The sequence below is a fragment of the Equus caballus genome, chromosome 17, assembly GCF_041296265.1.
Source record: "Equus caballus isolate H_3958 breed thoroughbred chromosome 17, TB-T2T, whole genome shotgun sequence".
Classification (NCBI taxonomy): domain Eukaryota; kingdom Metazoa; phylum Chordata; class Mammalia; order Perissodactyla; family Equidae; genus Equus; species Equus caballus.
Window position 1 is genome coordinate 36387559 of NC_091700.1, and position 114349 is coordinate 36501907.

Below are 114349 nucleotides of genomic sequence, written 5' to 3' on the forward strand. Positions count from 1 at the left end.
TTGAGACTCTGGCTCTCAAATTAGTGCTTTATTTACTTAACTGTCTTTCTGGGTTAGGGCCCTTTAGCTCCTCAGTGGAATCTGAAAAATCTAACCTAAGCTTTGGAAAAACATAACTGTGTCCATGTGTTAGTTTGCCAGAGCTGCCATCACAAAATCCCACAGACTGGATGGCTTAAACCACAGAAATTAATTTTCTCACAGCTCTGGAGTCTAGGCGTCCAAGATCAAGGTGTCAGCAGGACTGGTTTCTTCTGAGGCCTCTGCCCTCAGCTGGCAGGTGGCCTCCTTCTCCCAGCATCCTCACTTCATCTGTCCTCTGTGTGTGTGCGTGTGCCCCGGTGTCTGTGTGTCCAAATGTCCTCTTCTTGGAAGGACTCCAGTCAGATTGGACTAGGGCCCACTCCATCGGTCTCATTTTAACATAATCACTTCTTTAAAGGCCCCGTCTCCTAGTGCAGTCACATTCTGAGGGTCTGGGGGCTTCGATATATGAATTTGGGGGTGGAATTCATCCCATAAGAGTCAGGTTCCTCAAGCAAAAATAAATCTAGATGTGCTAACACCAATCGAGGAATGCAACAGGTATCACTGAAGGGAGTAATGGGAGCTCCCAGAGAGCCTGGGAGCAGTCTGACGGCTGGTGGCTAATAGTGGGAGTGCCATCACGTGACCTCGAGTAAGTATGGGTGCCAAAGTACACTCAGGATTTTAAATTGAGTAGAATGTCATAATTGAAACTTTCCCCTATCTTCTCTCTTCTGCTCTTTCTCAACTGGCTAAGAGAAGAGGGAAAGCGGTCCTGGGGCATAGAGGGAAGTGTGTGGACTGAGTTCAGGAACTCATAGTTCAGGAACACTGATGTCTTCGTTGGGTCCCACTCGAGAAAACCCTGTGAGGTTCCCTAGGAAACAAGAGAGACTATTTTAAAGGTAGCCAAGAAGGTCCTTGCTAATAATGAACTTTTGCATCTTTAAAAGTTTTGGGGTAACAGTCACATTACAAATTCTCGCCTTGACTGTGTAATTTTAGCAACTTCTTCTGTTTATTTCAGGTCCTCCTGGTTTCTAATTTAAGAGGTTTCCATGGTTCTCATCAAGTTGTGTGTATTAGTGACTAAATTTGTTGTATGTTTTAATTGGGCTGTGAAAATAATGTGGCATTTACGATCTTTTAATAGAACCCTGGCATGTACACATAGGAATGTGAGCATGTATGCACACACACACACACGCACACACAAGCTGACACGTGGTTTTACAGTACAATTGCCAAGAATAACTAATCTAGGAATAAGGGCAGAATCTGATAATACGGGTGGTGTTTCTTGTTAGAAATAATTTGTCTACATGAACAGACATGAATCCTTTCTAATCTTAAAAGTGAACGTTAAAATTAAGCTACAGCCTCTTTCCTAAATGAGTATTTAAATAGTCTTTAAAAACAAAATCAAACCTAGAAAAAACGATCCAGGGCTTAGAAGTCATTTTATTCCAATTCTCTCTAAGTAGAATATTTATTGTTGTTATCCTTGTTTTCTATGTTTCTCTTTTCTTTTCGTTTCTTTTGTGTGTGTGTGAGAGCTAATTTTGTAGGGCTTTTCTGTTTTCTCTTCATGAGAAAGTCACTTGTCTCCAGTTTCTATGTTTCTTAGAGGCAACACCTGACCCTTGCAAAATATATTGGGGCATCTGAGTTGGTTTAGTTTTTAAGAATTTTACCCAAAAAAAGAACCACAGAAAAGCAAAGAATACACTGCAGCAATTCTCTTTTGCAATTATTTTAGAGAAATTTGCTCTATTGTTACAAGTTGTTGTGCTGCTTTCTATGATAACATTATCTGTTAAGTTCAACCTGCCAGTACCATCATCAGCTAACCTCCCCAAATGAGTCAGCCAACTTTATTTTTAACTGCTTTTTAATTGTCTTCTGAGACTATCAAGAATAATATGAGGATCTTTCTTTCTTTCTTTCTTTCTTTCTTTCTTTCTTTCTTTCTTTCTTTCTTTCTTTCTTTCTTTCTCTCTTTCTCTCTCTCTCTCTCCCTCCCTCCCTCCCTCTCTCTCTCTCTCTCTTTCTTTCTTTCTTTCTTTTTGTGAGGAAGATTGCCCCTAAGCTAACATCTGTTGCCAATCTTCCTCTTTTTGCTTGAGGAAGATCATTGCTGAGCTAACATCTGTGCCAGTCTTCCTCTATTTTGCATGTGGGATGCCGCCACAGCATGGCTTGATGAGCAGTGTGCAGTTCCACACCTGGGATCCAAATCAGCAAGCCATGGGCCGCCAAAGCAGAGCGCAGGAACTTAATCACTATGCCACTGGGCCGGACCCCAGAGAGGATTTTTAAAGCCTTTATAGCAAAGTTGTGGTATATCAGACCATATAAAAAGGTGGATCAAAGGTTCAGAATTCTCAAGTCATTTCCATGTAGTTTTTCTTTTAAAACTCAGCTGTAGGGCATGGATAGGTAGTAAAAGTCCCTGAGATTTGAGACTTTTCCTAAATTCTTCCTATGACATTCCATGAATATTATACACTTTATCTCTGAATTCACAAAGAATCAGTTGGTTTTGGGCAACCGATGTTCATAACACTCCACCATGAAGGAGCCATAGTATGGTTTAGAACAAGGACCAGTGATTCAGAAATCACGTATTTATCTAAGTTAAAGTAATTCGTACAATAACAAAAACCTACCCACGAGGTTGTACCAATGTCAGAGAACAAACATTTCATCCCTGTTTCAAAGCACTTTCAGACATTATCTTAATCCTTACAGTACCTCTCTGAGGTATGTAGGTGGCAAGTCATACCAAGATAAAAATTCAAAATGCAGAATAAATTGAGCGCTACTTAGGGAATGAAAGAGCTCCTAGTTGATGATGCTTTGCTGTTTTTCTGCCTTTGTTGGAAGATTCATCAGTGATTTCTCTTTATCCTATTTTGCACATCGGGCCAGCCTCACAGCATACTTGATCAACGGCTCCCATGATCTGTAAGAGAGCCACTGTTTCCACAGCCCTCTACTCTCAGCAGCCTTGGCTGGAGACGACTGAGGGACACAACGGGCTGTGCTTTCGCAGCCAGGTGGGGGCATTCTGCGCCTGTCTCCAGCCGATTTCCCCAGGCTTTGTCAGGCTACTAATATGGCTGTGTTTATGATGAAAAGTGAAAAATCAAGTATCAAATAGACAGCTATTAAAGAAGAGAGACAATATATTTGGATGATTAACTGATTTTACTTGGTTGTCACACAAAAGTTGGCATTAATCTTCAACATCTGCTGACTCTCACATCAACTGACTGCAGTGGCTAATGTTCAATGGGGTCATTAAAACTAGTATATCTACTGGAGATGGGAAAGCACCGAGGAGAGGAGTGATTTTCCTTTTGTGATTCATTGGTAATTTAAACTGTTCCTGGCTGAGAGGAAGGTAGCCACAGATAAGCATTCTGACTAATACTGGCTTGTAGTCTTGGCTTGTAGAATCTGCCTATACTTCTCTGTAATGTGAGGCTGAAGGATGTTTTATTCATGCCATTTTTTTCTCTTTGTTTGGAGAGGAAAATTGGTCCTGAGCTAGTGTCTGTTACTGATCTTCCTCTTTTTTTTCTTTTTCTCCCCAAAGCCCCAGTACATAGTTGTGTATCCTACTGGTAGGTCAGTCTAGCTCTTCCATGTCGGACACTGCCACAGCACGGGTTGATGAGCCGGCTTGATAAGTGGTGTGTAGGTCCACACCCAGGATCTGAATCTGCAAACCCCGGGCTGCTGAAGAGGAGGGCTCGAACTTAACCACTTGGCCCCTATTCACACTTTTTTATGAAAACTGGGAGCATTGAGCCATGATCCCATCCCTTAGTAAGTTTTTCTAAAGGTGCTTTAAAAATATTTCTAGGATTTTGTGCTCACTTGGCGGGGGAGGGGGCGGGGAGCACTTTTCAATTCACTTTGAGGTCGACTTCAAATAGAGAGGAACACAAGGGTTTTGTTTGTTTTGCTGTTAATTTTGTTTATTGCCTCATGAAGGTAAACCTTATGGCTTTAACCAATCCCCAGCGGGTTCAGCAACAGAGCTGGATTAAACAGCGCTGGAAGACGGCCTCCCATTGGAACTGTAAATCTATGTTAATTTTTCTAAGCTAATTCCAAGCTTCTGAAGCTCAGATGAGGAAAGGCTTTTGGATAAAAATCCAATGCTAATCACTTTCTTTGGTGGGAATAGAGCTCAACAGAGCTGTTGAACTGGTTCAAAATGTGCCTTTATTCAGGATAGGGAAAGCTCTATCTGGAAAGAGTTCCAGATAATCCAACCCTTCCGGAAGGGCAGGTTGCTCTTATTGTATATGGTCTGAGGCTGTCTGTTCACATAAGCAAGTGCTAATGGCTTGGAATCCCCCACATCATTTGTGTTATACAAATGCAAACATCAGCATTATTATTGTTATTTATGTTATATATCTAGGCTTCTTGCATTAACATAAAGTGAACTGGTTTCAGGCAGAGCTGATTGCTGATAATGATCCATCCCCGCCCCCACCTTACCAACGCCCCCCCCCCACCCCAAATGCCCAAATGTCAGTTTTCTGGAAAAAACTTGAATCATCAAATTAACCCCTGGTTAATTTCTAGTCCTCTAGAAAAATCCCAACATTTTAAGGAGGCAGAAGGTGTAATATCAAACAGGAGATGAGTTCTGGATTTTGATAACGGTAGGTTTGACTCTGATTATAGTTAGATAAGCTTCTACATAAGACCTTAGGTAAGTTTCTTAGCTCTTTGTACCTCAGTTTCAATTTCTGTAAAATGTGAATCATAATAACTTCTACATGATTGGGTGGTTTTGATGACTGATTCAGATAAGAGCTATGAAGTGCTCAGTCCATATTTACTGTTGAAAAAATAGTTGCCTTTATTAACATTGGAGCATAATGAAAATAACTTTTATGAGTATATCCTGAATCTGGGTAAAAAGCGACTTATGGTTTAGAACTGAAAACATTTTCAAACAAGAGATATATACTTATATTTATCAATTTATATATCATTTTCTTTCAGATGGTATATAAATCTGAAAAAACAGGAGGACGAGATCTCACCAAGCCCAGTCTTGGATTGTGGACAGTTTTCCCAGGTTGGAGTCTTGCTTCTAGAGTGCAGGCATGCAGTATAGCTGTCAAATGTTCTGTTTTCAGTTTGTTGTTCAAACACAAAGTTATTTAAAGTACACACAGCATCCTACGAGACAAATCAATTTTTCCTCCAGCACCATCTCAGCGATCAGCTAATTAGAAATTCCATTTTTAAATGTTAAACCTTAGGATATAGAATATTTCAGCATGTTTTTAAGGCTGTATTTACCACAAAATAGAAACCTGATATCCTGGAGAAATACTCACTATTCATCTATGCTCACTCTCTGGCACAGCCAACTTTGCATATGGGTGGGCCGTGTGAGTCAGCCAAATCTGAAATTTGATAAACTCTTACCTCCTGTTTTTACACCATAACTGACACAGTCAGTGACTATATGTATCATATTAAAAACACATGTACTCTAACTACACAGTCATTACCTCTTGTTATTGATTTTTATCAACAAATGACAAGCAACATGGTTAGTTACTATAAAATGCTAACTGTTTCTTCTTCCTTCATTCTTCTCTAACTGTCGCGGACTCTCTTAGTGGTTTGTTTACAATCATATTTGACTCCCTTTCCCTACTATAAGGTTATGGAAATAGGGTGATTTGATTTAACAAAACTGATTATTGTAAGACAGCAATTAATTCTGACTGCTTAACTTGAACATTTATACATATTAGTTTTCTGAGTAAATAAGTAAAACGCCTTGTTAAACTTCCTTTCTGCCAAAAACCTACTACCATCTGTGTTCTGCATGGCAGCACTTTCTTATTTAATACGTATGTCCCCCTTTTTTTGGAAGCATGTTAAAAGCTTTAATATGACATGAAACAGAAATAAAATAGTGAAAACACATTGTGTTTCAAGCATGAATGTGAAATTCAGATTTGTGACATTCAGAGACTTTGGGATTTCATGTGCCATCCATTAATTTGATGGCAATTCTATGAGTCCTCAATGTTAGAAAAAAATTTTAGTTGTAACGTGTATGCAATTTAGGAGTTGGGAGAGTTATTTTATTGTCTCAAAGACAGTTAAAGACCTAGTATTTGAAATAGGTTGAATTTCATCAAATGGTCTGAAAACCTCTAGTTAGATAAGACAACATCACGAAAAGCAATGCAATAGAATGCAAACAGTTTTGGCCTGAATGCTAGGAGGTACCAAATCTGGTCCCAGCGCTTCACTGACTGTACAGCCTTGCACACAGTGTCTGCTTTCTTACCTGTAAAACAGCAGTTTGTGTTAGATCAATAATGACCACCTATAAATCCATCACCCAAATACAACCACTGCTCACATTTTTAATGGCAGTAAGACCTTCCAACTTTTCAAATACTGTATCACTAGCACTGTTGCAATCTCATTACAAATGCTTTGTCCAGATTATTTTAAATGACTACGTAAGATTCTACCTTACACAGATATGCCATTATTTATTTAACCATTCTCTCTTCTTGGTCATTTAGATTATCTACAAATATATTTTAGTATTCCTGTAGAGACCCACAAGTCGTCTCTCACTCACACTTAGAGTGAAGGAATAGAGTTTATGGAAGCTGACCATCAGTGGCTCTACACAACAGAACTAAAAATACTGAACATCTGGTTCATGACTTGCCCAGTGCTTCTCTCCAGTTATAGATTAGTAAGCACCGTATTTATTTGTGATAGATACATCATCTGAGGTAGCTCGTGTCTTTTGTGCACTGGAGCAAGATCAGCCCAACCCCAAGGCCTGGTGACCAGAGCTCACATTCCCAGTGCCTGTGGATGGCTCATTTATTTAGCTTGTCTACCTTATCTTCTTATTTTTCTTCAAAATGGTGACAGTGATAATATTTCCATTTTCTCCTGCCTTAGCATTCCTTGTATGTATCAAATAATTTTTTTGCATAATTCTTCCATATAAATATTGTCAATATGCATTGCTGATTATTTAAAGGCGACAGTCGTAACTCTGACATCAAACATCATCTAAAGGAAAATAAAATAAACTATGAAGTCAAGGAATTTGCCATCAAAACAATGCACTCTAAGATGCACAGCACCTGGCATGAACACAGAAGGTGCTCCATAAATACTTGCTGAATGAATGACAAAATCCAAAGGAAATTATCCCTCAAGAAAAATGAATGACTACTTCTGATATTACTATAGCTACCTCTTAATATGCCAGCTTTTAGGACATTGGTTTAAAAACCTGAAGCTGTGTGTTTTTCAGATTATTATTGTCTCTGGGCAAACCGAAGACAGGCTGTTTTAGGTTGATAGCAGTACCTCCTAATAAATTCAGACAAAATACTGGAAATGGGCAGTTATTGGGGAAAGGGAATGTGAAGTATGAAGTTGAGTGTCGTGACTAAAAAATAAGTAGCCAGACTTTTCACTTACCCATTGAATTGCACTTAAATTATCTATTTGGACAAAAGTTTAAACCAGAGATGGGTGTGTTGGCGGTGAGGCGTAAATGCAGAAGTTTCTGCCTGAGAATTGATCAAAGGGAACCATCCCTCAGTCTTCCTGTCAAAGATGATGCAATAATTACCCTGAAAACCAGGCAGAGGAAAGAAAACCACATTGGTTTGCGAGATGGCCTTTGTGAGGATAAATTGCCCTTTTCATTTTAATTGTCTTTACCTGACACGAAACATTTTTCTTCCTAGTTTGGCCACATACACCAACGAATAAGTGATAATCATTAGAACAAGGCTTCAAAGCAAACGGCTACCACAAAAAAATACTGGAGAAAAGAAATGAACTTTTTCTCTTAAGCAGAACTGCTGTCAACCTACATGCTTTGGCATCTTTCAGAGAGAGAGAAAACATTTACATTTTTGACTGAAAAAAACAAAACCACTTCTTTTGTAATCTTCCTTTCATTATCTTACCATCACTATCATCTTTTTGTGTCCGCTTTTTTCATCTTTTAAATCAAAACTTCGTTCAGTTCAATGGAGTTCTTCTAACTTAAATTTAATAAAATCTGTGGGATTGACTGGAGAGAAATACACCACAAAGTTTTATAGTGGTTGTTGCTATATTGGCATTACAGAGTATTTATAATTTTCTTTCCGTGTATCGAGAAGATTATTGACGGGAGAGCAAGAAATCAGAGCTCCAGCCCTGGCATCACCACTTTTATTTGTGTGACTTTGGACAAATCAGTTAGCTTCTCTGTGCCTCAGTTTCCCTCTCTGTAAACTAAAGGGGCCAGCAAGGTGATCTCCGAGTTTACTTTCAACTTTAACATTTTGTGGGGCTAGCTGAAAAGAAGGGTTAGCTTGTTACAACCCTTATGGAGGACAATTTGGCAGTGTGTCTCAAAATTACAAATGCATTTAACTCCTGACCCAGTGATCTCTCTTCTGGAAATTCCTCCTATAGATATACTTGTACAGACGCAAAATAAGTTATTCAAGGTTATTCATTACAGAATAGCTTGTGATAGCTGAAGGTTGGAAACAAGCTAAATGTTCACCAGCACCCTATGGTTCAGTAAATAATACACACGGCCGCATGGTAAACAGTTATAAACCCCTTTTAACATACATTTAAGATTTTTTTTGAACTACGTGTCAGGGACCTCCGTGTTGTAGGTACTCTGTGCCTGCTTCAGGTTAAATTGAAAAAAAAAGAAGAAAAGCAAAGCAAACTATGATATTTAAAGAAACGATTAGGCAGGATAGCCCAGAAGATTTTAGGGATCTGGGTGAAGTCTGTAAGAATAACCCCTTAAAGGAAACACTCTCCGCCGATTCGGGCCCTGAAAAACCGGAATTGAAATGAAGGCAAGCCAAATTTGCAGCTGGCTTCCTTTGCCAAGAATGATCCACTAGGGCACCGCCTATTTGCAGGGTGCGGCCGTCTGAATCGGGGGCTGCCTCTGCAGAGCGTAATCGGAAAGGTTGAGGGCAGCTGCCCTTCTACGGTACGGCCTTCCTTGAGCTTATCATCTGGGTTACTGAGGTCCCCTAGCGGCTGGAAGAGGAGGCCCGAACTGTCCAAATTTGACAGTAAACGCAGAGACCACAAGAGGAGGAGGCTGGGAACCAAACCTATCTCCAATCCTTCATGGCCACGACCCCCACCCCACGCATCCCCGATATCAGTAGGAAGTTGTCGTGGATTCTGAAGCGGGTTCTGAAGACACAGGGGTATGGACTAGGAAGATGATATTAAGAATGTACAGGAAGAAATAAATCTCGAAGTCTTTTCAAAAGTCTGTAAAAGAGGCCTATTTTCTTTAGATGCTACCGTTTCTACTGAAGAATTACCTGTAAGAAAGAGAGAGGATCTTTTTTAGAATTGGGAGCTGTCATTTTGGACAAGATATTTGAAACCCTACTGTCAATCTTCCATCCTAAGGGATCACATCCCTCTGACAGGAAATGCCTTCCATATTCCTCCTAAATATGCAAAAGGAAAACAAAACAAAACTTGAAAATTGTTTCTTCTGCTCCCTGAGACACAAGGGCCATTGTCTGTCTACCTTTGGCCCCACGGATCTCGACAGGACGTCCTGGAGCTGGAGCCCAGACGGGGAAAGGTGGGGTGAGGTGGGGGGTTGATTGACGCACGCGGCAAGCAGCCTAAAGGAACCTGGGGGTGGGGCAGGACTGCGTCCCAAGGCTTTGGTCCAGTCTCCTCTTGAGTTTTTACTTCTCAACACCTCATCACTTCACAACAGCAAAGAAATCACAAGCAAACAGTCAAACTTAATCAGGGGTAAGCAATAAAGTGATAAGTTCTCGCTACATGCTCTCCTCCAAGCCCTTCGCCACCGCCCCCGGACTGACTCGTGGCTAGAGTCTGAGGCTCCCGCGCAGGAGCAGAGGTTCCCACAGCGAGCAAGAGGTCTAGGATGCCTTTGGGTCTGTGTGTCCGTGTGAAACGGGACTGTCTTCTCCGCGCCGAGCCCCTTTCCCTCATTTCTAGCCTTTTAGGTCAAGAAGACAGTGAACCCGGCTGGGCTGGACGACTGGCCCCGGGCGAGACCGAGCGGCAGAGACTCAGCTCGGGGGTGCCGACAGGTGGGCTCCGGGCGCGGGGCGGCGGGGAGGGCACCCTCCCGGCGGACTTGACCGCCAAAGCCCCGGAGCCGGGGGGCGCGTGCGGCCCGCGCGGGGGCCGGAGGACTTGACAGATCGCAGGAAAAGAAAACAAAAAACAAAAACAAAACCCCTCGACTCCCCCACGTTTCTCCGCGAAGAAATCGTGGGTGGAGCCGAGACGGGGGCGATTAAGTAGAATTCCAAGAGGCCGCCTCCGCCCGCCCACCCAGCGGCTCCGGAGCGCGGAGCGTCCCCGGGCCCCCGCCCCAGCCGGCTCCGGGCCGGGAGCGGAGGTCGAGGCGAAGCGAGCGCCTCCTTCCACCCGGGCTTCCCGAGTACTCGGATCTGCTCCTCCGTAGTAAACAAAGTGTCGCCGCCGCCTCCACGCTGGTTTGCCTCCTAGCAATCAAAACACTGAGAGGGCGAGAGACTCACAGAAACACTCGAGAAACACCAGAAAATAATAACAGAGATCCAAAAAAAAAAAGTGAGTGTGTGAAAGAGAAAAACACCCCACTACCCCCCACCAACCCACTGCCGCCTCCCAGTGGAAAACCGGTCCCCGCCCCGGCGGGCGGCCACTGGCTGCTCGGGTCGCGGCGCCGCGCGCTCATTGGGCGCGCGAGCTGTCAGTCAGGGGCGGGCCGGCGCGCGCGCCGCCGCGGGCGGGGGGCGGTGGCAGATCCCGTAAGTCGGCCGGCCGCGTAGTCGCTGCCGCCGCAGCCGCCGCCGCCACATTCAACAGGCAGCAGCGCCGCGGTCGGGCCGCCGGGGAGAGCGAGCGGCCCGCGGCGTCCGTCCGTCCTTCCGTCCGCGGGCCCTGTCAGCAGGAGCGCGGCGCCCGCGCTGCCCGGGCCCGGCGACTCTGGCCTGCCGTCCCGTGCGTGCACCGAACCCGGAGGAGCCTCGATTTTGATGGACCCGCGAAGTTAAGTTCTGGGCTCGCGCTTCTACTCTGCCGCGCCTTCCTCCCGGTTTCTGTCCGCTCGCCGCGCCGACCTCGCCCCCCGAAATCTTGGACCGGCTCTTCGCGCCCCCTCCCCTTGGTCCCCGGGGCTGCGCTGTACCCCTTCTTGGCTCTCCTGCGGCTGGGGGAGGGGCGGGGGTCACCATGGCCGAAGCGCCCCAGGTGGTGGAGATCGACCCGGACTTCGAGCCGCTGCCCCGGCCGCGCTCGTGCACCTGGCCGCTGCCCAGGCCGGAGTTTAGCCAGTCCAACTCGGCCACCTCCAGCCCGGCGCCGTCGGGCGGCGCGGCCGCGAACCCCGACGCCGCCGCGGGCCTGCCGTCGGCCTCGGCCGCCGCTGTCAACGCCGACTTCATGAGCAACCTGAGCCTGCTGGAGGAGAGCGGGGACTTCCAGCAGGCGCCCGGCTCCGTGGCGGCGGCCGCGGCGGCGGCAGCGGTGGCGGCGGCGGCGGCCGCAGCTGCCGCCACCGGGGGGCTGTGCGGGGAGTTCCAGGGCCCGGAGGCGGGCTGCCTGCACCCGGCGCCGCCGCAGCCCCCGCCGCCCGGGCCGCTGTCGCAGCACCCGCCCGTGCCCCCCGCCGCCGCCGGGCCGCTCGCGGGGCAGGCGCGCAAGAGCAGCTCGTCCCGCCGCAACGCGTGGGGCAACCTGTCGTATGCGGACCTCATCACCAAGGCCATCGAGAGTTCGGCGGAGAAGCGGCTCACGCTGTCGCAGATCTACGAGTGGATGGTCAAGAGCGTGCCCTACTTCAAGGATAAGGGCGACAGCAACAGCTCGGCGGGCTGGAAGGTGAGTGGCCTCGGGGCGCACGGCCAGACCGGGAGAGGGTGCGGGACCCCTGGCCCCGCCTGAGGTCGCGGTGGGGCGGATGAGGGGGCGGCTGTGCAAGGTTGCTTGGCCTGAGAGAGTGGCGCACGCCGGCAGCGCGTGCAGGGAGGGGGCGAGAAGTCGCAAATGTGGGTGGTGGGCTTGCCTGGGAGGCGTCGGGGGACAGGAGTGTGTGCGTGCGCGCTCCAGGGAAAGTTGGAGCGCGACGGGGAAGGCTCGTTTGGGAACTAAGGGAGTAAGAAAAAGTACGCCAAGAAGTGGACATTAGGGCGGGCAGAAAAGTTCGCCCGTGGAAGGAGAAGGGGGTTCCCTGGAAGCCGCTCCCCCACGGCCCGCGCGGACTCCTGCCAGTGCTCCTTTTCCTCCAGGACTTCGGGGCTGAGGGCGGCTCCTCCGTCCCCGCGGCGCGCGTCCCCCCAGCCGTGGCCGCGCCGCGGAGCCGTTTCCGCCGTGCCGGGTGGGGGAGGGCGCGGCGAGGGGCATCGGAGCCTCGCCGCCGGGGACCGGGCTGCAGGTGGAGGGGACAGGCAGGGCGCCAGCCGGCCCGTGGGGGCTGGGGGCGCAGTTTTGGGAGGCCGATGTGCCTTTTGCTTTGTTTTGATTTTATCCGAAGTGACCTGGAGCGCAGGGGCCCGGGCGCGCCGAGCCCGAGGTAGCGCATCCAACACGTGCGAAGGGGCGGCCACCGCCTGCGGAGCGCCGGCGCCCGGCGGCGCGGGGAGAGCTAAAGTTCAAGTGTGACCCTCGGCGTGGGCGTGGGCGGGAGCTGGCGACGATGAGGGAGGGGCCGCGGGCGCAGGAAGCGAGCGCCGTTAAAGGGCCAGCGCGTCCCGGCCGTGCGCTGCTGCGTGAGGCCAGCGCTTCTCTACGCAAGGAAGTGCCCCCAAACTTGGCCTTGCTCTCCGTCCGGGGTTTTTACTTAAGCACGGAGAGGCTCCCCTGGGTGACCAGGGCTCGGGGTGTGTGTCCTCTCTTTCTCGCCTTGCCACCTCGGTGTTATTGAGCACAGAGGTACAGATCCGAGGGGTAAGGCAGGGGGCTTTGTGACAAGTGTTTTGGGGGAGTCGCAGTGGAAGTGCGCATCGAGAGGACCGGCAGGGACCTCTTGCCTCGGTGGAGGACTGTCGATGAGGCGCCTCTGGCTCCTTCTGTCTTGCAGAGAGAGACCAGGAGAGACTCCCTGTGAGGGCGGGCACATCCCTACCCCGAGGCAGAGAAGGCCCCCGGGCCCTCGGGAGGACGGGCTCTGGGGAGGCTTATTCGGGGTCCCTTCACCCTGCGGCCTCCTGAAGCTGACAGTTTCTTACTGTCACAGGTGGAGGGATCTGTGTGAAGGTTCTCTAGTTGAGCCAGATTCCTTCCTCACCCGTCATCTTGCCTGTAGAGCATAATAAAGATTTATCTTTGTTGCGGAATTGTTATACTAGGGTTGTTTTACATATACTGCCATTCCTGTGGTTAATGTGTGTCAAAAAGGTTAAGTTACTCACATCGTATTGAAGTTCCTGGAGAAGGAGCCAGGATTTTATTTTTTCCAAAGTGTGTTTTAGAGTAAAAGTATCACTTCTAGACTCATTACCAGGCATTACATGCAGTTTTACGAAGTGTTTCGAAAGGTAAAGTGCCTCCTTACTTAAAGCTCGGTGTGTATTCTTGTAAGTCACAAAATCAGGATCGTCTGCCAAAATCCAATTTGACTTAACATTTAATTTAAGTACTTGACTTACTTGCTCATCTGTCAGTCCTACTTGAGCTCTTATAAGCATTTGCCATTAAAAAAAACCCTTTTTTTTTGGGCATTCAAAGTACAGTGTGTACTTACACCATTCTTTTACGTCCTTGGAAATGGATCCAGCCTACTTCAGCTTGCTGGAGTGCCTTTCTTTAAAGATAGAGAAAGGCAAAGTTTGGGGATTATTTTTGGTTTTGCCTCTCAAATGGCCTTGAATCAGGTTATTCTTAAAGTAGGAATGTAACTTACACTTTAAAGATTTAATGTTTTTTAAAAAAATGGATTCTAAGGCCAAATCATCCTCCCAACCATTTTTATTGGGTTCTTACTCGTTCTGATTTTTTTCTCCCCAAATGCAATTATAATTTTGTTTTTTAAAATTTACTTACCAGAGCTAGAAGGTCTAGTAAGTGTTAGTAAGGATTATCTGTTCAGAATTGGAGGCCCAGTGGCAGCTGCCAGTGGAAACCTAGGGGGGCTTTGGGAGGGAGCAGGCTGCCATTCTCCAGTGGGTAAATGTTTCAGGTGTGATCAGAGTCGGTTGCTGCAAGTCACATTCCAGCAAGTGCATTTTCACTTTGAGTAAAAGGGTATTTTAAGAAGAAAAGAAACAACCTGAAGTGTTCTAACTCATAACTAGTCTTCTGATTAGCGATTTCATAAAAATGAGTTACTTGTTAAAACCGAGTTTCATTCTCAAGTCTGAAAGACTCCACTGTTTGAAAGATTCATAAAAGGGAGAAATTTTACTGTGACTCTGAGCTTAAAAAAATCCAATTCTAAAATGCAAATCAACCCAAACTTAACTGTTTTAGTACTGAGCAGAGGCTGCTTTGGAATGAAATATTTCCTATGATTTACTACTACTGAGAATTGACCGAATCTTTAATTAAATGTAGTTTCTTGTGCTTTACTTCCTGGGGCCTGCTTGAGAGTTTGAAAGTTATTTGCATAGGACAAAATAGTTGGAAAGCTGTTAAAGAGTTCAAAAACGTCTAGTTCCTTAAATACTGGTTATATTTGCATAATATGCATCTTTTATTTGTAGGGATAGTACGTTAAATCTGCTTCACACTTGTTTTAATATTGGTTAGAACTGTCATAAGGTTACACACAAAGCAGAAGCTACGACTTTTTGGAAAACCCGGGATCTTTTAAACCATGTACAGTGTTTATAAATAGTGAAACTTCATTTCCATGACCTGTTTTATTCACAGAGAAAGCTTTCTAGAGCTTGGGAATTAGTATTGTGAGCTCTGGCTCTGTTTTTTTTTTTGATGGCAGTTTTGAGTTGACTTGTTTTTTTTGTTTTGATATTATAATTTGGAAGACAAGTTAAAAGAATGCTTCAACAGTAAGACAATGCTTGTTAAATGTTTAAATTGTTTTATTGTGAGAGCTTACACATTATTTTAGAATGAAGTTTCTTTAATTTGGTTTATGAGCTGACAGTGCATTTTCTGGTATTTTGAAATTCACGTCTATTCTGTAATATGGGTTTTTAACCTGAAGGTGAGTAATTTGGCCACAGAGATCCCATGGCAGGAAGATGGCTGCTTTCTTGCTACAGTCACTTTTGACTTAAAGAATCCTGGTGAAGCCAACTTCTAGTTTGTTGTTGAATTTACCTTAAAGAAAACCTTTTTTCATAGTCGGGGGAAAATTTCAGTATATGTGTTTGAAGAGAGCATGAAGAAAGAAAATGGGTAAGAGGCTTATGCAGCCCAAGTATCTTATTTGCTAAAGGCTGAAAGTTATGTGAGACTGATGTGAACATGTCTTATGATGAAATATTTTGCTCTGAAATTCCAAAATAAATGTCAGATATGAGTACCTTAATTGCGACTCCTAAGAACTTTATTTTTATTCTACCTATGTTTTTGTGGCAAATCCTCGGGGAGATGTGGCCGGAGGGGTCCCCTCTATTTTTGAATGATACGATGATACTCAGCTATTTTTTTTTAAGTGGCAAATATTTGAATACTGGAAAGAAGATATTTTTAATTCTCATGTAAACTTTGAAAAAGGTTGAAGTTTGTTGACATTCTCCCCCTCCCTCCTTCCCCCCCCCCCCCAAATTACTGAAAGGCTGTCAATCACATTGCCCGCGGACAGAAATATTGCTCGATACCCTGCACTGCACAGGGAATCTTTGAAGTGGACATTTGAAATGAGGATGAGGGGAAAGAATACTCACTGGTTAGTTAGAATCCCTAATAGGCTGGAAACTTTTTGCCTGTCTTTGTGCTCTAATCTTCCTTCATCCAAGCTCCTAAACTGCAATTCTGTATGACTTTCTAGGAGAGCAGCTGCCTGTATTTGCCTAGAATTTCTTTGGGGAGCCTGAACTGTTTGCGTTTTTCTGGAACACTCTGCCCTTGGAAACTACCCAGTACCCTGGCATCATGGGAATTTACTCGGTCAGTTTTTGTGTGTGTGTGCGTGCTGTAATTTTGGGGCTTCCTGGAATACTCTTGGAAAGGCAGTATAAACCCCATGGTGATTGGAGAGGGCAAAGGAGTTTGCCGTCGTAGGGAGCATGGAGTGAGCAGAGTAGATTCAGCCCTGCTTCTCTACCGTTCAAGATTTACCCTGGGCTTCATAGGAACAACTTGGAGAGACTTGCCTAGCCCCCCAGGGCCTCCCTTGGGTCAGATAACTACCCTTTTTTGGTGGATACAAAATTGTGAAGTTGATGTGGTTGTTTCTCAGTGGTGAAACAGAGAGGACCAGATGAACTTGGAAAAATGTTTACTTTCCGTGTCTAAGAGATAAAGGTTTGTATTCCAATGGATATGCTGTATACAAATGTGCTAAAGCATGGAAGAATTCAGCCTTTTTGCTAATTCCTGATTAGGGCCAATAAAACTCAAGTCAGTGGCACAGAAGTTTTTTGCGGCGAATTACTGCTTCTTATGTGTGGTCATCTAAGGAACGTATGAAACATGAAAATACATTTTTGTATACTGGTGATTTTATATGGTTCAACCTTTTTAAAGGTCCCGTGTGTCCCCCCCCCCCCCCCATGGCATCCCACTTTGCTCAGTCTACCTGTGGTTTATCACCTAGTGGATTAAGCAGTGTGAGTACTGAGTTTGGGCTGAGTTATTCTCACCACTTGGAAGACATTTGGGCCACCTTCCTTCCCCCCCCCCCCTTTTCATCCTCATATAGCTTTTGATATAAGCTGAAAAAGAAAAGCAAACCTTTAGATTAGAAATAAACTAGAAAGCTAAATTTACAGTCCCTCTTCTGTTTATTATTTAGTGAATTTTCACCTTCATGCATTGCTTAAATAAGGACGTAAATTCGACGTGTGTCCTTTATTTCAGGCCATATATATTACAGAAAAATAGTGAGACAGGGCTGCGTGATGAGTTTCTGTAGCCCCCAGCTTTGGGTTTCTCATGAGTGCTGAAGGTGCACTCTTTATGGTCAGTATCTCACTAAGGCTGGCAAGGGTGTCTCAGTTCTTCGTTTTTCTCAGCTGTGCATTGAGCACCCCCTCTGTAGATATCCTTTCTTATTTGGACTCTCTTACATTGTATTATCCTGATGCTCCTCCCTATTCTGGCTTTTCCTCCAGTTGGTTCACTCATTGTTTTTCCTTCTCTTCTCAGTTGTAAGTATACTTTGGGACTAGTTGTGGACTTTCTATCTGGTTCTTTCCTATGTGGCTTACCCCCCTCTATTCTATGTCTCTAGTTACCTAAAGGCCATAAATGTCCCACTTTCACCTCAAATTCAACATGTCTAAACCCAGGCACGCTGTATTTCCTCTTACTCTTAGATGAGGTTCCCATCTCAAGTTCCCCAATTTGGTTAGTGGTCTAGTTAGCCCTTCCCTCATTTTTCAGACCTGGCTGTCATCTTCAGCACTTTCTTCTCGTGGCATTTAGTGTCCCAAGTCCACTAACTCTGCTTTCTCAGAGTCTCTTGAGACTTTCACTTCCCAGCCTCTAACCATCCCCCTAGGTTAGCTCTTTTTTGAGGTCTAGACCATCATGTCCCCAGGACTTGGGTCATCCTTTGCCTCTACTGGAAATTCTGCAAATTTTGCTTAGTCTGCAAGGCTCAAGTCACTTCCACCAACTTGCAGTCTCGGCTCTTGCCATGCCTTCTCGGAGTGAGTGCCTGGTAATCTCCTAATTCGTGCTGCTGTGTAGTACAATTTAACTTTAAGGTCTGCGTGTTTTAGTGTCTCAGTTATATTGTAAATATCTGGATGGGAAAACAATTGAAACATGGGTCTTGTATATTTCAGCTTCCTGTGTGTTCAAGGTGATCACAACCTGTATTATATGAGAATAATTCTATTAGTAGTATAACTAAAGAGCTATGATTATTTTATTTTCAGTTGGTCAGAGTATTTTCCCCATTTGTTAATGATTATTGAGTACAAGATGTTGTACCAGATGCATTTGAATGATAGAGAAATGATTCAAACGTGGGTCCTGTAGGGAGATTAGATGTGACGTGTAAATAACTGTGATACAATGGTAGAAAGGGTTAAGTGCCTTAGAGAAAAATGAGTTCTGTGTTGGCCATTGAGATGGGCCTTGAAAATGGGTTGTTATTCTCCCAAGATCTCATTATGAAATTTTTCGGATGTTCAGCCAAGTTGAAAGAATTCTACATTGAATATTCATATCCCTACCACCTAGTTTCTACTACTACCTTTTTTACACTTGCTTTTATCATATATCTGTCCATTGGCACATCCATCTTTCTATCCATCTTATTTTTTAAATTTACTTTTGAAATGATGGACTGGCATTCATAAAGGCATAAAAATAGGGGAAGCATCAGTTTCTCTGAGTGATGGATATCCCATGAAATACACACAGAAAGTTTGAGAAGTATAGGTAGGAGAGTCTCTATTGTCAGATTGAACTTGGACTTTATATAGATTACGAAAATAATATTGTGTTATAGACAAAATTTTTTTGTGAAATTTCATCTTTATCTTTATAAGAAATTATGAAAATAGGATTGCATTTGTTGTTGTTGTTGTTTTTTAAAGACTTTATTTTTCCTTTTTCTTCCCAAAGCCCCCTGGTACATAGTTGTATATTTTTAGTTGTGGGTCCTTCTAGTTGTGGCATGTGGGATGCCACCTCAGCATGGCCTGATGAGCGGTGCTGTGTCCTCGCCTAGGATCCAAACCAGCAAAACCCTAGGCCGCCGAAGCAGAGCGCATGCACTTAACCACTTGGCCACGGGGCTCGCCCCAACTGCATTTGATTTAAAACTGACATACAGAATTTGGTAATATGTGGAACAGATTATGTAATTGACTTAATATGAATAGTAGGCATTTACAAAATATTTAGCTTTTTCCTTGGTCTGTTCTTTAAAATTAGCTTTCATGCTCAGTGTCCTGGGAGCAGAGAGATTCAAAGAAAGATAGATAACTATTGAATATAATTCTTGGTTTTTTTTTTTTAAAAAATTGGAAATTCTGAAGTTGAAGTTAGCCACCTCAGAATATGCTTAGGCTAATTGTGAGGGAAAGTTATGTTGGCTTAAAAAGATGCTTTAAAATTTAAATGTCAGTTCTAATACTGCATTAGCTAAATATTAGATATCCTTGATAACTTTCTCACTGTAATATATCTTTATCCACTAACCTAAGTACAGGAATGAAGAAGGTTATAATGAGATGCTTCAGCGGATCCAGAGGAGGTTAAATTTGGGTAGGCTAACCCCAAAATTGATGGCAAACAGACAGACAAAGCTGAATGTATTCAGAATACTTGGAGTGAGTCTGACTAGCTTATGGTGAACTAAAAGGTTTATGCAATAAAAACTGTTGTGGCATATCAAAAGTCACAAATACAGATTTATTAAAACTTATTGGCCATTTAGAAATAACAAGTGTTGAAATGTAGAAAGCTATTTTCCTATTATGTTTATACCTATAGTAGCAGATAGTGTTTGTTTAAAAGATACCCTGCTGGGGAGTGGGAGACAGTGAAACAAACATAGACTGGATAGCTCACTACTGTTAGGTTGTATTAAATGTGTAAGTTACCCTCCAGGTGGACAAAATAGCTTTCACAGTACACCAGGATACCTACACTTGGCGTGCTTCCTAAGATGTCAGGGTGAATCAGTCAGAAGCAACTAGGAAACCATATGGAATTGGCCAATCTAATTTTTCCCACTATTAATGTTTGTAGATCGAGTCAGTTCGAAATTGCAGCTCATCTTTGGTCTTTTCATTGGGTAAGTAGAGAGCTGTGTAAAACATCCTCATGCTTCAACTTGTGTGTCTCACTTGGTTCCAGTTTCGAAGGAGAGAAGTGTAGGTCTCATCTCCCTCTGGGAGGAGAGGTAGAAGTCAATTTGTAGATCTGTGGGAGGACAGGTCATTTCTTTCAAGGTAGCTTGTCCTATCTGACACTGTCACACGAGTTCTTTAATTCTTAGGGATGGTGGATGGCACATCTGTCTTCTCAGAAGAGGCTGCCACCTCTAAAGGGTATAACCCATTGGTCTACGCTGCGGCACCTGTGACATGGACATGCTGTTATCTCCACCAGGCCCTGCTCTCCTCTCACACACCCTTGCCAGCCGCATACATGGAAATCCTGAGGCTGCCACCTTTTTGAATGTGGCTTGGTTCCAAATCTCTCTATGGGTCTTTGAGACCTAAAAAGAAAATCTTTTCCTGCCTTCATTAATTTTTCCCCCTAGGTGATATTTGCCTTAATCACAGCGTCTTAATTCTGTATGGCTTAAGTTACAGAACTGATGCTAATGCTAAGCCCCTGACGTTAACAGCTATGGATATGCTGCCCAACTCATCTAATTAAAGCAAAGCTGTGATGAAGGAGGGTGGGAGAGGGGGTGGCCTGTTTCCATTTGTTTGATTAAGCATATTTCTTGGATGAACAGATTTTTCTCAATTGCTGTTTTTTGCAAATCTGGAAAATGGGTCATGGTTTTGTGAATCTCAACTTTTGTTACATTAGAGATTTGATAAGCATCAGAATTAAGGAAAAATGTTTTTCTGTTTACAGCCATGATCCTGAAGTTGTTACAGAATTGCCTTTGCACTGCATGTGAGGGGTCTGCTGAGTTAAAAATTTGAAAGTAGCTAAAGGAATCTGGCATCAGGAAGGGGGAGGGGACCTCAGTGGGTGCATTTTGTAACTGCCCTAAAAAAATCTCAAAAGAGCATGATTAACCGGCTGAGTCTTTCTTGACTCTAGCCCAGAGAGAGGCCTAATGAGGAAAGGAGGAAGAGGAGAACCAGTTTGGATTGTGTGGGAAGATAAAGATCTTTTCAGTAGTTTGGTATCTCTTGAATAATTATCTGAGGCCTAGAGGCACTTCACTAGAGGCCTCCTCAGTCCCCCTCGTCTTCATATCAATTTTACTTCTTTTAACCTAGAAAAATTAGTGTTTTTTTCTCCCTCACTACCATGCCACAGAAGCCTGCCGCTCAGGTGGCTTGAGGGAAGACCCATGTTGTCTGAGTGAGAAATCCCTATGCAAATGGAATGGGAGGGTTTTATGAGGGTGAGTGTGAAAAGGGCTTACCCTGCATTCTGTATCTGAAAAGAAATCCATTTGGATTTCAAATCCATTTTGGAGAGAGAAATTATAATTGAATTACATAATTCCTACGCTTGTAAATATTGTGTCCTGCAAAGCTTGAAAACAAAATAACCACATAAATATTTAGGAATGGTCTATACAAGTAAATATCAAATACCTCAGACAGTTTGGTTGCTTGGAAGCAAGGTCGAAGGAAATGGTTTGCATATGGTTTAGCTAGAGGCTCTTATTTTGGCAGATTCTTGAGGTAATGACGGTCAAATGTGGATTTTATTGTTTTAGTTTGACGTAAAAGGAATTTTTTCAGTTATTTTCATATAACCTTAAGTGTAGGGTTGCATCAAGATAAATGCATCAAGATAGGTCCATTCAGTCACCATAATTTTGTATCAGAGATGATGTTGCTTCTTGACTCTGTGATGCTTAATTTGCGGAATCATCTACTTGTCACACCATCAGAGGGTTCAGTGTCAGGTTTCAGCCCGCCATACTGTGATTTGAACATGAGAGAATCTCAGCTAGTTTAAGGCCAGCATTACATCACCTGTCTGCACCAGCCGACCTCCCTCTCTGCAGGGAGCCGAGGGGGAGGTAGCTGAGGGGAACATGCAGAACTTGTAAATATCAACTGAGGTTGTTTGTGTTCTTGGTACCAAGCTGGTTACATCTCTGTAAAGCCTGAATGTAAACGTTTTCCCTCTGGATGGGTAGATATGCATGCCATCATGAAATTTACATGCAATGAATGTGAAAGCTTCCTGTGGACCATCCTACTGGGAGAGTTTTATGTAATCCGTGGGACTGAATTGGTCTCTCTTCTTCAACCTTTTAGAATTTAACTTTCTCTTCAGTGGTCCATTATGACATTTGCATACATTGAATGTGAAAGATTCCTATCCTCTCTTCTGTTACCTGTGTGCCCAAATTGTTTTCTTGAACTCTTTAGAATTCATGAATTATGAATTATTTGGGGCCTAAGTTTATTACATGCATTAGTATCAACATGCAGGGTTTCACATTGATATAACGCTGATTTAAAACCAGTATTTAATGGCTTTACATTTTAGAAGAGGTCACCAAAATGGTATTTATTCCTGTTTTTGTTCTATTCTGCAGTATATGAGATAATTAAAAAGTTAATGCTGAAGAAATTTATTAGGGTTAAAAACTCTTGTAGTTAAGTGTTTTTGATGTGATTTACATCTTTTTTGGTTCTGTAATGGATGCTTCCCCAGCTGTGACCACACTGCTGTGTAGCAGTCCTGTAATACCGTATTCTGGTATTCCTGGCATGTTTTTTTTTTTTTTTTTTTTTTTTTTTTTTTTTTAAAGATTTTTTTTATTTTTTCCTTTTTCCCCCCAAAGCCCCCTGGTACATAGTTGTGTATTCTTCGTTGTGGGTTCCTCTAGTTGTGGCATGTGGGACGCTGCCTCAGCGTGGTCTGACGAGCAGTGCCATGTCCGCACCCAGGATTCGAACCGATGAAACACTGGGCCGCTTGCAGCGGAGCGCGCGAACTTAACCACTCAGCCACGGGGCCAGCCCCCCTGGCATGTTTTTTTTGAGGTGCTTTGTATTTCTTGAAATGCTATTTTGAAACCTTTGATAATTAGTTATACTGAGAACATACTAAAGAAAAAAAAAGAAAACAATTCAAATTACTGAAATAAAAATTTTAAAGCATGGTTGTCATGAGCTTTAAGAATTACCCTGCCCACAGTTCAGTGTTTAGGTGGGTCCCCCTGTGTTTGGGGACTAGTTCCCCACTGTCTTTCACCGCCCTTTCGGAGACTGCCCTTCCTCATGATCTTTTCAGCCTGAGTTTCTCGCTGTGGCATCTAAACTCAGAAGTAAATATTCTTAAAGTAATCTGCTCCACTTAGTCAAGTTTCAAGCTATTTAATAAATAATTTGAGTACTAAAGCTTGTGCCATTGCATATTCCTTAGTGTGATTTCTTTATTTTTTTCACAGTAATTTTATTGAGATCATAATAGTTTACAACATTGTAATTTGGGGTATACGTTATTACTTATCAATTTCTGAATAGACTTCCTCGTGCTCACCACCAGTAGTCTAATTTTTGTCTGTCACTGTACATATGCACCCCTTTACCCCTTTCGCCCACCCCAGACCCCCTTCCCCTCTGATTGCTTTATTTTGAGCTAAAGGTGAGGCTCTTGGAGATATAGAATAAAAGAGAGAGAATATTATATTGATACACATGTAGCCAATATTTTTGCTGAGTGTTTTTTCTCCTCAAACTGTGGGGAGGCGCATGTTTGAAGTCAGTTTCAGGGCTGGCCTGGTGGGGGTAGTGGTTAAGTTCCCGCTGCCCGCGGTTCACGTGTTCGGATCCCTGCGGCAGACCTGCTTACTGCTCATCAAGCTGCGCTGTGGCACGTGTCCCACATACAAAATAGAGGAGTATTGGCGCAGATGTTAGCTCAGAGTCAGTATTCCTCACCCAAAAAAAAAAAGGTCCATTAGTTTCAGAATTCATTACCGTTTGATTGCATTCCTTCTAAATTGTATTTCTAAGAAACATGTTAAAAATAATGATTATCGGGCCATGTGATCCTATGAATAATGTGTAAAAGATCTTGGGTTAGATCAGATATTGAATGTATCCATAGAAAGGCCCTACTTAATTTCTTTTGTGATGAAATTATGGAGACATTTTAATCAAAGACAAGCTGTGGATGGCTGTGGTTCTGAGACCAACCATGACTTGCGCCTCTGTTTATATAAAAGGCAGGAAGAGAAAGAGGAAAACACATTGAATCTCGGAGTCTTGAGCTGAGATGGATTCTACTGCGATTGACAGCTCAGGGCCTCCAGTTAAGCCTTATTTACACTCCCCACCCCCATTTGTGTTTCAAATAACTCTTAAAGGGGACCGGGAGGAGGAAGTAATGAAGTCTGAAGGATAAAATGGAAACTTAAAACATTTCCGATTCCAAGGTAATGCATCAGAGGAATTCCTTTCATGACTCAATTCTTTGTGATCCTTAGCTGTGTGGATGCGCCCCTGGGATGTGAAATGGAGACCCCTCCTTTAGTCACATGCCCTGTTAAGCTTGTTTCTGGTTGGCTTGCTGAGACTGTTTCCGGGAACTTGCTTAAAAAAATGACATTGAATTTTATTAAGCAAACTTTCAAGTCTGTGACCTGCCTTTTGCAGAAAAGGTCGCCTCTCTGGTCGGGTGTCCCTGCTCCCTCAGGCTGCTATCTTGTTACTCTGGCTTGAAACAAGTTAGCAGCCGCCTTCCTGCAGACCTGCACAGGGCACATCAGGTCATGGGCCCGCGGATAAGAGTAGAATGACTTGTTAGGCCACATTTACTGTGCAAATGAACTTGAATGTCACCAGGACAGCATACTTGTGTAGAGTTAAAAACTTTCGAATTTAATGCCCCTTCCGTCTTTCATCAGGTTATAGCTTTTGGATTTATAGTTACTGATTCCGGCTATAAATATATTAAGGGTATTTTTGTTTGGCCAAATATGGGGCATGACTTTTGACATCCTGCTTGGCATGCCTGGGAGTTTGACATCCTTCAATGTAGCTGGAGTTCCCTTGCTTTGTTTCCTGTGATAGTGTTGGGGGAATACACATTTTGGCTCTTTCCACCAGAGGTGGAGGGAAGACAGGAAGAAAGTAAAATTGGAATGCACAAAGAGGTTATTAATTATTTCTGCTGGGTGTGGTTCAGTTGGCGTGCCTTTTATAGGGCCTACCAAAGACTTTAGTTAGTGCAGAATACTAAGACAATGCTGTAATCATATTTAGCTTTATTTTCTTTGATCTGGATTTAATTTTTGCCTAGTTTGACATTTTAGGGTCTTTGAACTCTTTTGTGTTTCAGTATAAATGATCGAAAGAACTAAATCCCTGCCTTCTTGTGACACCCTTACCGGTCCTAAGTACGCCATCAACAGCGGAGAAAGATGCAAGGGGAACGCATTTGCGCCTCTCCCCCGAGGAGGGGAGGGTTTTGCTGCTACTGACTATAAGTTTATATGTGTGATTCTGTTTCCTGACTGTAGTCAGAACCACCGTCAAAATTATCAGCTTTGAATTGTCGTGAAATTCAAGTGTCTAAAATTTGTTGAAGTAGAGAGAAATGTTGAAGCCAGAGTTTTACAAAAGTCAACTTTTGCTTTAAGTGCTTTAAACAGAAAACTATGATTCCCCCCCACCCCTACCCCGTTCCATTAATAGGCTTGCTTTTTGGTCATTGATTTTCTCATTTCCCATCTATGGCTCATACCCAGGTAGATGGGTAGATTAGTTAAAAATGTAGGTATTAGGGAGTCTGTCTGTTCTGTTCTCATCCACTAGAAGAAGAATGCCACATGGACCCTTCTAAGCTTTTTGAGGGCACAAATCTAAATGGCACTCATATTAAAAAGGCATTTCTTTCTTTCTTTCTTTCTTTTGTGAGGAAGGTTGGCCCTGAGCTAACATCTGTAGCCAATCTTCCTCTTTTTGCTTGAGGAAGATTGTCGCTGAGCTAATATCTGAAAAGGGCACTTCTTTCTGATCATCTCCTACTCCCCCTCCCTACTTTTTCACCTCTTCTTTGCTTTCCTTCTTGGTTCCAGCCCCCTCATTGATTTGATTTGTTTCTTCAACCTATCAGTGTAAATTAAGTGAAAATTTTCTTTAAAGGTTATTGCTGATTACGGGTGTGTTTTACTTCTTTATAACACTCCTGTTGTATTTACTACTGGCGTTGGAAACGGTCAATAACTTATTATAGATTTGATCCCATTAACAAGACTTTACAAGTAGAAGATTTAATGTCTGACAAGTTGTCTGTATAGGAGTTATCTTAAAGTGTTGGCATTCCCACTTATTTCCTAGTTCTTTGGTTTTGGCTCAGGGGTTCAAGTTTATTAAACTTTGTGTAATGCAAGTTGTGAAGAATCGTGGAATTTTAGTTTGAACAAATTTTGAAACTACTGCCTGATACAGGAGCCTCTGCTTGGCCATGTGGAGATTTTGAGAATCGACTACCTCCCACACTGCTAAAAAGTTTATTTCTGTATTGAGCTTGTTTGCCTGTAATTCCCACCCTCCCCCGCCCCTGGCTTGCTTCTGGTTTTGGTTTTGGGAGCTACATTGAATTAGCTTATTTCCCCTTCGCATACATGGACTCAATTCGCGTAATTGTTCATTTCCCTGCTAACCATTTGTAACTCCTCAATAAGCCCTTCAGAGGACTTAGATTTCTACATGGTGCCGAAATGCAGAGCCCCAGACCGAGTCTTGTGTTGTGGGTGGGAAGTGACCCGTGAAGTGTACTGCAGGGTTGGTAGTGACCCTGTCCAGGGACACCATGCTTCTGGTAGGGGGCTTGGCAAAGCCTGTGCTAGCTTTTGGATGCTGTGTCACCCTTTGACGTGGCAGAGAGGTACAAGAGTACAGGGCTCTAGAGGCCTGTGTTGATTCACCGGTGTTTGGAGGATGGCGGTTCTGTGCTTCACCGGAACGAGCTCTAAGTCCCACATTAAGCAAGGCCCATAAAGAGGAGATTGACGAGGAGGAGAGTAACTGAGGGCGGTAAGCTAAATGGAAGCAACTCTGTGTATTTTAAGCTAAAAATCTGTATGTGTTTGTATGCCTGTCTTGAAAGATATTTTTGCTAACTTCAGTTTGTACTGGTAAGTAGGCAGGGGAAGGGAAGGGGACAGCTTCTCCGGCCTTGGATAGTTTGGATGTATAGATGTACGTTTCCACTGAATCTGCATTACCAAATCCATCCCCTTCTGTGAGGTGTAGTTAACCTACGCTTGACTTTTGGGACGAGAGAACCACACCAAGGTGCAAGATGAGTAATCATAGGCATATCAGTGTTAATTCTAGGTTCAAATTGTCATCAGCCATTCTCACTGAGCTAAAATTGTGTCCTCGTGCTTTTCGGTGGTGAATCTTGAACCTGTCGCTAGCCGTAATCTAGCTTAGCAAATTCTGCAACCTTCCTGCTCCGTGTTAAATACGGAAATTAGTTACTTTAGATGGGTGGTGTTGGCTGACTTCACATTCCAAAGTTTTACATTTTAATTTCTGGCCTAGAAAATATGAGGCCATGGATGGGAGAAGTCTCCACATTAATAAAAAGAGTTAAAATCTCATAGTGGTGTGGTGTTTGTCCTTTAATGAGGATGAGAGAATGCTGCCACTGTGTTTTGGGTGAGTAATTCCATAGATAGACATTTTATCTGTTGATTACAGAGATTTGACTCAGTCACATCAGGCTTTATGGGGTTGGGATCTCCAATATTGAAGGCTCTCCGCCCCTGTAAACCACTTGGGAAGTGCCTGAGCCAACGCTGAATGTGTCACCTGGCACATCCCTCCGGACTCATGTGCAGATCTTACATCATGAGTGTTCCTCCAGCTCCACTGGTTTTGGCACTTGCCCCATCTCTGCCTTGTCGTAGGTCCTCCTTTCATCCCCCCACCTCATCCCCCCTTTCCACAGTCACTTTTTCCTTACTGTTGGAGGCAGCAAAGTCCCCACTCTCCTTGTCAGTCCGCATGGAAACTTTGCCTCTTTGGCTTCACATGGGGTGAGCTGAGGTGGGAGAGGAAGACTAGTCTTGTCTTAGTCACAGATTGTTGGGGATGTGTGTTTAACCTTCCTTCTGTTCAATTTCTCTGCCTGTAATTTTGGACAGTGATAATTGGCCATCCAGTGCCAACAAAACATGCTTGGAGATCTTGATTAGATAGATTTTCTCACACCCCTGGGAGGATGCCCTTAGATCACCAGGGTATTCCAGAAACAGTGTTGGGGTCATTTCAGAACTATCAGAACTCCCTCTAGTATTTTTTTGTAGTGTCCTCATGAGCCTAGCCCAGATCTATAATTTTGTGGTAAATATTAGGAGTTCTGGATTCTGTTCTTAGGTTGGTAAGCAGATAATTCGTATTTAGACAAGTCACATCACTGCTGTAGTACCTTTTTCATCTGTAAAATGGGGTTAATGATACCACTGGGAAGCACTTGTAGGGCAAGTTGAGGTGCTCAGAGCAGGGAGCTGGATAATTATGCTGTATTATACGTTTTTGCATTAGCCAAAAGACTTGGACTTAAAATTCAAAGTAGCTGGGAGTCTGGAGCTTTCATTTTTTTGTTTTTGGGCTTCCTGATTATGTGGAATATGTTTAGGTTAAAAACACAGGTCAGAACCAAAAAAAGAGCCAAAACACCTAACTATAGACCAATTTTTCCTAGTAATTCTACAGTAAGTTTGATAAGGGCACTTTGGAAGACTTATTTTGTATTTTGGAAGAACTTCTGATGGAATGGCAAAATACCTGGCAACATGAAAAAGTAGAATATAAAATTGTATAAACTGATCCAATTGTTATGAAGTATCTTTCAATTTCAGTTTTCAGTTGTGTGAAATACCTGGAAGGAATATCTCCAGATGTTAGTGGTGAGTTGTATTTGGATTGTGTAAATATGGGTAATTTATTTTTTCTTTATATTTTGCCTTTTTCATTTTAAGCAACAAACAACTTTTGGTGGAAGCATTAAGGATTTTGAAATTAAAATGAAATTTGTGGCTTTCCATCTCTGTTCCTTGAGAGAATAATGGATTCAAGCAAGTATTCATTTGTTATACTGTTACATTGTTAAAGGGATGAGAAGAGGATGGAGTTAGACTTTTATGTTTAATATTTAGTTGCATAAACATATAATATAAGGTAGATATCATTACTGTCCCCATTTTTTAGATGAGGAAACTGGGGCACAAAGTTAAGTAATTTGCCCAGTGTCATACAGTTAAGTGATGGAACCAAGATGCCAATGGATTTTTTATTGTAGGTTTTAGAGTCTCAACCATTTCACTCTGCTACATCAGAGAGAAGGATTATCTTTGGAATCTTGGAGAAAAAACTAATTTAAGGTTGGAAATAGGAAGGCAAAAGAAAATTAGCGGATAGACAATCAGTTAATTAACAGAATCTAAACAATTAATTAATCTATTGACAATCCTAACAGAAGTTTTGCTGGCTTGTCCAGCTAGTTAACTGGACTCTTAAAGATGAAAAAGTACTTTGATATGGTGAATTTGGGTTAGTGAGTTTTCTTGACCACTGAGGAGAAGGAGTGCATTTGTGGTGGTGATTAATGAGCATTTGGGAGGAGTTGACCGAATGACCCAGTTATGGCTCACAGTGTGGCAAAAAGGAGTTGCCCCACGTTTTCCTCACCAGGTGGATGAGTGGGCGCTAGTCCATTCCACTGTGGGCTCTGTCACCCCCTCCACATGCTGCTTAGAAGGAGGAAAAGTATTTCTCTTCACAGGGAGAGGGACTGGGCCTGTTGATGCTCTAGGGCTGACAAATTGAACAGATACCCATTCGGACAGAAAAGACTTTGTTTTTGGGGTGAGCTTAAGCTTCATGAAGGCTCCTGGCCCTCATTTAAGGGACAAGGACGAGATGAAGTTCTTAGTTAAGCTGTCATGCAGACTTTACTAAGTGCTAGTTAGTCTTGCTTTCCATTTGGCAGTGTCTCCATTGCGTGGATAGGAAACTGAGGCTAAGGGAGGCCATTGGGCTTGCTCCAGACCACCCTCCTGGAATTGGTAGGAATTGTGCCAAAGCTGCCCTTCCTACTAGATCACCAGTTAGCCTCTATAACTCCTGGGATTCCCCTTGTTGAGAGAGTCTTTTGGTTTTGCTCCGAAAGTTACATGGAGAGAGTAGTGTGTTCAGAGACAGCGATAGCCCAGGCTTCTTCGGAGGCAGGTGTTGCTTGGTTTTGGATCCTGCTTCCAGATAACATTCATCCTCTCTCTCTTTCCCTGTTGCCTTCACAAAGCACGGCCGCCTGTAGCAATTCTTTCTTTCAACTGCTCTTGCATATGTTGCTCGTATGAAGTGGCGGCATGTTGGATTTTTCCTGAACAAGTAGTTCCTAATAGATGGATAGGATTTGTGCCATGTTAGCTTGGGGTATATGTAGAGGGTTATTAATATCTGTCTCATTAAAATCATGGAATTTCTGTTTACCTAGGTAGAAGGGTTCCCTGGGGCAGGAGTGTTTAGAACCTTGAATATTGTCACCAAATCCATTCAAGCTTGTTGAACTTAGCAGAACTTTGGGCAAGTTAACATTAATTATAGGTTTCCTCATCTGTAAAACGAGAATAATGCTTCTCGGGATTGTTGTGAGGGCTAAGAGATTGGGGTTGCCGTAAGAAGACAAAGGTTGCCATCTCCCCCATCCTCGGTCCATTTTCTCTGCAGAGATTTTTCAGATAGAAGGGAGTAAGGAAGAAATTCTAAACATTTTTATGTTCTTCCTGTACAGAAGACTAGGCCAGTCGTTCTCAAATGCGGTGGGGGTGGGAGGGTGGGGATTTTGCCCCCCGGGGGACATTTGGCAATTTGGGAAACATTTTTGGTTGTCAGAACTGGGCATTGGGATTGCTTCTGGCCTTTAGAAGGGAGAGACCAAGATTGCTGCTAAACATCCTACAGTGTTCAGGACAGCCAAAGAATTATCTGATCTCAAATGCCAGTACTGCTGAGGTTGAGAAACCCTGCTTTATGCAAAATTTCCCTGTATTTTTTTTCTGCAGTAAAGTCCCTTTATTTGTTATTTACTACATGACTTCAAACTAAGTGACTTCAAGACTTAGAGAGACTTCTTAATGCCCTCCGCCCTCAGCCTGGCATGAGTACAGAGTCTGCTTCAGTTCTTCTCATTATTATCATCAGAGGGCATGCATTTTCTCAGAACGAGTGCTGCCTGCTGAAATCCTGGATCCCGGGTGTGTCTGTGTTAGCAGAGGGCTAAGCCCAGGCCTGATCCTCGCACCTTTACAGAAGGGGCATTGGTCATGCCCGGCTCCTCCTGCCGTGCTTCCCTACCCCGCGCTGGTACATCTGTAGTACTCTAAAGCTTTTCTTGATTTCCTCCCAGCTGAATGGGATTTCTGTTTCCTTTGATTCCTCATGATGGGTACACTTTCTCATGGAATTTGGGTGCTAATGGAACATAGGTTTGCCTCTTGCTTCCTGTTTCTCCTTGAATTGCCAGCTCTTTGGGGCAGAATTCTTTTCTTTCCTGGTCCCTGCAAACACCTGAGTACAGTTCCTCACACATACTGGGCGTGAAACAGACATTTAGAAAGTAACTCATTGTATTTTTCTTGTTGAGGACGTGAAAGCAATTTATTTTATTCTTTTATATCTTCTTTCATCACTTCAATATTCCTCTGCAAGTTATATTATGATGATGATGATGCCAGAGATTCTCATCTGGCTTGACATGTTTTCTAGATCAACCTTTTAAATTACCAGGTCCCTAAATTATCTGTTTCACTGTTGTCATTGTACTAGCCTAACCTAAACCAATCCATGCTGTTTCTAAATTTAGAATGGAAGAGAATCCTCCACAGTATTCTAGTCTTCTCTGGCCCTGAACTATGCTGACAGAAAAATAAATTTCAAGAATTTAAAAAAATGCAGTTGAAGGGGGCAATCATTGTTAACTAAGTAATGATCTGTTGGTAAAAATGTTTATTGCAACTTGGAAATGACCCTAAAGTGTGGGGCTTCAAAAATTTTAGTCTTACCTGTAGTTAATTTACAAATAAACGTAAGATTTTTCTGAAAATCTGTTGTATTGATTATGTGAGCCATAGATTTGATCGTTATTCTCATAAAGTTATTAGTGGCTGAGGAGGTCAAATGTGCTAGAGTGGCTAAGAGCTTGGGTTTTGCTCGTTACACTGCCTGATCGAATCCTGCCTTTAGTACTTGTACTTAGCAACTTTGTCACTTGGGCAATTGACCTCACTGTGCTGTAGTTTTCTCTTCTGAAAAATGTAAATGATAACTCTTATAAGTTGTGAAAACGCAATAAAATATGAAATATTTTACTGCCGTGTTTGGCACATAGGAAGAGTATTAAAAATGGTAGCTATTATCGTTACTTTAGCACAGAAAGAGTATATAGAAGGCAGAAAATACGAGGCTGTCATTTTTCGGGTTGGTTAAAATTTTGATAGACAGCAAGACTCAGGTCAAGGGTGAAATCTCAACGTGGACCTGTTGTAAGCTTGTACACTAACATCAGTGAGTGTAAGACTGCCACCACTCCTATACAGGCTACTAACTGTTGAGTTGGGAATCTTTGTCTGATTTTTGAATCCAGACCTGAATAAGGCCTGTGAGTCAAGTTCCTAGTCTCTATGCCTCTGTTTCTTCATCTATAAGTTGGGGTAATAATGATTGGGGGTAGTTATATGATATGAGTTATACATATAAATATATGAGTGAATATGTATAAAGTGCTTAAACAAAGTTCCTGGCACACAGTCAGTGTTGAAGAAATGTCATTGTTGTTAATTACTGTCACTTATTCTGTTGTGCTGGGTGCCAGCTGCTGTGCTAGGCTTGTTGCAGATGCTATTTCCTTCTCACAGCAATCTTTCCAGGTAAGTAGTATCATCAGAAGACCCAGAGAGTTGGAAGTACTTTCCAGGGTTGCATAGCTGGTTGTGCAGTTGTAAGTGGCAGGGGTTTAACTGACCGCACTGCTTTTTCCACAGATGTGTGCTCCTTTGGTCCTGTGAGATGCATATTCTGGGTCCCCAGGGAGGGGGCAGCAGTTAGAGTGCAGTGCATCTCGTGGTCGGGATCGCTTGCAGGCCCTGGAGGGCGAGCAGGCAAGCCCCCACTGGAGGGCAGAGGACTCAGTGAAGCCCGCACCCTCGTTGGAGAGTGTGCCTGGTGGCCAGGGGCCCTTCCTGCAGAAGGAGCCAGCCCTGCCCAGTTGTAGAGGGCAGTGCTTAGAGGTCAGAAACCTAGGGTAAGGGATTGCCCAGATATGACATCATCTACATTCTCAGCTGTATACAAATACTCTGCCAGAACCGTTGTAAAAATATTTTCATTATAGTCTTAACAGCATATTTGTTCAAGGATTATAAACCTGATTACAGAAATTTCAATAGTGTTTGACAAGCACATTATGAAGCTGAGTGAAAACAAAACTGACCATGGTGATTTCTTGTTTCTTTTTAAACGGTCCCCCGCATTGTATAAAATGCCTCCTCCCCGTTCCCATGGATTGCAGTATTAAACTGCAAATGAAGTCTTTACAAGTTGCCCTCCATGTTAAAGAGCTTTTTATTAGAAACAATTAATTTTTTTTCTAAATATTGAAAGAAATTGTAGTGGTTCTGTAAAGCTGCAGATATTTAGTAGCCTGCAGAAAAATTTTATCATCTTGAATTTGCTCCTTATCTTCTTTCTTCCTTAGGAGGAATTGAGGAAACAGAATGAATTGGGAACCGATATTTTTCTAAACTATTTTTTTTGGTTGGTTAATGTGAAATTAAGCCTTATGGTTTCTTGATTGAAAGGCTCTCCTGTAAGCATTTCTGATGTCATATACTTCATTTCAGGCGGATAGAATAATGCCAGATGTCCCGTGAGGTAGATGATTTGTATACTTGGTTATGACTCATAAATGTTGTGAGTTAGGTTTAGAAGCTTAGATTTTAGTGAATGATGCTGAATTGATGTTGACTTTGTAGAGTTCTTTTTTTAAGGTTTTATTTTTCCTTTTTCTCCCCAAAGCCCCCTGGTACATAGTTGTGTATTTTTAGTTGTGGGTCCTTCTAGTTGTGGCATGTGGAACGCCGCCTCAGCATGGCCTGATGAGCGGTGCCATGTCTGCACCCAGGACCCGAACCGATGAAGCCCTGGGCTGCCGAAGCGGACTGCGCGAACTTAACCACTCGGCTACGGGGCTGGCCCCGAGTTTTTTTTTTTTTTTTTTTACGAAATTAAGACCAAAGCCACTTTTCTTAGTAATGTACTTAGAGTAACTTATAAATTGTATGTTTTCTCCTGCAGCTTCTTTCTTCAGTTTATTGAGTGTAGGACTGCTCATTTGTTAATATCTAAGTGAGATTTGTTATTACCTATACAGCAAGACAGCTATGTATGTTTGTATGTAGTTGTATAGACATAAACCTGTTAAATTGCTGAGTTTTCTGCAGATTGCTCCAACACAAAGTAAGGCTTTATAGTGTCATTGGGAAAACTCAAAGGAGACTTTGTCCTGGGTGATTTTATTAGAAAAGTGAAGCTTCTTTAAATTTGCCTGTGAAATCACCTAGCTCTGGAATATCAAACCCCATTATCCTCTCACATACCTGTGGGCAGACAGGCTGATGTTCAAGAGCTGTTGTCAAGTCCTAGATTGTGAAGGAAACTTGTCATGATCAAGTTTTCAACCTTGGTGGTGAGTGTTTTACTTGGTGCAGTACTTGGTAACTTTGTTTTTTATGACCTTGGGTGCTTGGCACAGTAGGTGCAACAGGCATTTCTGCTGATGTGTGCCAGGGCCAGTGTTACCAAGGGGGCTGCTGAGGGAAGAGTTTCTGTAATTGGTCATAAGGAGACTTGTGAATTCTTTCCTTTGCCATTCAGAGAGTTACTGTGACTAGGTATCTTGTAGGTGTGGAATGGAGAGCCACCTACATTCATATTTTTTCATAATAGCTTTATTGAGATATAATTCGCATACCATACAATTAACCCATTTAAGGAGTGCAATTTAGTGGTTTTTAGTATATCCACAGAATTGTGCAATCATCCCCACAATCAATTTTAGAATATTTTCATCACCCCCAAAAGTAACCTGTACCGTTGCCAGTCACTTCCCATTGCCCTCTACTTTCCAGCCTTAGGCCACTAACTGTTTGTCTGCTTTCTGTGTTTATGGATTTGCCTGTTCTGGACATTTCATATAAATGGAATCATGTAATATGCAATCTTCTGTGACTGGCTTTCCCTTAGCATAACATTTTCAAGGTTCATCCATGTTGTAGCATGTGTTAGTACTTTATTACTTTTTATTGCCAAGTAGTATTCCATTTTATGGAGAGATATATATGTGTATATATATGTGTACATATATATGTATATATACACACTACATTTTATTTATCCGTTTATCAGTTGATGGACATTTGGGTTGTTCCCGCTTTCTGACTGTTAGGAATAATGTTGCTATGACTGTTCATGTGTAGTTTTTTTGTGTATGGACATATGTTTTCATTTCTCTTGGCTTAGATATATACGTTGGAGTGAAATTGCTGGGTCATATGGTAACTCCATGTTTAATCTTTTGAGGAACTGCCAAACTGTTTTCCAGAGTGGCTAAGACCGTTTTATATTCCCACCAGGAGGGTATGAGGATTCTAATTTCTCCGTATCCTTGACAACACTTGTTGCTATTTGTTTTGTTTTAGCCATCCTAGTGGGTATGAAGTGGTATCTCATTCTGGTTTTGTTCACCATTTTTCTGATGGCTAATGATGTTAAGTATGTTTTCATCTGCTTATTGGCCATTTGTATATCTTTCTTGGAGCTATATCTGTTCAGATCCTTTACCTATTTATAAGTTGTGTTATTTTTGTTTTCATTATTGAGGTTTAAGAGTTTTTATATATTCTAGATATAAATCCCGTATCATATTTATGATTTGCAAATAATTTCTCCCATTCCTTGGGTTGTCTTTTCACTTTATTGGTGGTGGTCTAGTATTTTTTCTTTTATTTCTTTAAGTTGTGGTAAGATACACATAAATTTACCATCTTAACGATTTTTAAGTATATAGTTCAATAGCATTAAATACTGTCACATTGTTGTGCAACAGTCACCACCATTCATCTCCATAATTCTTTTCATTTTGCAAAACTGAAACTCTTTACCCATTAAATAATAACTCCCCATGCCCTTCTACCCCAGTCTGTGGCAGCCACCATTCTACTTTCGTCTCTGAATTTGACTACTGTAGGTATCTCATGAGTGGAATCGTACAGTATTTATCCTTCTGTGACTGGCTTATTTCATTTAGCATAATGTCTTCAAGCAGATAGTGTAGCATTTAACAGAATTTCCTTATATGTATCACATTTCGTTTATCCATTCATCTGTCAAAGGACATTTGGGTTGCTTTTAGTTTTTGGCTGCTGTGAACATGGATGTAGAAACGGTGATGGTGTTCTTTGAAGTACAAAAGTTTTTAATTTTGATGAAGTCCAGTTTATCTATTTTCTTCTTTTGTTGATTGTGCTTTTGGTGTCATGTGTAAAAAAACCGTTGCCTAATCCAAGGTCACAAATATTTATGCTTATATTTTCTTCCAAGAGTTGAATAGCGTTAGTTCTTACATTTAGGTCTTTAATCCTTTTGAGTTAATTTTGGTGTATAGCGTGAGGTCACGTTTTTATTTTGTGGAATGATGGCTCTAAACTTATGCTGCAGTTGTTAGGTGTGCTTTGGTTATGCTGTGAAGTTGGAGCATAAAAACTGTTGACTGAGAGCCCTTCTCTACTAGAGTGGTGCCACTCCCGCCTCCAGTGGGACCCCAGGCCCAGCCCCTCTTGGCCCCACAGGATCAAGAACTGTGGAGCTAAGACTCCGGCAGTAATTATTTTTGTATCTTCTTCACTTTTCTTTATTCGTCATAATGGCTTCATTCTTTCTCACTTATCCACCCCCACGACGTGCTTTATGTCAGGCGGAAATGCCCCCGCACCTCTTTGGGAGCCTGCAGTCAGCCCTGGGTGGAGCCATTGCCTTCTCTTCTCGTTCTGAACCGTATTCCAGCAGAGTGGTGCCAGGAGGGGATCTTGGTGTTGTACCTCAAGGCAGCTTCTCTCCAGTTTAAGAACTTCAAAAGATTTAAACAAAGAAGACAGAGTGGTGTTACCAAAGCGTGTAGCCTTTGCAGTACTTAAAGGGGAAAAATAGATCATTTTAGGCCCTTTTCTAGTTTACCAGACCAGTCATTAAATGACAAGCCATTCCTGGTTTTTCCAATGTTGACAAATAGTTTTTGCTCTTCAGTAGGAACCAAAACAAAAATAGCCTAGACTGTGATGAAGGATTCCCCCTGGCTTGCATGTGTGTAAACTACACGCAGATTTTCTGTAAAATCAGAGATTCTCAGGGTTTCAGTTCCCCTTGCTGTTTAAATTAACAATGCTTGAATTCCTAGAACAAAATGCCTAGCATTTTGGCAGGTCTGGGGTTCCCAGTTTAGCTAATTACATTTTAAACCTCCCTTCCGTTATTTTTTGGAGGTAGAAAGGTAGCAGATACCAATTTTTTTTAAGTGTGAGCATTATTTAGTAAGTTAAAACTACTAAATGTGACATAACTAAAGGCTGTAATCACACGCTATGTTGGTGGGCTTGTGTGCTGAGTATGAAGTAAGCGTAAATGGCGCTACTTGTTCTTTCTGGAGCCTTCCTGACTGCCAGTTCCCATCTGCCTTCTAGGTCCTCTGGTTTCAGAATGATTTACACTGGCTCCACTAGCACTCATTTAATCTCACTCACTTCTGTCATCTGTAGCTTCGTCTTACAGAACCCAGTGCCCGAGAAGTGCCATGCTGAGCCAGATGCCCCACAGGGACACTGGATCTCTGGTCTCCTCCCGGGTTTTGGCCAAGACTTACAACCAAATATGTGAAAGGAGGGCCACTGGTGGGTGGGTCCCGTGTCTAGCCACTTTATTTTTCTGTAAGTTGTGAATAAAGTCGTAGGCAGTTCAAAACTTACTGTTATAACCACTCATTGCCATTTATTGACTGGGCCTCTTCAATGATTACAGTCTAATCATTGTAGTTCAGTGTGTTGTTGAATTCATATATTGAGCTCTTAGAATGTGCAAGACTGGCACAAAAAGATGAGGCTGTTACACTTGGGGTATTTGCCTAGGTCTGTCTTGTTACAAGGTAAGCTTGTGATGAACATGGTAGACCCTAGGTAGCCTCACAAAGAATCTATGATAGTGCTGTGTGAATTCAGGGGAGAGGTGAGTATTTCAGAGAAGGCACCTAGGGGAAAACTTTGGGAAGAAGGTTGAGCTTGCAGGGCTTTAGCTGTGTGGAGGTAGCGACGCTCAATGCTGTCTTGTGTTATTTCAGTTTACAAAGCACTCTCATACTTTCCACCTCAGTTGACTTGAACCTCAACCACCCTGCCAGTTCCCATGTGCATCTCGTCTGTGGGTGGCCGTCATCCCCATTTCACAGATGAGGAACTGGGCCTCAGACTGAGCGTGTGACTTGATACAACTTGAGATTTGCGTCTAGATCTTGTGAGTCCAAATTCCACTATCCCTTTTCTGGGAAGCAGTAGTAGCATGAACAAAACAGAAGAAAGACAAGCTCAGATAGCACAGTGAGTTCTCCAGGATTGTGGGAGGGAGGGGTGAAGGGTGCAGGAGAGGAACAAGGGGCCACACGGTTACCAGATGTGTTGAGACAGGTTGTGAGAGAGCCCACGAAGACTGAAACCCTCAAAGGGCTTTGAGTGTGTGTGTTTTTAAGAAACGGCGTTACTGAGGTATAACTGACATATATGAACTGCACGTATTTAAAGTGTACAATTTGATAAGTTTTGACATAGGTGTATGCTTGTGAAACATTACCACAATCAAGATAATGAACATATCCATCACTGTGAAAAGTTTCCTCATGCCCCTCAAAGGGCTTTTTTAAAAAAAACTTTTCATTTTGAAATCTTTTCAAAGGATAGGCTTAAAAAATAATCTAGAGAACTTCTGTACCCCCTTTACCCAGATTCACCAATTTTTAACATTTGCCACATTTGCTTGCATTCTTAGGTATATATGTATGGGTGTGTGTAAATTTATATAAGTACACATTTATACACAAAGATTTTCCCCGGACCTGTTCAGGAATAGCTTATGTAAGAGGTGTTGTATGTATCCAAAGAACAGGAGTAATCTCTTATGTATCCATAGTACAGCTGTCACATTCGGGAAGTTTATCAGTGAAACAGCATGTTGATACCTGGTAATCCTTCAGCTTTAGATGGAGGAAAGTTTATCCTCTGGCTTTAAGGAATCAAGGCTGACGTCATCTTCGGCAGAGCGTGGGGTACCTAGTTTTAGGGAAGGTCACAGGCCATTGCCTGCAAGTGAAACTAAGCATCTTTTCCCAACTAAGAGCACCGGAGAGCTTCGTCCTAACGGCTTCCAGGAGGGAGAAGATGGGTGGGTTTAACAGCCTTGTTAAGCAGCCTCGTTATCATTTCTTGGATGTTTAACAGTCCACTAAGTGCAAGGAGTTACCTCTGGATCTTCTCTGTAGTAGAGTCAAGAAAATTTGGGACTGTTAACTGACGCAGAATTATTTTTATAACCCTGGTGGTGCGAAGAGCATTGCAAGGTGTGGGACAGGCCTCTCCCTGATAGGTTAGGTTTTCAATTTTGTAAAGTGCTTAGCGCTTAGATTAAACCATCATAACTGCCTAAGATTAGTGATCTTCCTTGGTTCCTTTGTCAGAAGACTTGGCAATGTATCCTTTAAAGTTCTTACAATGTTTTTTAAGTAGTGGGATTAGTTAAAAATACATCCTATTACCAGAATGTCTGCTGGGCTAGGATTTTTCTGTTATTCTATCTCAGTAGAATATATGATAGAACAGATATTTTTCTGAAATAGTGTTAGGTTTTAAAATAGAGTAGTAAAGATGAAAAAGGCTTCCACCCTCGTCCCTGGTGGGGTTTATCATTTAAACTCTCTTGTTTCAGTTTCAGCATCTGTAAAATAGAGATGATAATCTGCGTTGTTCTGGATTCCTTTTGACAATGTGCATGCTAAGGCAGGTCTTCAAATGGTAATTGGAAGGTTGGTAACTATATAATGTACCTATCACAAGCCATGTTTTCCTTTAATTTGCACCTGAAATATTTTAAAGAGGCAGTTGCTTTAAGTAGAATTACCACAAGATCATATAATCACTTTCTCCTTTGTGGAGAATTGGACTGTCTTTTTAATTGAGTCTAAGCTAATGGAGATTTAAGTATTATTAACTCGGTTTTTAAAGATTTTTCTATTGGCCCACCTTTGGATTTTCTGCTCTTACCTTCCTAAGTGTTAATGGTGGGGAATGGTGGACACTTGCCAAGCAATAGTCAGAATTTGCTGGATTTGTTGGAAAAGTAATCCATTAGCATTGGAGACTACATGCAGTATGAATTGTTGATGCCATGTTTATTTTATTTAAGTGGGAAGGCGATCCCTTGAGTTAGTGTTTTTGGATAACACATTTTGTACTTAAGCGGTAGTACATTTGTGCCATGTCAAATTAGTTCTAGGTCATAATAAACAGTTTATTGATATGCCATACTTATGGTAGTCATGCTGATGCTTTTTTTGCTTGAATCCAGATTCATTCACTGTATTTTGTGTTTCTTTCAATTCAGTGTGGTAATTCCATTGCATTAAAGGTTGAAGCAGTTTTTCTTTGCTAACGATCCACTTTATCACAATAAATAGTACTGTCGTGATTTCTACTGACTTAAATTTGTGCAATCAAAACTATATGTTACTGGACGTTTTATTGCTTTCAAATAGCATTTGAAACCATATTTTATAATTGGTTGGCAAAGAGCTTTAGAATATACACACAGATCTTTAATGCTCAGACTGATAATTGTTAAATTTTCTACGAAATGGATTGCCAGAAATATTCTTTCTTATATACGTAGAAAACCATATGTATAATTCTCAGTAAGAGAGTTATTTCCATTACTGAAACAATCTCATTGAAAGTTGTAATCATATGTTCCTTTATGTGTTTACAAAAAAGATAGATTGGAAGAGTAATTCATACACTTCCAAAATTTCAAAAAAATAATTCAGAGTGGAGTTGATGAGCTTTAAAAGGTATTAAACTCATGCGCAGTGCCCCCCTGCCAGTGTGCCTGGCCAACCACCGTCTAATTCACGATGGGGTGGTTACTCTGGCCCTGTGATTCCCACCCCGTCCTTTAATCACAGTACCATTCTCATAATACAGTATGAATCAGGACTAGAATTTTCTAAGTGATAGGAAATGGTGGGCAATACTGGTAAAAAATATTTGGATATTGTTCTTTTTTGGTACAATTTTAAGAGGTTACAAAGCAAAGCGTTACTGCAGATTCTGGCAAGTTTTTATGAAGCTCCTGTAGTATAGTATTTCTCTGTGGTCTTAGGAACTTGATGAGTGATATATTTTTGCAGCAAGATTAGCTGCTAACAGCTTTGATCACACGACTGACCTGTTTTCTGTTGATGGTACTGTCAGACTATGATATGGTAACAGTTCCTAGGTGCGTGAAATCCTAGAATTGAGACTAGGTCACATCCCCTTTCAGCATCTCCTGCAGAGGGTTTACGTAGTCCCTATTTATGTCCAGAGATGGGGAATTTCTTCGACCATAGTTTGCAGAACTGGCCTCTGTTCTCTTTATGAAGATGTGCTCTCATTTATCAGTGTCTTTCTTAAAGTGTGCTAATAAAGAGCTCACCTGGTCCTCTAGCTATGATGTGGCAGTTCTGAGCACAGTGGGACTTTAATTTCCTGTGATCTGGAAACTATGGTTAATGCAGCCCCCACAGCTTGTTCAGTATCTGTGTCACTCCAGTGGTTCATATGAAGCTTGCAGTCGGCAGACATTCTCTGACTCCCTCCAAGCACATCTCCGAGCCTCAGTCTCCTACAGCTTTTTTTATAACTCTGTTGAACTTTCAATTTTGTCTTAAATTTTTAACCCAGCATTCTGACTTGTCAGTGTAGTTTAGTTCTATTGTTGACTTTCTTGCTTATCTCATTTCGCTTCTTGTCTTTGGCAAGTTTGCTGGCCTGCCTTCTGGGTTATCATGTGATACACAGAGATATACATACAGGGTAAAAAAGAGGTTTATTAATAACAGTTAGCAACAGTAAGAACTAATGCCCCACGTGATCCCCAGTATCACTTTAAAAAGCATGTGTTCATAGAGTGGACTACCAATGGATTTAATGTTTTATGATTATAATTTTGATAGTTGGAGAAATGTATTTCAGTATAATGGTTGCGTAATTTTTCAGAAGCCAGTTTCCATCGTTCCTCTTCTCCTTTACCAGTATTTCATTGTTTCTTAACTTTTCCCATTGCAGGATGAGAGGAAGGGTGAATAAATGCAAATTAAGTTGTTTTGATTTAGTAGTACTCTTGATAAAAGGTATTCTTTCAGCTGAGAATCTGACTGTATAAATGCATTAACCATTAGTGTACTTAAAGCCATGTAAAATGTTTGGCCTGGCCTTACATCTTTGAATCTCACCCTGAAGCAGATGCTGCCCCTGGGAGTGTCCTCCTGTCTGGAGAAGTTGCTTCTTAGTGAGCAGAGCACCCTTCCTCCCGCAGGCAGACTAGTAGCCCTAGTAATTCTGGGGGAGGGGGCAAAAGGAGTAAACTGGGAAATAACTTTTAAAGGACTGAAATTTAATAATAATAACAAAGAGCTAACTTTTTGTTTTTTGTTGCTTTGTCTGCCAGGCACAGGGCCGTGCACTTGAGGTGTGTTGTCTTCTGTAATCATCCCAGCAGTCCAGCAGCGGCTGCCTGCTCTCAGCCCTGCTTTACAGTTGAGGAAATGGGCTCGTGGAATTGGCAGGAGGTTTTGGCTGCTTTTGTTGAGCTATCTTTGACCTGGGAAAGGCAGGTTTGCTTTTTGCTGGGAAAGAAAGCAACTCTTTGAGTGAACTGGCGCTTGAGGAGGCATATCTCAGGGTGTCATGTTGAGGCTCCGCCAGTTTAATCAAAGTGTTGTTTTTAAACAAACACCCCTTCAGTAAGTCTGGCTCTTTTCACAGTTGTGAAATTTGAGGTTTTTACTTTAGAATGAAGGATGAATCTTTAATGGAACATAGGCTGTACAGAAGAGAGAAATGTCACGCTCATTAATTAGGAGACATTATACAAATCTTATACTATATGCAAATAATTTTGTAATGCTGCGGAATAACATTAATCCATGAAATATCTTTTAAGTGGCTTCACATATACCGACAACTGCCAATCTCACAGAGCCTTAGGGTTTTAAGGAGTGGAAGAACCCCATTTTTGCACTGCTTTCTGCAGTTGGAACGCCATTGGAAGTAAAAATTGAACTTAAGTTGTAGACAGGCTTATGAGGCAGCTACCTTTTGTTGAGTCCTTATTTTGTGCTAGATGGTAAGGGCATAGCTAATTCTAATTCTTACTCCATCCATACAGGTAGATAATGTTGCTGTTCCTCTTCTTCGAAGCAGAAATCAGGGCTTAGATGTTTTAGGTTGTTAACACAGTTAATAAAAAGGACAACCTGGAGTCAAATCCAGGTCTGTCTGTGTCTGAGGCTCTTGGTTTTAACTATGGCACTGTTCTTGGTTTCATAACTGCTCTTCAATGCAGTGACAGGTACTTTCCTCTCTGCCTTCATCACCCAGTTTAGCAAAATCATCCGCTAAAGCGTGATTCTGTAACATAGAACACAGCTCTTGGGAACTTGGAAGAATGAAGAATGTTTGTATTATTATGAATTGATTTATACAGGTACAGTTAAAGTTCTTAAATCTTGAACTACTCTGGAAGGAATATCTAGAAATGCAGGTGACGTCATTTTGACGGGTGCGTCACACGTTGGTTTCTGTTTTGCCACTGAAAGAATGAGGCTGAAGTGGTTCTTATTTGTTTAGTGGCCTAAATTGTGTGTGAGAATAGATTTCATTTCTCATTCATGATAATCTTACGCGTGCGCTCTGGAGCTTTTCATTCTCTCCAGAGAATTTCCGTGGAACACATCTCACTGTCTGTGCCCGTTTATGGCATAGAATACCAGTGCCTTATTGCTTAGGAAACTCTGAAATTAAAAATTAAATACTGTTTATGGTTTTGCTTTCTTCTTAGTGATCCTTCAACGTTGTTACTTGAGTCTTTTTTTCCCCTATTTTTCAGGTCATGGTTTATTCCTCCCATCGAATTACTTGATCTTCTTTCTCTTGTGCCTTCATCCAGATATAGGTTAGGAGAGCAGAGGTGCTGGTCTGTTGAGGCTTGTGTGCTGTGGCTCCAAGTCTCCACTGGCTGAGACTGAATTCCCCATCTGGGAATTCCCTTGAGTACTAGGGACATGTTACCTGGTCATCTTTTCCGTCAAGAATTTGAGCTCTGCTGAGTTGTGTCGTCCTTCTCTCTTTTTAGTGGTAAACATTTTTAGTAACTTTTCACCTTTTTATTCCCTCATCCATTAGGGCTCGATTGTTCCCTAGAATGCCGTTTCTCTTCCTGTCCTCCCTTTTGGATTCCATGCAGAGATGAATACCTTCTGTAGGATATTTTAAAAGTCTGTTTGGTTATTTATATTTAAGGAGCCTTGGGTTCAGCAGGGTGGGTGGGGGGCTGTGTATGTCTTTGCATGTAGGGTAGAGGTTCTAGAGCAGAAGGGATTTCACTTGAAAAAAGAACGCCTGAAAAACTCAGAACTTGTCTTGTGTGTCCTCTAAGAATCAACCACTACCAATTAATTGCAGTTGGCACTGGAGGTTAGTGGCTCCTTTCTCCACCTGCCCCTGTGGCCCCCTGTCTAGACTCCCATGTAGTGTGTGCTTACTTTTATTGTGCTGCTTTGCCCTCCATCCCCTTGCATCCTCCCTAACGCACTGATCAGCTCTCTCCTCAGCACAGAAACAAAACTTCATCTCCCCTCTGTGTTCAGTCTGGTTCTGCCCCTGTGGTGACGCCTAACGCTGACCTCCTGTAATAAATAACATTCCTTATCCTAGCCTTTTCGTGCCACCAGGTGACTCCCCATTAGGAAAAGCCCTTTCTGCTGCTCCTGCCTGTGATTTTGTGAGAGACTTCTTGTCCTTCTCCACGTGCATTTTGTTTAGCCTCTTCATCTGAAATTCTTGTTCCCAACCTCTTCATTAGACCTACATTGTCTCATTCTCAAGACTCACATCCTCCACAGAACTTTCTGGAGGTACCTGTTTTGGTTCTTGTTCTTTTTTATCAGTATTTCCATCTTTCTCCTTCATACTTTAAATATCATCCCCTCTGTAGAGCTCTCAGACTTTATTTATTTATTTATTTTGAGGAAGATTGACCCTGAGCTAACATCCACTGCCAGTCCTCTGTTTTAATATGTGGGATGCTGCCACAGCATGGTTTGATAAGTGGTGCGTAAGTCCATGCCTGGGATCTGAAACTGCAAACCCTGGGCCGCCAAAGTGGAGTGCGCAAATTTAACCACTCGGCCGTGGGGCTGACCCCCGCTAGTCATTTCTCTGACCTCATTTCTGTCTTTTCTGGTCACATTGACCTCCTTGTGGGCCAAGCATGCTCCTGCCTCAGGGCCTTGGCACCATCCTTTGCCTGTGTTTGAAATGTCTTTTCCAGGTATCTGAATGGCTGACTTCCTTCACCTCACCTCCCATACTCAGATGTTACCTTTTCCGTGTGTCCTTCCCTGACCTCTCTGTTGATAGCTGTAGCCTCCTCCAAACCCAGTACATCCCACCCGCCCTCCTCTTGGCTTTAGCTGGAGCATTTATTGCCCCTGACCTACTGTGTGTATTCTGCTTTCCAGTCTCCCTCTAGAGCATGGACTCCATGGGACAAGCATTTACTGTCTGTTCATTCCTTTGAACCCAGGACCTGTAGGTGCCCAGCAACTGTTAGTTGCATGAATGCACTTTTCCTGCACCTCTGATTTCACCGCCTGCCCTCATGCTTTCCACCTTAACTGATGTGCCTGGAGGATGGTCATCAGGAGCATCCACTTTTTCTGTGTCATAATGCCTTCTGGAGCTGTTGAAACACCTCTTCTCAGCTGTGCTTTGATTGGTCTCCCAGCTACTGAAAAATGATCTTCAAGCCAGGAAGGAAAGAGGTTCTCAGGAGAACCTGCATGACGGAGTGTCTTAAGTAACTGACCTTATGTTGTAGAAAGCTTGAATCCAGCAGGCTTTGGATATGGGTCCAAGAGGGTCTCTGTGCTCTGGAGATGAGCGCTCTGCTCCCGTCTTTTTCTTTCTGCCCTTACTCTCTGGTTCACGTTTGTTCAGATAGTCTAAATGTTGTCTGAACGGCTGAGGTTGTCGGAAGACTGGCCACCAGGTAAGAGGGGTGTTGCTGTACTTGTCCTTTCTCTCTGCAGGGCCCTGGCCTGAGTCTTCCACTGACTGTGCAGCACTGAGATTCTTCTAGCATCACTCTCAGTAACAAAACCCTCTCTATGTGGAGATTTGTCCGCTCTCTTCCTTAGTTTTCCTGTTTGCAGAATGAGTGGACTGACTATATTTTCAAGTCTTTAACAATTCCAGTGACCTGAATCCTGTAGGCTGCTTTCTGGGGGCATTTTCAGATGACTTAAATGAAGTGCTGTTGCATTGCAGGTTGTGCTTTGAATGGAGGGTCATGTTCCCGGCGGTGTGCTCGCCTTTCTCAAGTGGACTTAGCTCATGGTGAGCACGTATCGTGGGGGGGAGAATGTGTCTAGTCTCAAAATTTTCAGCCACTGGAGAAGATGGGGACAGTGGGGACCAAGAAAACAGCAAACAGTTTGGCTTTTAGAAGCATCCTGGCATGGCTGGGTGAGCTTGCACATAGTAACCACCAGCTCCAGGTTAGTTCCCTGGGACTTTTCCAGCATTTGGCTCTATCGAATTTTGTTCTTTCCTGAAACAGAGTGGCCACTGAAATCAGGAACTAGACCTGCTGGAAAATACCTTTGGAAACCACTATGTTCCATGGTAGAGAAAAGGCAGCTGCCAGTCTAGTTCAAATGCTGGGCTGGATGCTAGTTTTTTTCTCCCTCTATTTTTGTCTCTTTAAAGAGGGGCTTGATTTATTTTCTCTTCTGTCTGTCAAAGCTTTTCATGGGGTCTTAGAAAAATGAGCCAATTAATGGTACCAGCCATGAGGGTCCAAGTTTAAATCCTGTGGGAGCTGTCCTGTCAGTCCTGGTCACAGCTCGTGGTGGAAGACTCTACACCTGAAAAGCCGGGGCTGCCAAGCAGTCAGTTAGATGGTTCTGGGGTGGCCCACACTATTGCTTGTTCAAGGGATCTGAATGTGCTGCTTCTTTGGGGACCTGTTTGAAATGCAGATGCTAACTCCCCATGATGACCCACTAAGCTCAAGCAAGTGAGAGTCAGGAAATTCACATTCGTAGTGCCTGTGACTTGGCCACACTGCCCACACATCTCAAGGTCTTCAATCAGAGAGACTACCATATACAGTAACACTCAAATTGCAGATGGGAGCCGAGTAGCTGTTGCTGTGGGAACTGCAACTTTGAAGTTCCAGACTTTGATGTGATTAAAGTCTCAGACTTAAAGTCCCTATGTGTGGTAACCTTTTTTTTTTTTTTTTTAACACCAAGCTGAAAATAAAAATTGATTTAGATTGGGGATGGGTTGTAGAAACAGATCATAAAGGGAGGAGGCCTCTTGCAAACCACACATAACTATGTCACATCCTCCTGTGCTAAGGAAGAGAGAGATGGTAGGCCACTGACCTTTTCACTGTCTCTGTTCGTTCCTCACATGTAGTCTGCCTCCAACACACATGCCACCCGCAAAAGAGGACACTTGACTTTGCTCTCTTTCATTGACCTAGTTATAATCCTGATGGAGAAATGAGAGTTTATGTGCAGTAAGTGTTCTTTTAAACTAAGATCCCAAAGTTCAAATACTTGGGATCATCTAGCAGGTTTCTTAAAATTATGGCTGGTAAAAGTTTAGTTCTTTGCCTCGGTGTGACTGATGAAAGGAGTATGGGGTAAAGGAAAGCAGAGTTTGTGGGTCATTTCCTCTTTAAAAAGTTGCCATTGAAATTCTAGATCAGTTGATATGCCGGTAATGAAATTGACTTAAAAAAAAGAAATTTTGTGCCTAGGACTTTAAAATTTCTTGGCCACAGAAATTGTAGGGTCAACTTTCTTTTTGAAAGAAATCTCCTTAGGTATGCTTGCACTTGTGTGTGTCTGTGTGTAAGTGTGTAATACACACACATATATATCAAAAATCCCTTGTGTTTTTTCCCCTTAAGTTGAAAACCCTGGGGTATCATCCTGATACTTAATTTTACAGATTCATGGAGACCCTATTGCATTTTTTCCCCTCATAAATGGCACATTCTCTTAATATTTGAGTGACTGTGGTGGGCTGTATGCCTGCCGTGCCCCCTCCCATTTGGGCAGTATAGAACCCTATGGGAGAGGTGGTGAAACCCAGATTTTGTTGGGGAGAGGTCTCCACGGTGTGACAGCTAATAAGTGGAAGGTGAGAACTGGAACGCCCAGGTGCATTGCTTTCTTGCCAGTGTCTACGCCTCTGACCCTGTCCTTGGTAGTTCCTGCTGAAGGCGGGGCAAAACCTAGCCCTGTATTCTATTTTATTTTATTTTATTTTTTTTACTTTTGATAACACCATAGCTGTGATGAAGAGGGAGATAACAGGGATCACGAGAGACTGCAGTTTCTGCCTTTTAAAACTCATTAATACTTGAAAACCAGACCACCACCGCACCGAAATACAACTTCTGCTGTTTGCATTTATGTGTGTTCTTTCCCTGTTTCGCTGTTCATGTTTAGGGGCACAAGAAGTCAAGCGAGAGGGGGTGGGCAGGTAAGTCAGTGGGAACTGCTAGCAGATTTTTCTACCTCTCAGCACCGTTTCAAGAAGATGAGAAAGAATGATGGCTTAGCTCTCAGTGTAATAAACTAGCAGGACTATGAATACTTTTGTCTTCAGATGTACTACACACTGAGAACCTTATACATAGTTCTAAATTTATTGGTCATATCCTGAAATGTACAATATATGTACCTAATATTGGCCACAGTGATGATGTCTTAAGTTTTTTGTTTTGGTTTGGTTTGTTTTAATGTACTGAACCCACTATAGCACAATTTTGGGTAAGAAACAAGATTACATTCTGGAGTAGAGTCATCGGTGGTCTCCAGAACTCATAAGGTCACGTAGAATGTGTTTAAATAGCAGGACAGAACAAACTCATTATCCCTAGAATATGCTGCTCACTCATTCTAGTTATTTCATCCACAGACATGATGGCGTTTACAGTCTGTGCAGTGTAGATGTCTCTTCTCTTTTAGTTGAGAGGTTGCAAATAGCTGAGACTTTGGGTTCTGGAATGTATGTGTATATTTGTGTATACATGAATGTAGTTTTATAAAACCTGGCAGCCTTAACAAACGGTGGCGAAAGATTTTGGCTGTCTTAACAGCATTGTCAGGTGGTTGACAGTTTAAATAAGCAGCACTTTATCTTGATGAAGTGAATGCATTTAATTGGTTATCTTGGCCCACCAGGGTGTTTGTTGGTCAAAAACTTAATTTTCTTTCTGAGTGTTTATATTATTTTTCCTTCTAGATGTTTTTGAGGTATTGTTTTTATAGCTTATATTGAAAACATGCTTTTTCTTTTTAAAGCGTATTGTAGTTATAGAGCTTTGTTAATAAAAAAAATTAAAATAAAAATGGTAAGGCGGAATGACTTAGTTATTTTTATATTTTCCTGTAAAAACAGCCTCAGTTAAGTGAGCCACAATGAGCTATGATGTATTTCCTCCATCAGGATGGAAAATAAGCCATTTATTATTTCAGGTCTGACTCACAGTGAACCTGCTGACATTGGGATGTTTTAAAATCATGATCATAAGGAACAGGTTAGGGCAGAAACTTGGATGCTGGGCCTAGAATTACCTGCTTATTACAATGTTTTACAACATGGATGCTTTAGGTTTTCTGGCATAATGTCCTAAACCTCACACACTAAACACCCCCTTGTTGTACAATTATTGCTTGCCGGTTTTAGATGGTGCCAAATAGACAGATGCCTCATCGTAATTTCCATTTTTTAATTTCACTGTTATAGGCATATATATATAAATAGGTCATTATCTCCTTTCCCTTCTCCCAGTGAACTTGTCTTCCTCCCTACTTTGGATGTCCTTCGTTAATAAGGACTCGAGAGGGAGGGATGTGGTAGGTGGATGCAACACGTGTGATTGCAAAGAAAACCAGTTATAGCAAATACACTTATCAGAATCGTCATATGGTAATAGATGTGCTTCTTTATCAACACAAGAAGATAATGGGATTTAGTGGCAAGTCACAGTAATTTTGAGGTAATTACTCATCATAAGTAAATAATATTTTGAATTTTTGACAGCAGCTGTAATGTGAAGATAGCAGATTTCCATTGTTGTCAAAGTCATAGGTAACTGGGGGCTGGCCTGGTGGTGTAGTGGTTAAGTTCGCATGCTCTGCTTTGGCGGCCTGGGGTTCACAGGTTTGGATCCCGGGGGTGAACCTATGCACTACTCATCAAGCCATTCTTTGGTGACATCCCATATACAAAGTAGAGGAAGATGGGCACTGATATTAGCTCAGGGCTAATCTTCCTCAGCAAAAAAAAAAGAAAGAAAGAAAAAGTCACGGGTAACTACTAATAACTATGTTTCGTTGCCTGTTTTCATAATGAAAGAAATGCTACATTTCAATGAAAGGTTAGTAGAAATAAAAATTTATGGTTTTTTTCCTTCCTAAGTTTATTAAATCTCTTCAGTTCTATCCATAGGCTCCAGGTTAAGAACCCTTGGCCATGAGGGATTTTGTTTTTTCCCTGAAGAATATCCTTAGACATCAGTTTGAATATATGCACATCCAGTCTTCCTTGAAGACAGTGCCATTCTCCTGGTCTTGGTTCAAAAACAGGGAGAAATGTTTAACTTTGTCTTCCTGGTTAAATTCTAGTTAACTATCTATAGTCCAAAATGGAAAAATTAGCCTTCATTTTCCTAAGAAGATCACCAACTCCTTTGATAGCAAAAGATAGATGCCTTCACACCTGTGTTTTCTGTGGTGTTGCATAAATCATGCATAATTCTGTACACCAGGCGTGTAATACTCTGTACACTGATTTTGTGTATATGTAAAACGTGGAAATGGCATCCTTTCAAAAGGAAGTATATCCTCATTTTATAAGACAAAAAAAGAATAAAGAAAGGAAACAAATTAACCTTATCATGGCAAGCAGAGGGAAAAATAAGCAGTAGGTTCCCCGTTTGCTATTCTACCCTCCAGATGACTTTATTGCATAATGTGTTTTGTCATCCAAACATAATTTTATTTCAAGTCTACTGAGCTTCAAAAATTACAAATGATATCAATAATTAATTAAATTGGAGTGGTATTAGCAGCATTGAGCCATGTGCTGAATGGAATAAGAAAATGGCTAAATTGAAGGATATTTACATTGGGTGTTAATTGTTTAATGTTACCCTGATTTGGAGGCTCTTTAAAAATATCAAAAATCGCAGTATTTTAACATTTATTCTAGCTGAGGATTTTAACGCTGCGTTTTAAAATCTTTAGTACCTGCACTGAAAGATGCCTGTAGTCCCTCCCCACCTATCTGTAGTATCTGTCATAGGAGCTGAAAATTATCTTTAATAAATTAACTGTGATCGTGACAAATCTTACTGCCTTGAAGGGAGAAGGAGGCATTTCGTGAGGTGATACTGAAAGGATACATTTTTCTCCGATTTACTTAATACCTACCTTAAGAATCAGCAAAACACTTGGAGATGACACTTTAATTTTGAGACATGTCCTTTTCTGAGGGTAATTCAAATAAAAGATGGCCTCGAGAAATTAGCAAAGTGGAAACATAAAAGAATAAGGTGATTGCTACTTCCACAGCCAGCTGATAGCCTGAGGGGCTACAGCGGTGACAGATCACCGGAAGTCTGCATTTTTGACTTGAAGGGTAAGGCCTTGTATCAGTCAGCTTTTGCGGCACAGCAGACAACCTGATGATCTCAGTGACTCCACCTACAAGCATTTATTTCTTGCTCACATGTGTGAAGTTGTCTGGGGCTGCTCACTCTGTTTCTCTCCCTTTGAGGCCCAGACTGGAAGGTAAGTAACTATGTAGGGTCATCTCTTTTCATGATGATGTCAGATGTGCGAGAAGGTGAACCTTACTACCCACGTTGATGTCAAGCCTCTGTTAGTGCCAAGTTCACTAGCATCCCATTGGCTAAAGTAAGTCATTGGCCAAGCCTGAAGTCAAAGAGAAGAGAAGTGCACTTCATCCGGCAAGAGGCGTGGAAATAACTCCGCGGGAACAATTGAGACCAACAATTCTATTTACCACAAATGCTAAAAATGTTAGCAGCTGAAGGAAGCATTTGGTTATGCGATTATATGGTGCTACCTTGTTGCCTTTGGCTTTTGTCATTTCCTCTGCCCCGAGAAACACCATTTCGGCTTTTCATACGACTGTGGCATGAATTGAACACATCACAGGGGCCCTGTTACCGTCAGGTAAGGGACAAGAGAGAGGGAAAGAGGCTGGAGCTGAGACTTAGGAGAGCTGGATTCTAAATTGGGTTCAGCTGTATACTTGTTGGAGGACTCCAGGCAATTCATCTGATTTGTCTCTGCCTTGGGCCACTCGTTCTGTAAAATGAAGGTGTTGGGTTAGTCTGTCTCTGAGAAGAAGGTGGATTTCCTAGTGCCCATCTTTAGTATCTAGGATGGATGGTTGTTTGCCCCTGGGGATTTGGAGTGTTACGGTAGTCCAGGGATCGCAACTTGGATGCAGACGTCATATATGCTTTGACTCCTTGTTATGTCCGTGGGGTTTTGCTAGGCGCTCAGGGTGCAGACAGGGACACACAGTCACTGTTCTCCCGTTTTCCAGTTTTCACAGAGTTGCAGCACCATGTGCCTCCTCCTGTAACAGAGGACAAGGCGCAGGGGATACCTGCAGGAGGCAACAGTGGCCTCTGGTCAGGAGGGACGGGGAGCCCTCACTCAGAAGAAGCTTGAGGGGGTATATGGAGAGCCTCTGGGAAGCATGAAATGGTACAATATATTTTGGAAGCCTGAGTACAAAGTCTGAAGGTGGAGACAGAGTGAGACAAGACTACAGAGGCAGGCGGGGTCAGGTCTGAGAGCCTTGCATGAACTTGATCTTTACCTGATAGAAAAACGAAGCCACTAGGGATTTTAAGCAAGGTCAGGGTTGTGATCATATGTGCTTTTTTAGAAAGTGGGAATAAGAATGGCAATGAGGAGGTCAGATGAGGGGCTGCAGGACCTTCAGGTGACAGAATGACTTGGGGAGGATGGAAGGACAGGGGGACACCTGGCAAGTAGAGTCGGGCATGGACGTCCACTTCCACAGCCGCCTTCAGTCCCTATTGGGACCTTGCTTCTCCTCCCGTCCTTCTAAAAAGTAGAGAAGATGATGTGCCGTCATTTAAACCCCCTTCCGTAAGCTGACAGAAGCTGATGTAGTGCTTCTGAAATGTTGCTGCCCCTTGAAGTAGTCTCTTTGAGGCTAGATAGCTTCAGGTGACAGGATGGGTGTGGTGCCGTCTCAGTGTTGAAGGATGATATAACCTCAGTTTGGTAAATTGTCAGCTTGGTGTGTTTGAAGCCACCTTGGTCACTATAGTAATGAATATTAGTTTATCTTTGATTTTAAGATTTGCTTTATCTTGCTATCTAACATTTGGAAAAACTGCTTTTAGTGTTGTGGTTAAGTAGAATGTGGCTTTTAGTAAATGCCACTGCATTATTGTGTCAGAATATCTTTTCTGTTGTTCCAGATTTGTTGATATTTTTATTATTGCTCATGTACATCTTCTGGATTATTAGGTTTATACTTGCTAGCTTTGAACACTCGTCAGCTGATATTAAGACGCATCTCTTAGTGGTTAGTGTTGGCAGCATTATTGGTATAATTCGTGGCATCCTTCCACACGCTAGCTGGTGGTTTATGCCAGCCCTCCCTCTCCATTGATCACCAGTGGTATTGTTCCTTTTCTTTGTGTGGTCCATGATGACACAGCCTCTTCCTTAAGGGGCTCACAACTGGTCAGGTCTTATGTGGCTACTGATTCATAAGTATTACAGGCAAGTGACTGGAGAGAAATGTAAAAGGAAGTACCTTGGGGTTTCAGTGGCTAGGTTGGAGGCACCAGGCAAAATACAGTGCACGCTTCAGATGAGTGCTGAAGTGTAGGTAGAATTTCAGCAGGCCCAGACTGTATTTGGACCTGGCAGGGAGAAGATTCAGGGTGGTAGGAGCAGCCTGAACAAAGGGGGACAGTCATTGGAGAGGGTGGGCATGTAAGAGAATTGAGGAGTACAGTGGCGTTGGAGTTAGATTACTGGAGATAATGCTGGAAAGCAAGGGGGCGCCTGTCCCCATCATTTGTATCTGAGAGTAGGAAACTCTTGAAACTATTGAGCCGGGAATTTTTTGTATGTGTATTGCCAACAATAATACTGTTAAAGTTGGTTTCTTTTTTCTTTTTCTTTTTTTCTGCTGAGGAAGATTGTCACTGAGCTAACATCTATGCCAGTCTTCTTCTATTTTGTATGTGGGATGCCACCACAGCAAGGCTTCATGAGCAGTGTGTAGGTCCACACCTGGGATGTGGACCTGCAAACCCTGGGCCCCCAAAGCAGAGCATATGAACTTAATCACTATGCTACCAGGCTGGCTCCAATACTGTTAAAATTTTAAGCACCAGCTGTGAAGCTCTGGACTGCTTAGAATTGTAACTGAGCATCTGCAGACAGATTGGAATTATCTTCAGAATATCCTGGAAACAATCCACTTAGTCCTCAGTTGGTATAAAATGATGATCAAGCAGTGAATTTTAAGAGTTTTCTGTTTCTATTTAGTTAGTTACTCTTATAGACGTTTACTAGTAACTTTTAGTATTGACATTTTCTGCAGTATGTGGTTTTGCGGACTAAAAATGAGTACTAGGTTACAGTTGATCAAAAATACATATATATAAATAATCATTTTGGAAAACTCAAGTTACCAATTTTGTCTACCTGAAAGCATGTTTAAATGGACTTGAACATAACTGAGTGTAATTCCTTTTCCTGGGAATGCTTATTCATTTACCATTATAAGCTTCAAAGTTTTAAAAAATGTTAAATTACACTTTTTTTGAGTAAATGATGAAGAACATCACTACTTAGTATTATTTGTTTGTTTGATTTTTAGTCAATCAAGAAATATGCACCAGTTTTTAACTCCTGGAAACAAAGACTTCAGGTTTCTGTGGCATTTAACAAATGTGATTATTCATAGCAAAATCTGCATTCCTGAAGCAGTTTAAGAGCCAGGGGAAAGAGTTTGGGTCAAATAGGAACCAATTGGATTTTGGAAAGGAGGAATTAACATACAGCTATTTTACCCTCTGTAATGCTAAGTAAATTACACTTTTGGTTTCTGCCTGGAAAAAAAATAACATTGTAACTAGTGGCAACGTAGGACTGATTTTAGGGATGACAGTAATATTTACAAATGTGTGAGCAAATGCAGAGCTGTCTGGTTTAGAGCCATATTGCCTGTTATAACACTTTCAAAGAAGAAAGCTTCCAGCAGAGAAAGACTTGTGGCGATTAAGTAGCGTCACCTTTCAGTCGTCTGAGTATAAATTTCATCTATACTTGTGCTTTTTCATTGATGCTTGTGGCTTGGTGTCCTTGCCTAGTACCAGTATGACACTGGGCTGAAGACATCTGAATCTTTTCTTTTTTTTTAGAGTTTTTTTTTTCCTTTTTCTCCCCAAAGTCCCCGGGTACATAGTTGTATATTTTTAGTTGTGGGTCCTTCTAGTGGTGGCATGTGGGACGCCACCTCAGTGTGGCTTGATGAGCGGTGCCACGTCCGCACCCAGGATCTGAACCAGTGAAACCCTGGGCCACCAAAGCGGAGCATGTGAATTTAACCACTCGGCCATGCTGGCCCCTGAATCAATTCTAATGTAGGTATATAGAACACATAGGAAGATAAACATGCTAAGAGAACCACATCCAGACCGTACCAGGTATTCCAAAGCCTAAGAGAATTGAAAAAAAATTGTCTGGCCATCAGGCTAATTATGAGATTAATGGGGAATTACATATGGTCATATGTGCAGCTTGATTAGCATGTATATACACGTACATACATATGCAATATCATTATTCAGATTTTCTGGAAGATGACTTGTAGGAACAAGTAACCATCAACTCTTACACATTTAAAGTGTTAGTGTTAGTGCTTCCTGGGTGGCAAGTCTTTTTTTTTTAAATGGAAGTTGAAACAATTCAGGCTCATTTTATCACATTCAACATAAATCAAACATTTTGAAAAACCGTCTTTACCCCTGTTTGGCACACAGCTGCTTAGGGTAATTCTTGGAGGCAACGCCAGCGTCTGCTGTGGCAGCTCTCCTGACTGACCTCACTTCACCAACGCAGCGTTAACCTGTGCTCTCCATTCCCTACAAACACGCCCTTCCCGGTTGAACGTGGCCTGCGGGCTGCTTCAGCTACCCTCTGGTGCACTAGATGAATTGCCTTTTTCTTGGAACTCAGTTGTGCTTTTTTAGACATGTTTGTGCAATTGTACTTGTTTTCCCAATTAATAAAAATTAATCTTAAATGAGCCCATTAAATATGAATTTGAAATAATTGTCTTTAGGAAAGCTAAGTTGAAGACTGGAAAGACTTAAATTGGGTGTGATCAGACCCTGTAAAAGATTAGGGAGAGAGAGCATGAAGTGTTCTGTGGTTGGTTTGCTATGTGCTGGTGGAGTAGATTCCTTCTCTGCTTTAAAGAAATCAGAATTGTAAATCTTCAGTGGCAGTGCAGTGTGGGTTTGTAAGAAAGACTGGAAGTCCAGCCAGAGGACCTTGCCTCCAGGAAAGGTTTTGCCTTGTCTCAAGCACATTCGCATATATATTTTTAAGGTGAATGTTTAAGGTCTGTATATCATTTTTTAAAAAATTCTGTACTTTGGCTTTTTTTTTGATTAATTGACCAACTAGGGTTTTGATCTAGTTTGGATTGGATTGAATTGGATTAATTAAGAACATCAACTGTCAGAAGCTGCATCTAACCTACCTTTATTTGGGATACATCTTGTTTCTCCTCATTACCTAATACTGAAATATGGATTTATCTTAAGTGTGTGCTGAGAGAAGTCTAAAATGCAAATAAAAGGCATAGGCATAGTAAGAAGTTGAAAGAGACTTGAAGGGTTATTGCCAGTGCCTTAATTTAACACTGAGGAGATGGCCTTGACAGTGGTGTAGCTGTTGAGTGACTGAGCCAGCAAGTGGGTGAGTAGAGTGTCTGATGTTCACGTTCATCACTCACGCATCCACGCAAAGATGCGTCTAGATTGTGACCTTGAACTCTGTACCGATGTTATGGTAGTGTGAGTAACATGCAGGAAATTTTGCTTATCGAGTAGATGAACTTGGTAGTATAGTTTTTTGTTTTGTTTTGGATTTGGAACCATCTTCACATGTGTCAACTAAAAAGGATATATTGTTAATCTACTCCCAAATTTCTGGCCCAAGTCCTGGAAAAGCCTTAAAATGATTGGCAGTTGGTGGCCAAAGGTGGTGTGTTAGAGGCTATGTAAATCATGCCTACTAGATAGAATGCATTGTGTTGGGATGAAATTAAAACTGCAGTTTGTTTTTTTTTAATCTAAATGATTTTGTTTAGGAAAACATGAGCATTAAAAACGCTGTATTAGCAATTGAAGATAAATATCTATCTATTGGTATTTGAAATAATCTCTTATATTGCTTATTAATTCATTCTCTTGCACTTAACATGTACATTGCTTATGCGTCTTCTCCTGTTCTTCACATTTAATCCCAACAGATCTGCATTAATGAGTTTTATGCTTTGAGCTTAAAATTTTTTCTTGTGCTCAAAAGTAAGACTTGGGAGAAAGAGAAGGCTTTTCAAATTTCCTTTGAAAGCTTTTATTTATCTTATATACCTATTCCTTTTGAAAATTTCTCTGTTGTACAGCAGGCTTAGTTTTTTGCAAATGACTAAATGCCAGAGAAATGCTCAGATTCACTGTCCCTTGGTTGTTCCTGTTCCTGTAGGTAGGGAGAGGAAGCCTTACCTACCTGCAGTTAAGGTGTAGGTTGGTTATTTAACTTGTAGTTAGAAAAAAGTTTTGAAAATTTTAATTTGTTCCTGCCATGATGGAACTGAAAATAAATTAAAAAGAAAACCAGAATGCATGCATAATTTCATTATTTACAGTAACAGTACATACCTCCATAAAATTCTAAGCACCTTATTTTTTAATCTTTAATGTTTTGAAAATTTAGATAAATCTTCTACTGGTATTTTTTAAAGATTTCATAACAGCTCTGAACTGAGGATCTTTGGTGATATTTCCATTTTAAAGTATTTATCAAATTGAGATGTTAATGATAAAATTGTGCCTGTGCAAAGATATGCTTAGTTATTGCTTTATCTTTTTCAAAAGCCAGAATAACATCTTTGAAAACATGGGCCAACGAGTGCCAGTCTGACAAAAAAGCCATTTAACCTGAGAATTTTAATAGTACTTCCAAAGTTGTATTTTAGTGAAGTAACAATGTTTAGTGTGTTGGGTAGTTAAGAAGGTTGATTTGTTCACATTGGCTTGGAGACTTGAGAACAAATTTGACTTTCAATTTGTATTTATAATGAAAAAAATATGATTATAGAAAATTTGAAAAAATAGGGAAAAGAGTCAGCCGTATTTCTTTAGTGAAACAAAACTTAATATTTTAGCAATGCTTCCGTTTTCTCTTCTTTTAAAAATCACTGCTTAGTGCTATGTATAAAACTTGCCAACTTGCTTTTGATGAAGGGAGTGTATTCAGTGAGAGAATAATGTAAAATATGATCATTAGCAGCGTAACTGGAAGTGACTTGCTTGAGCAGATAAAGATTAGGATCAAGTCAAAACTAAATTCCTCTTTTCGTATTATCTCTTGTCATCATGTGGAGAAAGGAAACGTGCATCATCTTAGGGATTCTCATTTATATCTCCCAAAGGCTGGGCTGTAAGGAACAGATTTGTCGGTTGTCGTCTGGTGGAAGTTAGAATCTAGCGAAGGGGCCAGATGAATGCAGAGAAGGGAAACGGGAGGGGGATTGAGTTATAATCTGCGCCTGTGGGTTAATCTTATACACAGACTCGATCCACCTTGGCCTCATGTTTCCAAACACTTACTGTGCAGGTGTTGATCTCAGGTTTTCTGTTTCTCTGTCTCTTTTCAGCTTTTATTTGTAGTGGATTTCTTGAGGAAGGACCACCGCTGATTGGTTGTTAATCATCCAGAATTTATGATTAGAAAGTCTGAATAAAAATCTATTAGATGGAATTTGGGCAGAAATTTGAACGCCCAGTTTAGTGGATGGCCTTTAAGGCATCACTGGTGATAATGCAAATTGAGTTAGAGTCTTCCCTATGAAGAGCACCTTAGGAGTAAATTAGACAGTTTGGAAGCGCCATTAACTCTTTCAGAGTACTAGGCTACTATTTAGTTTATCCAAACAATAATTTACTAAGTTTAGCTTACCCAGATGGTAATTTGCAAAGTGATACCTTGAAGATGCTGTAAAGAGTTAATGACGCTTCTGAAGTACCTTGTATTTCCTTGGAGAATCTGACTGGGCATTTATAATGGTTGTACTTGAGAAAAAGTATCTTTGAATGCCTGTTAGGTAGGAATTATTGCTGAACTTCTGCTACCATCTTTTGGTAAGTTTATTCCACTCCTACCCTATTCCTGTCCCTCTTCTGCATCCTCCTTTTTCTTATTTTAAATGAGTATTCCCTAAGGCTCAGTCTTGTACCTTATGCTGTGGGTTGGTGGTCTCCTCTCCTCTCAGTGGATGCAGCCAGTTGCCTTGGTACAAACACATGGTTTCTGGAGACCCATTTAGTTCTTGCTGTCTTATTCTTCACCTCCCATATCTGCATCCCCACATCTTTTCTCCTGAGCTTTAGTCTAACTTGTAGACTAACTGGTGACCAAACGGCTGTCTCATTGTTGCCTTAAATTTATCTTCCTCCCTGAAACTGGTCTCCCCTCCTGACTGCATTATTTTTTAAATAGCGCTTACACCATTCTTTCAATAGTCTTGTCCTGGAGCGTGGAAGAGCTCCTCTCGTCAACTCCAGCCTCCACTGTGGAGCATCAAGTTGAGGTTCCCTTAGCGCTTCTCCTCTCTCCTCTTCCCTTCCCTGCGGCCCTTACCGTCTCGTACCCTGGTTCACTACTCTGGGCTTACCTCCACTTTCTTCTTCATTCTGCTGTGGGCAAGTTGCAATGTCAGATTCCTTGTCATATCACTTGAATTATGTCACTCATCCCCTGAAATACCTTCAGACACTTCTCCTGGCATTAAAGGCCACCCACCATCTGAAAGGCCCGTCTTTCCAGCTTCCTTTCCTGTAAAGTCTTCTACCAGCCCATCTGCCATGCTCTAGGGCACTGTCCTCCCTCCTAGTTATTTTACTCATTTGGTTCCTCCAGCAGGGAATTCCCTTTTTCCTCTCCACACTGATCCTTCTAGAACTATTCAGTGAAGGGAGCCAGGCTTGAAAAGGTACATTGGGCACAATTCCATTTGTATGAGTTTCAATAAACAAGCAGAACTAGTGTATGTGCTAGAAGTCAGAATAGTGGTTATGTATGGGGAAGGGCCTGCTGACTGGGTGGGGTCTGGGAGGGCCTCCCGCTAGGGTGCTGGAGATGATCGCGGTGGTGGTTACACAAGGGTATACAAACATAAAAATTCATGGAGCTGTACACAGCAGATTTCAGCGCTCAGCTATATGTAAGTTCAATAAAACATAGATTGAAACAATGCCCACCTTATAAGGCTGTGGTAAGGCTTAAATGTGACAATGTATTTCAAATGCTGAGCACAGAGACTGGCAGGTGGGGGAAAATCCCCTCTATTTCAGTTAGACAACAGTTGTCTTTCTCACTCTGAATCGTATAGCAAATATTCCCCAGCAAGATTAATTTTGCAAATACTTTGGCCTTGGAGACCTTTTTTTTGTATTAGATTCTTCACTTATATCTTTTATTGCTCATTTATTCTCAGTTGATATTGTTGATTTAATGCAGATATGTGCTTTTATTTTTGTTTATAGTGTACATTTTTAATCATCAATAGAAATAATGGCAGTGTAGTATGGCATGGAAAGCTTGTAATGGATTTACAGATTTTTCGCCCCGAAACATTGCACACATCAAAGAACTTTGAGTATATTTAAAAGTATTTTACACAACAAGCTTGAGATTGGAGTTATTTCCTCAAGTATTTAGTTACTAGAGAAACATCCATAAACGGAACTTATGGGAGGGCATATTACAACTCGATGTAAGGAAGACTTTCTTAGCAGAGCTATTAAAATAGGTTTAAATCATTTTTGAGTAATAAAACATCTTGCAAGATGGCGGTTAGCAAACTTTAATGTGTACATCGATCACCTGGGGATCTTGTGCTGGCTTGGTGAGTCTGGGCTGAAGCCTGAGCTTCTGCATTTGTAACTAGCTCCCAGGTGATGCTGCTGGTCCCCAAACCACTTTTAGTAGCACGGAGTTAGGGATGTGTTCAAGTTTAAAGAAGGGCAAAACAAGAACAACTTAGCTCATAAAAACCACTCCACAAATTTGGGTGGCTAGTGACCAAGTGAGCCACATTTGTGTAAATATTCCTGAAAGACTCCATTCAAGAAAGTATTAACTCTTCTTTTAAAGTTTTGGTGTTATGTAATTTTTTTTTTCCATGCTAGTGGGCAAGACTGGTTGATTTCTCTAGTTTGTTTTTGTTCCCTCTTGCAAATAATGTTGTATCAGTGGAAGTGGTCATGAATTCAGTCAAAACTTTTAGGGAAAGAAATTTAGAAATAACTCAGAATCATTTGTGAATGCCCCTCCTTAAAAATTAAAAATAATAGACAAACTAAACTAAAAAAAAATGCCACCAGCAAGACGCAGCCCTTCCCCGTTTGTCACTATATTCCATGAACAATACTTGACAGAATCACTGCCACTGTGCCATAAGCCATTTGAAGAGCCAATTTCGCTACTTCATGTTCTCCCACTTATTGCGGGTAAATTTCCATTCCCCCTTGTCTGTGAACTGGGACCTCTTTTATTCTGTTGCTCCTTTTTGCTTGTCATATTCTTGACTTGTAGAGGATGGTTTTCTACCTGTCAGTCTTTAACCTCTGTCAGCCTATGATTTGAAACTGAGAAAAATCCAAGTTACAAATTGAAGACAAGATCCAACCCTTTGATGTTGGGAAAGCAGTGCTGTCAGAGGACTTGTCCCCAGAGCAGCGCCCGCCAGCCCGCCTGCGGTAACAGGGTAACAGGAAGAATGTGGCTCTGCTTGCTGGCTCCCGGGCACATTCCTTTCTGTTTGGGACTGAAGTACCAGACACACACGTTATTAAATTACTTAATGAAGATTTTGTAGCACACCTCTAATCCCTTTGAAAAGGTCCTTTCAGCTGGAGAAGGGTGTGTGGGCAGAGAGGAGCTTCCCCACTGGTGAACCGGCCCTCAGCTCTCCTTGGGATGTGTGTGAATGCTCCAAGGCTGGCTGCTGCTTTTCTGCCTGGAATCTGCAGAAGAGATTTAGGCAACCTCAAGAGAGGGTCCTGTATAGGGCTGGAATCTTCACCAAGGGAAAACGCAGGGTTTCGGCTTCAGCCTTGACTCAGCATTGCCATTTGCATTCTGACCCAGGAGACCTTGTTTAAGCCATGAGTAAGGGCCTCCAGATGGTGGGCTGAGGTTTACAGATCCTGAAAACTTAGAGGGGCGCAGCTCAGACTGATAAAAATGGGCTCCACTGGTCTCTATCAGAAACGTGTATGTAAATGAATTACGCAGATGGTTCCAGTAACAAAGATCCTTTCACGTCCCCACCACCCTCTTACAGGGGAGCTCTCTGCTTTTGAGAATGAGAAAACACGCACAAAGGCTCGGTGGCCATGAATTTGTCTCTTATATCAAACTCTGTGAGACTGTCTGTAGTGAGAAGAATAGCAGTCCTAAGTACTTCACAGGGTTATTGTTGGGATTGGCTGAGATAATGTACATGGAAAGACTATGGTCTCTAAAACATTAATCCCATGCACTTATTTGTAAATAATGGTCTTTCAGGTTTTTGCTTTTGGTCAGTTGCCTTCCCTGTGTGATCAGTACTAAACTGGCAGAAAGAGGACAGTCCATTCCTTCTTACACCATGCTGGGGGAGAGGAGTTGCTGTTGGCTCAGGAAGGACACATAGTGAGGGGATGGAATGAGGAGATAGGCTCTCTTCCTCCTCTTTGGGGTGCTGTGCTGTCTTTAGACAGAAGGAGGGTGAGGTGGTGTGGTGGGAAGGCAGGGGAGGATTAATGGTGAGACGGCATTGGGGACAATGAAGAAAATGGTTGTGCGTATTAGTCTTACTTTCTTGACTATGACTGCTCAGATGAGTACAAAGGAATCAAGAATCATCAGTGATGTTTAAGAAGTGGGTGTGACTTAGAGGTGTTGCTGGCTTGGAATGTAAGCTCGCTGAGAACGGAGCCTACCTGGCCATGTGTATATTTAGTACAGTGCGAATTTGGGATTCGTTGGCCTGATTGGAGAAGGTGGCCTTGATGGTAACAGTGATAATCCTGCCATTGAACCTTATTGGGCCAGCCCCTGACCTGCTGGGCGCTCCGAGTCCGTGACCTCACTTGAACCTCATAAGGTTGCTATTGTCCTCATTTTATAGTTGAGGAAACAGAAGGCTTAAGTAATTTGCCCAAGGTCGTGTAACTAGCAACCAGCAAGGATTTGAGTCAAGATCTCCAAAACCACATCGCTTCCTAAGGCTACTTTAAAAGTTTTCTTCTTTAGATAAGGAATAGCCTACAAAGACTGTAAGATAGTCTTCAGAAAGCTTACGTTTTCACTAAGGCACATGAGACCACGGAAAGAAATGGTGTCAGGGAGTATTGTTAATGATAATTACGTGCCTGGATTAGAGCAACATGCTCCATGGTCTTGGCCCAGGCTTTCCCGTGGGCTGTCAGAACAAAAGCCTCAGGACTCCAGGAAAACAACACAGTGCCCATTTGAGAGCAAATGGGAATTGATTTCCTTTTCATGGAAGGAAAGATTAGCTTTCATGCAAATGAATGCTTGATCAATGTGGCCACTCGAGGACTTAAATCAGGTTCCATAACTCTACCAGCCTTTACTGTCCCTTTATTGTATGACAGACACATAGGCTGAATTCCTGCCCCCCCTCCCCCAAGTCCCTGTGTATTAAATAACCACAGTGCCAGGTGCTGAATGCTTATATACTTATTTATTGGACTTGAACCCCTCCCCCCCTCTCAAAAAGAAGTTATGTTGACATTCCTACAGAGCCTGTCACTCATCAGAAGGAAAAAGACTCACATGTCACTGTTTTGTAGTCAGCAATCCAAGTTGTGAAATAAACATACCTCATGTTTTTTATAGCCTTGCTTCTTAAAGTATGGTCCCTGGACTGGGCCTGTGGCATCAGCATCACCAGGGAGCTTGTTAGGATTTCGGGCTTGACCCTAGGCTTGCTGAGTCAGAACCTGCATTTTGGCAAGATCCTGGGGGATTCCTGTGCATGTTCAAGTAGGAGAAGATCTGGTTTTTTATGGACCTCACCCTCCTCCAAGTTAATGGTTAAGCTGATTGAATAGAGGCAGTTTTTCTTCTCTGCAAAGCCCATTTCAAGGATAAAGTCTTACATTTTCAGAGCTAGGCACTAAAGAACAGAAGTGTCAAGTGTAGGTCTTTAGCATCAGGAAGCATTTTGCCATTTCTAGCAGATTCCAACTTATTTATTAAACCTCTTTTTCTCTGTACTGCATTTGTGCTCCTTCTGTAATGTGAGGCTAGTAGGGTGGTCATTTATTTGGGGAGAGGGGTTAATCTTGGCCTCTTAAGAGTATAAAAATCACAACCAAATTACAATTGTATAATATCTCATGTACATACCACTGAAGACGAAAGCTTGTCAACCAGTTGTATCCAGGTGGCTCCTGCTGTACCCCTTTTCTCCTGCCTTCACTTGCACTCTTTCTCAGAGGGGAGTGTGAGGCGAACATATGGAATGGTGCTCCACACCACGGCAGTTTGAACCTTTTCATTTATTGTCCATGTATCTTGCGCTCTCTGCAGCTAGACTTGGGCAACCTGGGCCTGATTTCTGTCACTTACTAGCTTTGTGACCATCGCCTCAGTTTCCTCTCCCGTGAAATGCAGGCATTGGATTCCATCACTCCAGAGATCTCACCAATCCATTTCATGCTCTCCACCCAGCTCTTCATGACCTGTGGCCACTTCTGCCCAGGCTTCTGACACCTCCTCCTTTCTTCTCTTTTCTTCCTCCTCCACCCTAACTGCCCTGCCTTCTGCTCCACTCCTCCTGCCCTCACGGACCCCCTTAAACTCCAGAAGAGCATAGAAGTGATCAGTATGAGTTTTTTGTGTACTGTCCATTTAACTACTCGAGGAGGGAGAGATTCCATGTTCGAGGACTCAGAGGAGAACCTGTGAATTTATTTGCATTTATATTACTGTCCATTTGATGATTGTATAGTTCTCTTGGAGGCACTTCAAGCAGAAGGCACTCCTTTATGAAATATTACCTCTTTTTCCCCCTCCCTGTTTTTAGGGAGGAGGGTTTGCTAAATCCTTTTCAAATTTAGAGAAATCAGGAAATCTTGGGATCATTTTAGTATTAACTAATTGTGGTTTGTTATCAAGTCAGCCCTTGTCTAAGGGACCTCATTAGGCAGTGCTCTATAATGGTGACAGGGCAGCTTAAAATGACTGACTAAATGTAAGTTATCTCAGAGCCAGTAGTTGAGTTTCATTTGAAAGCCAGTGAAACGTCTAATTAAGAGCAAAGAAAGATGTCAGAGAGGGATCCAAAGTCCTGCATTTTTGTTATGATATATTGGGGTAGATTTTACTGGAAGCCATAGGATTCTTTATATAATGAATTGCCATTTGAAAAAATAGCAGACCACCAGAAAACTAAATTTTCCCTTTTCTTTACTTATGGTATGAATACAACCAGCTCATAGGTTGGGATGTCCAGTAGTTTCTGTTACTTATTTATTTCCAGGGTTCAGATTTGAACTTGAAATGTTTTCAAAGCACACAGGACAGTGGTAATAGCTTTCCTTTGCAGCCTGTATAATTATCTTGCTAAGCTTTTTAACGTTACGTAAGTAGAAAACAGCAATGTCTTGGAATGACTGTAAACTGCTGCTTGAGACCCTGAAAGTGAACTGTTTTCTAAGTACTGTGTTATACATGCGACCCAAGGTTCAGTACTCCTCCTCAAGTGTTAGATTTTAAATAGTCTCATTCAAAATACTTCCTTCTATTCTTGAAGCGCAGTTGGTATTTTAGTAGAATTGTTATGTGGGCTGTGAAATGATTGCTTATTAGATTGGTAACATCATAAGCCATGTACCTTTTTATTATGTTTAATAATGTGAGACCCAGAAATGCCCCTGGTATACTCCTTTCACATTTCATGTCAAGATGATAGGGGCCCACTGTCACTGTTAGGCAGTAAAGTAATGTAAGGGATTGGAAAATGGGAATTGGGATTATTGGAATTGGAGAAAAGAGGGAGTAACTTCAGTTCTTTTCAGTTATTAAAGTCTGGTTTCCTGACTGTAGTACGTCCTTCAGAAAGATGAATGCATGGACGATATAGAGTCTTAGTCCTTCTGGGAGCTTACTTCCAAGGTGGGGGGTCACTGATGCTACAGTTCTGCTTGTAGAATTGGAGCTGTACTGAAAACTTTCCAGAAAGTTTGTAACCAGGGCGCCCTTCTGGGGTAGTCTTTCTTCTTCCCTGCTTTCATTGCTATTCAAAAACGGAATGTTCTTTTTTCTCGATCTTTGAAATACAAATTGGTCCGTTGCTTTTAAAAGTTTAAGGTAACTCCCTCAAAGATATTGTAGGCCTAGTTCCCAAAACAAATTGTGCAGTAGGCAGGAAGCAACTTTCTCTGTCCTGAGTTTTGATAAGGTTTTTTTTTTTAAATGGAGGGCAGGTCCCCAGGTCCTCAAATTCACTTGTCTGCAGTGTTGTATTCTGAGAGCTGTTGGAGGAGGAGGTGAGAGTAGCGCAAGGATTAAATGAGATGTGGGATCTACATGATGATGTTCCCAGCATGGAAGAGTAAAACCTACATAGTGTTGATGGATAAGGATGTCAGTGTGTGAGAATTCAGCAAGCCTAATGATTTATTTAATCTACTTGAAAAGCTTTAACTTACTTACTGAGCTATAGCAACCAAAAGTTTTGGATGGTCTTTGCCATAGTTTTAAGTTCTGTGCCATCCCTGGGAGATAATATACAACCAGCAGCTCATGGGAATGTGTGAGGAGTAAGAGTTGGAGAAGTTGAGGAACACTAGCCCATGCCGTCGTGGTGTGCACAGCCTCCTGTTAATTGAAATCTTAAAGTTTCTTCCGTAGAAGACTTGGTTAAACAGTGAAGTGATTGGGAGGATGATGGAGTCACACTTGGAAATGTCTGTAATGATTTTGACTTAAGAGGTTCCAGTGTGTATCTTACTTTATCAAGAGTAGAAGTTCGCTGAAGTCACTGAAGGAAAAGGCCTTCGTTGTCAGCTGTTTTCATTCTGAGATATACCAGGGCAAGGCTCACTGTTTTTGTGGAAAAGTCTTTTCTTTTGGAGCTCTCAAAGAGATCAAAAGTTAACAAATCCAAGGTGAAACGTATTTTGAATTTAGAATCATAATATGAATTCCCACAACAGTAGCCATGTCAAGAATATGCAGAGAGTTTTCTTACTGTATCTCCTTTTTTATTCATCTAGTCAGTGTGTACTAAATATCTAATACATGCCAGGCACTGTCCTGGAGGCTGGAGACCCAGCAGTAAAGAACAGTGACAAAATTCATACCCAGTGGAGTTTACAATGCCAGCAGGAGAGAGAGATGATAATTAGATAAGTATAATGTGAAGTATGTCTTGGTGACAAATGCTTTGGAAAAAAGTTAAGCAAGGAATGGCAAGGGGATCCCCAGTTCTACGGTGATCTTATTGGGGTAACGTTTATGCAAACACCTGAAATGATGAGGTCTTCTTTCTGATCTTTCGAATTTTGCACCACGTGTGTATGTTTCTTCATCAAAAATAAATATTAAGGAAAAGAACATGTGGTGCTAATTCTTGACTGTGTTCTGCCATTCTCTCACGGTCTTGGGCCCTGATGAAATCCTTGAGCCCAAAGAGGGGAAAAGTAGCTGAATGTCAAGTTGGATGGCTTTGTACTTAAGGAAATAGTAGTTTCAGTTGCTTAAATTTTCACATTGAAAGCTTTAATGAAATGGAATATTTTTGTTATCAATTGCTAAATTACAAAGTATTTCCTAAACTTAGTGGTTTAACATAACACACAGTCCTTATTTCAGTTTCCGTGGGTGAGGAATCCTGGACCCAGTTTAGCTGCTGCCTGGAGGGGAGGAGATGACACGGGCCTGCATATCAGGAGGAGATCCTCGGGGGGCATCCTATAGGCTGTCTGCTAGGTGGGGTCTCTCAGTGACTCTGTCCCCTCAGGCTGGCCTTGAGACCAGGAGACAGCGAGAAAGAACTACATTTCTTCCTGCCCACTAAGGAAAGAGAAGAAACTATTCCTGACCATCAAATATAGCACTCATCACAGGGAAATAAGGATTGGCAAAAATAACGGAACAATGGTGACATTATAAAGTGACTGGCCTTTAGTAGTTTTACACTTTCTCAGTTTATAGGCCCATTGGGTGTCCTCTGTCAGCCTCCACTCTACTCTCTGTCCTTCCTAGCTCTCTTGAGCACCCTACCTGGTTGGCCTGCTGGATAAGGACAGCACTAGTGTTCCTGGTCTGGGCTTCTGGCTGCCTTACACTTATCTCCTAGTCACCCCTCAACTCTTGGCGGTCAGTGGGGCTTCAACTATTCAAAATTCTAGTTTCCCTTCACCTAGTTTGGCTGAAGATGATTGCCAATGATAGTTTCTTCTTTTTGTGAGGCCTGCCTTCTCCACATGAGCTGCTGTCTGTCTGGGCCGTGTCCGGACCTGGTCATGGTGCTGTGTGTCTGGAAGGTGGGAGCCACTAGGAAACTGTCTGCATCACTGCCATCCTTCAGCAAGAAGCTGCCAACTTGCCCTCTTCCAAAGTATGTGTGCCCTTGTGGATTTCTCAACATACCCCCTTCCTCCTTTATGCTTGATGGCAGGAAGGGCCTCTTTGTTTCTCAGTTGATTTGCAGAGTAGAAATGATGGATTTCTGACGAACTCCTTGAGTGCTCATCCCTCTCTGCTTGAGACTGCTAGTCCTCTTGGCCTCCGCTCATCCTTCATCCATCAGTCATGCTCCATCCCTCCAAAAGTCTTCCAGAACCTACATACTCTGTTTTTGCAATTCCTAACACCTTAAAAACCAGAAGGGAATAAAAGGAAGACGAGAGTAGACATTGAGTAGAAGAGGAATTTTGCTAGCCAACTTATAAAGTGGAATGGTAAATGAAAAACTGTCATGTGCCAGGCAAAATGTTTAGTTAGATTAAGTCAACCCCACTCTCCTAAGCAATTCGATTTTCTTACAAAAGAGAAAGGCTGCACAGAAGGTATGAGTACAGTTCTCGGTGTGTTATTTAAAGTGGAATGGCATTTCGGCATGTCTCCACATCCTCATCGTGCTTCTATTCACAGCAAATCTGAGCCAACGGAACAAGTTCTGGACTTTGAGACTGCTGAGATAACCTGTGGTGTGGCGATGGGAACTAAACCTTATCTGTTGAATTTTCTGGGTTTGTGCTGTTTGGGGATCATCTTTAGTTTCACTAGTTCTGGTTTTGAGTTTCCATATTTCGGTTCTTGCTGGGCTTCCACTTGAAATAGTTAGAATGTTCTTAGGTCCCCCTCCTTCCTCAAGCTTGGTTGGATTACTAAAATGGGTTCCCGTTTTCTTAGACTCACAGACTTTTCAACTCGCGAGTTGAAGGGTCTTTGGAGGCCCTCAGTCTACTAGAGGAGACTGAGTAGCAGAGAGGGGAAGGCTGTGCCTGAGGTCGCCAGGCTAATTAGTGATACGAGGTAGAGCCGGGTTTCCAGGCTGCCACCTTAGCATCCTCTCCTACACATGTGCCTCGTCCAGCCATGTCGCCTTCAGAGCACACTGAAGGCAGTCTCTATTTCCGTTCTGCACCTTGACAGAGGAACGGTTTTCTCAGATTTGACTGTCTCTAACTCTGGGAGGGGCGGGCATTGGGATAATGGTCACTTGGAAAGAAAGCGAGTTTAGGGACCATAGCTGCTGGGAGTCATGATATAAGAAGGGCCCCAAGAGTCTCAGCAAGGGGAGGATCTCCCTGTTGGTGGCATGTAGGCCATGGTGTAAATTCCTTTCAGGGTGTTTTGTTTGCATCATTTGGCTTCAATGTTATTAGATGTTACTAGTTGAATCCAATTCCTTGTTTTGTGAAAATAGGTTTTTTGTTTATCTGAGTGGGTTTCTTTTTGTCCCTGTGCTGGAATCGTCATTCTTGGACAGAAATGATGGCTTTCGAATCTCTTGCGTTTTCATACTTGCTGTAGGGGTTGTAAAAATAATACTGTTGTTACTGGGAGGAGCTGGGTAGGGGCTCTAAGCAGTAGGGTGTGATAGGAGAGAGGCTGCCACAGGACAAATTGCAGACTTTTGCTAAAATGTACGTCTTGATTGCAAATTATGGCAAAAGAGTAAGACCTCTGTAACTCGTAAGGTTACTAGCATTTGCATCTTCACATTGTTGTTCCCCAGCACCCCCAAACATCTGCTGCGTTGGGTCTTGTCCAGTCACGCTCTGGTGACCAGCCCCAGAAGTCTGAGGGCCCTTCCTGTCTCGACTCATGCCGGTTCAGAACAGCTGAGCTCTCTGCACACGGGGACAATGGGACTCCTGAAAACTGTTCTGCTGTTGGCATACAGAAGCACATTTCCTCTTAACTTCCAGACAGAGTTACCATGGTGGCTTTGAAATTTGTTCTGAAACAGAGTAAACTTGAAGGAGTCTGTTAATCTATTCTGATTTATTTAGAAGGCATTCATTATTCAGCGTTCATTATTTGACTTATGTTAGTGGTTAATTAACCAAACTAGAACATGTTTCCTTTTTACAAATTGAATGATGAGAGAGTAACAAAGACCAAATATTGTACAACACAGATCCTTGAGTTTGACTCTGAAATACGATATTTTACAGCAACTTCCGGTTTTAGTGACACGTAAATACTGTTTCTGTTATTAGCAAGTTTTGAATTTTAAGTAAATTGAAATGGAAATGAAAGTTGTTTCTAAAAATAATACTGACTGTGCTTATATGAGATTTTTTTTTATTATTATTATTCCATGTCATTGTTGGTGAGGAAGACCTTGACTGTGGAGAAAATGTAAAGTCTATGCCCATCTCTCTCGTCTAGAATTGATGAGAATTGGATTGAGCTGTTGACGAGAATAGAGGGGAATGTTGGAGGTTTCTTTTAGTGGGGAATGCTCTTGCAGCCGTTTCTTGATGATCTGCCTTCACTGTCCTGTGGACAGTTTGCATCAGTGGCAATTCTATATCACTGTCTCGTTGACTCAGTTTATGTTGGCTTTGTGAGGGCCTGCCCTTTATTCTACCAAGGAAGGCCCCATAGTTGCTTGTTCTGAATTCTCCAGAGAAGATTTGGTTGGGCACCGCTCTGATTAGGCTGGTGCCTTCTACAGTTGTGGGTTAAGATTAGATGTGTAACAGGGAAATAATCCTATTGCTTCCCAGCCCCATTATAATGGCGTCTTCTTAGGGTGACTTTTTGGCTTAGAGTAAATTCTCCCCCAAATCTTATACGCTCACTCAAATATAAGGATGAGATGTATTCCAAAGCTTAAAAATATTTTTTTTCTGAACTTTGTGATTCTCTGAACATTTGTTTGCTTCTGTAAGTGGCAATTGTGAAGAGTTGAACACTCATTTTCACTAGGTTTTTAGCTAACTCAGTGGAAAATGAAAAGGTAGGCAGGGAGTTTTATTTCACTGTGACATCACTTGGCTTATTCAGATTTAGGTGAGTCAAGGTGTGGTATTGAAAGTAGAGGTCAGTTTCTCCAGATACACCTGACCTTGCTGAGAAGTGTAGTTGCGGGAATTATAACCAGAGCCTGTCCTGGAAACATACCAGTCAATTGGAGAGGAAAGAATACTGTGAATGCCAGAGACAGCACTTGAAGTGGATGGCTTTCATAATGAATGTCTCCTTAAGTGAGGACTTCTGTTTAACTTGCATTTCCAGACCATTTGGTAGAAATTGCAAAGGAACGGAGGAAGAACAGCACCTCTCAGTTGGCAGGCAGTCAGAGCAGACGTGGAAGCGCCAGCTTCTTTGTTTAAAGGTGGCTGTTTTCTTCAGGCGCTTGAAGGAGACTCGGCTCTTGTCGAGTGAGCTGTGTTGTAGGTGCAGGACTGCCTTTGGGACCATCCTAGTCATTATTATGGTTTCTCCTCCATTCTTGAGTCTTTCTTTTAACAAAAATGACTTTTTATTTGACCAAGATACCCAGCCTCAGAGAGGAGATGAAATTTGGGTAAATCTTTATTTGTTTATTTGTATTTGAAGGGGAAGATTAAAACTACTCATGTAAATAACTGCTTGGCTTATCTGAATTTTTCTGTCATTTTTGCGTTCCTGCCTCTTGCGGGTAATTGACCATTCCCTACCTGTGATGGAGAACTTGCCACTCTGGTCTGCCCTCACTTTTTCTTCTTTGTTCAGAGCCCTTCCCAGGCAGAGGAGGTCAGGCAGGTACACGTGCCTTGGGGAAGGAGGTGGTGGAAAAAATATGGAATAATGAGCCCTTCTGACTTTGGATTCAGCAATTTAGCGTTGGTGCAGTAGGTGGAGTTATTCTTGGAGCCCCTGCTTGAAGATTGCTATGCAGAAACCCATCTGTGCCGCTGGTTGCCAACATTTCTGGTACAAATATTGTCATTTGCTCTTGAGGCAATCTGCTATTTCAGTCCTAGATGCAGTTTTGTAATATACTGGGCAAAATAGTAGAGAAAAAAATACCTTAAGTGGTGGTATAATCTTCAGTTTAAAAACACTTTAGCGATGTTTCCAGGAGGGGGCTGTTCCCTGTGTCTCCTTTCCTCCTTTGCTTGGCTGTAAACATCATCGGAATGCATTTTTTCTCACTTGCCTGAGCCATGCTTCCCTTGTGTTGACTCTGCACCCATCAAAAGGAAAGATGGAGGGATCGTCTTATTCAGATAAAAGTCTTAAATATTTAAATAATAATAATTCTTTAAAATTACAGCCTGTGTAAGGTTTAGCATCCCGTGTTCAATAACTTGAATAAAAGAATAACTTGCTCAGAAGTTACTTGGTTAAAAAAAGTTGTCAAATATGATATACACAATCTTTCCCCATCCAGCTTCCTTTCCTGTTCCAGGCAGCGAGAGTCACATTAGTGAAGCACGGTGCCAAGCAGCTTCGCAGAAGGCCACTCTGTCGCCTCTGCAGAGTAGGAGCTCCCTGAGGTTGTGCGACGGCTCCAGAAACCCTGGCCGTGTGTTACCGTTTTACTGGGTTTCTTAGAGAGGGAAAGCGTGTCCTCTAGGACATAGTACATTTCTTCCTTTTCTGTGGCTTTCTCATTTTTTTCCCATCCTGATGCATAGCTAGACATTTTATAGTATGACTCAGTGTACGTGTGCACACGTATGATACAAGAATTTTACAAGATAGTGCTGTACTTACCCTTTTATGTGACATATACCGTATTTACTTATTTTAAAAAATACTGGCCTCAGCCCTCTAGATTGAGTTCCCTACTTTGTGGATTGTGATCCAGAGTTTTTAGCCTGAGGGCCTTCCCACATTTATTCTTGTAAGACCTTCCTGTCATGGCAGCAGCCTTGGCATTAGGGGAGAGCTAGTGCCTGCTTCCGTCTATGGAGCACTGGCCACAGGCGTGGCCTGGCGGGGAGTTCAGTCCACTCGCACGCACACTAAAGGGTTTGGGCTGAAGTGACAGGGAGCCCCTCTCTGCACTGGTCTCAGACATGCAACTAGTTTAAACTCTATGCTGAATTAAACATCCCCCAAAGACACAATTTATTTTTTCAGTCCTCATGTGACAGACCAGCTAGGATAGTTTTGCGCTTATCTGGACATCTTTGTCCTTGAGATTTTGCCTTCAACCCTTGAAAACTGACAGCTGCTTGGATCCCCATTGCTGGATGGGGTTTCGTGCTCCTTTCCTTCGACATTAACCTGAGTCAGGCTCACCTGACCTCCGCCCAGGAGTCTTCAGAACCTTTGATCCCGTGAAAGTACGTTACGCTGTTCGTTTCCTCAGAGTGAGTGTGAAGTCCACTTCCACCTCAGAGTCAGATGGGTTGTCAGAAATGCACGGGAACTTCAGGTGACATCAGTGTTACAAAGGAAACTTACCCTTTCTCCGTGAGTGTGGTCAGGCTGCAGTAGTGTTCCTCCTACTGACTTGTATCTAGAGTGGTGATCTTGTAAAGACTCCATTGTGCAGTTGGCTGCGTGTGTGTCCAAAGGAAATACTGTATGTTAATGGGGAAAGCGGGGGAGGAAAATTCCAGGAAATTGAAAGGTGAGGTTGACACGTCCTCACTCACTAATGATCCTTCTGTTTTTCTTTCTGAAAAACAATGATGATTTAAAAATTGATCTCAGAACCAACTGGCTTTTCTCCATAAGCTTATAATTATATTTTTAAACATCCTTTCTTAACCATTTAATAAATAACATCACACTAATAAGTTGCCTTTTATTATTTGGTGTTAATGATCAAAAGCAAACTTGCCTGTTGAACGAGATACTTAAGAATATTCTGGACTTCATCCGCCTCCTGTTGAATCAATCTGTATGGAATAACACAGTTCAGTTATTTTCTTAGACTGTTAGAACTGAAAGGAATGTTCGGGTGTTGCCAAACCTGGTGACCCTCAGTGTCATGACTGTTGTGATACAGATCCCTGGGCCCCACACCATACCTGTTGAATCCTAATCGCTGAATCAAGGGCCTTAATGTTTCTGTTTTCAGAAAACTTCCTAGAAGATTCTAATCATTAGTCTGAAGTGGTAACCACTCATCTATTGAGACTCCTTCAGGAAAGGGAAGTCGACTCGATGTGCTTGGTTATTGGTCTAGATAATAGCAGAACAAGAAATCCTCTTTTGATATCTATTGACTCATTCAAATAATATTTATGTCTCAGGTACTGACTAGATAGGTAAGCGTGGGCAGTTTCGAGATGAGTGAGCGGGGTCCCTGCCCTTGAGGAGCGTGGATTGTTACTCAGCCTTTCTCCAAGGGTGAGTTTGGGAGCTGGCATGAGAATTATTTGGGGGAGATTTTTCAAGCCACGTACAGTGCTGCCCCAGCTATCAGATGGGTGTGTTCCTGTTATGGTGGGATCAGAAAGTGTAGGGCGCCAACTCTCCTTCCCCTGTTGGCTGCTGGCCATCCTCCATTTGTCTTTCTCTTACAACTTTATGAAATATTCCAAACATCTCGAAAAGCATAGCGGCTGTTATAATTAGTACCCACATGCCACCACTCAGTTTTAACAATTATCACCCATCTTTCTATAAGCTGTCCTGCTTCCCCAGATGTGGTCACTAATTCGAGTTACTGTGTTGGAGGGCTCCTTTCCTTCAAGAAGCCTGCCCTATGGCTGGGCCGATATACACAGGTTATGCAGGTCCATAAACCTTATATAGAAGGTCCTGTCGTCTCCCCCCCCCAATTTAAAATTTACATGAATGCTATCAATTAATGTAGGTATCATTCTGCAACTTGATTTTTTTAAAGTCAGCATTATGTTTTTGAGATTTATCCATTGTTGTTACATGACCTGACATGACCCCATGCTTAACAGTAAAATCAGGAAATTGAAGCCAGACAGCTTGAAAACCTTCTTAATGGAAAAAAATGCAAGAAGATGTGGGTGGGAGAGAGTTTCTGTTGAATTTTTAGTATAGAACGTTGTCATTTATGGGAAAATTGTTGATCTGAATTACACACTTTTGAATAGCCCAATATCAGCTTAATGAGAATTAATTACATGTTGTATGAAAAGTTAATTGTTTTTATTTACTATGGGTATAGTTATTGCAGTTTGGTTCAAACAGGTGAAAGTTAAGATTTGTGGCATAAAACAGGAAGCAGATGGGGGCTAATTAAAGTTCTGTTGATGATAAAAGGATGACTGATCAAGGGGCAGCTGGTTTCCCAATTTAAACACAGTTCGTACTGTTGTATGATGGCAGCCCTCTGCGAGTTCTCATGATTATCTTTCAAAGGTGAAGGAATGTGCTTCAGCAACAAGTGTGAGGGCTGTTGTGCTCTATTTTTGTTCACCTTTTTGCCAAAAGCAGTGTCTCTTTAGGGTTTATCCAGGATAAGGGAAGGGATCACAAAATCCGGCTAAGATTTCCAACAGTGTTCCATCCACTCTGGACACATTATGCCCTGGAAAAGCCTGAAATCCCTCTCTGTATTCTCCAAGAAAGTGCCCAAGCATTTGGTTTTGTTTTCTTTTTTTTCTTATTGCTCCCAACACCCCTGTTGGTGGATTTTAAAAGGTCGGTGTCCAGGCTGTAACCCAGGAAGGCCCATGTCTGCCTGATGGAAGTGCTGTGTATATGTGTGGGTAGGCGAGTGCTAGGAGGTCCTGTGGAAGCTGTCTTGACAACCAAGTGTCTTGGATCTTCTGACTGAACTTACTTTGCTTGATTGTGCCCTGGGTGACTTTAACCTTCAAGTGATAGCGTCTTTTGTTGCTACTGCTAATAATGGTTGGATAAACATTAAGACCAAGTGCCCTGGATGTGTTTTGCCTAGGGAACACACCAGCACTGGGTTCTCTTTGAATCTGTGTGGGGAGGTGACATGAGGTCAGATGAGATTTGCCTTGCCTGTAGTCAGAAGCTAGAGGTTTGCCTGACATTTTGTGTTTATAAGTGCTTTCTGTGGTTATCCTTATAAAACCCCTTTGAAGCAGCAACTGTTATCCCCCATTTTACAGATGAGGCAGTTGAAGCATGCAGAGGTAAGTGAGTCACTCAAGGTCACATGTGTGCTTAGTGCCAGGTCTGGGTTAGAATCCAGGTTTGTCTGACAACAAGCGCATGTTCCTCAGCCACTATACTCTGCTGGTTTTGTGTAAAACGATTGTTTTTTCCATTTCCTGCTTAAGAAAAGAGCTGTTGTTTCTTGGAAAAACAAGAATCTTAGAATATTGTTTGTAAACTTCTTATTTGATTATGTAAATGTTTGTGTATGTATATATGTGCGTGTGTGTGTGTGTATCATGTGGTGCGGGTCCTGGCACTTGGCAGAAAATCAGTTTTGGGTTTTTTTGGATGAATGCATGAAAGAGGACAAGGGATGGGTTTTATGTTTGTTCCCCAAAGGCAGTAGCTTTATTCTTATAGAATTTATACATGCTCTTTCTTTAACAACAGCAGCAAAAAAGACAACATGCAAAGGTAAACTAGAAAGTGAAAATCCCCATTACCTTCGTCACCCAAAGACAGCATCTTTATATTCATTAAGATTGTCTTGTAAAAGAAATGACTGACCATATAGATCTCCTATAACTAGTAATAAAGAGCACCATTTATGTTAGCTATAAATAGTGTGCACTAGAGGTTTCAGGGACGTCCTGATCAACATTCGCTGTCAAAGGTTCTATCTAAACTTCCCAATCCCAGATGCTGTTTGCCCAATTTGGTTCTCTGGTAGTTTTGCTGTTCGTTTTGCTAATGCGGAGGAGCCTGTGTGCAGGTTCTTCATGCTCTAGGCTCTATTTCCATGACCCTAGAAACTGTCCCCTGCTCATGTCATGGTTCTTACAGTGTGAGGAGCGGTGTCACACCCAAAGCTTACGGTATTTTCCTGACCTAGGAGAAGTCTTAGGATTCTTTGTCATTTTTTTTCCATTCTCCTGTCTTCTAAGCAAATCAAACTACCACACTCTTCTGGCTTCTCTTCCCTTTCTTTTCCCATTCCTGTGCCTTGCTTGCTTTCCTTCCTCTCGTAAAACCATTTAGGGAGGTTTGGGGGTGAAATTGGAGTGGGTCCATTCTTCTCCCCAGTGACTCTGCCTTGTGTATTTTTGGAGATATTGATATCGACTTTTACTGTGTGATGTTTGGGACAGGGGCCTCTGTAGGCCCTGCTTCACACAGGGTCATCTGGCCTGGCTTGGATAGTCTGCATCTGCTTTGTCCTTCAGAGAGTAAGAGGCACGGTTCAGGGTTCACAGAGCGCCTGAGCTTTCCCAAGTACCTGGGACAGGTGTGTTCTTCCGCAGGAAGCTTGGGGCAGCTTTCAGGTAGTGCCCCCTTCTACCCTGGGCGTAGTCACAGTCTCACACATGCATGGTGCTTTCTTTATGCTTTCTGAAGCCATTGTATCCATTACAAGTCCTCTGTGAGGCACTTAGGACAGGCATTGTTTTTTCCACTTTATACACAAGAAAGCAGAGACACACAGGATGTAAAATTGTCCGCAGTCATACGTACGAAGGTAGAGCCAGGCTTAGGTCTTCTCCCTCTTGACATCATCTTGCCATTATGATGGAGGGTGTTTTGTTTTGTTTTGCTTTTGCTTTGTGTATTAACATGAAGTTAGTGTATTAAAGGCTCTAAAAATCCTGCAGTTAAGCGTCCTTTTTGTCAGTGTGGCCAGAATGTCCTCAGTGTGTTTCCTCGGTGAACTCCTTTCACCCTAGGAGGAAGGGTTATTCTATGGAGCACCTGTTGAAGATGGCTGTACTGGGCCACAGTGTGCAGCCTCATCCTGGATTTACCTTGGGAGATGCTCCAGGAGACTGCAGGGGTTAGAAGAAAATCTAGTCTTGGGAACCTGGAGGGAGAGTCCAGGGATGCTGTTACCTGGGCAGTGGCTGGAGACGCTTTGGGAATAAAGACTGCCCTGGGGCAGGGTGAGAGGCTGGCCGCGGGGAATCCTTGTCATCATGTCATTGTCAGCAGTTTAGCAGGAGCTTTATGGAGTAGAATTTTAACCAGAATGCAGGAGAGTTCTCAACCACCAGGATCAGCATTCTAGGACCGTTTGTTAGTGTTGATAGGTAGAGATCCTTGAACTGTAGCCTGAGTGACAGCTGCACTGTTTGGCAAGGATAGACTTAAGAAATTTGGACCCGGAACAGCATGCTGCTGCATCTTGGCAGGTGTCTGACAAGGCACATTCCCTGAGTGAGGCCGTCTGCATCAGCTCGCCTCCTCCCAGCTTTTCTTTAATATTTAATATTCAACTTCGCTTGCACTTGTTGCTCTTCTTAGATTGGCTGATGATGGAGTGGGGGTGGGAGGATGATGGTAAAGGTGCAAGTGGCAGATTCCGCATCCGTCTCATTAATTGGCTTTCCTACTTTAGCAGAAGCAGAACATATTAACAAAAGTCTTTTATTTTGAAGTAAGTTGTTCCAACGAGGCAGAAGTGATAGATTATTTTGCACTGAAATCTCAAACCAAGGAAGCAAGTCCAGCTTCTTAGAACTGGTCTTGGACATCACACTTGATTTTTTTTTTTCTTTTTTTTTTAAGAGCAAAGGATCTGCCTGCTTTCATCCTTACCTAAGCTAAGCTGTTCCAGGAGTTGAGATCAAAAGTTCACGTACAGCATTTTAAAATCCAGAAGATAGAAACTCTGAATTAATGGAAGTGCTGGGTTTGGTTTGGTTTTGGCGAGAATAAAATGATCCCAGTAGGAGAAGGGTTGGGAGAAAGTGCTGTGAGATAGATGGGAAAGTTAATAGCCTAAGGTGTAGCATTTCTCTCAGCTGGTGTTCTTCAGCTGTCTCCCAGAAGAGTGATCAGACAGAGTATTAGACTGTCTGACCCACGTTTTCCAAAATGTTTGAACTATCTGCTATTCTTTCTTTCTTTGCTAGTAACTTTGTGACTTTTAAACCTGGTTGTAAGTTGCATGGCACTAATTTATTTTGGGACAGAAAAGAAAGGAGGCAAATAGAGCCCAGGACATCTGGGCTGTGGAAAAAGGAAGGCCAATGGGATCTGCTGACGGACGGTAGGGTTTATACCCACAATCATGTGCTTTTATAATCAAATTTGGATGGAATATAATCAACCATTAAAAATTAAGTTCCCAAGATTTAGACCTCTTTCCTTTGTGTGTGTGTGTGGTGCCTTTCACTATGATAGGGGTGTGTGTGGGTGTTGTATGTGGGATTATTGGGGAGCGAAATGCCGTCTCACATTATCCTCTCCCCAACTGCAGTCTAGCCATGGGTCAGTCTTGGCCCTGGGTCTCATGCACCCTCTAGGGTACTGACTAACCCGTGACTAATTTGTTGTAGTTTTATCCCTGTTTATGGTGAACAGTCCATGGTTACATTGTAGGGCATTATTTCCTTTAATTTCCCTTGAGCTATTCAAAACAACCTTTAAGATGTTATGGTCGAGCCTAGACAATGACCTCAAGAAACAAAAATAAACCTTTCAAAAAGTAAGAACTGAATTTGTAGCCAAATGTTGTGAACGATGGATAAAAGAATGAAAACACACTAGATTTCACGAAGGGAGAAATTTAAAATTTGTTTTCAAAACAAGTGGTCTTTGCCCCAGTATCCTGCCTTCCTCTGACTAGGGAAAAATCAGAGGTTATGCTACAAGTTGCAAAATAACCAAGTGACATTCAAGTCATGAGACAGAAGTCAAACAGCTGCTTTAATCTAAAACCCCATCATTTTCAGGTAGATAGATGAAGTCCTGAAGGTGACGCTTGTTCCTTGAGGCCGTCCTCTCCACACAAACGGCAACAACCAAGGACACCTTTCGGGGTAGGGGAGAGCCATACCAGAAGACAGCACCTCCCTGAGATGCTTTTGCTTATCGATAAAAATTTATATGCACATAGAAATGCAGATGCCCACATGTGTTTAAATTTTTGGATAATCAAAAATATCTGCCTTCCAAGCAGGGCACAAATTCTCCTTCTCTGCCACCATGTCGTGGGAAGACAGGTTGGTGCTTTCCTGTAGGTTCCTTGCCATAACTTTCTTCTGATCTTTCAGTTGCTCTCCTGTGTCTTGCAGGTAGGATAAAATACAAGCTCCCAGCTTGTTTTTTAAAGTCCCTTTATTTCCCCTCTTTCTATATCTGCACTTGCGTACAGCCACAGTTACCTCATCTTTCTTCTCCAGACATGTCTTGTTAGTGCTTTTAAAATAATTTTCTCAGAAATACCACTAGCTCGTATTTGCTGGGCACCTTGTGCACACTGAGCATTTACTGCAGTGACTCAGTAAGATAAATGCTGTGTTAGACTGAAAGTCACTTGCCCAGGATCACTGTGGCAGTATGTAGTGGCAACTGGATTTGAATCCAGGTCTGTGTGGTTTTAGAGCACGTGTTCTTCACCACCACGTAGTGTACCCGTTGACTGTGATTCACGTGCTGCCCTCACATCAAGAATTCCCTTCCCTTTTTATCCAGCAATTCGAATCTTGCTTTTCCTCATGTCCTTACTCCAGTCGAGGGTCTTTCCTGTCTTATTGTGAGCATGTGCAACCTTACGTATTTGTCTTGTCAGTCATATGTGACCCTTGGAGGCAGGAAAGAGCCTTATGCTACTTTGTTGTGTCCATAGTACCTAGTATACTGTAGGGGCTCCATAAATACTTGTTGAATGAAAATGACATTGACGGCTTTTAATTTCGTTGAATTAAAAGACCCTAATTTATGTTATTGAAATGTGAATGGAAATAAATTACTTTCTGAGATTATTGGTGGATTTAAATAGTTTACATTAGACCCACTTCAACTGGCTTTGCTCAGTTTCTTGATTAATTTTGGGTGGATTCTTCAATGATAAAAATAAAGGTTAAAAGTTTACCTTCTTTTGTATTCCCAATAAAAATGACTGACTCAGGGTCCTGGGAGATCCTTGCTCCCTGGTTCCCTCTCCCCTCCCACCAAGAAAGCAGTGGTCTGACACTGGCTGGGGTGGGACTGACTCACTGGACACATTCTGTTCCAGCCCCACTTCACCTTGTGGTCCTTTTGGAATACTCAGGTGTGTTTATAATTAAATAAACAAAGAGCTAAATAACCCAATCTAGAAAATTCTTTTAAAGAAAATGTTTTGTTCTAAAATTGCATGCTACTCCAGCTTAATTTATACCTACTTTTGAGAACTAAAATGGTTCTCTAGTATATTGGTATCTGTCTTCATGAATCCTTTGATAGAAATGTATCATGGACTTGGTTAAATGTGAAACTTCTTATCTTTTGGGGCGTAGGATTACACTGAAGAATGATTGTCTCAAATTTTGTTCAACCACTAACAATTCTAAAGGATCCATTACAGTCTTAACTAAGTTGTCAGAATTCAATTTTATTATTATTCTCGGTAATAAAGAAAATTAATACCAGAGAGACTGCCTGTGGTTTCGAGAGGAGGTGAGATGCTGCAGTGGCCTGTTTGACTGATCTCACTGCTCGTAGGCATTTAAGATCTGCAGCAATGGGACCAACATCTTCTAGAAAACCTTGCTTTTGTTCTAGAGTATCAAGAATTCCTAGAAGAATTCCCTAATATGCTTGAAATTGTTAGTGTTTTTTACGTTCTTAATATGCTGTGTGGTTTCCGAACATGTTCTCATTTAATCTTGACGACGCTCCTTTGGGGAACTGTACGATGGTGAGGCACCAGGACATCATCTGACTTGCTCAGATTGCTTGGAGGAGTGAATGAACTTGGACACGAATACAAGCCCTGACTCCTGTGAAGACTCTTAATACTGAACCATATTGGCAAATGCATAATTGTAAGAAAGTGCAGAAAAGGCCCCCTTGAATGTCCTAAAATATACATTGTGATGGAAATTGTAGCTGTGGTTCACAGTATCCTTGAATGCAGTAGCTTGGAAGAGAGACAAAATATTTGTACTGTGTGCAAGATTCCAGCCACAATGGTTGCCATTCACAGTTCCCTTTTGGAGGAAATTCAAAGTGATAACACTGAAAACAATGAGCCCTAAAGTTCCAAAGAGGACTTTAGGGTGTACCACCACTAATTTTGGGCCCGGGTGAGAAGTTTTCCATTGGTTTGAATCATCCTAAGAAGTAGTTCACTTAATCATTTATTCGTTCTTCCTTTGCTAATTTCCCCCCAAGTATTTAAGATAGAGCTAACTGTACAAAATATTCTCTTTGTTTTCTCAACCCAAAACGGTCAGTGTGTGTTGTGTGTAGCCAGTACATTTTAAAAGATCAACGCCTTCCTAAAAATGATATTCATGACTACCATAAGTAGCTGTGAGGTTTTTGTCTTTGGAGATTTATAAACATAGCCTTGAACTTGTAATTCTTGGCTACAATATTGTTCATGTTTACGAAGAGGACATAAGTTCAGGATTACAGTAAAAGTTTAATACAAGGAAAGCTTTACAGATGGTAAGGTTTGCTAATTGCTCAAGTGGGCATCCTCAGGTGGTTTGGGGATCCTTTTTGTCCTACCTGACCTCTCTTCTCTCTAGAATATGGACCAGCCCAGCCCTGGGGCTGAGCTCAAAAATAGTGAAACCCAAAGGATTCGTAGTGGGATGCCCCCAGGGCATCTAAAGCTGCTTCCAGGGCTAGCTCAGGGGATGCGGGAAGTCTCCAAGCTAGTTCAGCTTGGAGCCTTCCAGCATCCCCTGAGCCCAGGAATGATCTTGGGGAAGCATGTTCTCTTGGTCTTGACCTGAGACTTGATTTAGGCTCCAAGTCCCTGCGGGCATCCCTAACAGGAGTGTGCTTGCTTCTGGTGGAGCGTCAGTGACCACACAGGGTGAGGGGCCTCTTCTCAGGCTGCTTTTCTGTTCAGTCGACGTAGTTTTCAGACAGGTGAAAATGCTCTGGGGAGGACACTTGGTCTTACAGATAAGCATAGCACCATGCTGCCGTGAGAGCCGTGGACAAATCCTACTTGAGAAGTTAAGTGTAGGGCTCATGTTAGGTACAGAGGGTGTGTGCTGGGGGGAGGTGTGGTTTTAGGGTGGACACATGTGGAACGCCTTTGAGGGCATGATTTAGTAGGCTTTCAGGGAACTTAATGAAAGCTGCATTTCTAAAACATTTGTTTGAGGTTCTTTTGGAGTCGCCGAAGTGGCGTGGACTCCTGCTGGTGCTGAAGGAGCGTTGTTTGGAAGGATGGCGTGGAGAAGTAGGGCTCTTGTGCGGCAGACCTACTGTACCTGCAGTCCGCTCGCTGAGGTGGATCCCTGATGTCTGCAGGACGCCTGGCGACAGCCCTAGCTGAGGCCCGATCTCCTATGGTGGGGGAGGGTGGTGGATTTTACTTATCATAAAGTAAATGGGCCCAAATGATTTTGCTGGTACTGGGTCACCCAGTGAATTTTTACAGCTGTTTGACTCGGGACAAGCTCTTAAGAATTTTTGCAGAGGTAGCTCCCAAACAGTGTAGACTTAACAGTCGCAAGTCCTTGTTGCGTTAGGCTCCTTACCAGATATTGGGCAAGCAAGCTTGTTTTAAGATTCTGTGTATCTGAGAAAACTCTACATTGCAAATAATATGTAATTCAGAGTGTTACACTTTATTGCAACGTGCTGTTCTTTTTGTAATCTGGATTTATCATATTTGGGTTCCAAAATAGAAAAAAGTGCATAAACCTAGATTTTATACTTTTTAATTCTGTTTACTAAATGTGGTAGTTCTTCGTACTATTTGCTAAACAGATGATCATGCATTCAGTGGATTCATTTTCCCCTTGATTTTGAGAGAGTGAACGTATTTAGGATAAAAAACAATTCTAGATGATACATCCTGTGAGTGGATATTATCCTAGAGATTTTAATCTGTCAGTCTTGCCTTTGAATTTATATTCATAACGTTTTTCAATGACTCTTGTAAACAGTGTGGGCACACACCTTGAGTAAACATTACCTAACGTGAACAGGTTTAACTGATAAAATACTTTAAAATTCACTGTAACTTCATATCCCACTACTGGGTATCTATCCAAAGAGCTTGAAGTCAGCAATTCCAAAAGTCCCATGCACCCCAGTGTTCATTGCAGCATTATTTACAGTAGCCGAGACTTGGAAGCAACCTAAGTGCCCATCAACAGATGATTGGATAAAGAAGATGTGGTATATATATACAATGGAATACTACTCAGCCGTAAAAAAGAACAAAATCGTCCCATTTGCAACAACATGGATGGACCTTGAGGGAATTATGTTAAGTGAAATAAGCCTGATAGAGAAGGGCAATCTCTGTATGACTCCACTCATATGAGGAATTTAAAAATGTAGACAAAGAGAACAGATTAGTGGCTACCAGGGGAAAGGTGGGGTGGGGGGTGGGCACAAAGGGTGAAGTGGTGCACCTACAACACGACTGACAAACGATAATGTACAACTGAAATTTCACAAGATTGTAACCTATCATTAACTCAATAAAAATTTTTTAAAGATTCACTGTATCTTCAGAAAACTTTAAAATTGATCAAACTATTGGCATACTGTGTTTCATTTTATGCCCAGTTTAAGTTCTTCATCAGAAGAGAGTAAATCTTAATATGTTTGTTTTTGGTTCTTATTTTGTTTTGCCTCCTTCTTCGGGTAGCTAGATACACAAGGTGGCTAATTACGTTATAAAGCGGTGTGTTTATAGAGCCATTGAAGATTAGAAAAATGGTAAGGCCTATAAAATAGAGATTTTCATTAGGAAACAGCAGAATCACTTCAGCAACAAATGAGTTTCCTCTTAATATTCTTCTGTGGTGGGGGCTCTGTCTACCTGAGACAGTCACTAGGTAAGAGCAGCAAAGAGTTCATATTCTGGGCCGTTAATTAAATAGAAGTTTCAGAAAGGATAGACTCCTTTATGTCCCCAGATGGTCACAGGGGAGTTGTGGCCCTCTGCTGTGGACTCGGCCGTGCCGGGTCTCTCTGCGTCCCTGGCGAGGGAGAGAGTCTCCAGGGATGCCTGCATGCTGCATGGAAACTAAATTAATCCCAGGAGAAATAAGCTCCACTTTGAAACCCTTAGTAGCCTACAGATCCCTTAAAAAAAAAAAAAAAAGGCATTTCAAAGAATTTTAGCTAAATGAAATTTAGTCTCTTTATATCCACCACGGGGACCTTATTAGCCAGGGTTGATGACACTCATTTGAGAGTTGGCTTTGTTGGCTTGTCTGGCAGTATCAGGCTCCAGTGTACAATAGCTTGAGGTGGTTTCTGTTCTCCAGACTTTACTCTAACAGGTGATCTGGTGGTTAAGATCTGGCGCTCAGCGCCTCAGCCCGGGTTCCTTTCCTGGTCAGAGAACCACACGACTGATCTGTTGGTTGTCATACTGTGGCGGCTGCATGTTGCTGTGATGCTGAAAGCGATGCCCCCGGTATTTCAAACACCAGCAGGGTGACCCATGGTGGACAGGTTTCAGCAGAGCGCCCAGTCTAAGACAGACTAGGAAGAAGGACCTGGCCACCCACTTCCGGAACAATTGGCCATGAAAGCCCTGTGAAGAGCAGCAGAGCGTTGTCTGGTGGTGTGCCTGAAGGTGAGAGGATGGCGCGTAAAGACTGGGCAGGTTCCGTTCTGCTGTCCACAGTGCCGCCGGGAGTTGGAATCGACTCCACGGCACTAACAACAAAAATTTAGGGAAATTGTAGAAGGAACACAGTTAGGATAAATGCCTCATGATCTGGAACAGAAGGGAAGATGCTGGCATCTAAGGTTTTAGCCTCGCCTGGATTGTTTTGGGTTTTGTTTGTTGAGCTTCTTAGTTTCTGATAGTCTGTAAAGCACATGGCATTAAAGTGATATAGGAAGGACTTCCATTTTCACATTCTGAAAATTTAGAACTGTGCCCTTCCTTTCATAGAATGGTAGCTTTCTTCCATAGGGGGTTTTCCTGTGGGACACAGCCAGAGGCGACACTGTGCTGCTTTATAATTACGACCTTCTGAGAAGCAAAAAGCTTGGGATAGTTTTAATATCATTAAGTAAATTTTCTGTTCTATCCCTGAAGATTTTTTTTCTTAAATCCTAAATGTGTGCGGTTATTGGGTGAAGTGTTACCCTGAAATATTTAGGTTTTCGGCTAATATGAGAGCTTATTAAAGATAGGCAAACCGCAGAGCACTGTCTGCTTTCTCCTTGCAAAGTTTCCTCCTTGCCCTTCCTTCCATGCTAGTGTCCCTGTCTTCACTCTTTGTTTCCTTATGCCATGGACCCATTCACTTGTAACTCACTTCTTTACCAAACATTTTGTCCTCCAATGTATTCTTGAAAACCGCCACCTCTTGGGGCCTCTTTCAGGGTTTGTTCTCTGTAAGGTAAACGGTGGTGGGTGAGTAGTGTTCGAGAAGAGATGAGAAAAAGCATTGTTCTAGTGATTGCCATCCTGGATATAATCTGTCGTCAGTCGACGGGCATATCTCCCTCTCCCTGAACCATCTCATAGACGCACGTGTTCTGACTCAGGTCACCTAAAATGCCGACCCCACACGCTAGTTAAATGCTCACCTTTTTTTTTTTTTTTTTTTTAAAGATTTTATTATTTCCTTTTTCTCCCCAAAGCCCCCCGGTACATAGTTGTATATTCTTCGTTGTGTGTTCTTCTAGTTGTGGTATGTGGGACGCTGCCTCAGCGTGGTCTCATGAGCAGTGCCATGTCCGCGCCCAGGATTCGAACCAACGAAACACTGGGCCACCTGCAGCGGAGCGCGCGAACTTAACCACTCGGCCACGGGGCCAGCCCCTATGCTCACCTTTTTTTAACTTAACATCTTCTTAAGGGGAGAACATAATTTTTCTCCAAATGAAGGATTGCAGCTCAGTTGTGAGGACATGGAAACAAGCCTGGGGAAGGCTGGCTGCCTGTGAAGCAGGAAGTTTGTGTTAAATGGTTTTTGGTCAAGTTGTAACCATTCATGATGGCTTAAAGATTCCTGGTTGTACATCCCTTTACTTCCTATCACAAAGTAGCCAAGCTTGCTTTCTTCAGCTTCATGTCAGGTGGTGCACTAAGCACCTTCCTTGTATCCTGTGCTGTTCAGTCCCTAACCATCCTGTGTGATGCTCGCGACCGTGCCACAGATGTCAGGACTCAGGCTTGGTGAGATCAACCGGCTCAGCTCGGAGTGGCCCCCCGATTAGTCTCACCTTGGATTCGACCTTCTCAGGGTGCTTGTGAGTTCTTCCATTTGTCCTTCTGGTACTGTTTTATACGAGAGCACAATCTCCCACATTCTTTTTTTAGTAGAAGCTACTTTAATGTAGTCGTATTTTCCTTCTTTTGGAATGATTTGAGTCAGAGATAAAGCTGTTTAGAGCTAAATGTGTGCCCGTAGCCATTTGAGAACCTATAGCTAAGAAGTGGTTCGGTTGGAGGAGGACACTGTATGTTCTTGATACTTGTCTTACATTTCTTCTAGCACGAAAGCCCATGTGGGTCTGCTTTTTGTAAATGAACGCCCATAGCTTTCCATTTGCATTTTAATCTTTCTGAATTCTATGTTCCCTAATATAAAATGAGTGTGCTAGGCCAGATGGCATTCCTAGTGCCTTCCTGGCTTGCAAGTTCTGTGAGGTTGTGAGTTCTCAGTCCACTGCCCTGGGATTAGTGGAGAAGTCCGAGTCCTCACTGCAGACCAGGGGTGAGAGTGGCCTTTGGAATCTATTGATGTTCAGGTGGGCAGGACAAGTTTCTGGGAAATGAAATCGGCCTTAGGGAAGAAGAGCTGAATGCCAGGGTCTAGCATCTGAGCATGTGGGTTAGCTATTCACAGCAGATCTTTTATTACAACACTTTTATAAGTTGAATTTATATGCTGTCTATTGACATCACTTGTAAAAACTGGCAAAGGATCACGTTTTCCTTCTGTTTGCAAGCAAAATGGATTATTTTTACAAAGTTGTTTTATTAGCAACTCTAGTGGGAACTCTGTGTTGAACAGAGATTATTCCTACTTTCTCCTCAGTTTGTTTCGTCTTGTAGAAGTGCAGGAAGAGATGGTGTAATAGAGAGGAAGCAGGAGGAGGGAGTGAAGTCCACTCTGGGAGTCTACAGAATAATCACACGTGTTGACAAAGTTCACACAAATTAGATTTTTCCAAAAGCATTTCGTCTAGTTTGTCTAGCATTTTAAAAGAATTTCTAGAATTTCTAGAACAGCAAGTTCATTTAGTCATGTGTTCCAGTGTCTTAGTTTGAAGTTCTCTTTGTTTGACTTGGTCACTGTTGCCACACCCACCCTCTCACAGGCAGTGGGCACTTCTAGGCTGTGGCGGCCTCTCTCGGGACCTTTCCATTTTCCTTGCGGGTCCCCACAGTCTCTTTATGCAAGCTTTCCCCCAGGCGATGCAAACATCTGAAATTCACACTTCAGCTGCTATGGTTTCCTGCCACAGAGAGTAACCCAGTCTGATTAAAAGCAAATCATATTTTGTAAATGTATTACTTGTTGGGGCAGAAAATGAGTTTTGCAAACTCGTATTTGTAAACAGAATTGTTTCCGTTCCCTCAAGATGCGCACATGTAACCTCAGTCTTAAGTATGTTCCTTTGCTGCTGCTCAACAGTGGCGATGGCAAAGCCAAGGACGCGGTTTTTCCAGCTGGCAGCCGTGTTGCATGCAGAGTTATGAAACCTTTGTTTGAGTCCTAGCTGGGGAGTTCATTTTCTGAGCCTCAGTTTTCCATTTCTAAAACAGGGCCAATAATACCTGCCTTATAGGGCTCTTCCAAGGACGGAACCAGAGGATGTATTGAAAACAGTTTGTGAACTGTTTTTGTAAGGTAAAATACAAAGTGTGAAGGCCAGGGGTTCCTGAGCCAGATAGATTCAGCTTAAGTTGCTGGTTTTGTTTTATTTCTGGTTAAACACAAAGAGCAGAGTGGTCTTAGAACTGCCTAGCAGAAAGAAAAGTGGGATGGAGCAGCGATAGGAAGACCCCTGGCTGAGAGGTGGTGGTCTCCATACATGCCAGTGGGGCAGGCTGGGTGGAGCCAAGCTGGCAGGTCAGGTCAGAAGGCAGGATTCAGGAGAGTGAGGGTCCAGGGAAGCCCGGAGTAAAGAGAGGTGGTCAGGAAGGAGCCTGGGGCAGGGAGATGGGTGCAGCCAGAGGTCTGGACCAGACCATGTCTTCAGCCTAGTCCTGGGCGGGTGGAGAGTTTGTTGGACTTAACTCCAGGGCTGGTTCTGCTCCCTTGGTTTTCTTTGTGGGGGCTTCTAGTAGACTAGAAGTCTACTCTAATAGACTGGTGGTCTCTAAATGTTTTTTTTTAAGAATCACGTACCTTTTTTGATAGAACATTTATTCATTTATACTATACTAATGTATGTGTACATTGTATAACACATTGCAAATATAAATTTTTTTAAAAGTGGGATAAAAATTTAAAGTAAATGAAAGGTATAAAGATTTCTTCTTGCACTTCAACGCTGTCTGAATCTTTCTTTAGGCAGTGGGGCTAGGAGCATCCTGAGGAGGGGCAGTTTCTGTCCCATATCCTCAGACGGTCTCTAGGGGCCAGCCTCAGGGCCTAGCTTCCTCCAGCCAGGAAGGCAGTGGACCAGTTGAGCTCGGTCATGACCGTGCTCCGTGGAGGCAGGCTCCAGACTGTTGCCTGGTGAAGTAGCCCTGCTCCGGCACCTGCTGCCACTTCCCCCACCGCACGCTGTCTGCATCCAGAGCTCCGAGAGCGAGCTCACCTTGAGAAGACCTCAGGGTTCTAATGACACTGACCAGCAAGCGCCTTACAGACCAGCTTTAGTATCTGAGTTCCTTCCTTAACATCTGTCCACAGCATCTGAGACACTATCTAGTGCAGAGAAAATATCTTAACTCTGACCCCAAAACTGGTCTGTTTTTTCCAGTAACTGACAGGTAAAAGTCTCATATTAGTGGGAACTGTGCAAGGTTGATTATAAAGAAATGAGACTTATGTTTATAGTAAGATAAGTTTGTGAAACACAGACATATTATTTTAAAGATACCGTCATCCTAATAATAACAACAATAATAACATCAGCTAATATTGATTGAGGTAACATGTGTTACCTCGTGTAGTCTTGCAGTAACCCTGTAAATGCAGGACCTATTAATCCACTTAACAGATACTTGGGTGCCTAGTCAGTGATGGAGCTGTGAGGATACAGTGTACATGAAGACAGACCAGGTCCCCCAGGTTACGCAGCTTACAGGGTAGTGGGGGGCCAGACATGCCCCCCAAGGGACCAGACATAGCAGAGTCATAATTGTATGAGTAAACAAGGTCCTGTGTTAGCTGCAGGCTGGGATGGGGTTATCAGGAAAGGCTTCGGGAAAGAAGGGACACTTGGGCTGAGACAGAAGTTGAGGGGTTGGGCGACCTTTTGTGGGAAAAAGTCAGTGCTCCTGGACAGTCCTTTGTGCATCGTTTTCTGTCCTGAGTGGCTATTTATGTGGACTTGTTCTCTCCCCGGGTTGATCATAAAACACCTAGAGGGCAGACTGTATCTAATTCCTTCTGTGTCCTTTGCTGCACCTAGCACAGAGGGCCTAATAAATGTTACTTGGCATAAATTGGTACAGAATGCATAGATAAGAGATGCGTAAGATGTCACATCTTCCCTGTGATGTTTTGGGGATGTCAATCAACAGATGTTCATTGAATATATCTTGTGTGTAGAGCATCTGTGAGGGGCTTTGAAATTAGGAAATAATAGACTCTGGCCCCTTGCCTTTTAAGGAGCTGAGTCCAGTGTTTAGATGGCATAAAATAGGACACCTGAGAGTTAGAAACAGCCAGCAGAGCAAGTTGAACAAGCAAGTGCATACTGTGTTCAGGGTACTCCTTCCCCCAATGCGATCCGTGGAGGTTGCTGGGTCAGGCTTCCCAAGAAGAATGGGCTGCACTGCTTGGGGTGGCCAGGCATACAGATGCTGGGGGAGCAGGTCACAGAGCGGTTATGTGCAGAGGAAAGCCACCTGAGCCCGAGCAGAAAGCCCCGGCTGCAGAGGACGACAGCTAGTGGAGAGGAAATTTGCTGACTTGTCTTGTTCTCTAGTGGCGTCCTGCAGAAACTCAGGATTCGGGTACCTAGTTTCCAGTGTGCGAGTCCCGTCCTCACACCCTCCCTCTTTCCCTGTGTAATATTTGTTCACAGTTCAAGACCTGAGGATCTCAGTGCTGACAGTCACGTGTGGTTTTGCTGCCCAGTTCCACGGGTGGACTACACTTCCCTCCGGCCTCGGCTGTGTCCGGCAGACATTGGCAGACATCATATCATTAATAGCAACATGTATTTTTATAAGATTTACCTATTCAACACCCCCACTCCCTACCACCTCCATTGGAAATTATAGCTTCTTTAGTGTCCTGCTGGCTACGTGAAAAACAGGAATTTATGTAATAAGCCCTGCACAGCAAACCTTTTCCTGTTTGGAAAAAAATTTTTTTAATTGTTGGCAAAGTTAGGAGACAGCTCTGTTACTCAAAGAGCGACCTGAAATGTCCTCTTGGAAGAATATGTAGCATAATGTTTTGATAAGTAAGGGATTGCCGTGGGCCTTTTTTGGGTAAATCAAAGTAATGAGTTAGTATATCTATGTCCCACCTGAGTTGGTGAACGCCTCCTGAACTATTGAAAGATTTCATCGTTAGGTGTTCTGCAGACTTGTTAAAAGTGTCCCCCTGATCGCAGTTGCAAATAATCTGATTTAATTATGTGTGCTGTGGAGCTGCGACCCCCTCCCCCAGTCAGTGCAGGAGGCCAGGAAGCCACTATCTAGGAAGATCTTCCTTCTTTATCATTAACTAAATGTGACAGGGACAGGAGTCAAGCTTCCTTTCCTCCAGAGATTTCATCATAGCTTATCAGTGTGTCTATTGTGTTAAAGAACAAGATAGTCATGATGGAATATCGTGCAGATGCCTAAATTTTCGTGTATGGAACACGTCGCAGGGTCAGAGGACTCGGCTCCATTCCAGGCTTCCCTCAGGGCAGGCCTGCTTCTTTGCGGAGGAATTCCGGACTGGGTTTGCTGGTGGTGGTGGGCACAGCAGATGAGGCTGTGGCTATGGGAGCGTGCATGTGCGTGTGTGTGTGTGTGTGTAAAACCTTCCCAGAGGATTTGGGGTGTCTTAGGGGATTGGAATAGGATGTTAGGGGAATGTAGTATTTGGCCTCTTTTAGGGGTTCTTGTATGGATTTAAAGCCGCCACGTCTTCCTGGAAGCTTCTCTTGAGTTGGGGTTAGATCCATAGGTGGGGAGGAAGAGAGAATTCTTGGAAACAAAAGAAATCCTCACTGCCATCAGCTTACACACCTATCCAGCATCCAGGCTGGAGACTCCTGTTCAGGGCCCTGTCTGACCCGCACTCCTTGTGTGCCCTGGCAGAGGGCTTGTCACATAGCTGCTGTGTTGCAATCCTTGGGTGGAATGTAGTACAGAGGGTCAGAGGGCATTTTGAAATGTGGATTTCTTAGCTCTGACTGTCTGGCCTCACTCTGACTTTTGTATCTCCCTTTAGAAAGTGAGATTCTTTTCTTTTCTGTTTCCTACCTTCTTTAACAAGAAAAAACTTGAGCTTATGGTTTGTGTTAGAGCCCCAGCCTTATCCTGCTGTGCAAAGGCTTTGTTCTGGCGCGATGATTGGCACTCAGGCATCTGCATCCCACATCGATGGCATGAGGATGTGGGTGTTCTGGCTGCATCCCTGGGTGACCACGAATTCAGCCAATGCCTTTTTGTGGTCAGGGAGGGGGCCCACAGGGGTTCAGGGAACTTGATCAGCTGAGCCTTGCACCAGTTGGCAGAGGAGGCCAGGGAAGTCTGGGTGCCATGTGCACAGCCCTGTTCCCAGGGATCTAGGACACCCAGAATCTCACTCCTGGACCTGGGATCAGGGACCTGAGCCCAGAGGCTGCTGAAGGAGCAGACAGTAAGAGTCTGCTGTGTGCCCTGTCCTGTGCTAGGGGCAAAAAGCTATAAGACAAGGTCCCTCCTTCTTAGGAGCCCACTTTTCCTCTTCCAGGCTTGTGTCAGAGGCTCTCCGGATGCTGACAGTCTCACCGAGTGTCCAGCAGGGGCATCAAATTGGGGCTTTCTGTTGGCAGCCTGGCTCCACTGCTTCTACTGGAGCTTGGGACCGTCTCCAGCCCCCTTCACCGTGGGTTTGGAGTTGTGGGTTTGTGTCTGTAATACCTGTATGCTGCAGCCGCACCCCAGCGAATAGGAGGAGGGAAACAGGGCTCAGAATGGTGATATCCTGGGCCCCCAAAGTCGGGATCTAATACCTTATTCTCAGGGACTGCTTATCATGTACCAGACACCGCTGAGCAGTTTACATCCTGTAACTCAGTGAATCCATATAGCAACCCTCCAAGGGTCTTTTATCTATCTCTGTTTTACAGTGAGGAAACTTAAGGCATACAGGGGCCGAGCAGTTCACCGTGGTTATGTAGCCAGTGAGCAGCAGAGCCCCCTAAGTCAAAAGCAGTTGGTTTTCTTTCCTAGTCTCCTGGGGTGTACGTGGCGCACTTTGTCATGGAGCTGTGCTTGGCGGATCGAAACCTCAGGCTCTTTGTAGTCTCCACTACTTACTCCCTTCCCAGGTCCTCTTTTTGGCCAGAACGTCACCTCTGATGCAGTGTCATCGAGGTAACTGGTGCATACTACTGGTTATTTTTTGGGGAGGGGGGTGGCAAACAACACTTAAATTTAAATTTTTCCCCTTTTTGGCAGTTCAACTTTCTAAAATAAAAAAAAATGACTCTTTTCCTTATATTTACGTAATGAACTTAAAGGATGTAAATCCATCTAGTTCTTATTAATTTTTAGGCTTTTAATTCTTGACTAAGAATATATCCTGCTCATTTCTATCTTCCGTAATCATGTGGGCCCAGAAATATCAAGCTTCTTGGTCTGCGTGAATGGCATATGTGCAATCTGAAGAGAATTGGCAGTAATTTTAGGGTTGATAGAATGGAAGGGTTTTTGATAGTGCCTTGATATGGAGTACTATTTGCATAGCGTTGTAGCTAAGCAAAATTTCAGTAGTTTTAAAACAAGTTCCTGTAATTTCTCTGTAAAATGTAGCTATATAAAAGAAGGTATTTACAATAATGCATACTTAATTTTGTCTCCTCATTAAATTAATATACAGATACTATTTTCTGTTTTTTTGCTGAGGAACATTCGCCCTGAGCTAACATCTGTTGCAAATCTTCCCTCTTCTTTTTTGCTTGAGGAAGATTCACCCTGAGCTAACATCTATGCCAATCTTTCTCTGTTTTGTGTGTGGGTTGCCACCACAGAATGGCCACTGACGAGTGGTGTAGGTCTGCACCCAGGAACCAAACCTGGGCTGCCAAAGTGGAGCGCACCGAACCTAACCACTAGGCCACAAGGCCGGCTCCTACAGATACGATTTCTCTTATACTAGTTTGAGCTCTTTTATAGTGGAGTTCTGAACTATAATGACTGTTCAGGTTGAAATCTGTACCATAAACTCTTTTAAAAGGTTACTTGTCTTCCACGTGATGATGTATCTTTGTTGAATAGTAAGTTTTCCAAGTGGAGAAGTATTGCATTCCTAACGTGATGTTTTGCTTTACAGAATTCAATTCGTCATAACCTGTCCCTCCACAGCAAGTTCATTCGTGTGCAGAATGAAGGAACTGGAAAAAGTTCTTGGTGGATGCTCAATCCAGAGGGAGGCAAGAGTGGGAAATCCCCCAGGAGAAGAGCTGCATCCATGGACAACAACAGTAAATTTGCTAAGAGCCGGGGCCGGGCTGCCAAGAAGAAAGCCTCCCTCCAGTCTGGCCAGGAGGGGGCTGGGGACAGCCCGGGATCTCAGTTTTCTAAGTGGCCTGCAAGCCCTGGCTCTCACAGCAATGATGACTTTGATAACTGGAGTACATTTCGTCCTCGAACTAGCTCAAATGCTAGTACCATTAGTGGGAGACTTTCTCCCATTATGACCGAACAGGATGACCTTGGAGATGGGGACGTGCATTCTATGTACCCGCCCTCTGCCGCAAAGATGGCTTCTACTCTGCCCAGTTTGTCTGAGATAAGCAATCCTGAAAACATGGAAAATCTTCTGGATAATCTCAACCTTCTCTCATCACCAACGTCATTGACTGTTTCAACCCAGTCTTCACCCGGCACCATGATGCAGCAGACGCCGTGCTACTCCTTTGCACCACCGAACACCAGTCTGAATTCACCCAGCCCAAACTACCAAAAATACACATACGGCCAATCCGGCATGAGCCCTTTGCCCCAGATGCCTATGCAAACACTTCAGGACAACAAATCGAGTTATGGAGGTATGAATCAGTATAACTGTGCACCGGGGCTCTTGAAGGAATTACTTACTTCTGACTCTCCTCCCCATAATGACATTATGACTCAGGTTGATCCTGCGGTGGCTCAAACCAACAGCCGGGTCCTTGGCCAGAATGTGTTGATGGGCCCTAATTCGGTCATGCCAGCCTATGGCAGCCAGGCATCTCATAACAAAATGATGAGTCCCAGCTCCCATACCCACCCTGGACATGCTCAGCCGACGTCTGCAGTTAATGGGCGTGCCTTGCCCCACGCGGTTAACACCATGCCCCACACCTCGGGTATGAACCGATTGGCCCCAGTGAAGACAGCTTTACAAGTGCCTCTGCCCCACCCCATGCAGATGAGCGCCCTGGGGGGCTATTCCTCGGTGAGCAGCTGCAATGGCTACGGCAGGATGGGCATTCTCCACCAGGAGAAGCTCCCAAGTGACTTGGATGGCATGTTTATTGAGCGCTTGGACTGTGACATGGAGTCCATCATTCGGAACGACCTCATGGATGGAGATACATTGGATTTTAACTTTGACAATGTGTTGCCCAACCAAAGCTTCCCGCACAGTGTCAAGACAACGACACACAGCTGGGTGTCAGGCTAAGAGTGAGTGAGTGAGCAGGTAAGATCACCCCAAGATCAAAAGACTTCCTGAAAACACAACTTAAAAGGGAGGAACACAGTGGCTTTCCAGGTGCCTTCCACACTTAGGACTTTTTGGATTTCAGCTGGCTGCCCCGTGAAGAGGCATCTTTTATCATTCATTCTTTACCCGTTTTGCAGCTTATAAATTTTCCTCTTGAGCTTAAACATGAGGAAGCTTCCTCTAACTGCTTTAAAGATTCTCTTTTGACAGTTAGATGGCTGCATCTTTTTAGTAGCTCTTCAATAAATGAATACATTTGATACAAATCAAATATTGAAGAGGTTTTTTTAAAAGTGAAATTTTCCTCATTGAATGATTTCAGAGCTGTGTGAGAAAGCTCTAGCCGCGCCCCCCCCCGCCAAGTATGTCTGTCACTCTATGTTAAATTGAATCGCTTCTAATTTGGCTATATTTTCATTGTGTGTGTGTTTTTTTCTAGGCTACACTTAAAAGTACTTCAGATTGTCTGACAGCAGGAACTGAGAGAAGCAGTCCAAAGATGTCCTTCACCCCTCCTTTTCGTTTTCTTGATTAAAAAAAAAAAAAAGCGTTTCTTTTTTCCTTTCGTCAAACTTGGCAGCGAAGACACTTTTCCTGTACAGGATGTTTGCCCACTGTTTGCAGGTTATGTGCTGCTGTAGATAAGGACTGTGCCATTGGAAATTTCATTACAATGAAGTGCCAAACTCACTACACCATCTAATTGCAGAAAAGACTTTTCAGATCCCGGTGTGCTTTCAAGTTTTGTATATAAGCTGTAGCTACAGAATTGTATTTGTGTGTGTTTTTGTTTTTTTTAAATATCCATTTGGTCCAAGGAAAGTTTATACTCTTTTTGTAATACTGTGATGGTCTCATGTCCTTGGTAAGTTAAACTTTTGTTTGTACTACCTGTGTTCTGCTGAACTGACGAATCACAAAGAACCAAGTTCCCCATTCTGCACCTCTACTGAATGGCTTTGGACGTGTTCACATTGCCACATAATGAGAACCAGTAGCCTGATGCCAATCTGCTGAATTAATGGACTTGTCACTCTTTTGGAAAGAAAAAAAAAAAGGTTAAATGCCAGCCTTGTACAGGTTTTTCTATTTTTTTTGTTTATTTTGTTATTTGCAAATTTGTACAAACATTTAAATGGTTCTAATTTCCAGATAAATGATTTTTGATGTTATTGTTGGGACTTGAGATCATTTTTGGAATAGATATTGAACTGTTATGTTTTCTTATAACTAGAGTCTACTTTGTTACATAGTCTGCTTGTAAATTTGTGGAATCCCAGATATTGGAGGCAGCATCCATAATTTTCATTTTGTATTTCTAACTGGATTAGTACTAATTTTATACGTGCTTAACTGGTTTGTACACTTTGGGATGCTACTTGGTGATGTTTTCTGACTAATCTTAAAATCATTGTAATTAGTACTCGCGTACTCAATGTGTCTGGCCCTGTTTTGGCGGGACGGTGTACAGTTGTGGACATTTTGTGTTTCATGTTTAGGAGAACTTAATGTGTTTGTATGTATGTATTTTAAAGAAATTCCATCTGCTTCTATAGCCTGTGATTCAACACACCGCAGAACATCGAGTCTTCTGATGGACGCCTGTGTGCTGGTCGTCTCAGTTACTCCTGGGAGGCCTCGTAATGTGTGTAGACCAGAAAGGGAGACAGACCCGCATCTAAATCAGCGCTCCTTTCCCACACTGGGGGTTGTGATCAACTTAACCTTTTTGAGCTGAGCTTCAGCAGAAGTTTCCCCTCATAGTTCCGTGTTGTGGTTTTGGCCGAGGGGGAGGCTGGTTTTGTAGCTCCGCCTTGAAGGATTGTCAGCATTCACCTGGCATCCCTTTCCTCTCTGTCCTGTAGGTTACTTAGCACCTTGGCAATTTAAGTGGAAGGAGGACATTTGAAAGTGGGACTTGAGTGATTTGTTCAATGCTTTGTGTTCACAAGTGCACGTGGCCACCAAATGGAACAGAACTTGGTTAAAAATAGGGGCAATTAATTTGAAAACCAACAAACCAGCTGTAAGTTGTATATTTGAATTTATTTTAAAAGCGTTAGCATAAGTTAAGAATTGGAGAATTTCTTTAGCCTTTAGCAATGTAAACTATAATTCTAATCATTATGTTTTAATATTTTCTAATTACCTGTAACTGACAGACCAAGTTAACCAGCTTTGCGTCCCATTTAATCCATCAGTACTTTCAAGTCATGTGGAATGCCCAAAGTCAGCACAATAAAAGGAGCAGAGGCACAAAAATGTTCGCCTTGCCTCCTCGAGAAGGCTCTGATCTCTGTGTACTTAGCCCAGATCACACATGCTTTGTCTTGCCTGTGAATTGCGTCTCTATTGGCCTGGTTTTTCCTCCATGTTTAACAAGAACACAAGTGTTGCTGATAGATTTCCTACAGGAGGCCAGCTCTATCGTAAGCTTCCCACTGTGACTTCGGCTATTTTGAAAATATTAAACAGCCACCTCTCTAACCATCTTCATTGCTGGCCACTCCAAAATATGTCTGGTGTTAGAAAGCCTAGTTCCTCTATCAGTGCCTCCCGCGTGTGGAATAGAACCGGTTGGTGCCAGAGTACTCACGTTCCTATTTCTGTGACCACGCACTACCCCCTCCTCCTCCTGTGCCGTCACACAGCGAGCCTCAGAGCCCCTTTCACCCATTAAAGAGCTAAAGCACAGCTAAAATCACTGTTCAGATCTTACTACTTCATAAAGTGACTTTTGAAAAGGTGTTTCTTCCTCCTGAGTCTGTGTAAATATGTTTCTTTTCCTTCAAGTTTTCCCTTGTGTTGGAATAACATGACTCCCGGGTAGCTTTCTGGGGTACAGTGAAGTCCACTGAAAGGCACCTTGTCTGCTTGGAAAACAAACATTCTGTGACCTCTGATAATTCTTTTTCTGTACGAATACTGACTTTCTGGAGTAATTAGTGTATCAGTTATTGTACATGATTGCTTTGTGAAATGTGCAAATGATATCACCTATGCAGCCTTGTTTGATTTATTTCCTCTGGTTTGTACTGTTATTAAAAGCATATTGTATTATAGAGCTATTCAGATATTTTAAATATAAAGTATTGTTTCCGTAATATAGACGTATGGGATTATATTTAGGTAATAGATGCATTACTTGGAAAGTTCTGCTTTGACAAACTGACAAAGTCTAAACTAATTAGCAAATGTTGTATCCCGGTGAGCAGTAAATCAATGGGACATCCCAAGAAGAGGAGAAGGACACGTAAAATGGAAATGGTTCTCCAAGGGTATGCAATTTGGACTCGTTCAACTGCTGGATATATGTTACCATTCCCCCTTACCCCAAACCCCACCGCCCACCCCTTCCTTGAAATGCTTATATTCAGTTCTTAATTTATAACTGACTTTTAAACAAGAAGTTTCTCTTGCAGTTTTAGTTTGGGAGTAATCAGTAAAAAAATGCAATATGGTTTATACAAACAAAACAGCCTGGCATTACTCTTGGCCTCCTCTTTGAGGGTGGTACGCGGCCCAGCAGTGTGGCCGCGTAAATCCTGTCAGGACGTAGTCATGCCCCCTGCATTTCGCTGCTCGAGGTTAGCACCAGTGCAAATTCCATGTTCCTGTTCCGATACTCTGAGAAGTGCCTGATGATGCTGATGTACTTACAGACACAAGAACAATCTTTGCTATTATTGTATAAAGCCATAAATGTACATAAATTATGTCTAAATGGTTTGGTGTCTTTCTTTTCTAATTGTACACAGTAAGCTTTTTATTAGGATTTTTTTTTTTTAAATGTTTAGCTATCACTTGAGTTAAACCTTGTCAGCTGCAGTGCCACGGTTTATTCAAATCTGGTATTTCCTTTGGAGGGTGGGGGTGGGGAGCAGAACGGGCCCTCCGGGACCCAACCAATAGCCCCTGAGAACTGAAGAACAAGTGAAATCCCTGATAACAAGCAACCCTGGAGTATTCGTCTTTGGAATGTCTGAAACTGCATCCGGCACAGTAATTACCAGGCATATTAAATCTCATGTCAGAACAGACTGTGCTGAAGGTAAAAACACCCAGAGGGCGAGTGAGGAGGGTCCTGGCGAGGTCACCGAGCAGGCCCTGGATGATGTGGCGGGAGCAGTGGCTTTCCAAGGTCACGTGCTCCTGTCACTGCTTCCCACACCTTGCTGAAGAAGAGGATTGTGTCCGCCTTTAAGTGGCTGTAGGTTGGAGGTTCCCATGTTTGCTTCTTTCCAAAAATACCCGAGGAATGAGTAACGATTAGATTAATATGGTCAAAATGCCTTTTGCCCAGTCTCTCCTTGCTTCTGACCCTTTCACCAGGCAAATGAGTGAATGGGTTGGAGTAGCACCAAGGAAATAGGTTATGCTAACGTTTATCTGTTCAGACACCAGAAAGTCAGTTGCGCTTTCAGGGTGGTTTTTTGTTTTTTTCTTCCCTCCAGCAGTAGAACTCTTTCTTTAAAGGACACGATAGTCAGAAGCCCAGAGTGTAGAACAGATAAAAGGATCTTCTCCCAGACCCTGGGGCTCCTGCTCAGATGACTTTGAAAACTGCTGATCCAGTCCAAATGCAGAAAAACGTGGTTGTACTGCCAGAACTCAGGCCAGCAGGCTCCTTTCGTAACCCTCTGTGCATATACACAGTCATGCATCTCATGTCATTTATTGAGACCGGTTCCCAAGATTTTACCTCACTTGATGAAAGGAGGCGACAAAGCACGAACTTTGCCTGCTAGAGCCCGTGGGTGGAGCTCGGTGCCTAACACAGAGGATGACTTTCTTCCTCTGACGGTATCTAGGCCCCTGCTGTGACCAGAGAGCCCACAGTAGAATCAGGATGTGTACCTAGGATTGTTTCTTGACCCAGGCACCAGCCACACTCAAGGACTTTGCCTTGGCTATTGTTTCTCCATGTTTGAGCTGGCCTATAACAAAGATGGTGCTAGTTAAACTACACTGGTTGGTGGAGTTAGGTAGATGGAGGGCTGTTAGAAGAGATGTGTCACGCTAAGTGGCAGTCTCTGAAGTAGATGCTGTCACATACACATCAAACCTCAGATCATCAGTTAGTGCTCATTACGGGACTGGGAACCCGCAGCTGGGCTGGGCCGGGCCGTGACCTCTAAGATGAGGGTGTATTCATGGGAGGTTTCCTTGTTCTAATGTATTATTTCATTGTTTTGATATAAAAAATTACACTGGTGATAACTTACGTACGTGGGCTCTAGGATGTTTTCCAGTTTAAGTAACTGGAAAATGACTGAAGTTTCTGTGGCCTGGAAAGGGAGGTATGTGCTAGCACCAAGGAGGAAGGCGGGTAGTCCTGGGTCGTAGTGGGTAATACATTGGAACCAGACACAAAGTGGAGACAGCTGAGGTATGAGCTGAAGGTCTTGGATCCCTTGACCGGAGGAAGCTGTGGAGTGGCGTGGGTGTCCACAAGTTCCAAAGAGAACTTTTAGCTTCTGCTGGTGACTGGGAAAGGAGGCTTTTTGTGCAGATGCCTGGCTTTGCCAATAGGGCTCTGAGAGGAGGGAGCTCCGTACTGAAGGCGTTGACCTGTTATGGAAAGAAAAGGAGGAGGTAGGGCAACTTTCTTAGGCCAACTTTTCTTAGCTTGACTATCTCCTCCCACCCTGCATCCCCGTGAACTCAAAAGCTGAATGAAATTTCTTAGCATTGATACGTTTATCATGTTAACATTTTCCAAAATTGGGAGTTTTGTTTGCACTGGAAGCCATTGGTGAAAAGTAGAGATTTACATCCTCCAGGAAAAAAAAAGGCAACTTTGTGAGGGCTTGTTACTCATTCTTTACATCTCATTCGTTTGGTGAGCTCCAATCCCCTGCAAGCAACTTTTATAATTCCCGTAGAACTTAAAAGTTGCCTAGGATGAGAGCCTAGGAGCCATGTGGGATTCTCATACTTGCTGGAGTTTCTGCAAACATTCTTGGGGTTGTAATATTACTAAAATTGCTGCCCAAGTGAGATGGTCTTAGATGAGATGGCTGTTTAGAACAGGCCTCACAGTGGGCCATTTTAAACCAGATCTTTCACTGATGAATTGGGATAGAGGGGAGGTCCATTTTGCACTTGAGTGCTTGGTCCCAGAACAAGCCAGAGCTACCCACAGCTTAGTCTGTGCTGGTGGCAGGGACACTTGGAGTGTTTGCACAGCAGTAGGCTTCTCTGATGCTTGGGCAGTGATTTCCCCACAGATAAGTTGAGGATATCTTCTGCTACCTGCCTCACAGGTTTGATGTGAGGATTATAGGATGAGGTAATGACCGCAAATGGCTTCCTGTGTCAGGCAGAAAGACCACATAGGGGTTGGTGTCGGCGCAGGTAATAGTAGGCCTTGGGGATTTGTTTCCTTAGTGAGGCTTCTGGACAGTCGGCATGTCCCTGCAGGACGAGTGGGAGAGCCGCTCGGTTCATGCCCACCTGCAGTCCTCCATCCCTTAAGCAGAGGAGCATGTGGGCAGTTTACCAGACCCATACACCAAGAGAGTCGGTAGACCTCTCTTTTCATGGTAACTCTAGAAGTACTCAGTAAGTTGTAAACCTGTCGTGTGCCCAGTATATATTTGTTTCCCACGTCGTTCTCTGTGGAACTGTACTAAGAAAATTGAGAGACATTTTAGACTACTTGACCTTGACCTCACCCCTGTCGTGTTCACCCAGTTGACTGTGGAGGACGTCAACTCCATGTGGCCTTTTTAGGCTGACCTGTAGGACAGGGAAAGAGGAGAGGAGAGGAAAGACTGATGTTGAGGGGGCCACTGTGGTGTGTTGGAGCCAGTCATCCGGTTCACAAGAACTGATGGTTAAATTTGCGCGAATTGTGTGAGCCAATTTTGAATACCACCATTATTTACAATTAAATTAGGTAAACTTACTATTAAATAAGTTACATTGAAAAACAAAGGTAGTAAAACCACTCAAAACTCATCACGCCCTAATGTATTATTTTACTCATCTGCTCTTGAGGTGTTTACCTCAGTTCTATCTGTATGGTGGGAGTACTGTGCTACTGCTTGTGCTGAAGCGGAACAAGTTTCAGTTTAATGGACAGAATTTGAGGGTGAGAAATAGTTTGACAGTAAATCACATCAGTTAGATTCATTGAGAAAATAGACTTACTGAGGAAAAAGTGGATTGGGATGCAAGTCCATTTGTCGAATCTTGACTGAATTGCCACCGCCACCATTTGTCGGCTACAGATAAGAGTTCTGTGGGAATCAATTGGCCTGATAGTCCTGTATATTTCATTATTTGTAAATTGTATGCTGCACGTCGTTTATGTCAGTAAATTTGTAATAAACGTGTGTACGCATATGCAGGCGTACCTTACTTCACAGAGCAGGTTAAACGTTTACCAGCACACCACTAACTGGGCAGAATGAAGGCATTGTGGGCCTGTTGGTTGGGGTGATTGGGTGACATAGAAGAACAGGTAGAATGGGAATTAGGGAGTGAGAGAACAGGAAGTTGTGGCAAATCTGGGGGTGGTCATGGCAGTAGGTGACTGAGAAGCAATGAGGTATGGGGCCCTAGGGTGGAAGAGTCAGGGGATGAGAAGCCTGAAGGTTGCATGGGGCATGCAGATTAGACTTCAGAGCCAACAAAAGGGACAGCAGGACCTGGGGTGGAGAGGAAGTCTCAAATTCCAGCACCAAAGCCTTTAATTTGGGAGAGAACCCAGGAGGCAGGTAGATGTCAGTGACTAGGAAGGCTACACAGAGGAGCAGCCAGGTGCCCTAAGCATCAACAGAGATTTTTTTCAAACATGAGGGTGGAAGAGGAAGATTCTGGAGTTGGAAAAGAAATGCAAAAGGATGCCGGTTCTGCCTTTGAGCACTAATCATCGTTTGTCAAGTGGAAATAATTACACCTACTGACGAGTTGTGGGGGAATTAAATGACCTAAGACCCTAACACAGTGCCTATCACATAGAAAGGACTCAAAAATAGGGGTGACCAAACATTCTGGTTTGTCCAAGACGGACTTGGGCAAACTGTGCTCAGCACAATTATTAATAGCTGCTCTTGTCATTCTCAAGTGTTTGGGTTTGGGTGGTTAATTACGTGTTCACCCTATCAGCAAATGACTGCTTTTCAGTTAATTACGTCCGAGAGCCCTCACTTCATAGTGAGCTACCAAGAGTTCCCAGTGGGGGAGAGAACTCAGGTCCCCTTGGAAGAAGCTATCTCTGACTGGTGGGTTATTCTAGAGGAATGTTAGCCTGTTGCCTAAATAGCATAGATTAAATTTTCATCTATGGCATAGAAGGTTCTTTTCAACCTTCCTTTGCATTCTCGTCTCTTCCGCCACCTTAGGCACCCGTCACAGCGACAGCCATTGCCTTTTCTGATTCCAGCCTTTTCACATGCTGGGAGATTTGTCTGGAATGCTTTTCTCTCCTTTCCTTATCCACTAGGTACAGCTCAAAGCCTTCCTCTACCCTTCAAGCCCACGCCAGCCCCTCGTTTCGGAGTAGTTAACTTGCACAGGTGGGCTAGATGACTTTCACGACTCCTTTTCCACATTCAGGCATGTGGCTGTGTGTAGTTCTAGCTAAATAATAATAGTCCTCAATAATCCTCCCAAGGCAGCCGTATAGCCATCCTACCAAGAAGTTCAGAGCCAGGCCTGACTGATTTGGGTCATCATCAAGCTCCCGGAGAGCCCAAAGCAACTGGCCAGTGCGTTTGACCACTGGGCACAGCCAAAGGCATTCCTCTTTGGTGAGCCAGCCTGTCTGCCAACATTCCAACAAATTAAAAGCAGACCAAGAAGCCCAAGGTATTTTGACAAGTCTGGAGCTGCTATTCACTTTCTTCCACAAAAGAAGTTCAAAGGCGAGAGAGGGGATATGACCAGTGAAGAAATACCTAAAAGGGCTCATTGGCTTTCCTCCCAGCCAGTCGTCCCCTTGGGTTGCAAAATCCTCCTTTTCCATATAGCTTTTCTCTGGGCTCGGGCCAGAGCCAGTTTCCTTTGCTTAAATCCCACCTCCAAAATTGCCATTAACAAGACTGAAATGCCAGTTCATCTGCTCACCCCCCGGAAGGGCTGCATGTCTATAGAGACAGCTAGGTTGTGCCAATCCTGGAACAGCCACAGTCTCTCAGTTAAAAAAAAAAAAAGAAAAGGCAGCTGGTCACCCTTAGACAGTTGCTGATTTGTTTTCACAGAACCTCACCCGAGAAAGACATAAACCTTGTCATTTGTAATTTTTGCCTTAGTGCTGTGTCATTGGGTTGTCTCCACTTCTCTGCTACCGAATGGAATTGGATAAAAGATGTGGATTTTGCATTCTAATTTTTAAGAATATTATTTTGAAGTAAATTTGAAATATTCAAATAGTTTTGGAAATAAAATATTATTTTGAAAGGAAGGTAATTATTCTCCTTTACAAGACAAAAGTTTTTCCTACTTGGATTCACCACGCCTACCAAAACAATGACTTGGTCAAAAGGAGACATTTCCTACAGTCAGGCAGTTCTGTTCAGAAATACTTGTGAAGGTGCGATGAAACTTACCCTGAACGGAACGTTTCATTTATTCTTGTAAGTGTATCTTATGGGCTCTCAAAAGACCTTAGAGGCCTATGGGCTATATTTTAAATTACTATTATCTTTAAGGTTCCAGTTCCTTCTGATTCCTTTTTTCTGTTTTAATTGCTATACCATTAAGAGCATGAATAATTTTCAAAATCCCGGATAGGACTGGCTAGAAGCATTTAACAGCTGTATGGAATCTCATGTAACCATCATGTGCCTTTTTCTGGAAACAACAATTGTCCTTGTCTTTTGTAAGAAAAATCACATGATTAAAAAAAAAATAGATGACTAGCAATAATTCTGTTGTCACTTGGTTGCTGGCAGGAGTAGCAATGGGGAAGAAGACTTCAGAAGAATGCATTCTTGGATGCCTCAGCCACACCAATCTGCAAACCTTCCTGGAGTAAATAATTTCCTTTGTCATTTCTGGGTAACTAAAAAAAGGCTCCGGAATGTTTCCAGGACTGGGCATTCTGTTGTGTAATGCTTCTGGAGTCTGAGTTACCTTCCTTTGCTCAAAGAATTGACTCAGAACCCAGCCATCTTCCCCCTGCTGGATCTGAGTGTCAGAGAAACTGATGTGAATTGAATGAATGAAAATTCAGTCTTTATTGTGGACAATAATACTCTCTCTGGGGTTAGAATTTCTTAATGTACTTGACAGCAAAGAGAAGTTTGAATCCGCTTTGGATCCCAAAGATGCTGTTTAGACCTAAGCGTTTTGCAATGAAGGCTGCCTGTGTCTCAGGTCTCCCTACCCGGGAAGAGCGCCGCAGGCATGCCAGTGGGGGGTGAGCCTGCTAACGTTGGTCACGGGAAAGCCTCCTGTCACCTTTCAGATTCCAGAGGGTAAATGTCCCAAATATGAAATGTTTGAAAGCAGCAGGGCTGGTCATTGATCAGCGCAAAGACAGTGTTGGAATTGAGTGTTTCCCTGAGAAATGAGCTCATGTTTTTCTCCAGGGCAATTCTAAGACTTGTGGAGGAGAAAGTATAATTAAGAAAAGTGGATGGATTATTAGGAAAGGCTTTTTATTCAAAAGGTTTTGTGATTTTAGTAGCACTTTGCATGTGTAATACCTTCAGTTAAAGGATACCAAGCCTCTGCTAGTGCTAGTTTCTCCCTTGGAATTAAAAAGAGCAGAGCAAGCCCACTGTCTGTGGACCACAGACTAGGGAAACTGTCCCCTGGGTGGGGGAGTTTGTTACTAGAGACCCCAAGGAAACTTGCTGAAGTAAGACAGTGTTTCTTTAAGTGTAAACTAACTGTGGTCAACAGAATTATTTGGGAAGATTTGTAAAAATGCAAATTCCAGGGCATCTCTCCAGACCTGTGGATGCAGAATCTGGGGTGGGGGTTGTGATGGCTGAGCAATCTGCATTTTAGCTATTCCAGGTGATTTTTATGAACACTGAAGGTTGAGATCCACCACCAGTCTATGGGGATGCTGTAACGTGTACTGCTCTTCATCCATCCATCCATCCATCCATCCATCCATTCAACAATTAAGTATCTACTGAGCACCTGCTGGGTACCCAGTCCTCTGCAGAGTGCTCGGGGTACTCTGTGTGGGGAGCAGGACAGACACAGAGCCCTGCAGTCTTCTACTGAATTCTTCAGACGTGTACTGAGGTTTCCCACAAGGATGTCAGGAAGCATTCTTTAAAAATAGGCTACTTGGATCAGATAAATACTGGCTGACAACTGACCACGAAACTCTAAAATTTCCGACCTCCATCAAAGATTTTTACCTGCCTAACCTGCTGTGTGAGTGCTGAGTGAACTAGTGAACAGACTGGTCTCCTGTCCTCTAGGTACTTACAAATCGAGGCCGGCATGGGGATCAATCCCTGAATAGCACTGTGGGGTGGCTTTGAGGCGGCTGGAACCCAGGAGCTACTGGAAACACGGCTGATTTGATCCATAGTGACCAAATGGCTGAGCTAAATGCCTCGAGGTCTGAGGAGGTGAAGAGTCTGTTTTCTATTGGAAATGAGGGCTTAAAAAAATATATATATATATGTATATATATATGTGTGTGTATATATGTGTATATATAGCTGCGGGAGAAAAGAGGCTCATCTTGCAAGATCTTTGTGGGGTCCTAAGCTGGACCCAGTTGTTCCCGCTGAGATGAGCTTACCATACGGAGCTCTGTGGTCCAGGCTGGGCTGACACTGCCCCGCTCCTGGGCCAAGCCGACTGCAGCTCCAGGGTGGAGAGCCTCTCTTCCAAACCCCAGTGAGGAGCAGCAGCCACAGCCTGAGACGCCCTGGGGCAGAGTCAGACACTCCGTGATGATAACACATTGACACTTCATTTGGGTGGTGTCCTCAGACTGAGCTCTGTTCCACACGAGGGAACGTTCCGGATCACTGGAAGTCACCGCCCCTGTGGCTGCCTGGATTTTTTCTATTTCTGTTTGGAAAGTGTCCCCAAAAGTAGGACATAAATCTCTGTTGCAAAAAGAACCATATCCAACTCAATCTGCCGTTTTATGATGACTCGAGGTCATCATTAGGAATATCTGGGCTGTGGAGGTGGGTCTTGTTGTGGGCCCCTCCCTCCATCTCTGTCTCCCTCATTCCCTCACTCCTCTTCTCTCTCTCTCTCACTCACTCTTTATCATGGAGATTTCAAGCATAAAAGCAGGGAGAATAAAAAGTATAATGAACCTGCATGTACTCATCATCCAGGCTGAATAATTATCATCTCCTGACCAAACTTGTTTCATATAAATTTACCCTTAACACTGGATTATTTTGAAGAAAACTCCATATAGCATATAAACTCATCTGTTAAAAAATATATATAATATATAGTTATATAGATAAGAATCCTTTTAAGTTTAAAAATATTTTTAGTGACATAATTTACATATATTCAGATCCTCAGAACTCGTGTACCGTTCAGTCAGTTTGACAGCTACATATCAAGATACCTAATGGTTTTATCATCCCTCCCTTTGTGCTCCTCAGTAAGCTCCCTGTGTTGAGAAGCAACTTTTGATCTGATTTCTATTGCTATTGGCAATTTCTGCCTATTCTAGAATTTCATATAAATGAAATCTTATATTGTACTTTTTTGCTCCTGGCTTCTTTCACTTAATGTATTATTTTTGAGATTCATCCATGTCACTGCTTGTATCAGTATTTGGTCATTTTTTCTGAGTAGTATTCCATTGTATAGATATGCCAATTGGTTCAGCCATTCTTCTGTTCATAGACGTCTAGGCTGTTTCCAGTTTTTGACTAGAAGGAATAAAGCTGCTATAGACATTCTTGTACAAGGTTTTTTTGTGGACCTATATTTTTATTTCTCTTGCGTAACTCCTAGGAGTGGGATTGCAGGATTATAGGTATGTGTAACTTTTTAAGAGAACATCAAATGATTTTCCAAAGAGGTTGTCCCATTTTACACTCCCGCCAGCAATGTATGAGAGTTCTGATTGTTCTACAACCTCTCCAAAACGTAGTATTTTTCATCTTTTTAATTTTAGCCATTCTAGTGTGTGTAGTGGTATCTCATTATGATTTTAATTTGCATTTCCCTAATGATTAATCATGGTGAACCCTTTTTCATGTGTTTATTGGACATTTGGATGTCTGGTGTTTTGTGTTTTTTGGGGGGTTTTTTTTTGGTGAGAAAGATTGGCCCTGAGCTAACATCTGTTGCCAATCTTCCTCTTTTTGCTTGAGGAGGATTGTCCCTGAGCTAACATCTATGCCAGTCTTTCTCTATTTTGTATGTGGGATGCCACCACAACATGGCTTGATGAGCGGTTTGCAGGATCCCAACCCACAAACCCCAGGCTGCTGAAGTGGAGCAAACGAACTTAACCACTACGCCACTGGGCCCACCCCTTGTATGTCTTTTGTGAAATGTCTGTTCAAGTATTTTATCTATTTTTTAAATTAGATTGTTTGTCTTATTATTGAGTTGTAGGAAGTCTTTATATACTCTGAATACAAGATATAGGTGTTGTCCTATCTGTCTATCCATCCATCCATCCATCTACCTATCTATCCATCTATCTATCTATCTATCTATCTGTCTATCTGTCTAACTATCTATCCAGAAACAGCTGTTGCACATATCTTTTGATGAATAGTACTTTTAAATTTTGATGAAGTCCAATTTATTAATTTTTCCTTTTATGGTTTGTGCTTTCTGTGCCTTCACCAAGAAATCTTGACCTACTGTATTCTCTTGTTTTCTTCTAATCCCTTTGTTGTTTCTATATGAGATGAAGAACTAAAACAACAACAAAAACATAACCACAATACCATTATCACACGTAAAGAATAAAAAAATTTTAATATTATCAAATACCCAGTCAGCACAATGTTCACATTTTCTCAGTTATATTCTAATTTTTCCTTATAGTTTGTTTATTCAAATTAGAATCCAAATAACATTAATATATCGCTATTTTTTTTTTTTTTTTGAGGAAGATTAGCCCTGAGCTAACTGCTGCCAATCCCTGTCTTTTCGCTGAGGAAGACTGGCCCTGAGCTAACATCCATGCCCATCTTCCTCTATTTTATATGTGGGACACCTACCACAGCATGGCGTGCCAAGCAGTGCCATGTCTGCACCCGGGATCCGAACCAGTGAACCCTGGGCTGCTGAAGCGGAATGTGCGCACTTAACCACTGTGCCACCACGCCGGCCCCCATATGTTGCTATTTTTGATGTATTTCTAAGAGTCTCTCCCGATCTATAGATCCTCCCCTCTTTTTTTTTTTTTTTTGCACTCTGTTGAAGAAATTGAGACATTTGTCCTGTAGAGTGTTCCACAGTTTGAATTGTGCAGATTCCATCTTCTTGGTGTCACTTAGTATATTTCTCATCCCCCATATATCCTGAAAACTAGTAGTTAGATCTAGAGGCATAGTCATATGTAGGTTCAATTTTTGTCAAGGATACTTCATAATATTCTATGAAAAATAGCGTGAGAAGTACGTGAAGTTCAGTTGTCTCTCTTTTGTGTGATGTTAGCAGCCATTGATGATCTTTGTTATCATCATTATTTCATTAGGGTTATAAAATTGTGATTTGTGATTTTATAATTCTATCATTTCTTCTAAATCATTAGCTGAAAACTTCAATGAAGCATCTTCCCCGAAACAACTATTTGGATACCCTGTGGACTTTATCTTGAATAGTTCCAGGAATGCCAATGTTTTTAGAGTTATCAACCTGCTTTGTATCACTAATTTTAAGTTTTCCCCACAGTATTAGGCGGAAGTTGTTTCTTATGAATATTTACAATACCAACAATAATCATCATATGCTGAGCACTTTTTGGACAGGTTCTAACCTAAGCGCTCAATGTATTTCACTCATCAGATACTCTGAGGTGGAAATTATTACTCACAAGTCCTCATGGCCTCCGCCGTAAGATAATAGATTTATCTAAGGCTCTCTGAACTTCTGTATGGGTTTCTTTCAGGCCATTGTCTCCACTATGAATTTGTGGAAGACTTTTCTCCTCCTTTAACATTCTGGGTTTGAAAAGATTTATACCATTAAATGCCTTTCCCTGTGTGAAAAAATATGAACTCAGGATAAACACTCATTAATAGGATGTTGACTATTCCCATTACATTTGAAAGAGAAGGGTCATGTCTACAGCATGAGTAATCCCAACTCTGGCTGCTTACTGATTCAAACCAGAAATTTAAACAGATCTTTTGCCCCTTGAAAAGGCTCCATTTCCTCCTTGGTAGAATGGGAAAAAATAACACTGGATCGTGACTTGTTGCCAAAGAAGTGTTTCCCACTATAGACCAACTGGAGACAGCTTGGGTGGATGGCGGGGTCTGTAAATAAATATCGGAGAACAACAGCCCAGAGAACACACCCTCCCGGGTGAGAGTCCCCATTTTCCCTTCTTCATGTCATCGTGTCTTTTAAGAGGAAATGATCTAAGTGACTAGATGTTTGAAGGAAATTATTAAACAGAATACTTAAAATTGACTTTGACTGAGAGAAGAAAGTGTTTAAGGTTTGAAAGACTGATGAGTTTATGCTACATAGCAGTGTTTTTTGTAGGGACCCGCACCATTCAGCTGGTTCATAAGCAGAGAGGTTTGCATTCTCTTTCTTGGTTGGAGGAGGGGGATTATTTCTTGTGTATTAGGCTCCTTGTGCCCGCTTCTGCTTCCTAGCCCTTGACTGTATTCTGCAGAAATATCTTCCACATGCCCAGGAGGTTTTTTTTTAATCCATTTGCACATTTAACTCAGCTCTAAGACAATCCATTTTCCCTCAAAACCTCACTGAGCATTGCTGTTGGCTTTCCTGAAGATACAGATATGTTTGGTAAAAGTTGACCAGTCTCCATTGTTTTAAGCTAGGGATTCTATGTTACGTAGAAAGATTATACATCCCAGGACAGCCTCAACTTATGCTTGTGGCCCTATTGTAGTTATCCATAGTATCCTCTTTCAGTTTCAAAAGTGTCCTGGTTTGGATCATAAATCATGTGGTCATCCTACTTATAGACAATTCCTTATACACATTACATTTCTTCAGGCCCCAGGCATGAAATGGTGGAAGTAAGCTCCAGGGGAGAGTGAAGATAGAGTCAGCAGGCTGAGGAAAGGCCTCTTGGCTCCTCCAGATAAAAGAATCACTCGTGTTTCATGACTGTCCCCCTTTGATGTGGTCAATGGGACTGAGAATGCCACCCTACTCTTCTCCAGGCTCATTACTTTTGATAAGTAGGAAACATTGTTTTCCATCTGAAGCAATTCCAAGTCAACTGTGATGTAACCCATTACAAGCCATTTTAGCAAGAATATAACACCAACATGTCTCATGTTAACCTGTCCACATGGATCTGAATTGCAGTCCTGCAGAAAGAGGCCAGATGTTCACGGCTGGGTATAATGTTCTAGAAGTTTTTGTGCAGTGATTAAGAACAATATTAACAGTGCATGATGGCTGAGGTTGTGGTCCACTTCAGACCGGTATTTCAGGGCTCTTGTGGGATAGTAGACTAGCATAGTCCAGGCCAGTGGAGTGGCAAGGAAATTACAACTTGATTTGAAACACAAACACACAAACACACAAACAAAAACAACCTAAGATCTGTTCATAAGAGTCCTGTATAGAATCAGCCTGAGTCAGAAGGGGTGACTGAACACAGCTAAAATAACCAAGTACTTTGCCAAATACAGGCTCCAGACTCAAATAAGGAGAGGCTGATAAAGAGTTGAGTTCCTAAGTAAGTTCAACTTAGATACCTCTTTGGGATATACATAAAAATCATTCATGAATTACTCTGGTCATTATTCATTCATGCATTCTTTCACAATGTAAGAATCAAGATAACTGATCTGAAAATGTTTTTAAAACTAAAATGTGTATAAATATTAAGTGTTACTATTGAGATTCAACTATATGATGTTGACATGCCTATGACATTGTGTTAGGGGCTGTGGGAACAAAAGACCAGTAAGACATGATTCTTATCTTCAAAAAGCTTATAATCTGGGGCCAGCCCCATGGCTGAGTGGTTAAGTTCGCATGCTCTGCTTTGGCGGTCAGGGGTTTGCCGGTTTGGATCCTGGGCACAGACCTACACACCA

General features: G+C 42.6%; 1 protein-coding gene across 1 annotated transcript; it reads left to right on the plus strand.

The window, feature by feature from the left end:
- Window positions 1-10935: 10935 nt before the first annotated feature.
- On the plus strand, window positions 10936-100896 carry FOXO1 (forkhead box O1). Its single transcript, XM_023621529.2, has 3 exons — window positions 10936-11958; window positions 95796-97148; window positions 97612-100896. Exons 1-2 carry the CDS (start codon window positions 11311-11313, stop codon window positions 97128-97130), a joined length of 1983 nt encoding a protein of 660 aa, XP_023477297.2. The 5' UTR covers window positions 10936-11310; the 3' UTR covers window positions 97131-97148; window positions 97612-100896.
- Window positions 100897-114349: the final 13453 nt, after the last annotated feature.

What these genes read in the sequence shown, in the direction of transcription:
- FOXO1 (XM_023621529.2), top strand. Translation starts at nt 11,311, where the DNA reads ATGGCCGAAGCGCCCCAGGTGGTGGAGATCGACCCGGACTTCGAGCCG. An exon ending in ACAGCTCGGCGGGCTGGAAG is followed by an intron (nt 11,959 to 95,795) that starts GTGAGTGGCCTC and finishes TTTGCTTTACAG; the next exon opens with AATTCAATTCGTCATAACCT.